At 43.0% G+C, this 144179-nt stretch overlaps 8 protein-coding genes and 1 long non-coding RNA gene across 10 annotated transcripts; 4 read left to right on the forward strand and 5 right to left on the reverse strand.

Moving 5' to 3' along the window:
• Positions 1–3000: 3000 nt before the first annotated feature.
• On the forward strand, positions 3001–6735 carry LOC306734714 (uncharacterized protein). Its single transcript, XM_079216094.1, has 5 exons — positions 3001–3301; positions 3387–3610; positions 4325–4454; positions 4538–4638; positions 4924–6735. The coding sequence occupies exons 1-5, from the start codon at positions 3242–3244 to the stop codon at positions 5141–5143; spliced, it is 735 nt and encodes a 244-aa protein (XP_079072220.1). The 5' UTR covers positions 3001–3241; the 3' UTR covers positions 5144–6735.
• Positions 6736–7464: 729 nt separating this feature from the next.
• krcp (kelch repeat-containing protein) lies at positions 7465–11758 on the reverse strand (the record flags this gene model as incomplete). The annotated part of the gene is made up of 13 exons (XM_079215276.1): positions 7465–7694; positions 8107–8204; positions 8350–8404; positions 8532–8626; positions 8739–8935; positions 9025–9212; positions 9316–9447; positions 9772–9870; positions 10153–10384; positions 10615–10671; positions 10949–11030; positions 11197–11358; positions 11697–11758. 13 exons carry the CDS (start codon positions 11756–11758, stop codon positions 7465–7467), a joined length of 1689 nt encoding a protein of 562 aa, XP_079071402.1.
• A 4384-nt stretch (positions 11759–16142) lies between these two features.
• cct7 (chaperonin containing TCP1, subunit 7 (eta)) lies at positions 16143–21356 on the forward strand. Its single transcript, XM_079215907.1, has 12 exons — positions 16143–16176; positions 17313–17396; positions 17489–17558; positions 17647–17753; positions 17862–18040; positions 18133–18304; positions 18580–18744; positions 18862–19050; positions 19320–19417; positions 19507–19639; positions 20127–20333; positions 20455–21356. The coding sequence occupies exons 1-12, from the start codon at positions 16171–16173 to the stop codon at positions 20683–20685; spliced, it is 1641 nt and encodes a 546-aa protein (XP_079072033.1). The 5' UTR covers positions 16143–16170; the 3' UTR covers positions 20686–21356.
• A 1456-nt stretch (positions 21357–22812) lies between these two features.
• Positions 22813–32004, reverse strand: hspa12b (heat shock protein 12B; the record flags this gene model as incomplete). Its single annotated transcript, XM_079216048.1, is given in 13 exon segments — positions 22813–23310; positions 23389–23579; positions 23677–23780; positions 23877–24201; positions 24204–24317; positions 25552–25638; positions 28449–28626; positions 29867–29983; positions 30246–30350; positions 30689–30875; positions 30962–31086; positions 31472–31554; positions 31959–32004. Coding segments are annotated over 13 exon segments (2160 nt in total).
• Positions 32005–40246: 8242 nt separating this feature from the next.
• On the forward strand, positions 40247–51056 carry paip2b (poly(A) binding protein interacting protein 2B). Of its 2 annotated transcripts, none has more exons than XM_079214629.1 (4): positions 40247–40311; positions 47593–47759; positions 48659–48841; positions 48952–51056. In XM_079214629.1, the coding sequence occupies exons 2-4, from the start codon at positions 47604–47606 to the stop codon at positions 49006–49008; spliced, it is 396 nt and encodes a 131-aa protein (XP_079070755.1). In that variant the 5' UTR covers positions 40247–40311; positions 47593–47603; the 3' UTR covers positions 49009–51056. The 2 variants fall into 2 exon arrangements, with proteins under 2 accessions (XP_079070755.1, XP_079070754.1); XM_079214628.1 differs by lacking the exon at positions 40247–40311 and adding an exon at positions 43163–43288.
• Positions 51057–54335: 3279 nt separating this feature from the next.
• On the reverse strand, positions 54336–54757 carry LOC306734626. Its single transcript, XR_013770968.1, has 3 exons — positions 54679–54757; positions 54510–54593; positions 54336–54431 (listed from the first exon to the last, which is right to left on the reverse strand). It is a non-coding gene; the product is annotated as an uncharacterized lncRNA (long non-coding RNA).
• Positions 54758–57356: 2599 nt separating this feature from the next.
• On the reverse strand, positions 57357–60498 carry nagk (N-acetylglucosamine kinase). The gene is made up of 10 exons (XM_079215988.1): positions 60452–60498; positions 59984–60068; positions 59744–59842; positions 59518–59659; positions 59005–59115; positions 58811–58923; positions 58464–58551; positions 58273–58367; positions 58058–58136; positions 57357–57918 (listed from the first exon to the last, which is right to left on the reverse strand). The coding sequence occupies exons 1-10, from the start codon at positions 60478–60480 to the stop codon at positions 57716–57718; spliced, it is 1044 nt and encodes a 347-aa protein (XP_079072114.1). The 5' UTR covers positions 60481–60498; the 3' UTR covers positions 57357–57715.
• A 1630-nt stretch (positions 60499–62128) lies between these two features.
• dok1b (docking protein 1b) lies at positions 62129–74053 on the forward strand (the record flags this gene model as incomplete). Its single annotated transcript, XM_079214849.1, has 5 exons — positions 62129–62185; positions 69762–70085; positions 70681–70780; positions 70897–71069; positions 71755–74053. The coding sequence occupies 5 exons, from the start codon at positions 62129–62131 to the stop codon at positions 73111–73113; spliced, it is 2013 nt and encodes a 670-aa protein (XP_079070975.1). The 3' UTR covers positions 73114–74053.
• Positions 74054–80636: 6583 nt separating this feature from the next.
• Positions 80637–105204, reverse strand: m1ap (meiosis 1 associated protein; the record flags this gene model as incomplete). The annotated part of the gene is made up of 11 exons (XM_079215943.1): positions 80637–80867; positions 82270–82345; positions 82478–82593; positions 82762–82904; positions 83103–83172; positions 83334–83475; positions 85186–85345; positions 85426–85578; positions 101973–102144; positions 104642–104839; positions 104941–105204. 11 exons carry the CDS (start codon positions 105202–105204, stop codon positions 80637–80639), a joined length of 1725 nt encoding a protein of 574 aa, XP_079072069.1.
• Positions 105205–144179: the final 38975 nt, after the last annotated feature.

The raw sequence follows: 144179 nt of genomic DNA on the forward strand, positions 1-144179 counted from the left end.
CATTTATTTATTAAACACAATTAGAGGAGTGGTAAAAGCAAGGCAAATCAAAGCAGGTGTGCCACGATCAGCTGTTAAACAGCAGGCATAGGTACAAAATCCATGGCCTGCCACTGCATTTCACAACTTTAAAACCTTTTTTTTTTTTAAATAAGGGCTATTAGACTGGGGAGTGGGCTCAATTGAAACACCGGGTATTGCAGGAAAAAGGCAAAATGAATGCAGTCTTTACTCTAATTTGGACAATTTTGTACCAATATTCGATGGGCCGGATTAAAGTTCAAAGTTCAAAGTTAGTTTTATTTGTCACTTCTTCCATTAGTGTAAACATACAGAAGCCCAACGAGCCGTATGCGGCCTGCGGGCTGTAGTTTGTCCATACATGCTGTAGCTGTTAATGGGAGGAGCGAGACAGAGACAGAATCAGGGAGTGCCAGCGTTTCAGAGTACAGACAGACAAACAGGAAACATCACAGTTAACTTTTGATAGCTATCAAAACTCTACGACGACATTGTAAGTACTCTTTTTGAATAATCCATTCTTATGATTGTTCATTATGTCAGTTTGTTGATTAACACAATATTTCATTGTTGTACTGACGACGATCAAAAATTATTAATAGTCACTTCACTGTTGTGAAACTTCAAAGCTCGATTCCGGTTTGCAGCCTAAATGAGGAAGTTCAGTTTAAAACAGTCAGTGAGTGCAAGGTGTGGCACGCTTTGTGCATTAGCAGGTCATATCTAAAAACATAAAATAATACATGTTGGTACTTGGCTGAAGGGTTTCTGAATCACTCCCTTGGTGATAAATGTTACCCTATTTTGTAGAGTTGTGTTTGTAGCCGTGTAGTTGGTTTCTCATTTAGTTGCACTCAGTTTGAATTGCTCTGCTCACCATCTGTACCTGCCTAGATACAGTGGTGGGAAAAATTATTCTGTAAAAGCTTCTCAAAGCACTGACAAATCACACTACACAATTAAATAAACCTAATGAACCTGGACTTCTATAGATTTTGACTGCTTGTCAAAACTTTAAAATGGCACAAAATGTTGGAAAGTAACATCAGAATGTATTTATTTTTTACAGTTCCTATGAAGCACAGAAATGGATTTGTTGTCATATTTTGAGTTCTCAGTCCAAATCCCCCCAACGGAAACGCATCCTATAATACAGAATATTATCAACAACAACCTCGAGAAGCTCAAAGAAATACTTAACGGCAACAACATCGATGCAGTTTACCCATGCAAAGAGTTGAATGACTATATAACCCCACTGATTGCTGCTGTTGTAAATCACAACACGGAAATTTTCACTTTCCTTTTGCAACAAGGTGTAGACCCAGACAGGCCTTCCCAAACTGGCTTTACACCTTTGCATTATGTCTCACTATCCAAAGCACCTGTTCTTTTTGTGGAGAAACTGCTTGAAGCAAAAGCGAATCCAAATGTATGCCATACAGAGTCATTCTTACCAGTGCAAGCTGCTGCCATCAATGACAGGTATGATGTCTTTAAAATGCTCATTTCTGCTGGGGCAGTGGTAGCATTGTTACCGGTCACTATTCCTGAACATATTCACAATAAAAAGATATCTCAGATGGTTCATAAGCTTGCATCAGAAGGAGAACCATTGTGCTCCATAATCCGATACTTTCTGGATTTGAATATTGCTCTGGAAGAGGAATCACCTGAAGAAGTGTTCAAAACTTTTGACAGTCACATGCTATTGGAGGATCCTCGGTCCCATCTGACCATGATTGAAATAATTTTCAAATCAACTGGGAAAGATGCAGAAAAATACCGTCAGCTGAGCGTTAATTGGCTGAAAGACACTGAAAAACGGAACTCCTACATTGCAGGTTTAGTCCGACGCTTTCCAAACATTGCAGGTGTAGTGCAACGCCTTCCAAACATTTCTCATGCATTTCTAAAGTGTGCCATTGATACTTTACGTGCAGTATTGTGTACAATGGAAGATATACCAAATGAGCAAGCACTAGCTCTAATCCCTCAACTACTGGAACAGCTTTGCTTTGAGGAGATATGTCAAGATATTCTGCAAACACTATATGTTATAACACAGAAAGCAAAAGGCACACATAGCTGGTCCCCCAACTTTATTAAGAAGTTATGCAAAACAGTTGCTCCTTTTGTAAAGGACCAACACTCCTCTGACATTAGAGTCATCACATATCGCATATTTGAAAGTTTACTTTCAGTTAAACATGCAGCCACCATCTTTACTTCAGTGGGGATAACTTCAGTCCCTGAGAGTATACTGACATCTGCAGATATGCAAATGAATGATAAGCTGAAAGAAGAGCTGAGACGACTGAAAAATCATTTCAGCAAACCAAACATGGAATGTGTGGACTATGCAGCCTTGCCTGGACCCAGAAAAAAGAAGAAGAAGAAGAAGAAGAAAAGGAAGGGAAAGTCAGAAAAGCAAGAAGAGTCAAATGATGAAGTGTGCACTGCCTTAACTGATCTAAAAACAGCTCCTATTGAGGAGTCAACTTCAAATGTGAAGACCTCTATGACCAGCAAGAGGTGGAGAGGTAAACTAGAGAAGCTTCTGCTCACTGATGAAAGGGAAAAAATCAGAATTGGGAGCATGACATATGTGAATGATGCAGAATTCCGCATAGCGGTGGGTAGTAATGGTACTGAAGTCTTCTTGGGGCTGAGAGATGATGGCACTGAAGTTGCCATTAAGAGAATGTCTAAATGCAACTACCAAGTGCTGAAGAATGAGGAAGGATTTCTACGACTTCCAGAGCTTGATCATCAATCTATTGTGCGATATGTTGATTTTGCGGAGGATCAGAACTTTGGATATCTTGGTCTTCAACTTTGTGAATACACCCTGGAAGAATACATCAAAAATAAAGATGATGATGATCTGCTGATGAAGAAACTTGTCTTTCAAGTCCTCGAGAGTTTAAGCGTGCTTCATTGTCAAAGTCCTCAAATTCTCCACCGGGATCTCAAGCCACAGAATGTTTTGATGGGTAAAACAAGTTCAAATAGGATGAATGGTTACATTCACTATCTTCTAAATTCAGAAAACAATATTTAAATGTATAAATATTGTGCATAATCTTTGGAGTTTGTCAACCTGATTTGTCCTACAGATGTTCAGCACAGGGCAAGACTGGCTGATTTTGGCATCAGCAGACGGCTTGACAAAGGTCAAACTACTCATTATACAAGAAGTGCAGGGACAAAATACTGGATGGCCAAGGAGACTTTAGAAGATGGAGACATACCATACAAGTCAAGCACTGACATACAGGTTGGTTCATCTCCTTTACAAACTCAGTGATGATTTGTTAAAAAAAACACTCCTTAATTGCTAAAATGTTCTGTTAATTCTTTAGGTGGCAGGAATGCTCAATTATTACATCCTCTCTGGAGGACACCATCCTTTTGGGGACCAATCCTATGAAATAGAGAGCAACATTCATAAAGGGAACTACACTTTGGACCATGTTCAAGATGTGGTGGCAAAGGATCTCATTGAGTTGATGATCGATAAAGAACCAAAGAAACGACCGAAAGTGGAAGAATGCTTGAGTCATCCCTTCTTCTGGATCCCTAAAAAGTAAAAAAGAAACACTATTTGATTTGATTTTTGTTTTTCTGTGTGATGGCTTTGTCAGTCATTTGTTTGTTCTACTACTTTGGCCTAGAGAGTTAAATATCTTTACATAATTTGGTCCAAATATTCATGATTCCCATAGAATGTATTCTAATGATTAGTGATCGTAGGACTTCTCATCTAGCCCATACATGAATTGACACTTTTGGTTCAGGATTCATACTTAATACAATTACGATTCATCCTCTGGGCACCATGTTTATCTGTAGCAAATTTCATGGCAATTCCTTTAATAGTTTAATAGCCAGAAATGTCTTACTGATGGTTGTTATAGGTCAAATCAGGGGATTACCAGAGTCTGTATGAACAGAACTGTTAATGGTAGCCTAAACTGTGCTATAGTATCATCCATGACCAACTCCGACACAGTAGATGCCAGTCCTGAATAGAGGTTTTCAAATCTTTGGACCATGCATGATATTGTAGCTAACAGTATGGTCATTGGTTTTGGAAGTAAATATAGGTGTACTTATAGTTGTAAAGTTGTGTTTCTAAGTCTGCTTTGGCATGTGGATAAATCCAAAGCATTCCAGGCCTGTCTTGCCAAGTTAGGATTGCTAAACTATGATTAGACAGTTGCACCCAGTATAGTATGAGCATTTTGAGAAGTTCTGTTCATTTTACAATTCATATATCCTAATATAAACAATTTTTCAGGAGAGTTGAATACCTGATAAAGATTGGCAACAGGAAAGAGGTGGCAAACTGTCGAAATGCTGACCAGGAACTACTTTGTTCATTGGAGAAATGTGCCTCAGATGGATCCTTCAAACAGTGGAGAACAAAAGTAACTACAACATAACAACTGTAACTTTTGTATTCATTAATTAAATGTATGACTACATGATATGATGTTTGCTGGTGTTGCAGTTTCCCCCAGAGCTGGTCCAGAAGATGGATGCCAAGAACAAAGCCTACCCTGACAACACACTGGGATTACTGCGCTTCATACGGAACCTCCATGAGCACTAGTGAGTGAAAAGTATAATATAATAAGTATAAGTATGAATAATCCTTCAACACTGACATGATATTTATATATTTGCATTGTTTTTTTCAGAGAGTTTGTCTGTCAGTCTTTTTAAAATTAAAAAAAGACAAAAACACTGCTTGATGATAATATTCACCTGTATCCACCCTAAATAAGTGTTCAAATAAACAAGCCACGTATTTACTTACAGTTAAATTCCGAAAGTAATATTATGTCACTACATTGGATTTAAAAAATACAACAAAATGACATTTTTCGTTTTCAGTCCCGAGGATGCCGTTCAAGTTGATGTCTTGACGATGTTTCCTGATCTCTTTGGATGTGTTTTCAAGTTTGCCAAGACCAAAGGGTGGAATTCAGTGACCCCCATCAAAGAAATTTTTGAAAGAGAAGACATCAGCAGCAGCTTCACAAGGCTGTCAATAAGCCCTGATGAGCATCTGGGTGTCCCTGTTCGAGAGTCTCAAGCCAGGGACTTGAAGTGAAGTTTAAATCAAAAAGGCTGAAGGACATGAAGCATTCAGAGAGGGAAAAAACACAGACAATTCAGATGTTATACTTTTTAATTGTTGTGGTGTCTATCCCATGGCCCAGAGAAAGAATCTCCAGAAACTCCACTGTAGCTGGGTTTTCAATCCTTGACTGACAACTATTTGGCGGATTACACTCAGTCTTGTCCTCCAAATCTTTTCGATTTTATATAACAATTGCAAGGTGACTTAGTTCTGACTGGAAACTCTGGTACACAAGAATCCAATTAATATATTTAATAGTTGGTGCTTTTTGTCAATCTGGATGTCCAGAGTTAAACTGCAGGGATTTTTTAAATGTTTTATTCAGTTTTAACCCTCCCGTTATCTTGGGGTCAAAATGACCCATCAACACTGGCACAAACTCAGATGGTGTAATTACAAACACATATCAGGCAGCACATGCCGTAGCTGCTCTCAAGGCATTTTTTTTTAGACAGCCTTAAAGAGCTTTATACATTTCAAACTCTTTGTAAAAAAAAAAAAATCTTTGGCTTGTAAACTTAGACTTAATAAAATACATTGTAGACAATCTCATGTTAAAATGGTGGTAGAGCACCAATAGTTCCAATATGAGTTTATGCAGGTGAAACATGTCACTAAACCTGAAGGATTTCATTTGACCTGATGTGTGGAATTAGATCGTTTCCACATCGGTGTGTAGGGTTGAACCCGGTGTGCTGTAATTTATCCCCTGAAGACGGCTGAGGGCCTTTTACATGCTCCGTACTGCAGGAGGAAGCATTGAGCATCCTAGTTTATTCTAAAATATACCTAACTTCTCTTTGCACACAATTGAATCACATTTGACATTTTGGCACCTTTTTAAAAGGTTAACCTTTGGATTTTGTAACATTTGTGTACCTCTGGTGGAGAGAGAGACTCTGGAGGTACGTTGAGTTCCTCTCAAAGAAATGAATACATATTACTTTAATTAAGTACAATAGAGGGAGTAAAATGAGTCATCTCTGAATTAATACAATAAGTAATATTAAAGGTAGCAGGAAACAGCCAGTCATTATTATTGTTACCTCTCGTCTGCTCTCCAGCTCGTCCTCTCTGGGTCCGATGTGAGTTTATGGTGGAATTATTTGTAACTCCTATTCACAAGCTTTGGCTGAGATGTTTAAAATAATGAGATCCAACAACAACCTTTAAGCTTCTGAGTATTTATTCCTGCGCAGGAAGGAACAAGCCAGGTTTCCCTTTGTATCACCAGAGGAAATGCCACGGAGTAGCTGGACTTTGCCGGTCTGTTTTCCTGTTAGATACCAGACAAGTTGTTGAATCGTTTGACCACTGCAAGGCAGCTCGTGCACATTTGTCTTCTGTAAGTTCATCATTTGGGCTCCTACATCCGCTCTGAGGTCCCAGTCACACAGACAGTATTAGTGTATTCTACTTATTCACAACCTCGCTCCTCTATCATATTTATCCGCTCTCGTGCTTTTGCTGTGTATGTCGGATCAATAAAGTTGATCGGATCTTTTTACCCATTCATGGTTGTTTTTTAATATGATTCCTGTTCAAAGAACAACCATTCAATGAGCCGCTAGTTTGCACATTAAATAGCATTATCTGACTCGTATGAACCTTGTCGCATTTCTTTATCAGAAAAACCAAATGTTCACTTCAAGGGAAGATTTGTACTGAAAATACAGTGAGGAAAACCAAATGTTTATTCAATAAAGACAGAAATCAAGTGCAAATGACCAGCATAGGAAGATGAATTGGGATTTTGGAAATTATGACAACACCTTGATTTTGAGCATTCAGTTAACTTGCAGCTACACAAAGGCAACATGTTTAAAATATCAGCGCTTCTGAAAGCCCCAATTATTCAATCGTAAAAAAAAGACTTTAATGAGTTTAATGCAATAGAAATAAAAATATACACTTTAACTGAGGAAGAAGTTGAAAAGCTTTAAACTATGTACAGAAACAAATCAGTTGTGCCTTTGATGACTTAAATAATCTGTTTTAAACCAAGATTATTGTTCTTATTAATATGGAAGCACATGGAGAGAACCAGGAATCACCTTTCTCTGAAGTGTGCTCATAAAGTACCTCCAATATTCCTGTTATGCACCACATGGAGATGTCGTTACGTTTTCAGATCAGAAAAGAAGAAATGCCCAAACATCGCAGAAATAAAAAGAGGGCTCACACACCAAAAGGAAACAAAGACACACTGTCGGAATATAAATAATAAAAGCATCTGTGGGGGCGTTAAAATAGCTTCACATCCAGCCGGGGAGAGAGGATTCACTTCCGTCTCACTCTCTTGAAATGGCGCCGAGCAGATCCTCCACGGCGACAGTCGTCAGGTCGGAGTAGAAGTTGCCCTCGTTGTCTCCGCCTCCGAACACCAGCAGGGTCTTTCTGACCGCGCCTTCCCCTTCCCCCGAGAAGCGGCGGGGGTTGGCCGTATCCATGGTGATGATGGCGTGCCCCGCCCGGGGGACGGACAGCTGAGGGAGCGTCGCCTCCGTCCAGCTGTGGGTGTCTGACCCAATGAAACAAGGTGATTATTTGTATCATGTGAAACCATAATGGAACTGCATTAATCAATAATAAATAAGACCGTATTTACCACCACATTCACTGTTACTTTTCCACCTTAGAATTGAGTAGATTGTTTTTTGGCTTTATGAGAAATTGACACTGCTGAAATAATTAGCCTAGAACTTGAAAATGTATTCCAATAATCAATAAATCATAATTTATTATTAGGAAAAACAAACATTTGCTGATTTTCTCTAATTTCTTTCCCCCACCACTGTAACTTTTTGGGCAGTGAACAAAACAAGCCATGTGAAATGCATTTAGGATTTATAAGTACTCTATAACGTTTTATCGAAAATAAAATCATGCCAGTTCAAAGTGTGTGTGTGTGTGTGTCTCTCTGTCTCTCTCACCTATATCAAAGATGAAGGCGTCACTGAGAGCGTTGTTTCCGTTGTAACCTCCGTGGATCAGGAACTTTGTGTCTGAGAGCACAGCACTGCCGTGCCAGCTGGAACACGCACAAAATAAACACAGACAAGTGCCGCAAATGAGACTTAATACTGTTTGAAAATCGTGTGATACTCATGAAGATATAATATTATTATTTTTAAGTACTGAGGTGGCGTATCCAGTGTGTGTGGTTAGTTGTGTACCTTCGAGGAGACGGGGCTTTGCCAGTTGTTTTCACAGCAGAAAACTCCATCAGACCTAATAAGCGAAAAATATGTTTTCATTCTAACTAGTCAAGCAGTGTCTTTACACCTCTATGCAGATATATGAGCCAAGATATATGAAACTAAGACCGTCCCATAAAACCATTGGGTGTGTGGCTTACCAAGGTCCAACATGTACATGTCGTTGTAGCAGACAGGAGTGTCCCACCCGCCAAAAACATAGATCTTCCTCTCCTGCATCACACATGCAGAGTGACTGAGAGAGATACAAAAAGGGGAGGATGAGAGAGGAGAGATAATTAAGTGATTAAATGTGGGCGAGCGCAGGCCGGACGCGCTGAGATGATATTTGGATCCAACCATCTCACCCTGAGCGGGGGGTAGGCGTGTCGCCAGTTACAATGGGCTGGTACCAGATGGAGAGGTGAGGGTCGAAGATGTACAGCGAGTCACTGCAGCCGTCGGGATCGGGGTTTGGACGAGGAAACACTCCACCCAGCACAAACAGCTCACCACGAAACATACTGCAGCTGTGGTAGGCCAGAGGAGGAACCTTTCCTTGAGCCTGGGGGAGGTGAGAGGGACAGAGAGTGAGGAGGAGGAGGACATGAAGGAGGAGGAAAGGCAGCAAAAACACATAAAACACACACAAACCTCCACCATGGTCCACTTCCAGCTCTGGGTGTCAAGGATGTGAACGTCGTTGAACCACTTCCTGTTCTTTGAGCCTCCGAATACAAAGATCCGCCTCGAGTCCGGGTCGTACACGGCGGTGTGGCCGATCCTGGCCTCGGGCGTCGGGCCCTCTGCCAGGGTCTCCGCCGCGAACCAGGACATGTCCTCTGTTGGACCGAGACGAGAACACTCACTCTAACATCGGACATTCAAATCCCCTTGAACGCAACTCTCACTGGAGCCCGTTGCGACTGTTGTTTAGTGACTGACCTGTGCAGAGCTTCCACATGGGATCTTTGCAGAACTGCATGCGAGATCCCTGCCCTCCAATCAGGAAAGCCGTCTGAGCGTCGATGGGGCACAGAGTCTGACCCCAGCGGCCCGACGGGCTGACCAATGGGGCTGCAGGACAAACAGAGGTTTGGTATTTCAGGAGTTAACGTCTCTCGGACAAAATCTCACGATGGATGTTTAAGCGGAGGCTAACGGTTTCCCTCTGTTTCCAGTCATTGTGCTAAGCTAAGCGTCCCCTGGCTCCAGTTTGTTATAGGACAGGGATATGAACTTCTCGTCTGTAACTGTACCTGAAAACATTATTCTGTGAACTCAGGCGTGTGATGTGTATCAACGTACCAGCTAGGGACTGAGAGGTGAATAAATACGACAAACAGTCCACATGAAACACAACTAACACGGTGTGTAATGAATGTGCGTGCACACAGTTACCGGTGTGTGTGGGAGTCTTGGCCTGCCTACTCTTCGTCCTGGCTGCAGTCTGAGGAGGGGTTCTTCCCACAATCCCCTGCGCCTCTCCTGCTCCATTAGCTGTGGAGTGGAGAAAGCAAAAGAAATTAGACAGAAAAAAAAAAAGGTACACAATAGAAACGCTTCACTCCACGCCGCACTAGTTAGTATTAGCAATACCACCGTGGCGCGCGCGCACACACACACTAAGGCAACTTTTTGGTTGCATTGGATTCCATCCGTAAAACTCATTTATCTCAGAAATAATGATTTGTTTTAACTGTTTTGATACAAAGATACTAGGATGATAAACAAAAACATCCTCATTAGAATGATCCTTTAGCAGCATGCTGTCTCTCTCACCCGCTTCCTTCATCTTTGTTGCATCTGCTCCAGCACTGAACAGCTTCTGGCCACCCTTGGTTTGACCTCTGGCCTTTCGCACAGGTGTGGTCTTCTCCGCGGCGCCGTTCGGACACAAGTTCTCTTCTTCCCCGCCAGTCGTCATCTTATCCCGGTCACCGCCTTCCACCGGCGCTCGATCTCGCTTCCTCTTGCCGTTCAGCTCCCGGGGTGCGAGGGGAGCCGCTGTGTCCTGGGTCGGTCAACAGACAGTGTCAGTCGTCATTGAGCAAACACCATACAACTGTATAAACTGCATGCTGGTTTTTTGAGCGGCATTGGATTGGACGTAGGAAACTACAAAAATAAGCATTAAAACAAGTCAGACTGACAAGTGTATAAATACATTACAGTCTTAAAATATGACTGGAACAAGTAGTTCTTGATAATATAAGTACAAAGTAAATAATTTACACAGATTACCTTTGGTGTGTATTCTTTCACAGACAGGAGCTCTGGCTTGGACCAATCTGCTTTTACCTGAGGGGGGGAGAATACATTTATCCATTTTACATATGTATATTATATCATCCATAACTAAATCATTGTGCAGGAACAGACTTATATTTAAGACACAAATGTGTTAACTATGATACATAAATAATGTAATTGTACCCCCAAATAGACAAATATATATAGATATATGACATGGCCCAGGAATGCTGTGTTATACACTCATTGTCTCATGCTTTGGACATCAGCTGGTACAATAATATAACCACTTATTAGACTGAATCCTGGTTTGTTTGGTATTTACCAGGTTTCCTCCTTCCAGAGTGACGCTCAGTGTGACGCCGGCTGTCCAGGTCTCCTCTTCCCACTGCTCCCATGACAGACACCTGCAGGACATGAGGTGTCCTGGTTACTCAGTAAATCAGAGCTTTTAGATTCAGACTTCATAACAGTGGGAGACAATAAATGCAACAGAAGTAGAGACCCAGGAACATCACAATATGTTATGAGGTAGTCAGAATCTCATCGTTAGGACATGGTCAGTCAACCTACTTGTTATATGGAGTCAGTTTTCCGATCGTGATGGGGAATCGGTCCGCATCGTTGAGCTCTGCGTTGACGCAGATCCGCTGTCCCCACGGCCCGCTGCTGAACAGCACCACCTGGCGGACACTCGGGGGAACCGCAACACACACCCTGCACGAACCTTCAGCACTGACACGGGGGAAACAAATACAGAAATAAGTTAACATTGGTCTTGCTGTCCGTGAACACGAAGAGGTGGAAACGAACGTATTGACATTTGTTTCATCATAAAAGAGAAGCTAACCTGCGTATTATTCTCTATAAACATGGCGTCTTTGAAGAGGCACCAATGAAAAGATTTTACGACACGGAGAACTGCTCACAAAAACCGAAACGTTAGTCAACGATAACGCTCGAGCTACTTGTCAGATACGTCAACGTTCACAGACGTAATGTGTCACGGTGAGAAACGCTATTACTTCAGCGCTATCTGTCAACGTGACTGTTAAATCGTTTCTCGTAGTTACCTCAGCAGCCTCTGAGGCGGACCGTTTACTCCAAAAACCGCATATATTCCGAAATCTTCCATCTTTGCGTGTCATCCACGGTAAAACCCCGTTTATTGTCCCAAGTCTTTCTGCTATGCTACTTTATTTTTACCCAATGTAATACAAAAACAACAATATCGTTTCTAGCTCCGTCCGTCATCTCCCGCCACAGATCTGTGTTGTATCTAAACTCCGCGCGAGTTCTTGGTAAAAAAGTGTAAGCGCGTGTTTTGTTATTGAGAGTGTCTGCATGGGTGGAGTCTGTACGGTTGAGTATGTAGCCGAACTAGAGCTCCGCCCATGCAGCGCGTGCTGAACAAGATCGAGCACACTTCAGGCTGGGCTCTCACAAACCGCTAGCCAATCAGAGGCCTGTATTCAGCACCGCTGCGTGACGTAACACAAGCTGCGTTCAGGAGTCCTTGACATCCCTGTTAAATCTGGGGCTCTGTATTATTGCAATGTACTGAAGCTACACAGCTTTTTTCATACTTTTATCTCGTTTTTTTTTTCGATTGAAACGTTTAATCTTTTCATGTATATCGCCATGTTTCATGTCTTAATGCCTCTTTATTGTTTATGTAAAGCACATTTACATTTTTACAACATCAGAATCAGAACCATTTATTGCCATGTTTGTTTTCACATACAAGGAATTTGGCCTGGTGGGAGGTGCATAACATTTAACATTTAACAATAAACATTTAACATTTAACAATAAACATTTTGTTTATTGTTAAACATTTTGTTGCTGTTTGAGGCAAGGCAAGGCAAGTTTATTTGTATAGCACATTTCAACAACAAGGCGATTCAAAGTGCTTCACATAAAACCATTAAAAGCATCAAAACATAATGCAGATTTAAAAACAGTTAAGAAAGCATTAAAACAGTCAAAAAGCAAAATAAAAAATAAAAGTTGAATAAAAGTTGCAGTGCAGTTTAAGAAATAATAAAATGCAGTCGTGAGATGCAGCAATTGAATCTGGATCAATTAAAGACAACAGCAAACAGAAAAGTCTTCAATGTGGACTTAAAGGAGCTGAGGTGGGGGGTAAAGAGCTAAATAATACTTATAGCAGATCCTGAGGATCAAACTCACATGTGAAGAGTAGGCTCACAGCATATAGGAGGAAACACTGTCAAGTGTGATATATGTTCATGCAAATCTTTCATGTTTGGTGTTTCTGAAGGTTCATCCTTTTTCCAATAATACCCTCACCGCAGAGTAAACAGTTGAAACAAACCCAGCTGCCCCGTAGAGCGCCAGTCATACTGAATTGTTCTTTACAGCCACATTACTGTCAACACTGGACCATTTCTCTGCAGTATGAACGGAGCCGCTGTGAACTCTTCTTTCTCACCCTCACTGTATTACTGGTTTGAGTGTGGCCCTTATAACAACGATGATACTGGCACATTAAGAGGACCTCCGGCCGGCTTCCTCATCCTCCAAATCACCTTCTGCTTTGAATTACTCTCCGGCGCTCCGCTAAACCTCTGGCTCATCTGTCACATCCTCCGGCAAAGGTAAATATCTTCTTTTACATTTTGGTTTAATGTCATGACATAGCATGTTGAGTCGTAATGCATCTTCAATGAAAATGAAAATAAAAAATTACCATTTTAATAAGGCATACAGGTAGAGCCGTATCCAACTTCTCGCGAAACTTTCTTTTTGTGTTTTGTGTATGTATTTGGTATTAATCCACTTTTATTATAGCTTTAATATAATTTATTAACTCTAAAGGTCAAAGGTTGCCGGCGTCCCTCCCGCAGACTTCTTCCCCCTCCACCTGGCCCTCACCCAGATGTCCTTATACCTGGCCCTCCTTCCATTCTTTGCCAATCACTTTCTGTGGCAGAGTGCCGTGGTGCAGAACCTGGTGTCATTCCTGAACTCGATGGTGTTCATTATGAAGCCGCTGCTCCTCTGTCTGGTGTGTGTGGAGCGTTACATTGCTGTGGTGCGACCCCTCGACTATCAACGGTAAAACCACACACAAGGTTGACGTCCTTAGACATGTTGAACATGCAACCTTTTGCATGAATACATGGGATCATATTCCTGAAGACTGGCGGCTTCTATTTCATAACAGCCCACAATTTAGTACATCATTACCTTCAACTTTTGTTTCTTCAGACCTCAAAATCATTTTTCGAAGTTCACATATAATAAGTATTATAAGTTTTAATGTCCTCTGTGTCTATGGAGGAACTTTGTTCTCGCATTCTACTCTTGTTATATGACGATGATGACATAAAGATGTGGAGCATCATGTGTGACTCTCTTCTCTCTATTCCCCCTCTTTCCCTTCCCTCCAGGGTCAAGACGCCTCAGTATAAATGGGGATCTGTGATTGTCTCATGGTGCATTTATGTCATCATGGCTTTCGGTGCTATTTATTGGCGCTCTCCCATCACTCTGTGTCTGGTGTTCCTCCCCGTTCTAGCTATAAGCACCTTCTGTAGCCTGTCTGTTCTCAAAACATTAAAAAAGCCTCCGCCGGGGCACACAGGGGTAATGGAGGAGGAGGAGAAGAAGAAGAAGAAAGGGGAGGAGGAGCGAGAGACTGGCGAACAGGGGAGTCGAGGAGTGAAGGTGGACGATGGGAAAAAAGAGCAAAGCAGAACGAATGAAAGAGGGAGCAAGGCAGAGGGGACGAAAGTTGGACGGCGCAAGCTGAAGGGAAAAGGAGTGATGAATTCCACGAAGAAGAAAGCCTTCATCAACATTGTCATCATCCAGGCTGTCCTCACACTCAACTACCTCCCCATGATCGTCACCATGCCCATGGAGGGACTGGTTCCAGCTCCTGTCCTGCGCTGTCAGTACGTGGCCATGGCTGTAGCTGCTGCAGAAAGCTGCAGCTACCTGCAGCCTCTGCTCTACCTGCACAGGTTGGGCCGGCTGCCATGCATGATGTCACAAAACCCCTAGTTCAACTGGCGTATCGCAACAGGGTGGACGTTTTTTGTCTTGATTTAATTTCCATCTTTGCTATATAGAGTTTTACCAACTAAGCTTATGAATGCATGTTCAAGCCGAAAAACGTCTAATTTTGGACTTTATGTTTGGTTGTACGTGAAATTGTATTTTTTTTAAACCCTGATTAAAAATGTTCAGTTCCATTATCATGATTCGTGAGAGATGGTTTGCACTGTAGTTCATGCTATTATGATTATGATTAAAGTCTGATGTCTCATGTCTAATGTATGCACCTTCCGCCTAGAAAAATTCCTTGTTTGTGTAAACATTCCTGGCAAATAAACGGTTTCTGATTCTGATTCTGTTGGCATTGCAAGAAATGATAGCGTGATGGTGGAAAACCATTGCTACTATATGTGAATGATAAAGAATGTGTTGCGTAATGCTAACCTGTGTATTATTATTATTGGTTTTAGTATGTATTTTATTTATTTATTATATTCTCTTCCTGTTTTTTTATGTTATATGTTTACGATGTCTTTGTTCTGTGTGATCTCTTTTGAAAAGCAATAAAAGTTTCCAATTTGCTCTGACTACATTTTTTGAATTTACGGCGGTTTTGTTTCCATCATAGTATGCAAAGCCACATGTGTGCTTAATATGGGATGCTAATAGTTGGTGACATGGAAATGATGCCACATGAACTCATGCATGTCGGCTCTGAATTTGTATATTCTGACAACTTTCCACACGGCAATGCAGGTTCCCTCCAGAGAGTTTGCCTATATGATATGACTTGCTCAGCATTTTGAGACTTAATATTTTATTTATTTATTTCTTTTTATTTCTTTTTTTACAGATAGTCCTTTAAAAATAAGAAAGAATAAAAGTAATTAACATCTGACAAAGAAAGACCAAAATACTTGCTTAACATTTTAATGGATATGATGACCATGCAGGTGGAGTCGTTTGTCTCCCAGAGGAGATTATTATGAGAAGATTACAAAACAAACAAATAAATAAATAGACAAAAATATTACGAAATAAAATGTGGCAGCAAGGCCAAAATGAACTTTTGAAAAGGGGCATAGGGAAATAAAAATGTATATAATGAAATTGAAAAAATGCTACAAACCCAGTTATTATGAAAATAACAACAATGATAAAACATATATGATTTCATAATATTTTTTTTATAATGTCTTACTTTATGTCACAATGTATTGGTTGGTTTATACTTTTTACACAATATATGATCGTTCCTTTGAGAATGTCCTCTTTGTGAATTAGACATTTAACATTCTCTGGCTCCATAATAGTGATTTATATTAACAGTATTTGCGCACGAGAAGCTTGTTTATCAAAAACCCTGTGATTAAATTCAGAACATTTGTAAAAATATAAAATTCATATAATAGTTGACGAAACGCTGCATCGTGTTCTTGAACGCACCGCGAACGCCTCTTGAAATCGCAAAGCATTGTGGGATTGGACGCCGGTGGAAAGCTTCTCGAAGGAACTGCAAAGATGATGGTGAGTGAGTTAGCATTCATGCCCAAACTCAAACGTATAATCCGCGTTCATCCTGCAGTTTGTCAGCGGGGTTTTGCATCTGGACTATTCGCAATTTAGAAGATTCCCAATTGCCTTCATTTGGAAGCGATTATTTAGTGAAAAATATTTTAAACCATGTTTTATTTGTTAGCTTGACTGTTAGCATCGTAGCGGAACCAACGTCAATGGGCGTAAACGATGCTCACGGGGATGCTCGCTAAGCTAGCTTGCTAGCTAGCTGGTCTCTTTGTAACATGTCTAGCTGTCGTTAACGGCTCTGCTGCCGAAGTGCGTTAACTTAAATGTTTATCTCGAGCTATTGGTCTCTCAGCAGACATGCCCAAAGATTATGGTCAGGTATCCGTGACTGAGTATTAAAAACTAGACAAAGTTGATGCGTCATTTACATTGTCAACTAATGATCAGATAACATTATATTTAGTACATATAATAAGGTTTGAGTCTGCTACAGTGCGCAGTAATGTTAGCAGACTGTAAACAGACATCCGGCTTCTGACGTCTGATGGGGAAACAAAAGCATCACACCCTTCTGCTCCAGCACCAGACACCGTGTGTTTTTCCCCTTCAGGTTATATCCTTAAATGGTCAAGTAATCAAACTTAAAGACTGTTTAATATAATAATATATAGTCTTGTAAATCTTGTGGTAGGACAATATGGGAAGTTTGAAACAAATCACTGTTCAATACAATGAAGAATGCTGCACATTTTATACACCCCTCCTAAAAATAAAAAAAATTTCATTTTCTTTTTTTATTACAGTTTGCTTTATGATCCGACTTATCACAACATTTTAGTAAAACATGATCGGTAACATTGTTTTATGAATGAAAACCAGTTTCAACACTGCATTTGTGTTTAAACTTAACTTTGTCATGGTTCCTACTGGTACTAATACTAATACTCTGTATTGTGTGGTCATTACAAAAAGCCTAGGTTTTAGATAACTAGTGAAGGACACGCCGCTTCAGTATACCTTACTTATTTTAAATGATTGTTTTGGATTCAGCGTTCTTGATTCCCTAACTTTTTATTTCCTGCATTTTGCTTCTCTCAATCATTATTTCTTTTATCCCTTTCCGTCCCGCTCTTCAGAACCCACAGGTAATCCTGCTGAAGGAAGGAACCGACTCGTCTCAGGGCGTTCCCCAGCTCGTCAGTAACATCAATGCCTGCCAGGTCAGAAAATACAAAGTTTCCCCTTGGTTGTGTGTGTGTTTACCAAATATGTACCTAATGTACTAAATGCACCTGTGGGTTGTCTTTTCCAGGTGATTGCTGAGGCTGTCCGGACCACCCTTGGGCCCAGGGGGATGGACAAACTGATGGTGGATGGCAGAGGTGAGGAGAGCGGTGTAGACACTGATGGAAGGAACGGAGTACGGGTTGAGTTCACCCTCACCAACGTGTGATTGATTGTGTTTTCCAGGTAAGGCCACAATCTCCAACGATGGAGCCACCATCCTGAAACTGCTGGATGTGATTCACCCCGCAGCCAAGACCCTGGTGGACATCGCCCGCTCCCAGGATGCTGAGGTGAGAAGTGTTTTTTTAAGGTTTAAGGCCTTATGATAACTAAAAGGTTGTGGTTGAAATGTTCTCCCTGTCAGACAATAGGTTTTCATAATGTTCTTTAATCCTCAGGTCGGTGATGGCACCACCTCCGTCACTCTCCTGGCTGCTGAGTTCTTGAAGCAGCTTAAGTCGTATGTGGAGGACGGCCTGCACCCACAGACCATCATCAGAGCGTTCCGCACTGCCACCCACCTCGCCGTCAGCAAGATCAAGGAGATCGCCGTCTCTGTGAAGAAAGAAGACAAACAGTAAGCACACGTTATTTACATGGCAGAGCATTTGAGGTTTGATCTATCCCCTGAGCAAAGTAGTAATAACCCCCACCCCCCGATCCCCTCAGAGAGCATAGGCAGTTGCTGGAGAAGTGTGCAGCCACAGCCCTGAACTCCAAGCTAATTGCCGGTCAGAAGGAGTTCTTTTCCAAAATGGTGGTGGACGCTGTCATGTCTCTGGACGAGCTGCTGTCTCTGAAGATGATTGGCATCAAGAAGGTCCAGGGAGGAGCCCTTGAGGTTTGTATCTTTTACTTTGACTCTCACTTAAACAAAGCTTGCCTCTGAAAGTGTTAAGACACAAGTTATGACGGTACGGGGTTAGAGAAACGAGTTCATGGGTCAGTCATGGAAGATTTAGTTGAATAAATTAATAACAATTTAGAAATAAGCTTTACATTAGTCGAGTTTACTTCAACACCTCTTGTCACTCTTTCCTGGTTATTATTTTTTTGTCTTCATTTTTTAAATTTGAAATCCACCCACGTCACACTTTCTATATTCCTATTTCACAGGAGTCCCATTTGGTCTCTGGGGTTGCGTTCAAGAAGACCTTTTCCTACGCCGGGTTCGAGATGCAGCCTAAACGCTATGATAATCCAAAGATTGCTTTGCTCAATGTGGAGCTGGAGCTGAAGGCTGAGAAGGATAACGCTGAGATCCGCGTGAACTGTGTGGAGGTATGAACACCACACCTCAACACGGCATCAGGATGGGAAACCTGGACATGTTGTAATGTTAATCTTTTATCCTGGTGCCCTGTTAAATCTTTTGACTTTCTTTGCCCTTTTCTGCAGGACTACCAGGCCATCGTGGACGCAGAGTGGGACATCCTGTACGACAAACTGGATAAGATCCATAAGTCAGGAGCCAAGGTGGTTTTGTCCAAGTTGCCCATCGGAGATGTGGCCACCCAGTACTTTGCTGACAGAGACCTGTTCTGTGCTGGCAGGGTGCAGGAGGAGGATCTGAAGAGGACCATGATGGTAGGACACGGACAGACTGAATACGATATCTTTATTCTCTGTATACTTAAAGGATGAGCATGGATGACTTGTTTTACAGTTATGGCTTTCAGCTGTCTATCCCTAAGCTCAACTTGAATAGTATTGTGAGGGGTAAACAAGATTGTCAAACAAATGCTTAAAATGTATATACAGGAATGTATAATATTGTTTAATCTATTTGTTGCAAACCTATATTTATTATGTAAAAATTCACTTGAGCAAGACTGACTGTTTAATGTGACCTCCAGGCCTGCGGTGGCTCCATCCAGACCACAGTCAGTGCCCTGACAGACAACGTCCTGGGACGGTGTGACCTCTTTGAGGAGTCCCAGGTTGGAGGAGAGAGGTAAGGAGGACACGTTGACATTGTATGTACACGACGCGAAAACCAGGAGTCTCTATGACCGCTCACACCCCTCACGTCTGTGTCTGCAGGTATAACTTCTTTAAGGGCTGTCCGAAGGCGAAGACATGCACCATCATCCTGAGGGGCGGAGCTGAGCAGTTCACAGAGGAGACGGAGCGATCTCTGCACGATGCCATCATGATCGTACGCAGAGCCATCAAGGTCAGTCGTCTCATGGAGCCATTAGGAGTATACAGTAACACTTATTTATTTACAGCACTGTGTTGCTAGTGAGTCTACCTGTATGACTCGTTGTGTTACGACAATTCATAAGTCATAAACCAGTCTGGTTTGAAAATAGTTTAACTTTTCAATTTGTAAGTTATTCCTTGATGCTTAATTCAAGGAAATTGTTGATTCACAGCAGACATTTTGAAAAGCACAGATGTATTTAATAACTTTAATGATGGCTGCATTCCACTTTGGGGAGGTCCTGGTCTATTTATAGTGGCTCGCTGTAACACTTAATGGAACTGAGCAATTAAGTTATTGTTACCAATTTCACCTGAGCTTTTCCTTCTACGGAAAATTGTCTGTCGTGGAAAAAAGGTCTGTTTGATTTCAAACTAGAACCTCAACTCGGTTTGATCAGTCCGCACATCTGTGTGTGCTGCCAGCAATCCACTGACAGTTCTTAACCCGTTTCCAGAATGACTCCATCGTCGCGGGTGGAGGAGCCATCGAGATGGAGCTGTCCAAGTACCTGCGGGACTATTCCAGGACCATCCCTGGAAAACAGCAGCTGCTGATTGGCGTGTACGCAAAGGCTCTGGAGATCATCCCCAGACAGCTGTGTGACAACGCCGGCTTCGATGCCACCAACATCCTGAACAAGCTGCGCGCCAAGCACGCACAGGTTGGAAATGAAATGCAATATGTTCACCTCGTCCTACTCTGGATTTGAATAGAGCACTTGGCATCAAACCTTCATTTTGAGATGTGGAGCGGTAAATAAATCTGTGCTCTTCATTTTCCAGCAGGGCGGTATGTGGTACGGCGTGGATATCAACAACGAGGACATCGCAGACAATTTCGCCGCCTGCGTCTGGGAGCCCTCCATCGTGAGGATCAATGCTCTGACGGCGGCGTCCGAGGCAGCCTGCCTCATCCTGTCTGTGGATGAGACGATCAAGAACCCACGCAGCAGTATGGATGGGCCTCCTGGCGGTGGCAGAGGCCGAGGCCGCGGGAGACCCCATGCTCACTAAGAGAAGCAAGAACAAAGCCTAATTTTGAACTGGCATTAAAATCCAAATGCAGATAGAGGATTGTGTCTTCAGCACAGTTCTGGTAACATTTACACATAGATGCAAAGATAGTGTTGAATCTCGTCGCGTTTGACCTGCATATGGATTTGAATCCTAGATAGAATTGGGTGTTGTAAACCGTCATGCACACGTTGCAAATGGCAAGTTGAGTGAAACGGATAAAGGGGGGTGGGGGGGAGTGAGAAGTTCATCTGGTAATTTCAAGACGGATTCTTTGGACGTAGTGAAAGGTGGCTCATATTTCTTGTTTTCGTTGTCACCTGTTTGTTTTTCACTTGGTAAGGTCTGTTTTAACATTTCACGCCTTGCATCTTTCCATGTGTAGCCAATTCACTGAGAAATGGATTTGAAATACAAGAAGAATGGAACTAGTCCCCCTTTTCGTTTTGAACTAAACGCACTCCTGTACCCTCCGTGTTTGCTCCTCTCTGACCTGAAGCAGCTGTTCCATCATTTCTAATCTGGTTTTGTGGTATGCGACAAACTGATGTGTAACATGGGAAGTAAAGCACTGATAAACATGTTGAGCAGTTCTGAACCATTCATTGTTTTGGTTGTGTGAAACTATTTATTGGACCATTCTCATCAATAAATTCACAGCTGAAATCATACTGCTTTTTTTCACGTTATTTCATACATTTGGTCAACAATGAGGACGGAACAGAGTTTCCTGGCCCGGTGGTCTGTAAATAGAAGTAAAGCATGGTACAAGAGATTTTATTTTAATGTAAAATGTAAGGCCATGGATGATATTAGAATACTGTAAGGATGATGCTTTGCTTATCACTTTGCAACCTGCACAGATTAAAAGAAGCGGGGTTAGGTTAGCAAAATGAACATGATACAGCGGCTGCTAATCTAACATGATTACAGTTTATTACAGCATACACAACATGCATAGTGGCTTTAAATGGGACACAACAGGATGTCTTTAGGTGGGAAAGTTTGTGAAATTGATACAATAAAGACTATAGTTAGACCAAAGAAAACCCAACTAAAGCGTTCATCCCTTTTAAATGCATTTAGCCTTTAGTCTTCCTCAGTGGATAGTTTACTCCGTTGTATGTAACTTCAGTCACGTTTTACCATGCGAGCCATCTCCATAATAACTGAGCCCACTCCATCTACTGAAAGACCGATGAGGTTGAAAGCAACTGGACGGGCTAGCGAGTGTACTCCCATTTGTCTATGTGAATAATAAAGTATAATCTGGAGAAGTAGCTTGTCACACAGATGATGCTCTTACACTGGTTTGCAATGAAAAATTGAATGGTGATGTACTTCATGAAAAACATGCAAATTCTGCAATAATAGCGCAGTCCTTCCCAGTGAAGGAACCTCAGCAGTGTTTCCTGCATGCTGGGAACCTTTAACTGCCTATATGGCCTCCAGCTTGTAGTTCAGTCTTTTTGCCACTAGGTCGAGCACAACAACAGTCACAATGGAGAAACAAAGCTGCAGACCAGGTAGCTGTATCAATATCTGGTATATGGAGAGTGGAATAGGATTTAAATGAGGTATCAGACAGAACGTGTGACATATCCCTGTATAACCCATTATATAGTCTTCATATTTAACAAATAAGATGAGTGAGTCTCACTCTAGGTAGTTTAATGCAATACTTAAAATACACCTCGTTACAGCAGGGATGGGTACTCAGCCACCTGCTGGCATTAGATACAGACTTCATACAAGTGTTCCTGTGAATAATTTCTGGGCAAGAAATGCCTCCGACAGGATAATGTGGTGTGTTGTGACACCAAATTCATGTCGTCTTTTCTTGGACGTAGAGGGCGCCCTACCCTTCAGTTGAGGAGATGCTGACACGTTGTTTTTAGTGTGTACTTATGAAGGCTGGAGAGTTTTAAAAAAATACAAAATTGTTCCCCTCATGACCTTTTTGCTACTCTAATGAATAAACGTCAAGCATAAATGTCTGAATTACAGGATGTGAGTTTTTTCGACGCCGACGCCCAAAGTACCAGTTTTTTTTCTACAGTTATCATCCCTAGAATCAGTTATTTGTCCTATGTTTTTCCAATCCTCGTCTCTACTTCCTGCTCCTCCTCAGTTAGACAGGAAGTCTATGGAAGCCCGGACGGAGCGGTTAGACATGACGTCAACAGCTGTGACTTTGATCTCCGTGTCTCCAAACTGCATGGTCGCCCTGATCTCTCTCCTGTCTGGGCCTGCTTCTCCTCCTCCTCCTCCTCCTCCTCCTCCTGCTCCTCCCACTGTCCCCGGTAGTGGTAACGGTTCCGGTAGGTCCAAAGTTATCGTCCCACACTTCCTGACTCCGGGGTCGGTGATGTAGTTGACGTCATCCACCGAGCTGCAGTAGATGTTTATGATGATCTTCCTCTGGCCCAGGCGAGCGGGTGTGTAGCTCCGCCTCACGACCTCGCCCAGAGCCACCGACTGGTCGACGCAGACGAAGCGGTCGAGGATGTCGGTGCACCACTCGCGACCCTCCTTGATGAGGAGTTTGTCGCGAGGGTGGCGCCCCTCCACGAACCGGTTCAAGACGCCGACGCCGTAGATCAGAGGGCATCGACGCACTCTGACCTGAGAGAGGGAGGGAGGATGTTAGAACTGCCCATCAAAGAGCTTTTCTGTTACCAACGGCTGATCCAGAGCACTCACCACGGTGGGATCCAGCCCGAAGAGCACGGCGCCCTTCAGTATGGTCAGCCCGACGTCATGGGGGATGATGATGCGACACGCCCGCCCCAGGGCTCTCTGGACCGCCTTCTGCAACATGGGCGACTCTGCGAAACCGCCGACCAGGAAGAGGAAACGCACACCGCGCACCTCCGGCTTCGCCATCAGCTCCTCTGTGAGGGAAGGTTGGAAGATCTTTAATTTCATACATCCAACTCTTCGTCCCATGATCCACCTTGTTTGGACGGTGTGAGAGAGTCTGTTTCTCACCAATGTGTTTGAGGATACCGACGATGGTGGGCTGGAAGAGCTCGTTCATGGCTTCCTGTGTCAGCCGCAGCATCCCCTGGGACGACCACTTCACTATGTTCATACTGACACACACACACACACCCACACACGGAGCGTTAGCGTCTTTGGTGCTCCACACACACAAAATCAACCCATTGTTCAATCAGACGTCCACTCACTTGCTCCTCCTCAGGGCGGCCTCCACACTCTGCCCCTTGTGTCTCTTGTAGAAGTCGATGAAAGAGAAAGGCAGGGAGATGTTGAGGGCGTTGGCCCGGCCCGGCGCCGCTGTCCGTTTCCTCGCCTCGAACGCGATGGTGAGGTCCACCCAGGCCGCCGGCCGCTTGGCTTTGAAGCTCTGGATGAAGTCCTCACCGAAGATCTGGCACAGCATGGCTTCGAAGGCCAGGTCTACTCCGACGGAACCGTACGGACCGCCTGGAGGGAAAACTACAGTTTGGAAGCCGCATTTTTTTTTTTTTTGGTGTGTTTGAGCCGATTGTGAGTGTTCGTACCTGAAGCCTTGTAGAGCTCTTTGAGGGTCCCCTGTGGCTGCTCGATCTGATGGACTGTCAGGTCGACTGTTCCTCCTCCGCAGTCGGCAACAATATACCTGTCACCTACACAAAGAGAGCACAAAGACTTCAGTGTCTTGGGAACACCACGTATTTTAAAAATAAAATGTTAATAACTGCCTTATCGGTTTGATTTTAGGACCAGGAAATATTTGACATAGCTGTAGGAACATGCTGTTTCTCCTCAATTTGACAGAGGAAATTGTGGATTGTGGATAACGTGTCTCCATTTTTGTGGAATGTCTAAATGTCATGTTTTGTGTGTGTGTGTGTGTGTGTGTGTGTGTGTGTGTGTGTGTGTGTGTTCCCCTGAAACTCTTCAATCCGCAGACCTTGAAACATAAACAATCTCCAGGCATTTTTTGATGCTGCGCTCCCTCTGCTGGTGCACACAGATGTTTATGATCTGTAAAGCGATAAGAGCTGGTTTTAACTTAGTTACCCTGACTTTAGCTGACCACACCCTTTATGGGCACATATGGGTGAGCGAGAAAGCGAGACGGTGGACAGCAACAAGTGTGACAAATGAAGGAAGGAAGGATGAGAAGAAAATGCAAGAGGAGGACGGACTCTCCCCGTCTGCACTGTCAGACGGGGAGAGTCCCGTGGGCTGGGTCCTTGGTCTGTGTGTGTGTGTGTGTGTGTGTGTGTGTGTGTGTGTGTGTGTGTGTGTGTGTGTGTGTGTGTGTGTGTGTGCATGTGGGGACAGGAAAGGGAGCAGAAAAGGTCAGCAAAGGGCGCGTGGCTCCTCAGATTGTTGTCATGGCTCAACAGAGAGCAAAGACTGTGTAAAACCGCAGATATGGGCGAGTTTAATTGTCCCTTGGTAGGATTTTATCATCTCAGGCAAAACTGGACACTGGATTATTAATTTGTTTACATTTTTTTAATTACACCCCACATTAATAATGATCAGTTTACTCTTGCAACATTTACACTTTATTTTTTCTCCAAATTTAAGCACTACAGTGCAAATATTGTAGATGAAGTGTGAAAACAGCAACCACGCTGGACTGGAAGAGAACACAGCGAATGCAGTAAATAAAACGGAGGGTTAGTAGAAATGAGAGAGGAGGCGTGTCTGCTGCTAAAAGTTAACCAGCTGGGGTTAAAAAAAGTCAAAACCATCAATATCTCCGGCATGTGGGGTCTGTCTGTCCCCTTCACACACACACACACACACACACACACACACACACACACACACACACACACACACACACACACACACACACACACACACACACACACACACACACACACACACACACACACTTACCAGTCTGTAGCTCAGACCATAGCTCTCCGGTTCCACTCTCCACCAGAAAGGTCCTGCTGTGTCTCGATCGCCTCAGCTGCTCCCTCGCTGCAACGAGCGAACACAAAGCTGAATACACACAGGTACACCACATGCCTCTGTTTTTTTACACACATTTGGAAAAGCTTAGGTCGTGAAATCAGTTCAAAAAGTCACAGTGAGGCAAAAGATAATGGGTGAAAGTCATTCAAAAATGCAGCTCTCCAGTTCTTCAGGGGCATAGCGGGGGTTTCTGGGTCCCAGTGGCACAAGCAGGAGTTGCTCCGGGCCCCTCTTTTCTTAGAATAAACAATTCCACAAGAATGTATGTGGACTCCTGTCTTTCTGTGAAAACACATCAGGTCAGCTTGTGTTAAACTGATGCTCAATGCATTCTGGCTCGAGCCAAAGCATACGCTTTCAACCCCACGAAGATAAATGTTTTGTAATTTATGCCACAAGGTTGAGACAAGTTCCATAAGCCATGAGGCCATGATATTTACCCGATGAATAGTGTCAATTACGTTTTTTTTTAGATCCAAGCAAAAAAAGAAAAACCCTGATGTCCTGATGTTTTCACATAACAGAAGCAATTTGTTGGAAACGCTCTCACGTGTCAACTTTCTCTTCGCTCTCGACATGTAAACCGCAGGTTGAGATTATGGATGCAGGCCAACGAAGGCAAAACACACACTTTACACACAGCTGCCAGAAATACCAAACACCTGACAGCCTGTTTAACAGAGCAGATACACGCAGAGGCCTTCCTTCATGCAAGTAAACCCAAGCAATGAGACAATGAGATCTTTTAAGATGACAAATCACTGCAGATCAAAGGAGCGAAAGAAGGACGATGGGATAAAAAGGTCATATTTCTCCATCGCTGGCTTTTAATAACACAAACTCGTTGACAAGGTTACGACGAAGCTTGGGTCCCGATGTAATTGTATGTGTCTTGTAATAGGTTTGGAGTGAAATCCTTGAATAATTTCTGTATTTTTTACCAAGTTCCCTCAAACCACACCACGATAATTAGAAAAGAAAGACGGAAAGAAAGAGCAATTATTGAGCAACAACGACTACATTGTCCCAAAAGCAATAATGTGTGTGTGTGTGTGTGTGTGTGTGTGTGTGTGTGTGTGTGTGTCTTTTGCTTTGTATGGCGGTGATGAATGAAAAGTCTGGAAACCATTTACATGAAACAGCAGAAAAAAGTGTGTGTGTGTGTGTGTGTGTGTGTGTGTGTGTGTGTGTGTGTGTGTGTGTGTGTGTGTGTGTGTGTGTGTAAGTTAATGACTCCCTGTGCTATCTTTGGAAACGAAATGAGGTGGAATAGCAGCTAAAGATAGTAAAAGCCATGACGACCATGATGCCGTGTGTGTGTGTGTGTGTGTGTGTGTGTATGTGTGTGTGTGTGTGTGTGTGTGTGTGTGTGTGTGTGTGTGTGTGTGTGTGTGTAAATACTGCATGTCTGTTTGTGTGGTAGTCTGTGTCTGCAGAGCACTGCGACCTGGCAGAAAGAAAGTTGGAGGGGGAGGGAACATTAAAGACAGGAGGAAAAGAAAGACAAATGAAGGCGAGTGAAGGAGAGGGAGAATGACAAGCCGGGAGGGGGTGAGATCATAGTCTCGCTGCACCTTGTTCCAATTACAATATCCTGTGCCGAGTGTGTGTTGTCATGTGTGTGTGTGCACACTCTCTGTGTGCGTGGCACTGACTGCATATGTGTAAGTGGGCCTGTGCCGGGGATTTTGGACGGCGTGTTCGTTCTCTGAATTATGCATCCATCTCCTTGTTCGCTCTTTGCTGCAATTTAGTACCATTTTCCTGTAGCTGTTATTCAGCCATATAACCTTTTGGATCCACATACAAGTTGCAAAGTAAGAAGAAGTCGCTTGTAACCAAAACCTACAGAGGATTATCATCCAACTGTGCAGTTCCGCTCAGTTCTATGGAGTTTTAGCTTCTTTCCGCTCATTGTTTTGGTTTTGATTCACTCTCATCAGCATCTTTTTCAGACTCAACAGGACACTATTTATTTTTTTGTGTGCAGAAATTCTCTGATACACTCCACTTTTCGCAAAGCCTAGCACCAATGACTGACATGTAACATACAGAGTGGCGCACTTAGCATGTTTCCCTCTAAAGCGGGGACCCAAACAGAGCTTGAATATTGGAATTACATTATTTGGATGGCCAGAAACCCAACTTCAATGCTAATATTGCTCTGTACCTTCTGGGTGTGTACATAGGGAACTGTCTGCATAGCCGGTTGCTGTGTCTACGGTGTATAGAGCAAAAAATGTAAGTCGCTTTGGATAAAAGCGTCAGCTAAATGAAATGAAATGTAATGTAATGTAATGTAATACACGTTTGCCAAATAAACCTTTTTGAAACAGCTTCTCATCTTTTGTAGTGATGATTCAACCAGAAGAGTTGTATTGCCCATGCTCTGCTCTCTTGACATGCATTGTCTGTGCAGCCAGTCAACCCTGGATGCCCCACAACACGATGCAATAATGAATTGAAAAGCCACATTGCCACAAAAAAAAACATGAGATATAGAAAAAATGCTAAGTCATCTGAGGAAAAACCACAAGTAGTATCTGAAGTCAGATCTCACACAGAAACAAACCCAGTTGGCTCTTTGCATAAACCACAATCCCCAAGTGGAATCCCACAACATTTCCAGGAACACACTGTGGTTTCATGCTTTTGCTAATGACAACGTCCCCCAGAACATGCACACAACCACACGCACACACACACACACACACGCACACACACACACACACACACACACACACACACACACACACACACACGCGCACACACAGACATAAAAAAAAGTCCCACATAGAAACTCTCTCTTCACTTACCTTGTCTGAAGCTGGAGTCAAAGGGCCGGGACCCTTCTGGATCAAAGCCATTCGTGATTGGCTGCAAGCTCAGGTCAAGCACCTGGTGGAGGCGGAGCTTGCGGCAGTAAATGGACGCAGCTTCGGGTTCCAGTGCGATGAGGAGCTGCTCGGGACAGTCGGGAGACACCAGACCCGCCTGGAGGACATAAGACAGAAAGAGAGGGAGAGAAACATTTCAGATCACATTGAGATACGAAGGGGGCTGAACAAGAGAAAGAAAAGAGTTTGACATACTAGTACTGCAAAAAGGCCACTACATCATGCTTTTTGACATGTATGTAGATACTGCTTTGGTCTGTATATACAATTCCTAAGCACCATTAGGAGAGGAGAGTTGATATATAAGCACAGAATTGATTTATTGGGTGTAAAGTTGAGTGGCTGGAATGATGGTGTGTGTGTGTGTGTGTGTGTGTGTGTGTGTGTGTGTGTGTGTGTGTGTGTGTGTGTATGTGTGCGTGCGCACAGGGCGGGGGTCTGGACACCACTTCCTGTGTTTGTATGCCGGTCTCCCTCATTGTTCACTTGTGATGACATCATCACCAGGAAGTACACACACCCCGACGGCCTCAAGCTGGGAGCCAGCGCAGGGTGTGTGTGCCTATATGCCAGTGTGTATGCATAAGACTGTTTATGTATGTACCTGGGTGAGTGAAGGGCAGATGAGAGATACTGTGTGTGTGTGTGTACATTTGAAAATTTAACAGAAAGAGAACAAGAATAAGCATTAAAGGTAAAAAGGTCTTTCCAATGGACCTTTTGCATATGTACTGTACAAGTGCAGACTCTCTCTCTTAAACATACACACACACACACTCACACACACACACACACACACACACACACACACACACACACACACAGGTCGATCCATTCTCATTGATGTGTATTGTGATCGGAACCCCTGCATTCCTGTCCATGTACGTACACTTCCTACAAGTCATTGTGACTCGTTCAGCACAGCGAGTGTGTGTGTTGATGGGAAGATATACGAGAAGGATGGAGACAGCGTGCAGCGTTATGATCTGTGTGTATGTCTGTATGTGTGTGTGTGTGTGTGTGTGTTTGTGTGTGTATAGTAAGTGATCCTCCATGGGAACATTTGTCTCATGCCTTATACGCTGCATTTCTTTCCATCTCCCTGTTTTTCCTCTCTACACGTATGTACGGTTCTGGCAGCCACACACTTTGGACAATTGCCGTTGTTCAGTCAAAACCATAAAGCCCTCAACTTTTCATGAAGATAATTAATAATAAAGGGGTTTTAATTTGGTCAGACCAGAGCAAGATGGTAGCCTCTTCCATATCTATTGCGCTGTGCGTGGATTCATGAATATGTACTGTGTGTGTGTGTGTGTGTGTGTGTGTGTTCATACCAGATATGCAGCCTCTCTCATGAACTGTTTGGCAGGTTGTTTCCACACAGCGGGGACTGTGATTACCCATCTGATCCCCTCTCCCTCCAGCACCGATGACGACAAGTCCTTCACCTCCTAAAACAGGATCAACGAAACACTGTCTTTGTTAAAACGCTCAAAAGTGAACTCAAGTTATGAGCGCCCATCAAAGCAAAGCACTTTAGGAGCTACGGTGCCGGTAACATTCAAATCATCGCCACACCTTGGCTTGCAAAGTAAAGGTTTACACCTATAAGCCATCATTATGTAAATACACTGCACGTGTAAAATCCAGTGCATAAACGTGTCCACCATGAGGCATCATACTGCGATCATGAACTGTGACTTTAAAGTGCACCTTTAGAGCATGTTCCCTGAAGAAGTGCAGGGCGTGAGAAAAGACCTCGATGGCTCTGACCCTCCGTCCGTTGACCGCCTCCAGCTCCGTCTCCATGGTGAGGTCCTGCAGCAAACACAGCCGCAACTGCTCAAACACTGCAGCGAGGACAAGTCATCGTTTCTGATGCTTAAGGCCTTAAAGTCATTTTGTATTGCACTTTCGTAAAGTTGGGAGACTTGTGAGAGAAAGAGTAAAAAGCAGAAACATGGAACCAGTTGAGGGGAAAGATATCCAGATAGTTAAGTCCTATTATCGTTAAAAACACTGCATACTACACTTCCCACAATGCAATTTGCTGCTAATTGGCCCTTTTTGTCCGAATGTATGATGTAAAATATGCTTTCTGTCACTTTGACCCATATATTTCCTCTTTCTCATCTGATTCTCCTGAGGTCTCTTACACTTGTGCTGTGGATCTTCATCTTGAACTTATCGAAGTAGAGCCAGTGCCGGGCCTCCTCTGGGTCCAGGTCGTGGTAGAAGTCCCGGGCCGCAAACCCAAAACTGTGGAACCGCAAATCAGGAGTCAGTAGCAGACAAGTCGGGCTCTTCTGATTGGCCACCCCTGGGTCGCCGCCCTCCCAGCGCCTGCACGGGAAGGCAGAGGAAAAGGCGTTAAAGGGAGAAAATAAAAGAACAGAATTGAATTAAGGACAATTCACACAAGTTCCTACTTCATCATGTGAATGGCTTCTGAGTCCTGCGTGAAGCTGAACGCGTAGCCGCTGGAGGTTGTCCCAAAGTCTATCGCCACGACAACTGAGAACGGACAGGACATCCTGGGTCTGTTCTCCACCATCTGAAAGGGAGAGTTTGAGTGATTGGTACACGGTACAGATCGGAGAATAATTCTTCATGATTACTATTTGATACATTGCCATGTAAACTGGTTCAGATAGGAACTGTTACCCTCATCCTCCTCTCATCCCCTCCTTTAGTGCTGAAATGAAAACTTTCTTTCCCACAGATTGCAGGCTTTTATTGGGGAATGAGTTAAGTCTGCACTTCACTTTAAGTTCTGAGTGTAAATGTTTTTATAAACCACTAATGACAGTGAGAAGTGGATGTGGGTTTACAGGTCGTGTTTAGGAGCGAAATATAAAGAAAATAAGTAGAAACGGGATTGGGTGAGTGCACGTGTCTGTGGTGAGTGTGTGTGTGTGTGTGTGTTTGTTTATAGTTACCGGTGAGGGTGAGGGTGTGAGCGGGGTGATGCTGCAGTCATTTCTAGCTGTCGCAGGTGATGACGGGGCTGATAAATTATCACCTGGGAATGAATGGAGGAAGACAAAGAGGAGGAGGAAAGGAAAGAGAAATGTCATGATACGCAGTGGTAGCTAACTATTCAAATCTCAAAGCGCCAATGAACGGAATAGCCCAAATAAATCTTTGTGTTTGAGGCGATATGCAGCCACTCCCTTATTGGATTGTCATCATGAACACAACACCTTATGTTTCCTGACCTGACACTCCAGTTGTCGAATGGAATGTTTTTTACTGAACTGGAATGACTGGAATCTGATTAGAGCAATACTTCCCAAGTGGGAGAGGGACATGGAGAGGTCGGCGTGTTCACAGATAACCAGAGAGAGAAGTGAGTCATTTCGACAAGGTAGCCGTGGTAACGTAGCATGTGTGTAAACAGTACAGTACTGTATATTTTAGTCTCACCGGGTATCCGCAGTCCGCTGGGGCCCGGCTGCACCGCGTCAGCCATCTTTACGGGAGCCAGGGTCTGCGGAGAAACACACCAACGGCAACACAGTGCAAATAGAATAATGAATGAGTTATGGCCTCCAAAGAAAATGGAGTAAAAACAAAGAAGTGGGGGCAATGTTGAGCACACCAAAGATTTTCTTTGGCCGAGGAGGGGAAGTGAAGGAGACACACCCCGACCATCTTTCACAGCGCACTTGAACTTCAAGTTCCCAGCTACTATGACTGCTCAGGGGCCATTCACCGGTCGCTTTGGGAAGATTTCAGGTTTGAGTTTATGAATCAGAATGTCTGCCAAATACTAAATATGTAAATGTTATATGAGTCATATTCTTGTCTGGGTTAAACAAACAAGAAAGCGTGGAAATGTGGGAGAAACTGTTTATTGAGTTGTCTCTATGTCGAATGTATTTCCTCCTGCACATGCATTTACTTTGTGTCTTTGTGAGTATGTGTGTGTGTGTGTGTGTGTGTGTGTGCGTGTGTGTGTGTGTGTGTTGGTTTACATTGGCTTGTGTGTGTGTGTGTGTGTGTGTGTGTGTGTGTGTGTGTTATCTGAGCCAGGAGCAAACTAAACAGAAGAGCCCAATGAAACAAAGCTGTGTTTGTTTGAAGCTCGTTCTGTAAGTGTGTGATTCAGAAAGTGAGAGGAATAGAGTGTGAGTTGGCTTTGCGTACATGCACGCAACATCTGCCAGCCTTGATTCATCCATGTGCACGAAACATTGAATGTGTACAGTTGTGCATGTGTGCATCACTGGCTTTCTTTCCACAGTGTCTGTCCTTGCTGTTTGATGATAAAACCAGAGGTTGAAACTTCACATCTCTCCCCTGCTTCATCTCTCTTGCACATCATTTTTTCTTTCCTTCTGTTTCTGTTACATCCCGTCGTCTCTGTAAGATCAATGTGCGGTGGACGATTTACCTCCCCACCCCCCTTTTACCCCTCAATTCTTTTCTTCTCTCTCTCCCTTTCTCAGACACACAACTTTGATCTTGCAGGGAATCAGCAGAACGAGTAACTCGGACTCCCCCGAGACAATACAGTAAGGACAGATTGTGCAACAACCTCCACTTTTATGCAACATTATCTCTAGAGGTCTCTTACTTTTAGCATACGGAAGATTGACCGGCCAGGCAGGCTTTTTGTAGTCCTCATTATCATGCAGTTTTGACAGTTCATTACTGAACCATTAATGCAAACCAATACGAACATGCAAGTGTGTAGTTTAGAATCTAAAGAGCAACTCAAAAGAGAGCATACAATACAAGTTTTGATGAACGCATTTGTCCAAAACTGCTTATGAAAAATTCATTCAACCGCCAAAGGAACAAGACCAACATGTCATCAACAATTATAAGTGTTTTGGATCTTAACTCACCTCTTTGTATGCTGCTGCAACACTATGCCCTTGTTCTATTTTCGCCTCTCCAAAAGTATTCCCCAACACTCCAGTCCGAAGTTTGGAGTAAGGGCGGGAGATGGAGAGGAGAAGAACAGGAGGAAACTGTGACTGGAAAGGATGCTTCCCTAGAAATCCCTTGTTACAAAAGTAAGACTTCCCAGCTGCATCTGCAGAAAAATGTAGAAATTCCCTAGTTGCAAACGACGAGTTGCAACCTTAAAAAAAGGACTATTTTTCTTGTTCTTTTCCTGAGAAAAGAATAACTTTTCCCAATGAAGTTCTGAGTTGGATTTTGTAGTTCTGTCTCTCTGCAGCCGAGCTTGCCGTCTCTTCGCTCTACGCAGGAATGTTAGAGAAAAGTGGTGACACACACACACATACACACACACACAAGTTGGAAGAGTGGGAGGGCTGTGACAGCGCATATGGGGGGAATGCTGGGGGATTAACCTCACTGGGAAATTGTGGTGTGTGTGTGTTGGAGACTGAGGGTGGAGTATTCCAGAGCAGGCGGTGTATTAAGTCATCTTGCCCTCTCCATCCCCTCCCACTCCTCCATATCTATCCTTCCTCTGTTTAATTAGCTCTTCCTGTCCTCCTCTTTGCTTCTCTTTTCATCTCCTCACATGCTTTCGCTTTGCTTTAATGATGTGTCTGTCTTTGTCTCCTTCCACTTCTTTGTCTTCATTCTTTTACTTTCCTTGTTGCTGTAGCTGCCCCGTTAACCTTTTCATAACCTTTATGTACAACTTTGCAGACAAAAGCAGGAAGCAGCCAGGTGTATTCTGTTGACATGCAACAAACGATGAACAATTTAAAAATGCAAATGGTTCAGTGAATAGTTTGGAAATACGTTTATTTATTTTTCATGTCTGATAGTTGCATCCTTGACAATCACAGTTAAACCATTGCAAATGCATTCGCTGCAGTCTTACCCAATACATGTAAGTGTTTTCTTATGCTTTGTGTGTGTGTGTGTGTGTGTGTGTGTGTTTGTGTGTGTGTGTGTGTGTGTGTGTGTGTGTGGACCTGGAGGTCCACATCAATGCTGAAGGGATCTGATTTCTCCCCACTAGAGCTGTGATTGAAAGCATACATTAGTGCTTGCAAACACAAACTCAGACACACACACACACACACACACACTTTACACACACACACACACACACACACACACACACACACACACACACACACACACACACACACACACTGAGTCTAGCTGGCCCCGCTCCCAATGGGCAGAGGAAGTCAGACCTCTTGAGTATTCGAAAGAAAAGGCCTCTGGTATACGCACGCACACGCGCACACACACGCGCACACACACACACACACACGCACACACACACACACACACACACACACACACACACACTAATTTGATTTGGAAATCTGACAGGACAAGGAGACAGAGTGTGTGTGTGTGTGTGTGTGTGTGTGTGTGTGTGTGTGTGTGTGTGTGTGTGTGTGTGTGTGTGTGTGGTGTGTGCGTGCGTGAGTGTGTCTGGAAGCCATTACCTGGCATGTCCCCCTTTGCTGCCCAAAAACCAAGAGGCCCCATATGGATCCTGCCATCACCACTCTTTCTTTCTTTTGCTTTATTGCCTCTTTTATTGTTCTACATCTGTCCCTTCTCTTCTTTATTGGCCATTCTTCTCTCTTTTCTCTTGCTTCTTTCTTTGTTTACTTAATTTGGTTTGATCCCTCACCCGTATTCATTTCCTCCAGTTAATTATCTAATGATTCAAATTAGCAGTCGGGTGGCAGCATTTGAACAGCTTCGCTATCAAACCTGGGTTTTCCATAATTTTGCCTGACACCTCTGTTTGGTTCAGCTTCATCCCACTCTGCATCGGACCTGCTTAAACCATAGCCTTAAACCCACCAGGGGGGCCGCAGTCCATCTCCTCCATCACGCCAGAGACTAAAAATTCTGAAACAGATCTTGAGTCGTGGTCTAGGTGCAGCCTCACCCTTCTCTCCCTGGAGGTCCGGACGCAGGAAGCCCAACACAGGAAGTGATGGAGTCAGGTGACAGGAAAGAACCCCTGTGCGGCATTCCTATCATGAATTCCACATTATCTCAGGGACCCTGGAAGTCCTTGAGCGATGGGAATACACCCATAACATACACATGCACGTGCACACGCAAACATACACACACACCGAGATACTGTTCTTCCTCCAACTGCTCAAAATAGACCCCAATCTCAACCGCAGCCCGAATGAGAACCTGCTACTTCCCCTCCAGAGATCGTTCATGTGTTTTTTTGTAGGCAGTTAAGTTGATTATATCTAGTTGATAGCTTGACACAGTGTCGACCAAAACATACATTTATGCTAGTGCATGTTAACTTGACTTTTCAGGAAATATACATTTGCTACCTTGCCGAGAGTTAAAGGCTAGCATTGGTACCACTAGCTAAAAGCTACATACAGCAAGCTAACTTAGCTTCAGTGGAACTATGGCGAAACAGCTCGTCTTTTTTTTATCCACCTGCTAGCACTCCTTATGAACCCACCAATAATCACACTAAACGTTTGTGCTAAACTAAGCTGGTAGCCCCATATTTATGTGAGTGAAATTAAACTCTTCATATAAGTCTCGGCAAGAAAGCGTATACTCATAGTCCGAAAAATGTCAAAATATTAATTTAACATTATAATGCATATGTGGTTTTTAAATGACGTTTTCTAATGAAAAATAGCATATCATTTGTGAGCTTTAGGGGTGCAGGTATGCTGATCTTTTTTTGAGATAGAGGCTAGCTGCTTCCGCCTGTTTCTAGCCTATACCTTAAGCTAAGCTAACTGGCTCTAGTCTCATATTTTCATTATGATATTAATATTTTAATCTGACTAAGCTGTTGAAGGTCAAGATCAAGTTTAGCAGTGACAGATGCTCTGTACATCCACATGCCATTTGGAAAAATCAAATGCCATTCTTCCCATTTCTTTCATCAAGGTGAATAAAGGCATGAATATGCAGATCCATTCGACCTGTGCCTGTGTCGTGAATTATAAAGTGGTTACAATTATACAACATATTGTAAAACATATCGTCTTGCACAAGTACTGCATGAATTTTTGAACAATTCTTTCAAAGCAAACATATAAAAACACACAAGGGGCCTGGAGTCTGAACATTGGTTGTAAAACACACAGGGGAACCATTAGAGCGAGAGTAGTAATATCTCCATGTACTTAGTGACTCATTGTTTTCTTAATGGTTTCTGTAACAAATGTGTAGCAGTAATATACTTCCATGTTCACCGAAGTCCTTGTTAAAACCCTACGGTAAGCATGTTGCTTGTTGGAGTGATAACAGTCCCTCTGTGGGGAGTGTTAAAAAGACCTTGTGTTAGGAGCACTTGTATGAGCAGTTATACTAAGTTTGTGCAGAAAATAATGAAGGCAGTATTGTACCTAGGAGTGTGTGCTAACGGGCCACTTCCTGCTTGTGTGCATGGAAGGGTGTGTCGTATGTTCCAGTGCATGCATGCGGGCATGTACAGTATGTGTCCCTGCAAGTGGCATTGGACTAACTCACCGGTAAAGCCTGGGGTGGGGCCACAGGAAAGGCTGGTGTAGAAGATACACACTCGCACACATAATACACACACATTTTAAACATGACTGCCCTCTGACATCAAGTCTGGGCTATTGTGTAAGAAAAAAAACAGAGAGAGCGAGGGGGAGAGAGAGGTACAGGAAGGGAATTTATGATTTACAATTCAACAGCAAAAACACTGAGGGTGAAATGTATAACAGAGGAGAGAGAGAAAAGCAGTGGGGAGAAGGTGAGACGTCTGTAACTAAATAGTGAGTGTGAGAACTGTTGGTGTGTGTGTGCATGCATGATATTGCTGCGTTCTCCCATGACAATACATGTGGGCATGTATATTAAATCTGCAATATGAGTCATCTCATATCAAACTATTTTTTACCCAAAGACGTCTCTAACCGCCTTTTTGATGTCTGATCAGAGCAGAAAGAGAGATATTATACTAGAGTTGTTCTATGTTTGCATGCAGCTTGCGTGTGTGTGTGTGTGTGTGTGTGTGTGTGTATGTGTGTGAGAGAGAGAAAGAGAGAGAGAGAGAGAGAGAGAGAGAAAGAAAGAGAGTGTGTGTGTGTGTGTGTGTGTGTGTGTGTGTGTGTGTGTGTGTGTGTGTGTGTGTGTGTGTGTGTGTGTGATCCCAAGGAAACAAATCATTCCTGCAGCCCTTTATGAGTTTCCCAAAGAGAGGTATCACAGGTCAGAGGGGATAAATCAACTGCACACACACACACACACACACACACACACACACACACACAAACACACACACACACACACACACACACACACACACACACACACACACACACACACACACACACACACACTTGTTGTTGCTGATTTAATGTCCCCATTGCCTTCTCAACACATATGCACGAGCATGCATCTTGCATCCAGCTGTGGCAATGCAGAAATAATCCAGAAAGCTAGAAATATGTCACTGAGACAATTTACGGTGAAGTGGAGCTCCTCTGAATGCTAACTACACATAGCAGTGGTGTAGTGCAAGATTAAAGAAAGACTCTGCGGTATAGTTACTTGTTTTGGCCACTGAGCAAAATGTACTTAACTCTCCAGATGTGATATGTACCTGTAGAAAAACGCTACATAACATAGACTCTAATTAGGTGGTGTTTGTAAGCTTAGGGCTGACCACATGAAAAAATAGATTCCGACACACTATTGTAAAGTATTTTAGCGAGCATCCACTATTTTAGCTAGCATGCACAGGCATTAGTGGGTATGGGGGTGGAGCATTTACATCCTTGGTTACAGCTACACAGCTTCGATCAACATTGATAACACGATAATACGGTTTCTGCCAGAGGACGCGCCATACTGCCCATAAGGCCCTACTGTGTGTTACAGTCGCCCTCCGCTGTGATGTTGGAGTAATGCACTCTCTTATTTACTGCTGACTCGGGAGAAGTCCTCTGGTTTAGCTTTTACAAGGACACATGGATTGACCCACGGCCGTTGTAAAATGCATAGGATAGAGGCCGAAGGAAAATGTAGCACAAATGAGCCATGGATTCTTTATTTAGTTGTGGCAGTTCAGCCTTAGAGAAGTAGTGTTTAAGTATCAGAAGGCTAATGAGGTATATGACCTCAATTATCTGTGGGTGCTACCAATAAATTAATGAGTATTTTGAGAGCACAACCGGAGAATTACTACATGTACAATTTACTAATGTTTTCACTAAACTACAGTTTTTCAGAATGGGCTGTAAAAGTGTGCCTTTCCACCAAGGTTATCTTAGATAGAGGGAGTCTGGACCAGTATATCTCTGCATACACCGACATACCTGTCACTGTCATCATTTTATTTATGCCAAACAGGGTTTCCAACTCGCAACAGCCCTCGAAAACTTAACTGCATTGTGGAAATGGGTGGACCAGAGTTTTTGGCCTTGGCACATTGTTAAAAGGTTTTTAAGTGATTATAACAAAATCCTCTCGGGTAAAAAGGTGTTTATATTGCCGCACTGGTGTATGGATTGATATTAAGTACATTTATAAATAAATAATATTGCTCTTTTAGAGTAGACATAAGAGATATACCTTTAAGATCTTATATTTTAGGGGGAAGGTTTGGACTGTTCTCTGCACAAAATATAAGAGCACTGTTTAATCCTGATTTGTTCTTCCCATGTATCGTGATTATATCCGAGTCACAGAGCTGAATGTTTTCTGAAATACCATATAAATGCCCCGTAAGCAGAGGGTTGTTTACAAATACTTACTGCATTTTTTAAGGTACTAATCCTCACAGATTCTCATCCGTCTAGATAGAAATGTTGGTCACTGCACAATAAAAAATCCCAGACATGTGTGACACTTTTATCAGTTAGTTGTCGACATTGATATACAATATAAGACAAATTAAATCCAGCACACACCAGGAATGTCTAGATTGCCTTAAATCATTAGTTCAGGTATATAATCACTTATCTGTGAGCGAACCACATTGTTTTTGCATTGTGGCTTGAGGTTTTTCACATGATCAGCACCAGGCATGTGCTTTTAACGCTTTTTTTGACTCGTGATAGTCAGATATTAATGATCAAATAAACACAATAGGTCCACTGTGTCTGTGTAAAAGTTTAATTATAGATTACAACAAACTGCTGTGAGAGTATTTCAACAAATACCTTTCAAATATGATATTTCTGACAAGCAGATGTGTACAAGTAGGAGTGATAGATGAGGCACAAACTTGAGATGTCCTCGCCCATGAAAAACATGTGCATGATTCTGCTAACACTCACACATGACATTCTTTAATGTGCTGTACTTCTACTCCTCTCTTGTTGCTTTCCCGGCCCGAACGACCTTAACAAAATGGGCAACTGGAGCTTTGTCTGTTAAAGAACGGCCGGACCCGGCTAAAACAGCCACGTTGTCAAATATTAACTAGTCATATTGATTACAAAAAAAGGGGCAGCGAGAAAAACGGGATTTATTTTGTTTACTTACATGAATTGGGGTGGGGCGGGGCGTGATGTCGCCTGGACCAATAGAATTGCCCGGAGATGTTGCCTGACGTAGATTGCAGCCAATGGCAGACGCGTACAGCTGGACAAACGCGACCCACGACACTACGTTTTTACCCCTCGACGTTTCGGCAGAGAAACAGTGGATTTATCGGTTCCTGGCCACTCGCGCGAGCTCGCTGACAAAGGAGACACGTATTGTTTTGGCGTATTGGCTATTATTAGAGGAATTTCTCTACTGTGTGGTTTTCCTGTGACGTCCGGGACCGGAAAAGAGCCGTTTCCCCCCCTCCCCACCGCCGACAGCTGGTTTGCGGATTCCCCACTAAAAGACTTGAAGTTGTGTGGTGAGTTGTTGTCATTCGTGGAGCAAAGGGGGGAGCTAGCTGTTTGCTACATGAAAGAAAGAAAGACACATCTGCGAGAAAGCAACAACAAACGCTCACAGTGTTCATTTAAATGCAAATACTGAACGCGTGTGTCCTGTATGAGAGCATGTGTTTGACTAACTTGCTTGTATTTCACGGATAACATTACTTCTGGTGTTGAACCACTTAAGCCCACAAACAGTCTGAAAAGAAGAAAACACTCATGGAAATGATAAAAAGGTGACCAACCAACTTGAGAGTTGTCTCCTACATTATACATAGTTGTATTGTGGTAGAACACGACATCGCTCATCCATATATGTTGTATTTATATATTTATTTAGATCAGCTATACTATATTATATATATATATATATATATATATATATATATATATATATATATATATATATATATAATGATTTGAGCAATATAACGCATGTGTTAATAGTCGTAATTGTGTCCTCCACAAAACAAAAGTTAATTAAAGTGCTGATTATTTGTCATCTATCGGGAGAATGATTTTATTTCCGAAGCCACGCAGGCATTCGTGTTTCTGAAGAGAGTAAAAAGTGTAGTGGTGCTGTGGCGGAGCTTGAAGGATGTTTGCTAACATGTTGCGTTCATGTACCCGGTGTGAGCCCCGATTTTTGCCTCTCAGCGTTATTGTGACGTGTACCGCTGAATTGGTTCATTGGTTCCCAACCCTTGTGGCTTTTAAGTTGAACACCTTGGCTTTCGAGTTGCAAACAGCTCAACCTAAGAGTGACGTTGCCTTGTGGGATGATGCAGCTGAGACGTTTTCAGAGTTGCAAAGAGGTAAAGCTACCCAGTAGTTTATAATAAAGAAGGTAAGATCATTTATGTTGAACACTTTTCATATTTAGAATATGTCTCTACATTTATCCTGTGACCTGAGACTAAGGCTTTAGTCGTAAATATGAGAATAGCTACTTTTCTCTCTCAGTTTAGAGTTTTGTTCTGTTCGTTTTAGACAAAACAAGGAGCTTGGAAGATGTACTTTAAACTGTAAGGCATTGTGATGCAATTTTCACTATTTTATTAGCCATTAGCTACCAGTGGGGCACACACACTGGGACTCTCGTGCACTAACATGCATGCTTGGCCCGACCAGCTACGTAAACAAAGCACAGAGATACTGAGAGAGTGTGTCTTCACTCTCTGCCCAGGATGCCCTTACTCCCCATTAAATTAACACAACATATAGTTGTATGATGCTATATGAATGCTCTGAATTTTGAATTTGAAACGGATAATGAAATAACCGTAGTTGTAGCCCTGGTATTGTGTTCATGTATTAAAAAGCAAAACTCAAGGTCTGCACCAAAATAAGTAGTGTTCTAGACTCAGTTTATTATGTCCACCGAGTTAAAACTAATGTTTGTCTAATACAACATGTTCACAGTCGTTCCTTCATGAATGTTAGTGAGTTGTTTGTTTCAACTTTATGGGCATTTTGGTGATGTGGGAATGAATGTTATGAGAGTTGTAGTAATATTTAGTCTACCCACATACAGACACGGACAAAATATTAGAAATCCATCTCAGTATAGTGTAATACGACTCAACGGCACCACAAACTATACATTGTTTGTAAAATGAGCATGAAATTAACTACTGCGGCGTCTAACCAGAGAAGAAAAAAACATCATCTCTGTTTTAGGTTGTGCCACTCCAAGCCTGAGGTGTTTCTTTGTGTTGTATATGTGATATTTCATGTGTATTATATAGGAAAGGGTAAAAAAAAAATAAGACCACGATTCACAATTGGTACATTTTTCCCAACAGAAAACAAAGCCTGGCTCTTTTTCACATCGGATCGCAGAGGAAAGAGAGTCAGTGATTTACAGTGTTCTGTGCTCAGGGCTGGATCTTGTTCAATCTTGGGATCCATCAGCATCATCATCACGCACTATTAGCCTCTGGGGGGGAATAGGAATGGAAATACTGTGGTGAGATACAACCAGCTGTTGTGGTGTAGCGGCTTGAATATCAGTGCTACAAGAGATTCTGTGCATCACTGCAAATATTTATCTGCACACTGAACAAACAGCAATTGTTTCTGATGGTATTTTGGTCAGTCTTTTTCATTTTCTCTGCAAACGTACCGTCTACCTGGTTCCTGGCTGCACCCTGCGTTCTAATATCTGTCGGTGTTGATGCGGTTAATCCATCAAATTGAAATCGGCATGTTCTGAATGTTGTCACTATTCAGATTAAATCAGACATCTGAACTTGGGCTGGTTGATATGGTTGAATTCACAGTATCAATAAGTATTTTCCAATATCCATTATACATAGATTATGATTATTATGGTGTTTTTCCCACAATAAAACACTCAAATGGATGTCCACTGTTGTGGAGCACATTAGACCAAACTCGTCATACTTTAGTGATAAAATAAAAGCGTCACAATTTATTTAGTTAGTTTTTGTTCACAGTTTGCTCAAAGCTAGAGCTAAAACCATAATTAGTTAATTGATGAGCACATTTATGAAGAAAACAAAACATAATTTTCTCCCAGTTCTATTTATAAATGTGATAATGTTCTGCTCAGTTTTTTTTTTATCATTGTACACTGCATTTCTTTAGGGTTCGGTGCGGTGACACGGGGTGGAGGTCACCTTAAATTGTGGGAAATAGTGATTGGTATTTATTTAACATTTTAGAATCGCTGTCACGTCAAATGTTGCAATTTCCACATTCGCGAAAGAACATGAACGCGGCACCAAACCCACGTGACCGAGCCCAGCTTTCTAACGTTAGCAAGGTGGCTAACAGGATTTAGCTAACTTGAGCTACGTTGCATCGCAGCGCAGAAGAAGTAATCCCCGCCGAAGAAACGACGACGACCACGCACTCTTTGCCGTGTAACTCGCTGTAACTTTGCGTTAACGCCACACTTCGAAGCGAGCACTGAGAGCACAATGCCAGGTAACCTAAACTGTTAACCGCGCGACGGTTGGTCTCGTGAGTGTGAGCGTGTGATCCCCGGAGCGGAGGCTTGTTGTGTTGACCTGCTCCAGAGACGCTGCCATGCTGTAGCAGCGTGCTAGCGGGACAGGCGACTTTGTTTGGCCTCAAGCAGCCGAACGGGAGCGAGGTTCGGGGTTTGGCCTCAGTTTGTCTTTACGTGTGTTTAATATCACGCAGTGTCTCTCTTTATTGTTTTATTTCGTTTTCACGTCAAAACCACTCACCGACTTTGATGGTAATACCCGATACCCTTTGTTGTTACTGGGGCAGCGTCCACCTTAGGCCCGTCCGTTGACAGCACAGCTATGTGCGTCCATCTGTTCGCAGCTACCGCGAACTAGCCGCTTAGCACGAGCGTTGCCTCGCGCTCAGACCGTCCGATCCGTTTACGACGTCCCCAGGTAGGCCGAGACACCTGGTTAGCACGTTAGCTCCCAGAAGGCGTTAGCGTGCTACAGGCCACTACGACACAGCTCGCGTTACAGACAGGACACTGACTGTTACATCACGTAACCTGTCATGAAGCAGGTTATTCTGTCAATTTAAAAGAGTCTCTTATGAACACTTGATGGGAGCTTTAGATATATCCGTCTTTGGCTTCCCCGTGTTCTCCAGTTTTCTGTCGCTCCGCGGATCTCTGTTGGAGATGTTTTAAGTTTTTTTTATTCTTCTTTACCTGCAGGTACACAATGTATCTTGGTTATTTTTAATTTATTAATAAATGATGTTTAAACAGGCTCGTGAGCGAACATTTCCACGTGTGTGTGGTTTAATATTTGGACCTTTTTTTCTTCTTCTGGTATTCATGACGTTACCTAAGCGTATTTTGTTGATATCCCACTTCAACTCTTTACAAAACAGTTTACTATTGGGCTGAATGAGTTGAGGGCTGCCACCAAAATTATGTTCTTTATTGGTAAATAATGTTTTTTATGTAATTGTTTTATTCTTTAAAACGTCAATCTTTGTGAAAAGTGTCCGTCACAGTTGCCCGAGCCCACAGTGATATTGTTAAATTGCTTAATTATCTGACCAACACTCCTAAACCAAAAAAAAACCCTTTACATTGACAATAATAATAATAATATGGTAAAATCCATGAAATGTTTGGTTGTCTTATATATTAGTTAAACAATTAAACAAGTAGTCCCAAATCCATAAAGTGACATTCTTTATTGTCCATCATAGTTTATCAGAGCACACAGTGTTTCTTCAAATATTTTATATAAACCTACAGTTTGATTTTCCACATTTTTTATGTTGCTGGAACAAGTTAATGAATGTTTTGCTTGTTTTAATAGCAACATTTTTCTCCCCTTTTTTTTATTATAACAATAATACTTTCAATGCAGAGTATTTCCTCCGTCATCCTAACTGTTATTCCCTCATCGAAATTATAGATTCAAATGTAATGATTGGGTGGGTCAGCAGGAATATCCCGTCAGAAAATGTGGACATCATCTACAGCTAAAGTGCAATGAAAGCGTGATGACAACATGAGATCTTATCGCTTTAATTTATTAATTAAAATGTTCTGTGTAGGTCTTCTGCATAGCAGGTTTTTACCTTTCCACTGCTTATTCGTTACCCTCATCAAATCACGCTCTGCTCGCAGGCATGGAGGATGCTAGGCTCCGCTAACTAAATATTACATGGTGACCAACACATGGTTATGCAACATGAACATGTTAAGTGCTACATGCAGGACATAATGGCACAGTGTTCATTACGGTTCACCCGAGGTGCACCCTTGTGTCGCCTGAGCAGAGGCATGTTTACAGTGATTCCTTGATTTAAAAGGTTGGAATCCTCATGATCCTTTTCAACTTCATGGATTTAATACTTTTTTGAAAAAAATTTCAAATTTTGCCATAGATGTTATAGACATCTTTTTTTTACACCGGTAATCTTTGGAAATTGATGTTTAAAGTGTTGTTCCGTAACACGTTATAGACGGCAGTAAAAGTGGTTGAGCACATTGGCACACTCACACATGCAAGTTTCAATCGCCTTGCTCAACTCGTGCAGCATTAAATTTAGTCTGGCCGTGTTCTTTTACAAAATGTTCTTTCCTACCCTCTGACTCTCCTCGCTGACTCCTATTTGTCTTAGCAGCTATCATCTTGTTTAAATCTCCACACTACATAATTAGGCTGCTTTATCATTGTCCACAGAGCGACACTGACGGCTTTGCGTGAGGCAGACACACCCCCTTGTAGTCTACTAACCTACTTAAATGTTTACTTGAACTCTACGAAAGGACGGTGTGTTCGTACCGTCACTGTGTACAGTTGGCAGCAGTCCACCTCGGGTCAAACTCAGCTATCATATGTTGATTGTGTCACGTTGACCGAACCGGAAAACGGCAGCAATCAGTGTCTGTGTAGCATTATGTCCTGTATTTCTGGAAATCAGGTTCTTATTGTGAAGCTGCTGGGAGTTCGTACTCAAGTCCAACACGGTGTGCCGGCATCACGCTGACCCTGGGGCTGTGTGCGCGGCTCGTTGAGATCATCGCTTTACTTTTTTCCTCTCCTTGCTGCGAGGCCGCGGTTGAGTCATGACGAGTCTGTTCGAGCAGGCTAGCAGCACGAGGATTATGTTATTTAGTGGGCATTTCTCATCAGAGCAGGGGTTCTTTGTCATAGAAGGAGGATTGGACAAATATTCATGTCTCATCACCTGTTTTTTCACAATTACACAAGGTATACTTCTGGTATCGTCTGTGTGTGTGTGTGGCAGAAAGTAAAAGCCCTTCAAACACCAGAAGAAGTGAGGGAAGTTGTCCAATATGATGGAAGTTTGTTACGCTGTTTGTGCTCTGATGTCCGATGACTGTGTTTCCGTTCAGCGGATGATGAATGTCATTCCATCAGAAAAGGAAAGATGAAATGTGCACCGAGTACAGAATATTGCTAAATTACATAAGCACTCTCAAAATACCCGTAGCCCATAAAGCTCAACACTAAAAGTACAAATTTAGGGGCCACTGTAGAAAGAATGTCAGTTAAACATCTGCGGTGAACTGTTTTTTTTTTTTTTTTTTTTTTACTGTATGAGCCGGTTTGCTTGCTTTTTAATATATCTTAGTCATCTGGGAGCAGCAGGAAAGATGTGTAACACCTGCAGCCTGTTCGTTGCAACATGCAGCACCATGAAATACGATGACTCACTGATTCACTGTCCTTTTTATATGTACTAAATTCGACATTCCTAGCACGAATAAAGCGCCGATCGACTATTATCTATGTGAAGATACAGTGGAGTAATGTCAGCCTGTGCGTGTGTGAGCTCCGCTTTGTTTACATGGCCGGGCCGACCACGGATGCATGTTGGTGCGTGTGGGTGTTCCCCGCAGGCGAGCGAGCTCATAGCCGCCACTCTGCACTGCGCTCCTACAGCGGTTACAGGCGATAACGGTGCTACGACACTGGGCATCGTCCCGAAAGCGGTGTGCTTCTCTTAAACTGATTTACTGTTCCGTCACATTTCCTTTTTATTTTGTTGTCCTTGACTTAGATTTAAATCTTTGCGATGATTTTTTTTTTTGCTCCACACGCCGAAGTTCAACACTATGGAAATGAGGAAGTTGACATTGTGCTATGTTTTCTTTTTTTATCTGTGTAATCCAACTGATTTAGCACTATGGGTGTCGGTTTTCCTGGGAAAGTCACTGCATGCCTTCATGATGTCAGCCTGCGTGTTTATGTTCCTTGGTTGATAATAATGCATTGTGGCCTTTTACCACCGCTCTGCATTTTACCAACTTGAAAAGCAATTGATTGGAGTCGTAAAATGCCAACAACTCTATTAAGCCCTCAGACACTCATTTGGGTGTTTGCGCTAAGAATAGTTTCAGATATCACAGTGGTTTTAGAGACCAGCTGATGACGCAGGTTTCTATCCGTCTCTTAGTTAGATCATGAGATATGGAAAATTGGTCTTTGGCGGTTTTATTGTTTATGAGTAGTGAAACTCGCTGAGGACTATTCCACCCTTGGGTGCCGTTTCAGCTGGATCCCAGGCTGAAACGTCGCAGCCTTGATTATTAGATAATGCCCAGCTGTGGGCTAATGACTAGGACAAGAGTCGAGAGAATGGGACGGCGTATTGAAGTTTGCATGGTGTTAAATTTGTTAAAACATATTCACTCTGTCTTTGTAAGTATACAGTACCATGATGGACATTCTTTACTTTATTTTCTCCCCATAAAGTTCCAGTGTTTAAGTCTTTAACTCTTGCTCTTCTGTCTACTCGTGCAGAGCCGGCTGAGATGAGCGGTCCAGAGGTGGCCAAGACACCTGGAGGTGGCGCTCCGGGCAAGGAGGGAAAGGAGCCAGTGGCCAATGGGCACGCAGGAGAGGGCAGTGACGCCAACCCCTTCGCTGAGTACATGTGGATGGAGAATGAAGAAGAGTATAACAGACAGGTGTGTGTTCTCCTACTGTGTTTTGAATAGGCATTAAGCACATCATGGACAATAACTCGCGCATAACGTCTCATGTCACAATCGTCTTCTTCCTTTCCAACCAAGTGTCATCCTGGACAATTCAGCAGGGTGAAATAAGTTTAGTCAAAGTTCTGATATTGTGGGCTCCGTCTAAATATCAGAACTTTGACACGACTCTAAAGGTCATTTTCAGACTTAACATCTGCCTTTTAAGAAATGTCAAGGATATTAAGGTCATTTCGAAACAGTCTCTATTACATGGTTTGTCCAACAGCAACAGGGAGCACTGGTATGTTTATTTTATCAATATTTATACATATGCACCTGAATTACTTCCACTTTTATCGCCTACATTTGTCGTTCTGTCCTGGTGCTTCTTACCAACTCGGTCCCCTTCCTTTCGTCACACGCTCCTCTCCCTTACACTCACTGAACATTCAGCTCTGCCATTTTATTTAGCTTTCTGGAGTACCCCAGCCTTTTCTTTTCTTTACCATCCTGACAGAGGTTCTCGGGGTCAGCTGATGACTGATATCCACCCCCAATTTCCATTTTTCTTCAGTTTTCTTTTTATTTGAGTTGCATGATTGGGTAGAAATGTACCTGTTAGTACAGGAAAAAAAACAATCTTACAATATTCAGTGCCCTTTTCAGCTTTCTGTATCTCTCTCTTGATTGCTTGGTTGAGTCATGTATTTGAATGCCAACGCATTACTGAGAAGATTTCTCTTTTGGGGAAGCCTTCAATCTACTTGTCATGCAAATGATCTCTTGTATATTCCTCCTCTGTCCACCCATGCCCTTGCTCTTTTTCCCGTTACGTCACTCATCTTTACTCATCTCTTTTTTTTTATTCTCTCCCCCCTGTTGTCTCCCAGGTGGAAGAGGAACTGCTGGAGCAGGAGTTCTTGGAGCGCTGCTTCCAGGAAATGCTGGAGGAGGAAGACCAGGATTGGTTCATCCCTTCACGTGACCTTAACAGCCAGGGAGTGGGGCAGCTGCAGCAGCAGCTCAACGGCCTGTCCGTCAGCGATCACCATAACAACCTGGAGGAAGTGGCGGTGAGTCACAGATGCGTCTCATTTCACAACAGAGAATTGATGAACACTTGAGCGTTTAGGTTAGAACGAATATGTTCTTATACTCTTTTTTTTTTTTTTTTCTTCTGCAGAGGAAGAGCATGTTGAATCCTGAAGCGAAGGAGTTCGTCCCGGGAAAGAAATACTAGGAGTCCCCCTCACCCCCATGGATCCTCCATGCGCGCTCACACACAAACGCACACACACCAGTTCTCACATATTCTCAGAGACTCTGGCGGCCACGCCCGCACACACACTGATTCACACACACTCACTCACTCATACACACATGAAGTCAATGGCGTGCTGGCAGGCCCAGTTGGGGGGTGGGGGGATTTCTTTTTGTTGCTTTCTTTTTCTTTTTGTTTCTTTAATCTTTTTATTTCCTGTTTGTTTCTTGTAAACTGAGGGACATTGGGAACAGGGGTGGGGGAGGGGTGTAATACCAGCACCGCCCTACAGCGGGCGCTAGCTCATTGCATTTCAGATGACACTGTTGATGCGTACAGAGCAGGCGGGGCTCATCGATTTCCCCTCGTAACCGAGGCAGCTACCAAGCAGAGATACTATGACAAAAAAAAACGTCAATCCAAAACATCTAATAAACACGAGAAATTACTGCACATACTTGTTAATTTGTGTGCTGTCGGATTTGAAAAGCATCGTCCTCAGGTTGAGGGTCGCCATGACAGTGAGGACAGAACGATTACAATTTCAGGGGACTTGAGGGGTTTCTGCAGCTGCTCTGTTGTGTCATCACGGTCAGTCAAACCCGTAAACGTTTGCTCCTATTTTGTCATAAGCTCATGTGACATCACAGCTCTTGTGCGGTCCAGAAATGGGGGTTCTTGTTTGTATCTGCGGCGGCTCCGTTCCAAACCAATTACAGACCCATCCCTCCTCCCTGCACGCTTGTTTTGAAGTGATCTTAACAGACATGGACAGGCGTAATCATGGATAAGAAGTTATTTTCCCGATTTATGTGGAAGTCCATGTTTATCTTTTGTCCAGTTTATTAGAACAGAGGTGTGAGTTTCTCAATCATGCATCAAGTAGAGTTGAGCAAGAAAAATATTAGAGGGAAGGTCAGAGATTTGTGAAACGTAAAAAAAGAAAAAGAAAAAAAAACCTGAGTTCTCATTTTATTTTAATTTTTTTTTGGTTCACGGCTTCATCCTTCAGTTCTATTTGAATTTATGAGGTGTTGTGAACAACCTTGTTACAGGGGAGTATTTGGTCTGGAACACAGTCACTGCCTCTTTCTGCCAGAACAACTTGGTTTGTCCAGCATCAGATCGAGTGTCCATATCCAAATCAGGTTTTCAAATAGCCTCTCCTCCTCTTTTTTTCTTCTTTTTTCTCCATGATTTTGAGGATGAGGAATTTTGTGTCTCTACTGGGTACAGTAACCTGTGGTGTCCATTCAGGCCTGTTTGCAGGAGGAAACTTGAGGGGACAATATTGTCATGGCCAATTGGAATAAAGCAGTGTGGAACACATGGCAGACAGTATGGCTTCCTTGCTGTTCTTCTCTTTGTACATTGACTTTTTTGAGGAAGTTCTTTTTAACCATAAATTGCTGTTGAGGTCTGGCTTTCCCTGAAGCATTGCCCCTCAGTGCAAGTATGATCTCCGTTAAGTTGTAAGTCTTTAGGAAAGAGTTGTGTATGTGAAGATGCTTTTGAGGAAACCCAGATTCTCATCAACAGCAAACATGAATTGTTTCGTAAGTTTTTCTAGTTCTCAGCCATCTTGGGTTGAAAATGCAGAGACCGTATTGTCGTCTTGTGATCCAATTTTTCACGCCACTGTTCATTGTGGTACTGGTGACAATAATGTCTCGTGTATTTTACTGTGATAGTCGACACTTTTGCGCTTGTACTCGATTTGAATTAAGTAACAAGCACTCAGGTGTGTTCTTAACTCTGCAGTAGAGATGGTGACGTCCTGGTTAAAGGGAACTTCCTCACACAGTGTTGGACCACAGAATGGCGCCCTGGTGAAGCCAATAGGAATGTCCGCCAGGTGGATTGTACAACATGAAATCATTTTTTGGTGATTTTGTTTAGATGCGTTAGATGACAGAAGCCGTTTAAAAAAAAAAAGAAAAGAAAAAAGAGGTCCAGAAGACACAGAGTATGAATTTCAATACAAATAAAAATAATGAAAAAAGAAGAATAAAGATGTTAAAGACAAATGCTCTGTGTCGGTCTTTTGTCCCATTTTTAAAACACACTGGACCAGCACGCTTCTATTGATTGAATGATTTTTCGAATTTATATTTCACGAAATTTCATAACCTCTGATATGTTGGTAAAACTATATTGAGGAAAATACTCAATCCTTTTTTCCTATCGTTTTTTTAAATTCATTTTTCTGAGAACTTTATGGACTCTCGTCCATGCTGGCTGAATTAAGCATTGAGATTCAGAGTTCACTCTTTAGCTGAGACGAAGCAGCAGTTGACCAAACAGTTTCATCACAGGTCCATTTAGTTGCAGTTCCAGAGCTTTCTATCATATCCCAGAATCTTCCTCAGCAGGTGGACAATTCTTTTTCTGCAGAGCTACAATTTCGATAATCTGCAATCTGGGTAAAATCTATCTGCCAAGGAAGACTGTGATCTGATTGAAGGTGAACAGCTCCTTTTGTGAAAGAAGAAGAAATGGAAACTCCAAGAAAGGAAGTATTTTGTGAATATGGAGCTTGAACTTGTGCCAGAGCAGACTGCATCAGGTATGAGCAGAGTGCTTTATCTGGAGAAGTTTCAGCTAAGAAAGGTGCCAGTGTTTATAAAACTTCTAAAAAAAAAGTCTCAGCAGCCATTAAAGTAAAAAAAGTGATTAACGTCAATCAGGTGCTTTTTTGTTTGTGCATTTTTATTTTTTAACACTTTTACCCCAAAGAAAGTCAATAAATCAGTTTAACTAAAGTTATATGATTCTTGCTTTGCATTCAGGAAGGCGACAAAGCATCCGGCTGTACACTATCAACTTGAGAAACCGTCGTCTGACCATTGAAAACCCTGTCGGGGCCACAACTGCAGCGCCACCTCGCCAACGGACCTGACCGTGTGTCCATGGCAACGGTCAGGAGCCCGCCATCGGCCTTCACTGATAAATATGAGGACGTGGAGATTGCTACGTGCTGTCGTTTGGAAACAAAACCAGGGCAGGTCACGATGACCCTGCAGGCTTTAGGTAGGGCTGCAAAATAAATAATTGCATTGAGATATTATGGGCTAGTTTTTCATGTTTAATTATTATTTCATGTTTAATTATTAATTATATTACAGTATTTTGCCCATGATCCTAAAAATTCAGCTATATTTTAAGATGAGCATTTTGTCCATATTGCTCCCTCTAGGCCTTCTGCTGGCAGACTGTTATCTCCAGTCCACCTAAACAAAGTTCATATTCTGGAAGTGGCAGGTCAACCGTGCAACAGGGTCGTGTCCACAGCCGTCACTGCGGAGGAGGAGGAGATAAGGGGCGGGCTCAGGGTGTCTGACTACACCATCGACGGCCACGTGACGCTGTCAGCGTTGTGCTACTACAAGAGGAGCCTCGGCAAAAGGGCGAGAGAGAGGAAACCCACAGCAGCACTGACCTCTCGAAACGAAGACGCTATCGTAGTGATTGTTAAACGATCTCCGGAGCATCAAGAGATAGTACATTTAGAGACTTTCATTCTGCTGGCGTCACAGCTGGCTGTAAAAACACACTGAAGGTCACCAACTGATAGAGCAAACAGAATGTCATGAAGTTGGTCTGATGACCTTGGGGGAGGGTCACTAAGGTCATACCAGATTATCTATGCTCCTCACCTTAAAAACGTGATCGACTTTGTACAAACTGAGAAATGTTTATTCTATTGAATAACAAATAACAGCAACTAGAGAAATGACCTATTTTCTTCATGTTTTCATAATGACAGCCGCCTGCTGGTGTGTTGACTGAAAAGGATCTGAGTACTTCTTCCACCACTGCACTGAGCACATTCCCACCTCATCCCAACAGGGTGACAAGAAGCCCATTTCACCGTCTCCTTTAAGTGCCGCCAACAGATGGTTTACTGCTGTTTATGACTCATCCCCGGCGTGTGTATCCTGAGGTGGGATACCTTGAACGCTGCCTGAATTTGAAGGGCTTTTTCATGTGCGGCAACTCTTCCGGCCTGAAAAGTGAGGATGATTGGACAAAGAAGCTGTTGTGTACACACAAACACATTTTGTTTTTGTTTTATTTTGCTGTGTATTGAGACAGAAGTTGAGATTCAGATGGAAGAATGAAGCGTCTAGTGATGAGGAGGATGACGATAGTGAATGACAGTCTGCTGCATCTTAGGCTTGGCCCACTAGGAGGAGACACGCATGGTAATAAAGGAGAAATAAACATGAAAACGCCACAGGGCTAGAGTTTGGTGATTAACACACACAACACTCGCAACACTCTTACCTCAGCAGTGTACCTGGCTTGGTACTCAGTCAGCGGTGAACTTGTGCTGGGCACTGTGCAGAAAGTGGGCTGTGCAAGGGCCGGAGGAAGTGTGCTGCTATGAAGGATAACACGTAGGGTACAAGATGTGTGTGAGAAGAAACTAAAAGAGATGGTGTGTGAGTGTTCGAGATATAAAGGTTAGCTTTGTACCAACTACACTGCTTGGGAGTAGGCTGTACGGAGGTGATATTTTTTAGTCCAATAGCCGGTTCCAAGCCCCTCAGGTAGGCACTGACATCCACATTTTCAGCATCTAGATCAGAGGAAGGAATTAAGAAAACACATTCACTCTCAATGTTCACTCTGGAATCACCTAACCCCGTGACCTAAAGATTCGGTATCGTGGGACAAGCGTCTTACTGTGTGTGTGTGAGACGCAGAGGGTTGTTCTACCTTTGGTTGGGATGATTGGACTGGAGGCCACGGGAAGGTTGAGCAGGTGCTGCAGGCCGGCTTTTCTGCCGACAGATCTCAGTAAATCTGCAAAGCAGGCCGGACTGTCACAGGATGACAACACAATCACACCTAAAAGTGCATGAATATAGAGCAGTTTTATGGGAATTATCTGTGGTTCTGTTTTTCAAGAGCCATTTAACTTACAGTTTGAAGGCCCTTGAAACAATATATATATAATAAAGATAAGCTGAAAGTACTTTAAAAGGTTTCCTTATTGAGAAATGGCAAATTGAATCAAATCAAAACTCCAGAAGTAAAACGAATAATCTTACCTTCCTCGTAGAGAACATCCATCTTCTGGGGCTCATCTTTTGCCTCCAGCCGCTTCAACATATTTGCTGTCAAAAGAAAACAGACTCAATACAGCTGCCAGCTTGTGTGTGTGTGTGTGTGTGTGTGTGTGTGTGTGAGAACTCCTTACCCTTTCCACCAAACACATAGTGCAGCCGACCTTTCGTCTCCTCTCCGAGTAAAGGCCCGATCTCCCTCGCTACTCCCACTTCCTGTGTCCTTGCCTCGGTCGGGGAAGAGCCAACAAACGCATGCGCCTCGAATCCAAAAGGAGCGGGGATGTCCAAAGGATGCAAGCAGCCAGGGAAGAGGGAACATGAGGGAGGCTGAGAGATAGAGCCCTGTAGGTGAGTGCTGGTTACAGAAAGCTGGTTAGAAAATAAAAATCTATCTTTGCAACTCACCTGTGGACAGCTGGTAGAGCCGTAGCTGCTGTTTGTCGTCTTGTAAAAGTATTGATGAAATATAGGCAAGGTTTCACGATGATTCTATGAAAACACCACAAGCAACTGGTCAGTGAGTCAGTCGATCCATCATTGAATTCTCCATCAGTCTGTTATCTATCCATCCAACCTGAGGTGGGACGATCAATGCAGGAGCAGCTGCAGCTTCACATCTGGGCTCACGGAAGGGTTTATAGTCGCGACTATAAGTGGTGACAAATCTCTCCAAAGGCATCAGCCTGACAGACTGGAAGGGGAACACATGCATTGTGACAATGGGTCATGTGGACAGTAGGGACAATGGTCAGCTTCTTGACAAAGCAGTAGTGGAAAAAGTAGATCCTAGTACCCACCAAATATCTTCCATCTCTTGAGGAAGCAAACTGTGCATTCAAAACTATATGATAAACTCAATTATTTGTAATTCCAACTTTACACACAAACACGAAATAATGGTTTTTCCTTTGTAGCATGCTGTGAATATAGACTACGAACACAAATGCAATGGGGAAACAAACACATTTGTTTGTGGTCAATACTCATATACTCATAACAGCATCAGACATAATTAATTTCACTGAGGATGACGAGAACATTGTTACTGTTTTGCACTGTAAACAAAATACAGGATATTACAATCTAATTTACATTTTACAAGTGACCTCCATTGTTGTATCCGCCAAAAAGCAAACCTGAATGTTCCAGCTCTGATTTCTAAGTGATATAATTGGCAGTGTTTAGCAAACAAAACACCTGGTTTGGAACATGTCCTCCTATGTACATAACTGTGTGTAGTTATTTTCACGAGTTAGTTTTAGAATCTCAAACTTTAAAGCAGACAATATGCTTCTGCATTGATGTCTGACTAACTTTTTACTCTGTTATTGTAACAGTATTTGCAATTTAATGACACCTGACAAATAAATGTGAAATAAAAAGTACATTTCATTCTGATTTATAGTGAAGTTTATACCAAACAGTGTACTAAAGTTAGCAAATAAGATAGCTGTTCACTTCAGAGCCAGGTGTTGGTTCTTGGTTTCAGGTGTTAAGTGGACTGACGTCCGTAAACAGAGCGACACAGAGAGTGGATTTGGGGTTGACAAATGATAGCCTACCGTTGCTTCATATCAACTTGTGGTGGCATGGGCGTGGTTAGCGCAGCTGCAGAGGGGGAGGGGAGAAGCGACTCAGGGAACAGGTGCCGGGATGAGGTGTGATCAGCCTCAGCTGTGTGCAATTGTTTGTGTGTGTGTGTGGCGCGGGCGCGCGCGCTGTGTCTCCCATATAAGCAGTGGCTGAGGAGGAGTGGAGACAGGTCGCAGAGACGGTGGAACGGCGAACAGTCGAGGGAATGACGACCCAGCCATACCTGCACGTTAACTGTCCAAAATAAATCTTATTACAGACCTGCCAACTACAGTGTGCTGCCTTCTTTGTGTTCCATGTGCCCAGCCCCACGTTGGGCGCCACTGTAACGATCCCTGTTACCCCACGAGTCTCGGGCAGCACACTGTAGTTGGCAGGTCTGTAATAAGCTTTATTTCGGACAGTTAACGTGCAGTTATGGCTGGGTCGTCGTTCCACCATCTCTGCGACTTGTCTCCCCTCCTCCTCAGCCACTGCTTATATGGGAGACACAGCTCCCCCCCCCCCCCCACACACACACACACAAACAATTGCACACAGCTGAGGCTGATCACACTGATCACACCTTATCCCAGCACCTGTTCCTTGAGTGGCTTCTCCCCTCCCCCTCTGCAGCTGCGCTAACCACGCCCCTGCCACCACACAACTGTGTACACAACTGTTTGTAATTAGGCTGTAATTACATTTAAAAAAGTGAGATAATCTAATATATATCATTAGTGTGTCCACTTCACAGCCTGTTTCTGCTGCCCCCAAGTGGCCAAACATCAGCTGACATTAAAGCGGGTTTAAAATTAAAGATCTGTAATTCAATTGCTGTCCCATCGGTCACATTAATCTAGGACAATGCATTAAAACACCTAGATTAATAACATCACGGTATTATTTTTGTTGCAATAAAATAGCCCACTAGAATTGCAGGGATAAAGTTGTGAGAAAAAACATTGCACTCTCATGATAAGGTAAGAATTTAGATGCATCCAGACTGAATTAAAAAAGAGGAGTGATACCCACTTGCCTCTTTTTGCATGAGCTGCCTGAGATTTGAGATGTATAATGTACGCTAGTTAACAGTAATGCTGACTGACACAGTGATGCCGCTTGTGGAGAGTGACAAGTTTGCCTTGAGGCTGTAGAAAAAGGTCAGTAGCTGTGTGGTGGCCGGACGTGCTGCAGCAGCAGGAGCGATGTTTTTTTTTTTTTCAATTCAAAACATACTTGGAGAAACATTAAAAACAGCGCACGCAATTGCATAAGACGAGTTAATTAGGACAAGTAAGACAAACCCAGTTGCTGAGTATTACCTTCAGGTGTATGGAAGGAATCATCTGATGGTTTTTTGATTCCTCTTCGGTAAAATAATCTCAGTGCACCACCGCAGCAGTGACTGAGAGTCAGTGGAATGTTTCTGTTTCTGTTATTAATCAAATTGTGTTTATTCTACTGATGTGGATTCTATTGGCAGCACACAAACGATTACTGCAGCTGTACTCCTGCTATAGGAGTAAAGCAGCAGTACAGCTATGTGAGGAGTGCTCAAACAAACAGAGCACGACTGAGTCGAACAGTACATTGAAAGCCAGTCATCTGCAGTCTCCCATGTCAGTGATGTTGCGCAATTACACCACAAATGCGCATGTCAGATCCGTTTTTCTGTTAACAGTCTTTTTTTAATTATAAATGTCAAACGTAAACAAGTATTGCAAAAGTACAAAGATTTACAATTACAGTAAAATGAAAGAAATATCAATTAAATTGTCAAAATAGCCTCCATGCAGATTTGGAATATTTTCAACCATCTGAAGCTCCGCTGGTCCCAGAAAACCTGATATCGTGTAGTGAGGTAAAATCAAGTGCTACACCATTATTGATTATTGAGGTAAATCAAGTGCTACACCATTATTACACAATCATTATTATCATCATCTTCATAGTAAGTGCTATCAGCAAGGATGCTAATAACTATATATTGGACAATAAGATGTCCCTTTAGCTGAACACTGATTGGTTAAGATCTCTCATTGGATGCCTTTAAACGTGTGTTGGTAGAAGACTTTGGCATTAGCATTGTAATCCATAGTTAAGGTTTCGTCAATACTCCGGGCCCCCAGACTCGCGCCGCCGAGGGCCGAGGACTGCTGCAGAGTCAGGAGGCTGTAGCCACGGAAACGACCCTTGAACTTGTCAGATGATGCCATTTCATCCAAGACCTCAGTGAATCCTAACCAGAGAAATGCAGAAACAGAGATTTGGAGGAAGTTTTTCTTTTCTTTTTTTTTTTACAGTTCCCCTTCTTTTCATAGTCAAAATGATGGGAAGATAAGTTGAGACCTTGTGGTCTTGATTGAAGAGGAACTGACCTGGCTTCAGAAGCTCCCAGCTCTTCCACACTGAGCCCACACACAGGATGGGTAGACCGAGGTCACCGCTCAGGAGAGGCTGTCATCAGGGAGGACGGAGGGAGTCGTGTGTGAATGTTTTTAACAAATGAGTGAAAGCACAGTATACGTGTGTGTGCGCGCGTGTGTGTGTGTGTGTGTGTGTGTGTGTGTGTGTGTGTGCGTGTGCGTGTTACCTCCTGTGCTGTTGGTAACACTGCTTCTACGTGTTTCGCCAGGACTCTCCCCGCCTGAGTGAACACATGCTGACAGAGAGCATCCTCTTCTGCGCCTGAAACACACAAATACTTTTCATTCGACCTCCCATTCAAACCTTTTACTTGTTACTTTCTTAACAGAACCAAGCAAGGGAGGAGGTGCTGCCTACCTTCAGCCAGCTTCTGGCAGAAACCGGCAAAGTGGGACTTCTGGAAGTTTCTGTAGAAGTGCGGCAGCATGCCCATCAAATTTGACACCTGTAAAAAAAAAAATTGGAATCAGAAAAACTACATCAGAAGAGAGAAACTTCATTTCTGGAAATCAGATGGCACTCAACTGTGATTTGAATTCTAGAGGTGTTTTTGATTCAGGGTTCATTTCCTACCCTGATTGGCACTTCAAAGACCCAGCATGCATCAGCATAAAGATTTGTGATTCAGTCAGCTCTCCTACTCAAACCTGAGCTGACATCATCGTACAAATGAACAAATTTCTCGTTTTTTTTTGCCATCTGACCTGGAAGTACTCCTCCATGGCCTTCCTGACATGCGTGACGTCATGAGGAGGAGCGACAAGGTTGTCCTGGGCATCAAACACCGTCTTCACCGCCAAATGAGCGATCCAGAATGCTGGGAAAGAGAAAGATGATGAAAGGGTTTGGTCCAATCAGTGAAGCTATACGTGATTCATACGCGTATCACCATGGTTACCTCCTCCTTCATCACCCATCACGTGACCCCAGCCTCCGCAGCCGATCTGTGAGCCGTCTGGATTGACTAACTTACAGTTCGATCCGGTCCCTGATATCAGCACGACACCTCCTACAGAGAAAACAGAGACGGTCGCAGCTGACTGATATGATGTGACAATAACTATAAAAAAAAAAGCCATAAAGTGTGGAAAGACGCACTATAAATTATATAACTTTGATACAGCCATACCTAAGGGGGTAAAGTGTCAGGCGTTTCCCTGTTATTACATTTTACGGTCATGATTTCAAACGTATCAGTGAGCGTCTTTCAAATGTTGAGATGATTTAATTACATTTCATTCAAAAGCATATGGTAAAAGTGGTTGGAATCAAGAAAGCATAAAAGTAATTGAGATTAAATTCGATGTAAAAGCGGGCTACTCCTCCATGCATGTCTCCAGCACTGTTTAGGTAAAGTTGTGTACTGAGGATTGACTGCACTACAATAAAACTATATAAACAGTCTAGTTACCACGATCGCTGGCAGTCGCCATGGCGCCGATTGCATCAGTGGTGATGAAGTAGTGGCGGCTGAGAGTGGGGAAACGTTGCTTTATGTCAGCGATCAGTTTGTCGATGGCCGCTTTCTGCTCCCCTCCGCTCAGAGACATGCCCTGCACAGACAGAACAACTGCGTTTAAAATGTTCCACTTCATCGGAGGTCACTGTGTGAGCACTTTACAAACGGTTTGACTGACCAACGAGCACAGTGGCGTGTTTGGATCCAGCCCTGCCTCCAGCTTGGCTCTTTGGACCATGTCGTTGATGGTTTCAATACATTTGTCCACCCCAACCAACTGTATAAACATGGTCACACACACAGACAGTGAGAACATCTTTATGGGAATCTGTTTTTTGGGGGGGCTTATACATTAAGTAAATGTATAAAGTAAGCACAAAACCCCAAATCCACCTTATTCAACCATTATTCCTCTCACCCAGTGGTTAGTAGATGGTCCCTCTGTCTCGGCCAGGATCTTTCCATCTGCTGCCACCAGCACTGCTTTGGAGTGGGTCCCTCCACTAGAGACACACACACACACACACACACACACACACACACACACACACACACACACACACACACACACACACACACACACACATGCATACAGTACACACCATGGAGGCAACAACAAGAAGAAAAAATATATGCATTTGCTGCGATGTATAAACTGACTTGAACTTTTGCAAGTGCAAAAAGAGTAAGTGGTCACGAGACACACACAGCGAAAAAGCTCCCCCGGTCAGAAGACTGGTCAGTATGAAACTAATGAAGTATCAGCTAGTACCGGAAATGACTCGGTGACAACCGAAAAAAACAACAAATAAAAGTCTGCAACATACAGTAACGTTCAACGATAATGTAAAGTCCGCGTTTGTCGTATAATTGAATAAATGCTCACCCCTCTACTCCACCGAACACTGATGCCATGTCTCACTTCCTATTTCGGTCCTGTCGGTCCAGGCAGTGCGCAAATATCGCGAGAGCGGCAGGTTAGCTCCAACCTGCAGTAATAATAAGATACCAGTAGGTGGCAGCTGTGTTTTCCCATTGGTTAATAAGTAAATGATGGCAGGGACTGATGATTCAAAGCACACAATTTTTTAAATGTTATGTCATACTGATTTTTGACATAGATAATCAGAGAAAACCTACAAGTAACATTATGCGATGGTGATGATTACAAAAAAGAAATGTTGTGTAAGGTACCTAGGCTAAAAATAAACTGTGATAAAAACTGAAAGACGAGATTATTAGGTTTTGTCAAAAACTAATAGTTTGTCATGGCTCATCGTCAAAGAAAACATACTCAGTGTCCAAGTACATGCCTAATATAGACAGAGATTTAGGACCATTTGGTTATGGACTGAAAACGGGGACCACAACTTTGCGTTACATTGTGAGCCAGCAGGAGGCATCTGCAACACATTAACTTTGGGGCCAGCTTCTCTTTGCCAACATAGGCTCCTTAAAAAAACGTTAATTCTTTCACTATAAATGTCTGTAATATCACTGTACTTATATCGTAAGTATGAACAGTGAGAATCTCGGTCTTTCTTTATTTGTTTGTATGTGGAATAATAGCATTATTTTCCATAATCTATTGCTACATGCAGTTAAAAATATAGTCTCTATTATGCATAAAGTCTGGATGCGCATCAGAAAGTGAGCTGAGACCAACAGAGAAGTTACACAAGAGTGAGGAGGAGGAGGGAGGAGAGGAAGAAGAAGAGCGGCTCGGTGCGCTCGCCATGCGCTGCTCACTCTTCTTAACAGTCTCTGCTCACTCCTCCCGTAGGGAGTCCGCTGCGCCAAGCGAGACAAGTTTATCACTATACCGGATGTTACATTATTAGGATTTCAAAATAAAAGAACACATACACGATCAAACGTTGCAAAGCCCATAAACAACGGGAACATGCATATTTCCTCAAACTCTTTTGGGTTTGTATTGAGCCCTTCTATAAATAAAAAGGTTTACCAAACAACACTAATATCTCCCACGGTCTGAATAATCATATTCAAAGCAATATTGCTAGTCTCCTTTCAAGAAATACTTAATATTTCTGTCAATTTCCTACCTCTTCTATTTCATCCACTAAGAGCATGATGACAACTGAAATGACCAGGGCCTTGAGATGACACGTGGAGTCCTGTCTCCTGAATTACAATCTAATTTAAAAGTCTCGATAAATGTATGTTAATTGGACTTTTATTCTGAAAGTCCCATTCGGAAGCACTTCGTTATCTATTAAATGTGTCTTTCCTGTGTTGAAGCCATACAGGAGGAGAGAGGCGACAGATAGGTTACCCACCGACAACATCGGACACTCTTCAACTTTCTCGGGACCACCGGGTGACCGTTTCGGACTCTTTTTTTTGTCCCACCCCCGCCATGACACCTTCAACTGTGCGCGAGCGGTACGTTACATGCGTTTTAACGGCTGGGGGGCGGAAGTAAGAGAAGGGGGAAGTTGCCACAGGCAATAAAGGGACAATAAACCCCTTAAAAAGTGACTGAAGTTCAAGTCACATTTCGTCTTTCGAGAGGAAGGGTGGCCCTGGAGTGTTTGAGGGCATGGACACCCACGTGAAGGAGGGACAGCTTTATGTGCAGCATCAGAAGTTTGGAAAGGTAAGTCCAAGAAAAACAGTTATTTTCTGTAACGGTGTGGCGTTGACAGAAGGGATGAAAAGTAACTGTAGTAACGACACAATAAGGATGCGTCATAACGTCAACGTTATAGGCAGCGATATAAATGTAATATGAATATAATATACCAGTAATATATGGGGACATGGTTTATTCCACGAAGCTCGTTGAGGCCACTGGAACGAGCTAAAATACTTCTCAGACACAAAAAGTCCCTGATTTAATATTATAATATAGAAATACCACAGCAGTCGTGATACAAATACTACGGTCATAACCAGTCTGTAAGGCCTTATAGAAATATAGAAATGTATAAACTAATAATATTGGTGACAAAATAATCAAAGGATTCTCTATAGGAACATTTTAGAAATGATAAAGTAATACCATATATTTATGAGACAAATAAAGCCTGTTAGTCAACACAGAGTAAATCATCATGGCAGCAGAAGTATAATGTGTGGCTATTTCCTGAAAGTTTGTGTCCCATTAATTCTCCAATATGTTTTTAATTCACACAATGATTTTAACTTGGTGCACATTCCTGGATGTTCATCATAAGGGAGCTGCATTTTAGATCATGACAAATAAATAAAGCACATGTTGATGCAATTACAGGCCAGCTTTTGTGCCCAGCCAGAGAGGAAGTTAATATTCAACTGATCTGGCCTTGTTTTGATGTGGTGGCTTTGGAGTAAACCGGCTGTGCATCTCTGTGTGTGAGCAGGGATGCATGTGAACGTGTCACTGAGCTGGTGAAGTCTAGTGCACCGTAGCAACGTTCAGTAATTGTAAAAAAAATACACAAAACCAAAAGGGAAGGAAGCACTTATTTTGATTAATGAGGACAGAGAGGTAGAAGGGACAGGTTTGAAAGTTGCTGTTTTGTTATGTGTGTGTGTGTGTGTTTGTAAAGTAGCTATTAGAGCTGCATGGTTTAAAACAAATCATGAAGGTACATTTTGACTTTCCACAATAAGCAAAAAGGCGGCACACCCACAACAGCATAGATGTCATAGAGATGCAAAGTCGAGACAGTGGCGAAAATGACCTTCTTTCACAAAGGTGGCAGACATGTTTCCACTTCAACTATAGCTGCATCAACAGCTGTTTACACCTTTGCAAACACGATCAACAAGCCACGTCCATGCTCATTTTAGTTTCGGAAAGCAGAACTCAGTTAAATGACAGTGGTAGCACCTGTGGGTTGTGTTTGTGTGTTTATTCCAGTCCTTGGCCTCAATGCAACCTTGCCTTTGGTCTCACTGCACCGCCGGATAAGAACTAATTTACTGTTTCAGATTTGTAAGAGGGTCTTTGTCTCTCTGTCTGTCTCTCTCTGGTCATATGACATGTATCGACAAAACGTTCTGGCCCCGTTTCCTGCCCTGAAATCGCGGATCCACAATAGATATTATGACTTCCTAAGCACAGCATTCAATGCCTTTTGTACACAGTAGAAAGTACAATAGATTATGAACAAACAGACTATATGCAAAGTTGCGCCGAAGAGAACCAAAGTGAATGAAAATGCACCAGAGCGGAGCAGAAGGGGACAGGAAGCTGAACGTTGGCTGATCTGAAAGTGTTGAAACTGGTTTGAGGTTTGCTGGGTGAACTACGCAATCGTTAGAGCTGTCAGTGGACACATACACATATATACATTCATAAAGGCTGGTTCTCACGTGCCTGGTTGGAAAATGTGACTTAAGAATGTAGTGGCAACCCAGGTTTCTGTTTCGGACTGCTTTTATCACAAGTGAAGTCTGGCCATTGTTGACAGAGCAGGCTGCTGGGATGCAAACTATCAGGATGCACCGAGGTTTCATTTATTGAGTCTTTACGTTGTGTCTAAGATTGTAGTATACATGGTCCATATCAAATCAGCTATCGGTATCGGGGAGACTATTAAGAAAAGGAATCATGGAGACTTTTTTTATTGAAATAACATCAAGAGCACACGTTGCTTTCTGTTCCTCAGGTACTGTTATGTAGATGTAAGTTACATTTTGCTCAAACCACAAAAGACACAAGGTGCTCCAGCCAGGCTGACAGCAAACTAGAGAAAAAAATAATGCCTTCGTCATATTTTGGATTGACATCTCAGACAATCAAAATCTCCTCTGAACAATGCAGAGGTTTAAAGAATGCCAAAGATTTGTGGTGATGTGTATATACAGCAAATGTGGTCACACAGGCCCAGCGCTTGATGAAGTTGATTGAGTCCTTAAAGGTGCTGTTTGTTGTAATTACAGTTTTTAGGTGCCATTTGTTTTCATCGTGGATATAAAACATGTGCAGCAGAGCGATGTGATCTAGTGGTAAAGTAGCTGCCTGTGTGTGTGTGTCCGTTTGTCTGCCACACACAGAGTCAGATCCAAGACACTTGGATCAGTTTGCAGTTTTCCTGCACCCTGGAGCTACACAAATATTTTGGTTTGATGTTGACATGAGCAGCTGTTTGCCAACTAACCAGCCAGGGCTGCAGATGCAGGTAGATGGAAAATGATGAAGACAGCTATCAGCCGTGAGCGAGCAGATGCCGGAACAGACGGGGTGTGTCAGGATAAAGTAGTATTGAACACACCACGTCTAAAGTAATACCTGCCTGATGATTGATGGAATTTCCTTTTTTTCAGCACAGTTAGCATCTCAGATGCTAAATCATATTTCTCTGAAAGGAAACAACTGATTATCTGTAGCAGGAAGAACTAACTTGACGGATAAGTGAGTAATTCCCCATGCATACTTTGCTGTGGGTGTGTTTTCAGGAAGAACGGCATGATCTAGTCAAGCTAAGTGGAAAGGAATGCTAAAGCTATGCAGAAGACAACAATTAGTTCTTCCTTACAGTAATGGTAGTAGTTTGTGTGAATGTGAGAAAAGTTCATTTCATTCACAGCAACGTTCCTTTTCAATTGTAGTATTCTTTCCATGGTCAAAGGTCATTGACTTTTGAAACGAGAACAATCAATTTTATCGTGAGCATGCCGTTTGATGAACGGATAATTTTTATATTTTCACAAACATATCTTTTTGATCTCAGCGCAGGGGCGGTTGCTAATCATCAACTGCTCTCATCGAATCCTTGTCCCCGGCTTTGGCACGTTAATTAAAATAAGAAAAAGAAACAAAACTCCCCCCCCCCCAGCAGATTCAAGCTGAACTCATTATGAATGGTGACAAAGACATACTGTTTGATTGTGCTTGTGGGGGATTGTGAGTGTTTCTGGGGACACCAGAAACACTGCTGGACATGCTGCGTCACGTCAGACAGACTTCCTCGTCACATGAAATCATTTTCCGACATGGTTTACATTTTGCTGTGTCACTTTGTTTGGTGAGTGCTAGCTGTGGTCAGCCAAGTAGTAAACGGCCGGTTTGATAGATGTGAAACTAGTGAAATGAGACAAAGATGAACTAACAACTTTTTTTCTCTACAATTGACAGTTTACTTACGTTGTACAATGAATATATATTTAAGGTATAGGACAGTGGATGTGCTTTTTATTGCCTAAAAAAGCTATTTTTAAAGTTGCTTTTAGTTCAGTTAATTAGTTTCAGGACTTTGAGTATACTTCCTGATTTTGTTTACCATCACTGATTGCTGTGAACGACATCGCCCTTCTCTCCAGCCTTTACTTTCTGTCAGCTGAAATGATTAGTCGACCAAGAGAACATGTTGTTTATTAGTCTTCTGAACTGATAAACTGTTGGTCAGCACTTTTATTTATTTATATTTTTACTTGACTCACCATGTTGCAGAAACCTTCAGCTGATATTCTTCGATTCTGTTTGGAGAAGTTAATAATAAGTTACAGTAAATTTAAGTCATTACTGTAATTCCCCATTTTGTACAAAGTAGCTTAATTTAAATGTCTGCTCGGCGCGTCTCAGTTTTGGTTGATCAGTTTCATTCCCCCCTACCCCGAAATAACAACCTAAGAGCTTGTCAGTGTGCGGTTGACTTCGCTCCACTCATCTCCACTGGACTCTACTGCTGCTCTCTCCATGTTTGAGAGTTTTTATTCTGGAGACACAGCAGAGGACTGAGGTTAGGGCAGCAGATCTGTGGTCAAAGCAGTGGTCTGCCTCTCGCTCACACACATACACACACACACACACACACACACACACACACACACACACACACAGTGACACAGTCACACAGCTTTCCTCTGTTTTCCTTTTCCCTGACTTTAACACACATTAGCGAGAACAGACGCGCTCCGATACACAAACATACTTTCACTCTCTCGGACAAACGCACACACACACTGCTCCTGGGTGTGTGTGTGCACACAACGGATCGCAGGGAAAACATCTCCCGTATCTCACAATAATACAATGGCAAATGCGTGCAAAATGTAAATTCATCAACAAATAAATACAAGTTTTGAAGACATGACGGACGTGGCAGAATGTGTCAGAGTTGTTCATGCAAAACCATCCCACAAGAATAAAAATAGCAGCAGCATCACCTTTCAGTGTTAAATGTCAGAAAATAACCACACCTGAAGGCCACTAGACTTTAGACATTATTATTGATACAGAAATTTAACAGGAACACTGTGCAAGGCCTACAAAAAGCAGCAATGGTCACATTGCACATGCACGTTCGGAATGTTGCAAGATGGACATCATTACCCGCGCTCACGCTTCTTAAAATAAGATTTACATGTTATTAACAAAGAAACAAAGAAGTAACAGTGTCAAGGGCACTCATGTCCAACGGAAAAGGATTTAATTTCTGACAAGGAATATGTTAAAAAATAAAAACAAACTTTTCAGTATTGTGTTCTTTTTGTCTTTCTTAAAAATGTCCCATTTTCAGCGCGATAGTGAACACATCGGTCATCATGACAGTAAAGGCCATTTATTGTTTGTGCGGTGAAACAGAGAAACACAAACGCACAACTGTAGCTCATTTTGTTCTTGTGAACATCCGTGAGGAAGTATCTCTCCTTCGCTCTGTCATGATCCTTTTTGCATAATTTCCACTCTGTGTGTCGCGGCTGGTAACGGTCTGTTGCCTTATATGGAGCAGCTGTTTCACACACATACACCCACGCGTCTCAGGACCTTGTTTCAACAGGGGGTTAGTGTTTCGCACCCTCTTCATGTGCACTGTACAATCACACGTTTGTCAGAGTCTCTATGTGGGATTGCATGCTCTTGTGCGCAGCAACAGATGGTCCACAATGCACCACGGGAATATGAACAACAATACTTAAACAGATGCACACACACATTGGTACATACACACTATGCACCGAGACACACCTGGATGCAGAAGAAGGAAGTGAAGAGTATCCTGGGTCATGATCACAATCCCACACATTTCCTGTCCTTTCTGGCAGTTAGTTTAACGGGTCGGAGTGTGCATGTGTTGACTTATGAAACTCGGCGTGCAAGTGACTAATAGAAATTGATGAAGTTGGCTTTCATTTATGCATGCACTTCTGTTTTGTTTGAGTTCTGTTCTTGCAATAATTGTGATGTTGGCAATTTACGACGGCTTTATTGCAGGAGAGTCCCCTCTGCTTTGTGCTTACTGTTACTTTGCAATAAGGGTTGAATATTTGATTGATTTTAAATTGTGCAAATACTATAATTCCACTTCAAGACTGACTGACATGTGTGTGATCCCCATGCTGGGAATGACAGCGAACCAGCTGACATGTTGTTAGATGAACTGGATAATAATTTTTATTGTTAAATATTATCCCTTCAGTGAAGAATGAAATCTCCTTTTATCCCTTTTCAGTTAATGTGATACATTATTAGGAAGGTGTGTAAATAACACCAGCTTGTTCAGTTTGTTTGTTTTATTGGTTCATAGGATTTATTGTTGTCGTTGTGGGAGCAGCTCAATCAAGGAAAGTGCAAACAGGTTTGCCTCGTTATGTCCACTTAGCAGGGAGGGGCCAGGTCCTGGTAACAAGTAGGACGATGGGTGAGGTAGTTCTGAACTAAATTACGTTCTGTTATAATTGGCGTGGACTCAGCAGTGACTGAGAGATCTTGTATTAATGATACGTGCATTATTCTGTGTGATTTGGATGTTTCCTCGGTTAAGCTTACCTCATACATACCTGGGCAGGTGATGGGTCCCAGTTAGTGTAAAACGCCTTTCAGTGGAGTAAGGAGTTGACAGCTTGCTGTGAGGCTGATTTGGTTTTATTAACTTCCCTGGTTTTACTTTTGCCTTCTGTTTCACAAACCTTTTGTGAAAAAATACCACTACTCCTGCCGTCTACCTGGCTCTTCCACATCCCCTTTTCACGTTTTCCGGTGCCAAACCACCTCCTCTGCCCTTTAAATAAGGTGGCGGCGCTACAGTGTGTCTCATTCTTCTCCGTTAGCAGGATTTTCCCCGCTGTTCCAGGGATTTTCAAGCCGCTGACCTTCCTGTCACAAGCTCAGCTCTCTGACTGTCAGGCAGCATCTGCCCAACCAAGTGAATGTCGGGGAAAACACACATTGTGGAGAATGTGCTGGAGCCAAAAACACAAACACATCCAGAGGGTACAGGGACTTCCCAAACGAGTGTTGAGTTCTGGTATCTCATACAGTTTCACGTTTCACGTATACTCATTTCTGTAGCGATCGCACATAATCTCACATGCAGTGTGTCATCATGTCCATTGTTAGCGTTGAACATCTGGAGTCTTGTTCACTCTTCAGTATTTCGAGTCATGTTGTTTGGTCACGTCCCTTTCTGTCCCCGTGGAGGAAGAGATCATTGTTAGTGGTTGCTTCCTCACTGCTGTCCCCGCGAGAGAGACGATGCACCTGTTACCTACTTTTGGACCTGGGTTGTATTTTTAACCCGTGAGAGGCCACAGCGCACTTCCTTGTCATTTCCTTGTTATTTTGTGGTCTTACCTGTTTTTAGGTGCACGTCTTGTCCTTGTTTGGGTCGTTATCACGCTAAACTTTAACTCACTCCACCAAAGCTGTGGTGATTCGCAACCTACATTAGGCCCCAGTCAGTAGGGTAGAAGTAACAGAAAGACCTTTTGACTCACATCTTCTGTGGACAGTAACATATTCCACTTTTCATCCGTTTGTGATTATTTGAGGCAATCTCTGCATTTTGCTTTCCCCCATGCCGTTGGAACAAACCACATGCAAATTGTTCCTCCCTCCGCAGACATATGTGTGCCAACCCCTCCGACCTTCAGAAGTAGCTTTCTGATCTTAAATGCAGGTATACGGATCTCTGGAGGAAACAAAACGTGTGTTGCTTATTGTTGTAATATAAATGTAAAGAATACGTCAAATAACAAATAACAAAAGATCAAGAAAAGTTCACCAACCGACACCAATCTGGGAAAACATTTCAGATTATCTCCTTACTCAAAGAAAGAAATGTGATACCTTAGATCCAAATGTTGACAATATGTATGTTGAAGGGATGAATCAAAGGGAAACTCCTGGATTTGGTGATACATCTTTCACATAACACACATCACATCATTTGGTCCATTGACAGCATAAAAGTATTGATTAGCGCAGCTTTAATTTTTTCCTCTCTAACTTTTCCGCTCATCAGAAATGGAAGAAGAACTGGTTCGTCCTCTACCCCGCCAGTCAAAACGGCATCGCCCGCCTCGAGTTCTTCGACTCACCCTCGGGCGGAGTGGGCGGGGCCAGCTTAGGCTCCGGAAGCGGGTCCAATGAGAAAACCAGGAAGCTCGACAAGAAGATCATCCGCTTGTCTGAGTGCATTTCCATCCTGCCGGCTGTGACGGAGAGTTGTCCCAAAGAAAACATGGCCGCTATCTGTGTGGAGACCAACGACAAGACGCACGTGTTTGCTGCGGAGAAGAACACCGCCAAAGACTGGATGGACACCATGTGTGACATCGCATTTCAGGTATCCTCATTTATTCTCTCCTTGTGTCTGTGTGTTTTTAAGGTATGAGCTCACGTGTTTACATTGTTCCTGAATATGACCACAAATACTGAAATGAAGAACAAACAGCCTCTTCAGTTTGGAGGGAAGCGCTGAAGAACTGCTGTTTACCATTTTTCTCTCAACTGGGATTGTGGCTTAATTCTTTTTGTTGTGTGACATCCAACATTTCCCACATGCCCCTGGAGTGTCTATACAGGCCACAGCTTCTATTGTGTGCACACACACACACACACACACACACACACATACACACACACACACACACACACACACACATGAACGTTACACATATTTTCAGAGAGGAAGCCGGAGGGAGTTTCCAGCAGGACGACTTCATCCGCTTCGTCCTCTGTTGCAGTCTCTCTCACTCTTTAGTCTTTTTCCTCTTTCCCCTCTCTCACTCTTTGCCCACTCTATCCTTCAAGTGCACTGGAAAGGTTTCGACACATAAACCAAAAAGCAAACTCCTTATTAACATACTATGAGAATGCTACTGTGGCGTCTTCTTCAGCTGGTTGACTGTTTGTGTGTCTGTGTCTTGGCGTGTCAGCAGGGAGGAGGCGGCAGCAGCAACAGCACTGCTGCAGACTCTAATGGAGGAGCCCTGGACCTGCAGATGGCTGAAAACCTCATCTACTGCTCCAGAGAGGAGGGTAAGGACACTAAACAGGCTGGTCTTTCATAGATTGTGTCACAGCAGATCGTTTTGAAATGAGGATAATATAAGTAAACCTGAGCTAAAAACACGTCTCCCATCTTCTCCTTGCAGTGAACGAGTTCTGGGTGAGCGTTCAGCGCACCGAGGCGTCAGAACGCTGCGGGCTGACGGGCAGCTACTGGCTGAAAGCTGAAAGTGACACTTTAATCTTGAATGAGCCAAAGACCAAGAGGAACGTTCTGGTGTGGCCCTACAAGCTGCTGAGGAGATATGGACGAGACCGGGTGGGTGCCTGCGCTTCAGAGTCGACAAAAAAAAAGAGATCAAAAATAGATCTGACGAGCACAGGCAGAGGAAGTTTGGTGTGTTCTATTTAAGCCAAGTCTTCAACGATTGATCGTATTTCGGAAGTGCAATTGATACTTTTAGCAGCAGCAGTGTGTGTGTATGTGTGTGTGTGCATGTGGTCAGGGCCTCGCTGATCACGGAGAATGTTTAGCTTCAGAATCTGTTTGTTTTTGTGTCACTTTGATGCTTGAGGCTCAAGACCAGCGGTTCTAAGATAACTGATGACCTTTTAGAGTGTCTGTCTGGTTTGTCTTCTGATGTCTTGATCTCTACATGTAGGTCTTTGCATTTGCGAAAAAGAAAGCAGTGGAAGAAAGTTTGTGTATGAAGTAAAATGGGAACAGTAAGTGAAAGCCGTTAAGTAATAAAATAGATATGCTGAGAAAAGTGAAAATCAGTGGAAAAATGAAGCAAGCCGCCTTCTAGTGCCAAGAAAATGATAAATGATTGAAAAAGAGTGCTGGGACTTCTGGGACTAGCTTCCATTGCTTCAGTTCCGTTGAGCCATTTCTTCAGACACCTCTGTGTATATCTATTTAGTCTCGCATACTTTACTCCCGCTTTCACTCGTAAACGCATTCAAACATTTCCCCCTCATCTTCCTCTGCTTTCTTCCTCCAGGTGATGTTTTCGTTCGAGGCAGGCCGCCGCTGCGACTCGGGCCCCGGGAACTTCACCTTCGAGACCAAGCAAGGCAACGAGGTCTTCTCGCTGGTGGACCAGGCCATCCAGTCGCAGAAGGTGCTGGCCGAGGAGCGCCACCTCAGCTGCCCCAGTAGCTCGGACCCAGACTGCCTTGCGTCACTGCAGCACATACGCAACGCCGTTCCCAGTGGCGTGACGACTGGAAGCGGAGACAGCAGCAGCACCAGCAGCCGGGAGGCCGACGGAGATTCAGGCGGCAGCAAACCGGGCTCTGCTGATGGTGTGCTCGGAAAGAAGGAGGGCGGAGATGGAGGAGGAGGAGGAGGAGGAGGAGGAGGATGGGGGCAAGGCACTGCAGGAGTACTGAAGGGGAGGAGTTTACCAGAACCACCATCCATGTTGGGGGGTTTGGGGCCTCCGAAGTCTCCCAGGGGACAGACGGCAGCAAAAGCTCTCGCCTCAGCTGAGGAACATGCAAGTCTTTACTCTGAGCCGGCAGATTCCGTCCGCCTGCCTCTGCACGGCATCGACTGCCTGTACTCAGACCCAGTTGACATCATCAAAGGTCAAAGTCAAACCAGCAACCCCTCCCTGATTCCAGTACCCAGCCCACGCCTCCGACCAGTAGGAGACGAGGCTTCGGCGGGGGATCATCACCTTGTAGGCAGCAACCACAGGAAGCCGCCGGACTTGTACTCGCACCTGTACGACAAGATCAGCCTGGAGCTGAACCAGAAAACAAGTGCGCTGAGTCTGAACGGCGGTGGTGGGGGAGGAAGAGGCGTGAACAGTAACCGGCGACCCCCAGGCAGTCAGGCAGAAGGGGCTTCGTCTCCTTCCGCCGAGCGTCCAGAGCACATATACGACGAACCCGAGGGTCGCGCCAAAGGAGACATTTCCACTAGTTCGGGGATGAGTGTTTACGACGAGGCGCGCTTGGAGCCCTACAGCCAGAGGAGACAGGAAGACCAATCGGGATTGGAGGGAAATTACAGCAGCAAACACAGACACTCGCCGCCGCAGCTGGGCCCGAGCCGCGGCACGCCGCACCCTCCGGCTCCGAGGTGGCCCAAACCTGTCACCGCCCCCAAACTGGGCAGGGCCGCTTTTGGCCGGAAAGAGCCGCTGCCGCTGCCCCCTGGGAAACATGTAGGTCCTGGCAGTAACGTGAACAACAATAACAACAATATTTGGGTGGGAGGAGATGGGGGGATGGAGCTGTACAGCAAAGTGTCCAAGCAGAAACCTCCATCTGCTAATATGTGGAACAACCAGCACCACCAGGCACCACTGAGAGCACCAGATATCATATATGACAACTTGGGAAACGTTTGAAATCCTTCTCTTTTTTTTTGCCCTTTGTGAAAAGAGGAGAAGTGCTAATGCAGAAGACTTGCTCCATGCCTTTATTCTTGCAGTTTTTTGTAGGAACTAAGCACATTTCTTCATCTGTGGACTGGCACAATTAGTTTAGACAACGGATTCATTCGGAGTAGATCCGCTCAGAACCAGCATCTTAAAACATGGAGTGCAACTATTGTAGGGCCACCCTCTCTCTCTGTGTGTGTGTGTGTGTGTGTGTGTGTGTTTGAGAAAGAGAGTGTTTGCATGGTCAAACCCATAACTGGAGTACCAAGCCAATGTGTGGTTGGAACCAGCCACTTCACTTGAACACACACACACACAGACACACAGAAACAATTTGGGTTTGCCAAAAGGAGCCCGGCCTTCAGGCTTCACTCCAACAAGCTGAGAGCAGCTTGGCTCTTCTTTTTTTTTAAATGTCTGTCGCGCTGATGAAGTAACTGGAAAACATGTTTTTGCACTTCTTAGGCTTGGAGTATCTTTGAGGCTAGAACTTCACCAAAAGGAGCTGGTCTTTTTCTGTTTGTGTTTTTCTGGACTGATCTATCATCCTAAATCCCCCCCAAAATATACGGGAGACTTACAACATGTTCAGTAATCTGAGACGCAGCTGCATCTCCTCATGAATGTAAAAACAAAAACATTGTTGCTACTGTTTTGGAGGAAGCATGAAGAGTGGATCTTGGAAGCAGACATAAATGGATCATGAAGAGGTCACCGGGTCACATGATCCTCACGGGGGCTTTGAGTTACAGAGGTGTCCTCCCACACGAGACAATATTATAGAATCCCTTATGTTTCTATGTACAGACTAAATATGAAACTAATCAATCAACTGCAATGTGTCAGTATGCGAATGTATGTGTCAGAACCAGCTGCGCTGTCTGTAAATATAACTATTAATAAAAATGGCTCCAAAATCTTAAAAAAGGTTCTCCCCTTATTGCTACATACCGAGTGTTTCTGTCCCGATCAGATGTTTTTAGTGTTTCAGAGACTTTCTGTTCTGGACCAAAACGGGACAGTAAAACAGTCTGACCTCACCCCGCCACGCTCTGTTTTTGTTGTTCCAGTTGGTTTCCAACCACCTAATCGCCCCGTTAAAAGTTGAGCTTCGAAAGAAAGAAGCAAAGGCTTTCTTGTCTCTCTTCCTTCCTTTCACCCTCTCCACATTAATTCTGTTGTTTGGTTGCTGCGGTGACAGTTAATGGCGGCTGGTTTGTGCTGGACACGCTGTGCATTTCAACTGCAGATGAGTTACCGAAAGAGGAGGGCAGGAAAGAGGTGGTGGTGGTGGGGAGGGATGGGAAGAAAGAAGGGACAAAAGCATTTCACTGACATGTTCAAGAATGCTGATTTATGTGTGTGTTTATCCTGAGCTGAGGTTGAAAAGGACTTAAAGACGGAGAGGAGAGATGAAAAAGGTGGTGACATGATGGATGCTGGCTGGATGGACCTGTCTGTGTCTGGCTGGCTTGCATAACAGGCACAGGCTGTTCCCGTCACCGCCGCAGCTCTTTATCCCCATCATCCTTCTTTATCCCTGTTTTTCCCCCTCTCTCTTTATTGACCCACCTGCTGCCTGGAGTTCTTTCCGGACAGGAAAATCCTTCAAAAGTAACTTGATTACATGTTGAGGCGATATTTCCGAACTCGTCTCCCCCTCCCTCCTCGGCTCCTTCAGACAGAAAAACAGAAAGAGAAAGAGCGACGACAAACTTCTGTCTTTCTCCTTAAACTCTTGGTGAACCCATCGGGGAAAAAAAGAACCATGGTACACACAGCACACAGTAGTGTTTTCACGCTGTCCACATATGTTTCTTAAATATGGTCGAGCACTTCCTCGTTGGAATATCCAAAACAGGCTCGTTACATATTTACAGTCAGTGCGTCGAAGACTTTCCCCAATTTCTGGTCGTAAAGTGAACTGCAAACAGCCGAGAGGGAAATTGTGACTGACTGCTTTTTCAACGGCTGTTTATTGAGCTTTATCTCAAACGGCTTTGTAGAAAGATCATTTAACCATTTCATTTGAGATTGGAATCATGGATCCCGTACCATACTTTATGTACCTTTTTATATACAGAATCAACAAACGAAGATACAACATTTATTAGTAACGCTTTTTGATGATCTTTATAGGCATTTGGAGGCCAATGTCTTTCCCTTTGGGCCGAGCCAGACTCCTCGGATCCGTTTCCAGGCTTCATGCTAACCTCCAGCTGTAGGTAGCTGAATATTTACCGGTCAGAGACGAGAGGGTTAAACTATTCCTTTAAAGGGGTACTTTATGAAGTTTGTGGATTCCAGACAAAAGGCGTCTTTTTAAAGAAATGGTCAAAAGCAGAAGTAACAGAGGCTGAGATATTCTTACTTTTTGTTCTCCAAAAACACTGGATCCTACATGTCCCATAATGCAACAGATAGCATATTTTTGTTAGACCCTCTCTGCATGATAAAATGCCCAAGTATTTCAGACTGTTTGCAATGCAGGCGTTCTATTATCGCTTTGGAGGATATAAAATGAAGGCAGTGGACATTTCTGCTGGAGTCCCCTTAAGGTATGTTGAGTAAGTTGACATAGTTGTTTCATGAAAACATATCTAGGCTTCTGGAAGCAGAGTTTCTGAGTTCTGTGCTTTCTGCCACCTCCTCTCTCCTTCCTTCCCTCATAGTTCGCTCCTCATCTGCTTTGACCTTTCATGCATCTGCAGAACAGCTCAACTGACTGATCGCTGATGAATGTGATGTGTGTGTGTGTGTTTGTGTGGCAGCTATAGGCGAGTGCTGCTGTCAAGTGTGTTCACTTTACGGTTTGTCAAGTTTGGCCAATGTGTCATGCTACGCACGCTGCCATATCACCATGTGTACATTCCTGTGTGTGTGTGTGTGCTTAAGGTTGGGAGCCTCACACTGAAAGCATATCAGAGACCTCACAATAGTTCCAGATCTACTTCTGGGAGTGTTCTGGACAGATGTCAAGTTTAATGTTTGGCTGCAGGACACAGAAAGAACAAAAAACATTCAAAAAGTGGGAATTTATTATGATGAATGTTGAAATAAGAGCTCTTGAAGACGGATAGACACAACAACTTTACAGACGCGGCTGGTCCTGCGTGTGTGTGTGTTGTTTCTGGCCACATGACGCTATCTTTGGCCAGACAGTTTTATCTGCAGGTTTGAGGTCTCTGCAATATCGGCAAGCAGACGTGTCTCACACCCGCGCACGCACGCACGCACACACACACACACACACACGCACACACACACACACACACACACACACACACACACACACACACACACACACACACACACACACACACACACACAGTTGACTATTATTATCACATCAGTCACAGTCTTCCTGTCCCCTACTCGGCCTGTCCTCAGCATTGTGTGGCTGTCTTCTTAGTCTCTCTCTCTTTCTCTCTGTCTCTCTCTCTCTCTCTCTTTTTGTTTCAAAGGTCACGTCAGACCTACTGAAAGAGAACAGGATCAGTCCGATAACAAGAGGCACTGAAACCAGCAGTACAGTAAAAGGTGCAGGCTGGAAATTAATCTCCAGAACCTCCACGCTCATTTCAAACAACTGAGATTCCTAATAACTCCTTCACAATATACTGTAGTACCAAAACACCATCTGCCACTATTGTGATGTAATAATGTATTACATAACTTGTAAACATGTGTTGAGACCCCGCTTGTTTTTAATCTTGTTAGAATTTCACACCCCCTTCCAGCTGCATTTCCTCTTTCTGTTTTAATACGCGAAATATCGACGCATGAGATCGTTGTCTCGCACACATCTGAAGGGGATTCGAACCCTCAGACGCACCTGAAAGCGTCCGGTTTCCTCTCGACTATGCAGACCACCAGGTTTTATTTTTAGCTGTGCATGGGAAAAACCCATTTTGCACTTCTGAAAGAGAGTTTCATTCACTCTCAGCGCTATCTGAAAGTTAAAAAGGTTTTCTTCAAACAAACCTTTTCATTTCCTGACTAGGTCGTGGCGATTAATGTTCACAATTCTGTCTCATTGGCAAATCAGATTTCCTGATTTTTCACGACTTCCTAGAACTGCGTATAAGCGTAAGAACCTTTCAGATATCTGTCACTCAGATTACGGTTCAGGCCCCACAAACCCTGCTGACTTCACCTCCCCACTTCCTCACAAAGATGAACTTCCTCTTTCTGTTCTCAGTCCGCTCTGCTTGTGAGAGAGCTCCCTCTTCTCCTGTGTGTGAGTCGTGAGTCGTGTGTGTGTGTGTGTGTTCCCGCTCGGTCGGAGTCCTGGGCCGTCGCTGGTGGCCGGTCAGGACAATCACAGGAAGGAGACAGTGAACTACAGTTCTGGAGACAGATAGAGAGTCTGACAGATTTCTTATTTTCTGCAGATTGCAGTCCAGGCAGGAGTCAACGGTGCATAGAGAATAAAGCAGGAAGTCAGAGCACGAATATGATCCTGACTCAGACAGTTAAACAGATAGTCTACAAAGTTGTTGTTTTTGCAGATCAGAAGAGACAAAATGCAAAAACAACATCATCAGATGGTGTAATATTGTGGTGTGACATTTCAAGAAACAGGAAGCAAAGAAATGTATCTGCTAAAATTGACAGAGCCTATCAGCCAAAGTCCAAAATGAGACAACATGCTGCAAAAAGATCACCACTCCACCCTCAGGTCATTACATATATATGTATCGAAGCTCCAATTATTGTGTTGTTTACCAACCCTACCGATATTATTTGTCAATGTACAAGGAACAAGTGTCACTGGGAAGTAGCTGCGTACTGTTTAGAAGCTGCGAGGTAAATAGAAACAGGAATGCGGGAACAAACTCAACGCAGCTGCCACACATGCAACCTGCCAGGGGCCACAAATGAGCCGTCCTTCCAAAAAGAGACGCGGCGGTCATATCTGTGTACCTTTTCCCAGCAGCAGCAGTCAGAGGAGGTTTACAGCGCCAGAGTGCTGCGGCTGGAACAGGAGGCGGTAAAAGGTTCAGGGTGGCAAGTTAGTTACGCTCTCACCAAAACCACCGCAACTTCAGGGCAACTTCTGAACAGTTAATGAACACAAAAGATATGTTTGGGCTAGAAATTCAATATGGTTTCTTGCATGATGGTGATGGTCTGCAAAAATGAAAGAAAAAGGCATCATCAGATCCCTGCGATGAATTTGGGTTTTTCAAAGATTCATACATTATGCATGAATTATTTCCAGAATGGGATGTTTTGGAACAAAAAGGGACCACACTGAATGCAAAGATGAGTCTAATCTTTCAATACATTTATTATTTATCTGCAGGAGAACCAGTGGGCGTTAAAGGTTAAAAGTGATGAGATGCACTCTTTTCAAAGCAAAGCTAATCCTCCCACCAACGTGTTACTTAGTTACAGTTTATTAACCCACAGTTTATACACAGTGTTACAATACACGTCTGAGAGAAGATTAATAAGTATAAATATATAAATATTTTAGAACCTACAGGATCTTGAAATGACACAACAGCTGAAATATCAGTGAACAGAAGCAACATTTGATTCGATTTCCTCCGCTGCTCAGAAAATGAACAGGATGGAAAACAGTCAACACAAACAACTCTTCAGCTGAACAGGAACACGAGGGAGTCAACATTACGAGATAAGGGAGTTTGTAAAAACAACAACGAACAAAGAACTTTCTTGAGAACGAACAGCTGAGCTGCGGGTCAACAACTTGTCAAGACGCTCTGTACAAATTCTGCTCTGAATAAATTAGCAAACACAAATAGGGACGCTTTAGTGAAACCGTTGCTCACGCCTCATTAATCCGGTGACATTTAACGCTGGGGAGTGTGGCTGATGTCCTCCCAGTTAGAGGGAGGCTCTTTGGCTCCAGCCTTTTGACCTTTTATTGGGGGGGAGAGAGAGAGAGAGAGAGAGAGAGAGAGAGAGAGAGAGAGAGAGAGAGAGAGAGAGAGAGAGAGAGAGAGGCTGCTGTTGTTCTATTAGACAAATGTATGAAATTCACACACGTTGACTCAGCAGCTCTGGGCTCTGGATGGCTGACGAGAAAGTGGTGAGCGGGAGAGAGACGAGGGAAAAGGACGGAGACGGCGAAGGGAGAAGCGGGTAAAATGTCAGTGGGCAGTTTTGGAGGTCCTCGGAGACAAAAGGATCGTTGTGGTTGAGGAAGTCCTGTGACATCACAACGTCACGAAGCCATTTGCCACTGGGTTGTCCCTAATGCTGTAAGGTTCAACAAGGGGGTGGAATGGCGGGAGACTGATTAGGCCTGTGAGTGTGTGTGTGTGTGTGTGTGTGTGTGTGAGTGACAGGGCTGCTTGACGAGGAATACATTAATATTAGTGATGACGAATGTGTCTGAACTGACCAATATGTGCGTATGAGCGTGAGTCGGAAGTCTTTTCTTCGTCACAACCCTCTCGGTGTCGACTTTGAAGAGCACACTGCAGTTTTCTTTTCGTCAGTTCTTCTCTCGCCTCTGTTCTCCTTCCGTCCGCCCCCCTCACGCTGCCTTTTCAACCCCCGGCGAGAGAGCGCGCTGTGGGGGTGAAGGAGAGCAGAGAGGCCCCTCTGTCTGCTGCTTTATTCTCTGTCTCATTAAAACAGTGAGGCTGTGTTCAGACCGGGGCTTAAGGGCAAAATGGAAATGGAATGTGCATATGTGTGTGTTTGTCCACAGCTGCAGTATGGCTGCTTTATTATTATGAATCATAATTCTTTGAATACATCCTTTAATCTCCCTCTGATCTCCCTCACCACACACCTTTTGTTCTTTTTACTCTCTGTTCCTTCCCTCCATTGTCCTTCTTTTTCTCTTCTTTTCATCTTTTCTCCCGCCTTTTTATTGCTCACGGTGTGTGTGTGTGTGTGTGTGTGTGTGTGTGTGAGATTTGGAAGTTTTGCTGCCTCAGCAGTTTAAAAGGTGGCAGCAAGTCGAAACTTTCCTCCTTCTCACACACACGCACAGAGGATTGTTAAATTCAGATCTAACTAATAGCGTTTGTGTGGTGAGAAGGAATAGAGATGAATTAAAGTACCAGAAAAAGCTGTAACCACAGAGTCGACTGCAGAATAGTGTCTGTCTGTGTGTGTGTGTGTGTGTGTGTGTGTGTGTGTGTGTGTGTGTTGTATGTGTTTATGTGCAAATTAGGGTGTCCTTCCCTCCTTTACAAAGTCTTGAAAGTATTTATGAGCTGCCTGATTACTCACAAACTTTACAATGGGGACCGATTAGCCAAAATGTGTGTGTGTGTGTGTGTGTGTGTGTGTGTGTGTGTGTGTGTGTGTGTGTGTGTGTGTGTGTGTGTGTGTGTGTGTGTGTGTGTGTGTGTGTGTGCTGAGTAAGCAGTACAGTCTGGAAAAGCCGGCAGGTCAGGATGCTCGGGGATTTCAAAGTGTGTGTGTGTTAAATGACTTGTTGAGGATGCGCCGCCGCCTCTCTCTCTCTCTCTCTCTCTCTCTCTCTCTGCTCACTTTTACTTTTACTGCATTACCATGGAGACATCGTCATCATTGTTTTCCTCCTGTCGAGTAGGGGCTGCGGCTCGACGGCTTCCATTGCTGCTGCTGCTGAGCTTCAGAGCCGGACGAGAAGCCTTGGCAGGAGGAGGTCCCAGCGAGGAAGAGGAGGAGTGGGAGGAGGAAGAGGGCAGGGGAGCCACAGTGGCCCTGGCCTTGCTGTTCATTCCCAGTTGGCGGCCATGGTTTTGTGGCTGTGTAGGGACAACACACAGCCTTTATAGTTCAAGTTCGGGTTTTGAAAAACACTTTAGAATGATATTCAAAAAACTAATTATATCATTATCTTTGATCGAATAATAGAGATTAGTCTGAGCTGTACCTTCTTGGATCAATAAGACAGACAAGAAAAGAAAGAGGAGGCAGCGAGCGAATACAAACAGGGTGGTGACACTTAAGTTCCACTGTCGTGAATGAAAAAAAAGCGGAGCCGACGAGCATTTTGTCTGTAGTGGACAATTTGCATGTCAGCAGCTTATCAGCCCCGATGAGTCACAGGGCCAACGGCTACACACTCTCAGGTCACAGCGGGCCTCGCGTGGCGAAGTGACGGGGAAGAAACACATGTTAAGATCTTTCAAAGTGAGACACAATCTGGCAAAGAAATGGATACCGAAGAAGTGAAATATAATCATATATTATGAGTTATTTTCCTTTCTAAAAAGACACTTTTTAATTTCTTTGTGTAGAAGATTAGAAAGTAAAGTACTGGTATCATCAGTATTTATTGATGAACTCACAATGAAAAACAATTGTTTGATATGATGAGCTCATCTAATCTCTTCCTGGATTATAGCCATGACAATTATATGTGTGCGATAATTAGGGGTGGAGTGTAACTCGGTTCATTTACTCCAGTACTGTGCCTAAGTACATAATTGAGGTACTTTACATACAGTATTGCCATTTTACGCTATTTAATAATGTTATGGCACTACAATCAAGAGTGTTGTACTTTTTACTCCAATACATGTATTTGACAGCTTCAGCTGTCAAAAATCAGGTTAAACTTTCACATAAAAGAAAAAAACATGATGAGTTTATGGATACAAAACACTGTAACGAGCTGAAACTATCTTTTCAGCTCGTGACCTCTCATATAAAACCAGTATGAGACATTTCCCAATCTAAACTTCTCACATGGTTTCATTTAAATACAAAACACTCCCATTAATCATCTCACGACTCTTCAGATTTATCTTGTGACGTGGTCAGAACTAGCGCCCCCTGGAGCAGCTACAGCAGTATAAATACTGCTAGGACATTGGTGCATCTGGATTAATAGCATAAATGTATACTTTACTTAAATTAATCTGTTAAACACATTAAACAAAAGGCTGTGTATTTAAGCACTAAACTGTCAGCATACGATGGTAATTGCTGCCATCTACTGAGTAAATAGGAGTGAGACGTTAGGAGGAAGTTGCATTAGTAAAGCACACACTCTCTGCACACGGCCTTGATGGGATTCATAAAAACCTTCTCCCTGCTCTGTGTTGTCAGATTGCTCTCGACTGTCTTATCAACTTCACTCGTGTCATAGTCCTGTTGCTCATTTCCATGACCTTTACACCGCCATAAAGCAGTGGAGTTTACCTGCCGCCTGCTGCCTGTGGCTTTGGGGCCCTCTAGTGGTTGAGACTGGTCTCTGTGGGCGACTGCTGGCTGCAGCCTGGAATCATCAACATCAATGTTATGTCAGCACAGACCTCTACATTCAAATAACTGTAACACCATCACAAGGGCTGCACAAAATCTATTTGCATCACATTTCCATCCCGGGTTGCGTCGCCCCCCCTCTGACCTGTATGGATATCGAGGCTGTGAGAGCAGGCCTCTGCTCCTCAGGTGCTGGTACAGGTTACTGCTCAGAGAGAGAGGGTTGAACACACACTCCTCATCCAGCTGAGTGAAACAACCCTGGTGGAGAACACAGACAGAAAACAACCATCATTGGATGTTGGTGTTGCAAATAAACCCATTGAAGTCAATGACAAGGAGCTATGCCCATATAAGGCATATGCCAGCTGAGGGTCATAATAGATGATCAGTAGCTTTGTTTCTAATTGACAAAGGTCGCCTATCCACCTGTATAGTTTGCACGGCATCGGGATCAGGCTCCTGAGTGGAGACGGGAAGAGAGCAGGGCAGCAGCAACTCTCTGGAGACCACAGGCTTCAGCAGGAGGGAGAGGGACGGGGATGGCTGGAGGACGTAGTGGGAATACACACCTGTGTTGTACACACGCGCACGCACACACACACACACACACACACACACACACACACACACACACAGGGCATATGAGTGCACTCAAAAGGACTGACAATATTTCTCTCTCTCGATCTCTCTCTCTTTCTCTCTGGATGGCTGGAGGACGTAGTGGGAATACACACCTGTGTTGTACACACACACACACACACACACACACGGACCTGAGCCTCCAGCTGTAGACCTCTGTGCAGGCTCCACGTGAAGCAGCAGGAACAAGTCACGGCTCTGAAAGAGGGGGAAACCAATCAAACATCAAACGGAGAGGAGTACTGAGCAAATAGAAATAGGAAATAGTTCAAAGGTAACAAGGAAGCTGGTTTATGTTGATAAAATCTAAAATATCTAAATTGTAAGAAATACAATTGTGAACAACGATGAACACACACCCTGAGAGTGTGGCAGAGAGCGTGGAACAAATTGTGGTTGGTCTCCATTTCATCCCAGTCCAGCTGCCAGCAGGTGGTGGGGCGGAGCACCAGCGGCAGGCCGTACAGCACACTCTCACACACTCCGTCTGCATGCAGAGTCCTAAAATACACACACACACAAACACACACACACACACACATACACACACACACACACACACACACACAACCTTGGTTAGCATGCGGCCCTACAATGAGGGACACACACTTTTTATTTCCCCAGCGACTGTCTCCAATAAAATAATAATTTAAAAGCCACTTTGTGGACTTGTTCGTCGGGCGTGACCACTCGTGACCACTGAAAGTATAACATGTTATGTCCAAGAAGACGTCATCCGTCTTCTCTGAGCTCCTGGAACGGTTCTTCTAGCAGAAAACAGCCCCGTATTTAACCACACAACGAATCATCAAGAGCACAGACATAGAGAATGACATCATCCCCGCCAAGATAAAGTGAGCGCTGTGACCGTCCTCCAGCGTCATTTGCATGTCACTGCTGTAAATCATGACTCATCAGTATGTAAAGCACACACACACACACACACACACACACATAGACAGAGCACAATAACCTTCGGACAGACCGGTATGCAAAACACACACGCACGCACACACACACACACACACAATTTGTTTGCCATAATGCACTTGGTTCAGCTAGACTAGAAGGCTGCATGGCTTTTAGACTGTAAAAGATTTGATTATATTCCCCATGACTCATTTCTGGTGCTTTGTATGGTCAAAATGAGAATAGCTTAAAAGCATGTTGTGTACTGGTTTGATGTATATCTACCTACTTTATCAAGGCATGTTCAATTATTATCAATCTGTTTCCTTTCAGAGATGAGCTATTGAGCTCGTAATCAGCGTGCGTGCTGTGTTTTATTTGAGGCTTCTTTTCCTTTTGCTAGTTAGGCTAGTGTCTGTTTTATATACGCTGTATGTCAACATGCTGGAACAGCAACACGTGCAAATTTGTGAGCTGAGTTTGATAATGTGTTGATTCTTGACTGGAACATTATTTTTCATTTTTTTCAAAAGAATAAAAATCTATGTATTCATGTGAAAACGCGATAAAAACATGAATAATTTCTGAGCCATTTAAAACGAGTGCAACCATAGTATGCTTGTCCTATAAGGACATATAATAGAAGCTAAGGCTACTATATATACTGTAACTAACACAACTTGTAAGTCAGCCAACCATCATCTGTGTTAGGTTGTGCTTAAAGACAAATTCAAATGTATAAAATTACTTCATTTTATACATTTGTTTTGTGTTTGTTGGTTAGTAGAATGTGTTTTAGTAAATAAAACATTTACAGTCATTGTTTTTTCTTCGTTGGAGCCAGTGTTTATCTTTGTCCTTCCCTTGTTTACCATAGTGACCATGTCCCATTAGTTTCTTCTATATGAGACCAAAAATAATAATTCCTTGCAAACAAGTTAAGGAAAGTTCTCGACTCGCTTTAAAGCACAGAGACATTTTTGGGCCCAACTCTGGTTGTTTTGAGTTATTTTTCCAGAATGGGAGACGAACAAAGCCGACTCTGATGTGACGGCAGAGATTCATCTCAGAAATATTCCACGAGTCCCCGCTGTCAGAATGGAGCCATTCATAGACAGGCGAGGTTTACTGGACATGACACACATGCATATGCACACGCACACACACACACGCGCACACGCACACACACACATACACACACACGCTTCATCATTCCCTCACACCAACATCCAACATCCTAAAAGACGAGGAAGTGTGGTTGTGACTGGAAAAAAATCAGACTTTTTCATGCATCCCTCTTACTTGATTGCTTTCAGTCTCCGTGGCGGTTGGCCCTGATTGGCTAATCCCTTCGCGAGAGGCAGGAAGTCCCGGACGCTCTCGGTCTTCACTCCCAGGTTGGGGCTCAGGGGGATGAGGGCGGGGCTTATCAGTCGCTCCTGCATGTCACACTTCACACACACTTACACGGGTGACACATGTCATGGTGAGTATGAGAGGAGGGCAGGTATCACTGTATCTGTTGGTGTGCAGGAGCCGCACCTGGACTGAGATTATCCAGGCTGGGCAGCAACAGGTGGAGGTGCTCTCTGTCTCCCCCCTGCTCTTGAAGCCACGCCTTCAACACCGTCTCCATGGTGAACACGCTATTCTCCACCCGCTGCAGGTCGACCTCCGTCCCCAGCATCAGGGAGTCTGAAGGCGGGCAGAGAAACTGCATTTGTGGCTGTTTTATTCTAAAGTTTACATTTATTTTGACATTTTAGCTTAACATGTTTTAAAATCAATACACTCATTTTCATCTCTGACCACTAGGTGGAGGCAAAATCCAATAAATGTAATTCTATAGCGTGGCCTCTGTGACTCGATACTTAAGACTCTGAGGGCTCCGTTGTCTCTGGATCATCCAAAGCCCTTCTTAAGACTGACTGGATGAGAACGTCAAGCATTGACTGTGTGAGGGGAAGAAGTTGCGCTTCCTTTTGGAAAAAGCCGCCTGTATAGTAATCTTAGTCTCCAATGTCATGTAAATCTCTGTCTCTCTAATGTTCTGTAGGTACAGTTCACCTCATCCCAGTGGACAGAAAGCAGCTGTACGGCTCTCCTCTCTTTCACTTCCACTCATCATTACAGAAAAATAACCTGCACACCCACCTCTCCTGCTCTCCCTCTGTTGTCTCCCCCAATGCCCATTTACTATCGCAAACTAGACACAAACCTGACAGAGCGCCCCCTCTTCTATCTGCTGTTTAATAGTTAATGACCCATCAGGAGATAACTAATGCGACTAAGGGGAGAGGAGAGGATCAGGAGAGCGAGGCACTGTGAGAGCGAGGGAGGGTACAGATGGAGGAGAGGCTGACGGAAGGGGGGGATGAGACCGAGAAGATGGATGAAGAGCAGACAAAGTATTTAAACTCTCCCGGCCGGGAACTTTTAGAAAAGAAAATGAGAAAACTTTAAATTCCTCGAATAAAATATGTCTTTGCGTCTTTCATCTGTCATCTACAGTACGGAAGCTATTTTCGGGTTCTGGGCCAAAGTTTCCGAAAGTGCCTCATCCAGAAATAAGCACTTCTGAGGGGAAGGAATTGTGTTTGCTGATGGACGTTTGTAGTCAGATCCCGGCTGAGTGAAGGCGAGAAGGAAGGGAGAGGAAGAGAGAAGATTAAGAGGGTAACAAAGCAGGAAGTGGCACTTCTGCTTCACAAGTTCTCCTTCTAGGTGTCAAAGAAAGCATGTAAAGTCAAGATACTTTGCTTTCAACCCTGAGGCACGCCACTTAGCTCTCTCTTACACCAATATGGATGAGGCTGTGGGGAAAAAGTGTAAAGGGAAGAACAGGACCGGTTCACATTGACCCCAAAACAGTTCGACAGAGAGGCGTAAAAGCAAAAGCTAAGGTAAGAGACCTAAGGACAGCGACGAGAGAGAAGAGATGTGCTCTTGCCTTTAAGAAAATTGTGATGCAGAGAGATGGAGGAAAGCGGGTGGAATCAATGGCTTCTCCCTGCGATAATGTCTGTCAGGGGAATAGGAATAGAGAGAGGAGGAGGCAGAGTAAGTGTGTGTGAGAGAGAGAGGGGGACACTAGAGAGGAAGAAATATGGAAGTTAGTGTCGAAAAAATAAGGAAGAAGGTATAAATTACACAGAGAGCAAGAGAGGAGGAATGAGGAGATGAGATAGGGAGGAGATGGATGGGTGGGCGAGGAGAGATGTGGGAAATGCTTGTAAATAAACCACAGAATGTGTATATCTGTGTGTGTGGGGGGTGGGGAGTGTAGATAAAGAAAAAAAAGTGCTTCTCAAAGCAACATAAATAACTGTGCGTGTGTGTGTGTGTGTGTGTGTGTGTGTGTGTGTGTGTGTGTGTGTGTGTCATACTTGGTTCCACAGAGCAGCACGTTACTGGGTGAGGAGGTCAGGTGAGAGCAGTTAACCTCAACGTTCAGTGAGGCAGAAAAGTAGCTGAAGTGATGCGACGCTGCCTGCGTCTCTCCAGCAGGCTTATCTGACTCCACGAGGAATGTGTTTACTCTGCGATATCCCCTCCCTCCCAGCAGATGTCTCTCCTTCGGAATCTTTGCTGAGTCCATTAAGTGTGTGTTTACCGTAGGTATGCAAGATTTAAAAAAAACAATTATGTGTTATCGCTCGTGCCTCTCAACACTATCTCTCTGTGCCTCTTGCTCTCTCTCGTTCTCTCTGGTATAATAAGAAGTGAAGACTGTTAAACGATGGCTGTTATAACACTTCAATGCAACCTGCCGGATCGATATTAAGCCGATATATTTCGTGGTCAAAGGAGCGGCGGTAAAACGGTAGATAGACACATTTGATTTCCTCTAAATTCACAATAAAAGCCCCCAGTTATTTTCGCTGCTTACTCCTCCCTGCAGTATTCGTGGACTTGTTCTATTGATGTTCCGTTAATTAAGTTAAGACACTTCAGGTCTTAATGGCAGGAACTGAGTACTGTGCTGACTCATCACATCCCTGGAAACAGGCCTCCTCTAAAAGGACGGCTGCTAATGCCTCGCCCCGCGTCTCCCCTCGGTCTCCACCTGTCTAACGATCTGAGAGCCTTTCCTGTCCAGATGCCTCATTTACGGGGCCAGATGTGGAGGCATGCTGATGCACACCTCAGGCACAACAACGTGACTGCTTCAGTTCACACCGGAGTGATGCCGTGTGTCTCCGCCTGTCGGAAATACAATTGGCGGAGGCCAAACATATTTGTGATTCACCTCCACACACACAGACTGAAATAACCTCAACAGTTAGATTAGATTACAATGCAATGACTTTGCTTGTCATTTCCCCGCAGACTTTATTTTTTTCCCGTGTCGTTAAACGACTGATAGCGTTTTTAGTGAAGGTTGAGTTATTTTATCACCTCTGCCAATGAGGTAAGGCTGTCACTTTGAATTAGAAAATGGCATGCAGGGAAATAAAGTAAATATTTGATCTATGATGATCTTTCTGAATTTAAAATTGTGTTCAAATGAATGTGATTAATGTTCCTGTTGGGTGTCATTTGTGGATGTTTTGGAAAGGTGACCTCCAAGGAGAACTCCAGCTAACTGGCTATGACCACGCACGTCTCTTAAAACCCTTAAAGACATCATCCCTCGCCCAGTAATGGTTCCTTTTACTGTGCATTAGAAGAGACCATCAACCGGTATAACATTAGCTTGTGTGGGGGGAATTAGTGACGCAGTGAGCTAATGCGGGAGGAAGCAGACCCTGTTTTCACATCCATTTAGATATGGATCGGCTTTACCCGGTGCAGATAATGGACAAGTGTAATGGTGGGGATCTCCGTGGAAGCTTGAAACCTTCACATTGTCAAAGAAAGTAATGGAGAACGACTTTGAAGTGTGCTACACTACTGACTGATGATATATATAAATGTATATCAATATATATAAATACATATATATGTATAATTATACATGCAATAGATCCCTGAATTTATTCTGCGGCCAACTGCTAAACCACTAAAGATAAGAGACAGATCTCAGCAATTAACTTGGTTTTATCTTATCCTTTTCCGAAAATCACTCTCAATTCCGCAGGTGACTCTTACGTAATCTAAATAAAAATGTCCTCAATGTGTCATTTTGATTTGGGGGCGATGCGATACCGTGATGCGAGCGTGTCCCCGACGCAGCCTTCACAAAGTGTACATAAACATGAAGGGAGCGTTCTGATGACTGTCTGTCTGTGGAGTTTCTCTCTGACATATCCATATTTCACCAACAGAGCGACGCGTGCACGCGTGCACACACACACACACACACACACACACACACACACACACACACACACACACACACACACAATGTCCTTATCTGTCAGTGTGCCTGTGCCCGTGATGAATGGCTCGTTGATGTTTTTTTGAGGCTGTGACAAACAGGACATTGATCCTCGGGTCTGAAACACTCGACACACCAGCAGCTATGTGACCTAATTGCCTTGCAGTCACTTCTGATAAAGCCTCGCGGTCAGGGGGACCATTAAAGCAGATGGACACATGAAAAGGACGAGACAACAGAACTGTTATCTAGCCATCATCACTGAGGACCAAGGGGGAGGAATACGATGACAGACACTTGAGAGAAGGTCAAAGAAAGGGACATACTTTTATGATGACTCACTGGCTATGTATAAATGCAAAGTATACAAGACACAAGACACAAGATCAATCCACAAACATGAATGAAGTCCCTCATTATTCCTGCTTTTAATTTGTGCCACTAACGAGACGTTACCCAGAAGGAACTAACACCAAACGTATCGTATAAACCTGTTGCAGCCATGTTGATGCGAATGACTCACGTGCCGTTGAGCTCGATCGGTAGAAAGAGAGAAGTCAAGTGATGGCAGGAGATCAACTGCTTGGTTTCAAGCAGAATTGGGAAATAGGAGTGATGGAGGAGAAGGACACAGAGAGGAGGAGAGGAGGAGAGGAGGGCATCTTGAGCGACTTCTTTGAAGCACTTGAAAAAGACAAGAGGATGAGAGGAGCTCTGCAGATAGTATTCATGGAGGCACATGAGCGAGGAGAGAGGGGGACCAGGAAATGTGGTTGAAAATGACAGACGTCTCCTATTTTTTACAGAGGTATTCTTTGGGGGCCGAGCATTGACAATAGTTTATTCCAGTTGTATCGAATAAGACTATTATAGCTGGTACACTTTACCAGGAATAAGTCAAAGCCCAATCTCATAGTGACTCCCATGCACGTCTAAAACCTCAAAACAAATAAAAGGAGGACAAGAGGAGAGTGATTGGAGAGGCGATAGCAAATAACAAACCTCTCAAAAAAGGACCTTGTTTCCCTTAAGTGGCTTGAAAGCCAAGAGGAGAGAGACACACGGCCCATCTGTGTATTCTCAGATCCAGTTTAAGAGGACAGGAAGAGAGACGGACACGCAGTGATTTTGTCCTTCGTTCGAGAAATAGAGAGAAGGTGGAAAAGAGGAAGTGTGATGGGAATGAGAAGTGAGAAACGAACGAGAGAGAGGAGAGGAGGAGATGAGAGAGCGATATTTATTTGGGAAATCAGACTTAATCAAGACGTACACTGACCTCAGGCAAATTAAACAGAAATTAGAAATGAAGACTTTAATTGCTGTTTTGTGGCGATAAGACAGTACTATCTGGTGGAATATTTTCGTCGTAAAAACACAGAAATTAAAACATTTAGCGTATTTTCGAGCAACATGAGCGGAGTGTTTGTCCTGTTACATCATTAAGGGTGAGTATTGGAGGAAAGGCAGCACATGGAAATAAATGCGATATTTGGCAGCAGGTGGGCTGAGAGGTGAGGTCCACATTTTATTATATCGAGAAAACTGACTGATTTTTTAATATTGTGTTGCTTTTGAGATTCCTTCATGACCATCGTCGTCGTCGTCCTCTCTTAGTCAAACAGTGAACTCTGCTGCCAGTTTTATGAAACCAAGCAGTACACTGCTTGGTCTCTTATCTAGTTCCTATTAGCCTGCATGTTGTATGTGTTTCATTGGATCCTCATTTATTCATCCATGTGGTATTTAATTAAAGAGTAGGTTTTATAGACTGAACAACTTTAAAAATCATCTATTCCAAGGTGTTCCCCACTTTATTTAACTGATTTTGTACATTAGAGCTATTAAAGTTATTCAACCGCCAATCCTCTTATAGTAGAGCGAGGTGAAGAAGACAGAAGTGGGAGATGATTGACGTGTCTGAGGAGCCGTTTCTCTGCTCACTCTCTTGCTCTTTTTTTTAACCCACCATCTGCTGTTCTGAGAGAAAGAGCAAGAGAGGGGAAACTGAAACAGCTCTCTTGTGCTGGGAAATATGTGTCTGAAAACCACAGGAAAGCCTCAGAGACCCCACCCTGTAATGCATCAGCTAGTTGATATCCACCTTTTTGTTGTTGTTATGAATGTCTCTCGGGCTCTACTGCAGATCTACAATGCCTTCTTTTAAATGCTATGAGAAACATAGATTAAAAGGTAATTATGGAGATGGATTTACAGACAAAGAATATTTTAGGAGGGGGTTGACATGGAGAACATTGTGTGTGCGTGACGCGGAGCCACCAGCCATCTCTCAGGGTGGGACTAATAGGTTCCACATCCTGGTGTGAAGCGTGATGCCCGTCTCCATCTGTACGACCACCTGCTGCACAGAGGTGTGAACAGCCTGACCTTGGTGCGTGTGTGTGTGTGTGTGTGTGTGTGTGTGTGTGTGGGTGTGGCAAGACGAAAAACACACTCCTGTAATTCATGCATCTACATATGTGAAACCATATTTATGTATCAATAGATAAAACATAGATTTTGTCACACATTCCTGCTATTGAATTCATGACCAAATACTGTCAGCGTGCGCGTGTCAGCAGGTGTGGGTGGGGTTTCCTCCCGCGCACCTCTTTGCACTTTTACCCACCACACACTAAACCCAACGCGCTGACTGCGATGGAAAAGGAACAGAGCGAGCGCGGCGGGGAGGCAGCGGGCGACCCCGGGGTTGGAGGACCGCAGGTGTGTGGTTGTAATCGTAGAGCTGCGAATGAAAAGTCTGGTGGAAAGTTGTTTTTACGCAGAACCAATTACACAAAAATGCAGGAACGGTGTTTGTTAACGTCCCGCGGGAGTCGGGTTTACACCGGAGTGTGCTGCACAAGAGCGAGGTCACAATTACCACGAATAATATCCTCTAGTTGTTCCCAGGGTAATACACAATCATGATGAAATCACAAACTTATTAAACTAATTACAATCTTTGGATTTACTGGAGGCGTAGAACACAAATAAATCACTCCAATGACAGAAAACAACTGCAGTGGAAGGATCGTAACAAAAAGACTTGTCCCTCATTAAATACACTGAAAGAGTGTTTATAGGAAGAGATAGTTTAATATGCACAAGAGGAATGTTTACAGCAATCAACACCTGCCGCAATGTTCATAAGGACACCTGACTATTGTTTTCAGATAGACTCTGTGAACCCATGCTGTGAAGGAATAAGTTAAACATTTGGAGAAATATGCTTCTCTTTCTGATGAATAGACTCTGATATACATATACAGCTGCAGTTTAGCCTAGCTTAGCATAACAAATGGAAACAGGGGAAGGTGGCAAAATCTACCAGCACAAATGTGTTATGTCTCGCTGGTTTAATAGTACAAATGACAACTTGCCTCTTCACAGATGGGTTTGTGTGCTTGACTGACTTCCAGTTTGACAGTTTCATGGAATCTTTCTCTTGCTTGCAAAACAGCTGATGTTTTGAACAAGTTAGAGTAGATATGTCATGGGGGAAATACTATTTTAAAGCCCACAGAATGACTCTATTAATCTTATTATTTATTAATCTTGTTTTTAAGGCTGAGCAGATTAAGGCTTTAAGTCTCATTAGGGGTCATATTGCTGTGTCCTTCACTGTCCGGAGCAACACAGTTAATACGACCACAGTTGCAAGTATTCACTCTGCAAAAGCACCTTGGAGGAAGCTCCAGTGTTGTTGCTTAATAGTTAAACTCCCTGTGGAGCGAAGGGAAGCCGAGTGGAGAGGTTGCCTCTCGGGGTCGACGAAGTTTCACGATATCATTGAGATGTACGACATGAAAACGAGGCTCACTGTGAGCCCCCAGGAAGAAGACTTGTCTCACCCTTCTTGGCTCCGGGCCAGTGGATTATAATCCTCCTCTCAAGAGACCCAAATTTACAGAGTCATTATTCTGGCGACTCAAAATGGATTTGCGAGGATGTATGCTGATCCAAGTGCAACTGTGTGGGGTGTGGAAATGGCTTAAGTGTTCCGCAGGAGGCAAATAAGGAGACGGGAAACACTTCCAGACAAAGAGAGCGCTGCGTCTTCACGGTGGCAGTCACAAAGATAAAAAAAGCTCCGTACTGCAGGCAGCGGAACAGTTAACATGATTACACAATACAGAACACCCCCAACCGTGGCAATATATTCAACTGTGATGTGTATAGAGTGTATAGACTAGAAAAACAGGCTCTCCACAGTGTATTGTTTCCTTATATCTGTCACACGAACATGCTCATCCTAAATATACCGTTGCTTCATGCGTAAAGCGAATGTTTCAAACGCCTTTAAACGCTACGTTTCTCAGTGGCGCCAAGGTAGTTTAGTAAAAATCTAAGCAGATCCATTTCTAAAAAAGAGATGACAAGTGGTATAGGCAGAGGAGTACAATACATCTAGGTTAATACATCATAAATCTATGGTAATACGAGAGAGATAAAGTGAGAACAAGATAAAAGCAGAGAGGAAATGGAATACTTCACAGGAAATCTGCAAAGCGCGAGGGAGGAGAGGTAGCTGGAGACAAGAACATAGCTGAGAATTGCTCCTCCTAAAAAGAGACATAGGAAAAGAGGAAAAGGCAGGCGGAGGAGGAGAAAGTCATTAAGTAGCTGGAGAGAGAAGTGAAGGAAAGAAAAAGAAGAAAGGCCTCTCGTCTCTCTGTTACGCTTTGATGGAGCGAGGCAGGTCCTGTGAAGCACAGAATGATTCAAAGAAAAGACACACACACACACACACATGCACGCACGCACACACACGCACACACACGCACACACACGCACACACACGTGCACAAAGTGAAGGAGAGGCCCAAAGAGAAGTCACTCATTTATTTCTAGTCAAGCACACATATAGGACACAAGAGTTTACGATCGGTAAAACAAACACACGCACGCTCAATTACATGAACACACACCCGCTCCGCCTCGCTGACACACACTCCCTTTATTCTTTTCAATACAGCTGTCATCCGTCCCTTGTTAAAGCTACTTAGCTCTCGTACAAACTGGACGGGCAGATAGGAAAAGAAAAGATAAATCTGGAGAGGACAACACACAGCAAGAGCTGTGGGCAGTTTGAGAGGAGAGAGACAGAGAGAGAGAGAGAGAGAGAGAGAGAGAGAGAGGGGGAAGGAGAAGAAAAGGAAGAGGGAGAGAGAGATTGCAAGGAGAGGCAGAGGATTAGGGGAGATATAATGGGCTGTAATCCTTTTCTATTGAGAGACGGCTCCAAGAATCGCTGATGGGGTGTCAGTTTGAAAGAGCTATTTGTCCGAGATACTCGTCTGCTTTTAGACCGCTGCTACTTCTCTCTCAAAAATGACGAGATTAGCAACATTTCTTTACCAGTAATGTGGTTTTTAAAAACAATTGTTTGATTTTCAATTTAATTTCAAACAAAGGCATTCATACTATTCATATTTGTGCTTTTAAATATGAATTTACAGTCATTTTGAGCAACTGTATGATATCCTCTAATTTATTTTCCTGACAATCAGGAATGTAAAACGGCAGAAAAGTCGCTGACAAATCCTCAAGGTGGAATTCTTTGACTAACAGATTAAAACTGTAATTGTTAACAGATAAAGAGACACTTTTTGCCTCAAAGCTCGGCGCGAAAGTCGAGAAGCAGTAAAAGAGGTTATTGGTGTGAGACAGACAGATGGATGGATGGAGGACAGATCAATGACGGGATAATACACAACCTCCACAGGCCATCTAAAGAAATAAATGAAAAATAGAAGTTTGAATAGAATAACGGCTGTCACTTGAAACCTGCATTTTGGGATTAAACACACATGGATGGAATGACTGTTGTCACTTTGAGAAGCATTTGCAAACTAGGTATTGGAATGGAATACAAAGCTTTGACAAAGCCGAGAAGCGATGTGAGAAAGACTTAAACTGTTTGAATGAATGTCTGTCAAAACAGGATGATGAGGACGCAGATGCTGGCAGCAGTCTGAAAGGGATTTACAGCGAGTTTTTAGAAGCATGCGTCACATGCATTTTCATAACACCGCACCTTATTATTAAGGCAAGAGACAAAGGGTTCAAAACACACAAATAGACGAGCACACTTATTTACCTACCGATTTGAATATTGACAAATATAGACAGTGGCGCACAAAATATGTTTGCAGAGGCACATGTACCGTGCAACAGCACATCTGGCAGTTCTTTTCTAAACCTACTTGTCCACGGCTCTCGCTCTCGCCTCAACGGGATTCACACTCAATTATTGACGATCATTCATGGAGAATTGTTCAAAGTTTTGGTAAACAACGGTTTTCTTTCAGTGTTCTAGTTCTAGCATATTGTCCTGTTAAGATACGCGAGACAATCATCTGAACATTTTACAATGAAATATATATTTGTAGCAGTCATGGGGATGTAGCTCAGTGGTAGAGCGCATGCTTTGCATGTATGAGGCCCTGGGTTCAATCCCCAGCATCTCCACCCATTGTAGTTTTCCACTGGTAACCTCATATATAACACCACTTTGCTATGAACATCTACTACATCTCAAAAACTTAACGCTAACAAGTAAATGCGCTGCCTTTCAAAATAATTTGAATCTTGCGGAATTTCTGTTTAGTTATTCCGAACAAAAACGTACAGCATTACCTTTTTAAAATGTTTTTGAAGAATATTATTATTAGTATATGGGTAATTCCATGAGGCAATGTCTGCAGAAATGGGGACTTACGGAAAGGGTTCATAAAGGGCTCAAAATGTCTGCGAGAGAAACACTCGACGGTTTGACAGTGGGACAGAACTAAACCCTCACAGACTTTGCTGGAGCGCGACTCAAAGTCCGTGAGTCGGTGCACGTGGAGATTGAGCCATACTGTGCAACAGTTGCCTGATAATAAACAAGTCTTGACGGCGCCGATGATGATGAGGGGGAAAAGGGCTGTAAAGTCCAAAACTGAAGAAGCTGTTGCAGCTTGTTAAATGTGTCTATTCATTTTGACTTCAATCTCCTCAGTCAGAACAAGACCTGAACCAAAAAGAGGAATGGTTGCTGTGAGTCTGGCCTAATGGTAAGGGGGGCTGTAACTCTATCTAACTCTATGTAACTGTATCACCAGTTGCATTGGTTTGGTTGCTGTGAGTACACTGAAGAGAAGACAACACTTAGAGGTAACCTGTGTAGTATCACGCCTCTAGTCGCTCCATAGTCTGACTCAACAGGTGTAGACTGTGGCCATTAACCCGCCAGAGTGTCCCCCCCTATAGCTGACACAGCTCTGTGGAGCTGTTTATTTATGAGCAGGACCTGTTTTGTTTATCTTTGCATATGGATGTGCGTGACGCGATATCATGCTCATGGTTTCACACTATTCTGCTGATCAACTGGTGGTGTTAATGCACTGAGAAACATAGGCCAGAACCAACAAAAGCAGTGAAGAAGAAGACGACATGGATGGAAACAAATCAGGATTAAAAAAAATACTATGATACCCAAGGCATGCAGTTACTTGTTGATGCAAATCTAATTCAACTTTCAACACACGATCTACATCATGCTTATACGGCATCAGAAATTAATCAAAGGCTAGATATTTTTAAAAGGTCTCTGTTGAAAACAGCAGCAGAGGAACTTCTCTGAATCAATTCCTGAGACAGAGGCCCCCATCATTAATAAAATACCAAATGATGACATTTTCTGTGGAGGATTGCTGTCACATTCCGTTACAGGAGTTCAAAAGCAATGTGACATGAAGCGTTGGTGGTTTTTCAAGCCTACAGCAGCCCAGCATCATATCAAGATGCATCAGATATGAAGAAGAAACGTACTAGTCAGGTTTCTCATTGGAAATGTCTATTTCTGATGGTGGAACAACTTCATTCATATGCAAACTCCGGCTGTGATTTACTGACATTGCCGCCATTTATAGACTGCAGTTTCCAACAAGGCCACATTCATTCAGAACAGACGTTTTCTGCTTCACAGTTGATTCGGTGCAGCTCTGACATACTGTACAGAAGTTACTGTGACACCACATGTCTTATATGCATATGGCTATTAGCGTAGATATCACACTGAGGTAAATGGACAGTGGATTCATACAATATCTGCACACTACTAGAAAAGACAAAGAAACGCAAGGAAAACTAAACTGAACTAAACTATTTCTTTATTGAAAGAAGAGCTGAACACTGAAGGCCTCTTCCCGTGGATAAGATGTTTTCCGTCTCCTCTCGACTCGGCTTCGGCCAAAGTTTGACTGACAGGTCAAATAAATAAATCCCAAATCAAACAGATATGTGCACACCACTGCTACTTGTGGTTGTATTCAGCTGGCTCATGAGGTGCCGTCTATGTTTTGTCTGTCATTCTTCTTCTCTCACCTTCAAGCATGTTTTGCTGGTCTTACAAAGATGCAAAGCACAGCACCTTTTTAAAGGCACCTTCCACTTTCCTTCCTGATGTCAAACACGGGCTGACAGAGAAAGGGAACTAAATATTGTGCTTACTGATATATTGAAGAACGCTGAATATTGTACTTTTCCTTTACTTTTTATGGGGGATGTAGCTCAGTGGTAGAGCGCGTGCTTCGCATGTATGAGGTCCTGGGTTCAATCCCCAGCATCTCCATTTTCTTTAATCAAGTAGAGGACAACGATTTAAGTAAATGCAAACATGTCGCTGTGACTTTGTATGATGGCACCTGGAGATTAAAGAGGGACATTGCAGGCAAAGTTTTTTGCCAACTCAAAGACTTTAAAAGATTTTAATATTGCAACATTGGTTGACATCTATCAAAGGGTCACAGAATCACAAAAGCAGGCCACATGTCACCAAAATAAAACAAAAAAAAGAGGGTGAGGTGGAGTCAAGGCGATATCAGACTTTGGAAAATCTCTAAACATCTAAAAAATTATCAAAGATCTCATTCTCGTCCAGTTTACCCTCCATCTTGTTTAGTTTTTTTGTGGGGTTCAAGGCTTTGAGAGATAGATAGAGAGAAGCAGCTCAGGGGAGAAACACCCAGGTGTTCACGGGAGACAGTAGTAATACATCACTGAAGGTGCTCCAGACGGTGTTTGCTGTCTACAACAGTGGCTGTCCTCTAGTTCTAACTATGCAAACAAATTGTACGTCTTACTCCCAAAACATGCGTTTCCTTCTAGAACTCATGATTCGGCCTCGAGAGTAAACATAAGCTTTGTGAGGTGTGTGCTTTGCGTGTGTGTGAGTACACGGTGTGCGAAATGGAGAGCGATGTCTCGAGGCTGCATCGCAACGTGATGTATGATAAGAAAACGTCCTTTGGCGTTGAGAATATAAGATGAAGCAGCTGTCGCAAGTTATTCTGACCGTCACTGCTCTGCAGGTTTGTTGACTTGACTGATGAACCAGTGATCATCCTAGCAGCCCCCTTCTGGCCAGCCAGATTTTTTTTTTTTTTAAATGCAGAATTTTCTCTTCTTTCACAAAAACTGACTCCAATTTCATCATGAGGAGTAATAAAAGAAAGACTCCTCAGTCTACTGCGGAGGAGCCACGTCCAGGGAGTGTAAAGGAGCGAGCACTTATAGACCTTGTGTTTCGTCTGCAACAGCTATTATCTGTCTGGCCTTTATGACATGAGTTACAGCTACTAGTTTCAGCAGACAGTGGATACAAACGGACAGGAAATGCAGGAGACAGGGGGTCTTATGGTTAATAAAGCTTGCGATTAATACATCCTCAGTGTTTAAATGCAATATATCCAACTATGCATCTCCAAAAGAGTGCTGCACACTTTCATTTAATACAGCTTTGTAGTTAAGAGAAGAATATACGATTACGTTTACATCTAAACAAATGCATGGTTTCCCCGAAGAACCAACCTCATTATAGGACAACTTGTTGAATCTGCTTCAGTCAACAACACGGCTGTTTGACTGTGAGGAGGAAAAGCCGAAAACCCACCGGAGCCACGATCACGTCTGTCTCACTCTGTGACCCTTTTCTCTCTTTGTACGACTACAGAACAGGCCGGGGTTTCAAGGATCCTCTGGGTGAGTTTAAACAAAAACAGGATGCTTATCGAGGCGTTGGCCTTTAGACACTCACACACACACACGTTTGTGCTTTCTGACTTGTGAGGTCGTGGACACAAAGCCTGTCCTCGCCCCTAATCTAAACGGCCACAAAAGCATGCAGTAGACACTCACAAGTTGTGCTGCCAATTTCCATCAAATATGCTGCATTTCTCTCACACACACACACACACACACACACACGCACAAACACACGCACACGCGCGCGCGCACACACACACACACACACACACACACACACACACACACACACACACACACACACACACACACACACACACACACACACACACACACACACAGTTTAAGCACAACTGCTGAAAAATGTGACATTTGCATAACTTTGCTCTAGTGATGTTTCTATCAAACAGCTGCACACACACGCACACACATAGTTATTTCATAACCCTTCTTAGTTCTAGACCACTTTTCTTGAGATAAATGACTGACGATCAGAGACAAATAGAGAGAGAAAGAGAGTGTAAAATAAGCTCCTTGTCTCACTTTGGTACAAAATGAAAAATCCACCCACTTCCTATGATATACTGCACTCCATGGACTGACACACACACACACACACACACACACACACACACACACACACACACACACACACACACACACACACACACACACCTAAAATTCCCGCCCAGCATCTTAACACACGGAGACTATTAAGATTCCACAACGCGGCCAGATTCCAGAGTATTCCCAGAATAAACATTGCTTCCTACACCTTTTCGAAGCTGGAAATTCAAAGTGCTTTACAAATTGGGAGAATAAACTGAACAATTGGTCGAGTTCTGCTCCGAGGCCCGTCAGGGTCAGTCCTGTTTAACAAGCGTCCCGTGGAACTGTCACGAGCGCGTTCGGGCATTAGGTAGAAGAAGTCTGAGTAGAATTTGCGTGGGCTAGACAGTTAAACTTCTTCTCTTTGATTAAAAGCCTGCTACGGTTTTCAGCCAGATCAACTCTGAGGTCAACGGAGCGGCGCTGACCCCCTTCCCTTTTCCATCTTCTCCAAGAACTTCATCCAGAAAATTGTGTGTGAGTAATGTCACGGACTGAAATACCATTCAGGGTACATTCAGGACAGGCGTTTTCATATTAAAAAAACCTGTGTGGACCCAAAGTTGAGGATTTATGCTTTCAACAAGTCTTTGAGGTCAAACATTTAGTTTTCATAAGAAAACTGATTGGTGTCAGAACATGTGGTTTCACGGGCAGCTCAGAGACACCCGTCACTTTAGTGCAACCGACCCGGTAGAAAGGAGCGGCGCTCTAAGCCGTCTGCAGGCGTGTGTGAGCGATCGCACTGCGTGTGAAGATGTTCTGGTCGCAGCAATCGCGTTCTCTCCGCTGTGGAAAGAAGCATCTCTAATAAAGCAGCTTTATGTGTTGACATAATGGAGAGCGTGTTGGCTGGAGTATCCAGACTATTATGTTTCACTCTGCTATAAACACTCGTAGACGCTGTGTGTGCAGGAACGCAGTGATCTCGTCCCGTGGCATCACACCGGCTTCAAGGCTCGAGGCCTCACAATCATCAGACTGTGGTAACTACATAACAACGTCTCCCGGGATTCATTCCAAACATTTCTTTGCTCAATTCCATTGTCTGTTTGTTCGACACCAGAGAGAGACAGCAATAAGCATCACTTATATGGATCGATGAATGCAATGAATACAAAAGATTTGTACTAGAGGAGCTGCTGCAGGGACACAGTGAATCCTGATTTGATTCTAAATACCTTTTTTTTATACCCCCTAAAATGATCATAACAGAGCAGAGCCTCACTACGGGCATGAGCTGAGAGCAGTTTAAGAAAAGTTATTTTCCCTGATATAAAAAAAAAATATATATAGAGGAAGAAAATTATCTGGTAAAGCATAAAACTAGATACCATCTGCTTTTAACAACACCACTTGTCCTCCACACCGTCATTCTGTTTCTATGTTCTCTGATTTCATTTAGATTGGTTCACAATAAAAAATAAATTAAAAAAAGATTTACATGTAGGCTCAACACTACAGAACTCAGGACATATTTCCATTGTAGTCCTTGATAGCTCCACGGCTGTCTTCTATTGATGGGTGCCATTCACAGGTGACACCCCCTTTAACAGCAGATTCATTCTAACGACCGCTTCTGAAAGGCCACTCCAAACCAAGAGTGTTATTCAAAAAGGGGAACAACGGCTGGGACAACTGGGACAAATAAGCCCCAAATGATGTGGTGAAGACGGGGTAATGAGAAGCCACATTGCATAACTGACATAACTGTGTCAGGTGAGTAAAAACTCACAACGTCATTAGTGTCATGTCTCCGCATCGCAACGCTTCTGAGAAAACAAAGTTGCAGTGACTTCAGCGGCTTTCTCCACTGAAACAAACTGTTTATCACCACGGAATGAATATTTCACATGGTGCATACATATTTTCACAAGAAAGGCTCCCCTGCTTGTGTTTCACCACACCCCTCTCTCTTACACCTGCTCTCGTGTTTTTCCCTCCCTGTATGTCTTTTCGCTCTCACTTTCTATTCCTCCTCTCCTCCTCTGCCCTCCTCTTCTGAAGATGATTAGGAAAGCGAGGGGCGGGGGGAAATAATGTGGAAAGTGAGGGGGGGGGAATCAAATAGATAGCAGACCTCCCTCAAGCTGTTTGACTGTGTGTGTGTGTGTGTATGTGTGTGTCCCACCGTCAGTCTCAGTGTGCAGGTCTTCAGGTGAGTGGCTGTCTTGGCCCCAGTCTGCCGCACTGTAGATCTGAACCACCAGCAGCCGCTTCAACGACACAAGGTCAGCGCCTTTGAGCCCCGCCTCCAGATGGCGAACGACGCCTCGCCCCGGCTGACTGGTCACCACGGTAACCTGTGAACACAGCGGGAGGCCTCAGCAACAAAAAGGACTCAAGGGACACACATATGAGGAACACTTTCCCAGTGTGCAACCCCGAAACAGAAACAGTACACTTCATCGCGTCTTTGCCTTCATATTGTGCAAACCAGCAAAACCCAAAATGTATTTGGAATTAGGTTTTAGGACCCAGTGCTCTGGATCAGATTGTTTTCTTCTCCAATCAGATGGAAGAGGAGAGGGAAAAGCTACGTAGAGTAACCAACGCTGTTGCTCCTTTTACTGAAAAACTTTTCTTAATTTTGCTATTATTAAGCCAAACAGCTGCTCAAAAGCCCACTTCTGTATTGCTACAGCGGCCTTTATGAAATGACACCACCACAGCAAGGCATTCTGGGTCAGCTTCTGCTGTACTTCAGGGACATTCACAACAAACACTGAATTACTGTTACTAAATCAAACACATGAGATCAGAACCGCTGTTCTAGTCCCAGCAAAGCCAACTCCCGCCCCAACTAGCATATGTTAGTCACCCAACTCAAACCACAGCTTTAAACCGCCATCTGTGATCCGTAATCTCAGTGTTTCCTGTAACTCAACTGTCATTATCTCACACGTCACGGCATCATGAATGAACTTCTAGTAATGCTCTGTAAAATATGCTTTACCAATCCATTCATTTCTCGATAATGACAATCCCTGCAGGAGATTTGTGCAAAAGACATCATTGTGTCTGATGATGGAAAGAGACAGAATTAGTTTTCTGCGGCCATTACGTGCCTAATGGGGGGAACACAGATAAACTAATGTTAGGCTGATGTTGAGCGCCCGGCTGAATCACATTAACAGTAGCAGTGAGCGATGATTATAATGGGACTGCGATGGGTTCTGCTCTCTGCTTCCTGCTGCAGAAGACACACACATAAATGCGAGAGATGTATATGTGTGAATGAAAACACACATTGTATAAGTGGATCAGACACACACACACACACACACACGCACACACACGCACAGGGCCAAGTCTCTGTTTAGTGTATCTCTGTCCCCTAATGGGTGCTATTCATATCTGCTGCTGTCAGAAACAGTGGGTCTTAGTGTAATCATCTGTCCAGAGCTTCCGAATAAAGCTGGTTGGATTTGAGAAATCCTCGTCTACAGCCCGGAGCCTTGTATCCAGAGGACTTGTTGTTCAAATTGAAGAAGGAAGACAGAGACGGACTCATTGCTCCGTTGGCTCCCCATATGTCCAACATTCAGATGGAACAAATGAGATGCTCTTCCATAATGTCAGCTGATATTCATTTCCCCCTAAACTCTCATTTGCTGACGTCTAAAATGCCTGCATTTGTGTCTATTTTGAGTTTTGATCCTGATGCGGAATATCGGCCCAAAGCTAGCTCTGAGTTACATAACATAACCAGGAATAAAAAGTTCTAGGAAATGGGCTGCCTCCAAGTGATAACTTTGACCTTTTATTGATGTCACAAATTCCATCCCGAGTCACGAAGAAGCGACGCACCGAAACGAGTGGAAACTGGACAGGAGATGATATTACCATAAACTGTACTAAAGTGGGTGCACCTCAAAAAGGAACTGGGGTTTAAATACTCTGTGCACTCACAGGATTTGCCACTCAAATGTAATCACTGATCGGAGTGGATACTCTGACGGCAAGGCTCTGGAAACTACTGAAGCCATACTGATGTTGCTTTTTGAATATTTTTACAGCTCTTCCTAGACAGACGACGGTGCAGCAGATGAGTAGAGCCCATTTGCTGCGTTAGAGATGTACATGAGCTGGTTTTAAGTGGGCTGTCTGATATAAGTGGACTGTCAACAGAGAATTTTGTTAAGCTTTTAAAAATGCAAATTTGATTTCTGATTCAATATGCGTTTGCGGCTGCTAAATACACTGAATTGGCCCTGAAGAGACCTCCTTTAACAGATAGAAGTGGAGCCTTTTCCTCGACATTAGCATGAAGCGCAAAGCGTGAATATCAAAAGGGGTCTATTCAGTCTAGGCTAGTCTGCAGCAGAGATGCGCCTTCATAATGGATCTGGGGAGACAGAAACAGATACAAATGGAAATGGCCAAAAACGCTGAACAAAGATGATATTTGTTTTGTCTTAGACGGTGTTATCTCCCTGCTTCATTACTCAAGTAAGAGGGGATGTAGCTCAGTGGTAGAGCGCGTGCTTCGCATGTATGAGGTCCTGGGTTCAATCCCCAGCATCTCCACTTCTTGTGGCACCATGCAACAAACTGTTGCTAATAAATTAGTTTAAAAAGTGTTGTTATATTAATGTTGTCCTCTACACTGCGGCCATCATGCCTATTTCTGTTCTATACATAAAAACGTGTAGAAGAAGGTAGTGTCGGGCTGTAGCTCAGTATTTTCTTGCATATATGTGAAGCCCCATTACAGATACCTCAGTGTAAAAACAACGCCCGTTTTTGTACGACGTGTGACTTGAGAATATCGTTCATATCATGTCTTTCCATGCTGACCTCCACAGATAGATTGTTGCTGGCCTGGCTGCCAGTACTGGTGTGTCTGATGAACTGTTTCAACTGCTGCAGACTGTCCAGCACTGCCTGACGCAGCAGGTCGCCTCCTCTGGCTGCTCCTCTGATGCAACCTTCACCTGGAAGAGTCCTCAGCTCCTCCACACAGGAGCGCAGCCGGGCCAGGTTACCACGGACCTGCTGAAATTGCAGAGGGGGGGCAAGGACAGGAATCAAAATGGGTAACGGAGAACAACAAAGGGAGCATGTGTGAGAAACTCTTCAAACTTCTTCTATCCTACCACAAAAGGCAGAAGACACTCCTGCTGCCGGCTGATGGCGTACAGGCTGAGCAGTGGTATCCTACAGGGTCCATCCAGACTACAGGCCAGGGACAGGAAGTTATCCAGAGCATCACAGAGCACCGGACAGGTCTCTGACCACCAGGGGGGCAGCGCCTCCACGATCAGGACCCGGGCTGGTTGCCGCGGAAACGAGGACGACCAGTACACCAAGTTGCCAGAGTTGGAGGAACCCACAGGCCTCTTTCTGTTGTCCATGGACATCTAACAGCAACAAACAGAAAATACTACAGCGTTCAATGAGAAAAAGGAGATCAGCATTAAATAATCTTGAGGGGGAACAACATGATACATTTAGGGTTGCCTTTTCATGAGTCATGTTTTGAGCTGAAATTGAAACCAACTCCTACTCATGCATTTAAAAATGCAGTACCCCTCTCGCTCAATCAAATACAAGCAAATCGATCAAACCTGGGAGACCAAGTAAGTCCCAAAATGACCCAAAAACATGGTCATAACAAGAAACCATTGCCTTTAATGATAATCCGCCCATGCAGTCAACAACATTAAAGCACATTAGCCTTTAGTCATTATCATGAGCAGTAAGCCCCACTGTAAATATAACACGAATAAATAGGCCATAATGAACATGGGAAATGATGTAACCATCTAGGTTATAAATGGTCCTGTTTTCACATAACTCGGAGGCTTTCCCCGACTTCTGAGAAGGCTAATGAGAAAAAAAAGTGATTATTTAAGTAGGTTTGGCACAGTAATGATCGAAAGGCAGCTACAAATTAGACTCAGAGAATCCGTTTGGAGGCCAGAACGTTCTAGAGGAACTATGCCAGGAGGCATATGCAGAGCAGACAACATATTTGTGTCATCCTGGCGGGAGAAAAAAAAAAGGTTCCCCACAGAAGTTCCACACTTTGGGGTGAATGAACGAAGATCTAACAAGTCGTTCATAATTTACAGACATCTGAACTATTAGACATTTCAGCGAAATGATAAACACTGGCAGTAGTGCTGTCAAATGTCTGACACTATGATGATGCAAGGACTAGACTTCTAACTCCTAGTTCCTGTGGGGGGAAATGGGTCATTACAGCGTCAGAAAGAAAAACAAAATGGACATAATATAGCATATTCAGAGCACTGCAGATACTATAGTATTATATATATAAAAACAATCTTAATTCCATTTTAGCTAAGCTTTTTATAGACATGTGTTTGATAAACCCTGAACCTAATCCATACTTATCAGGAAAAAAACACATATTCTTTCCCTTTTTTTCTTTTTTTCCAGCTTCCAAAGCATCATCAGATGGAAATGGCCCATCTGCGTGGCTGTCAAAAGGCAAAAGCCAGTCATGCAACATGTCGCATGTGGCCAGCGGGACGGAGAGGGGAAAACCCCCTCACGCTCCACAGAGTCCCTCACACCATCTGAAGCCCTGTCACTATGGACCGTCTGTCTGAGTGAATGTGTCCTTCTGAGTTTGATCACCAGCATCATCATCATTACTGCAGGGAAACCCCATATTTAGCAACATCAATGGCCCCCTTACTCTGACACACATCAGTACAATTAGTCATTTCATTTCCACACCTCAGTGGGCGAGAACACACAGAGTGAGATGAGACAAGGCACTCAAATAATTTCAACCAACATGCAGGGGGCTTTTTTTTCTCATTTCACACGTTGTGCAGAGAATACAATCGGTATAAGCAGACCAGTAAACTAGTATACAGATAACAGACTGAAAAGCTAAGTTGATATAGAACATATTTAATAAATAAATAGTTTAAAGCATTTTTAAACCAGCAATTCCAACATCCACTGACTGCTGCTTGTCAAATATGAGGATTTGCCTCAGTTCAGATACATCATTTCCCACCCGTCTGTGTTTCCCACCTCTGTGATGACCATGCCCCGCCCTGATCGGTTTCACCTGGTCCTCTTTATCTTCCCCTTCACCTGAGTGAGTATGTAGTGTCACTCTGTGTCGGTTCATCTTCAGACCCTTTTCCTTATGTCGCCCGTTTGTTTGGACTTTGTTTGGTTCGTCTGACCTCGTCTTTGTCATCCCTGATATATTTGCTTGCCTTTTCCTTTGACTGAGAGACTGACAGGCTTTAGGCAGTTAAAGAAGACATCAACAGCATCATACCAGATTTAAACTCAGAATATAAGGTGAAAATAACGCGCCCTCTGTAACACCCCACCTGAAGGCTTCGACTGCTCTTATCAGAGCAAAAGCCATTGACAGAACTAATCCTTTCCGATCAAAAAGCTGAGAACCTGAGCGCTCTTTATCACCCAGGCTGGTAAACCCTGCTCTGTTCTGATCTGAACAGAAATGGGCTAGATCCCCGCTTATAAAGGCCATATTGTATGAAAGTGTTTGATCTTGTGACTTTCTCATCTTTCCCTGAATCACTTCTCCTCTTCTAAGCCGAGGTCTGTCCTCACACATCACATCCTTCGCCCTCACACCTTTGATGTTGCGTCATCCTTTCTAAATACGAGCTACCAATCAGACTCAGTTCAATACATGATTGAACTTTTGTTTGCCACACCTGTAGTGGGTGGAAAAATCATTTAATTTTTTCTTCTAAATGTCCCTGTGCACAGCACTACATTACAGTGAGGGTGAGCTGCGTTAGCATCAAGCCGCATTAGCATCAAAATGGTAATGAAAGTTGACCACAGTGCGTCTAAAGTGAATGAAAACAAGCAGTGCAGCAACAAATAAGGAGATTATAACACACTTGTAACTCGTAGGTTGTTAAAAGCTAAATATTCTGAACACCCGGTCAATGGATTCACTCAGATGACCTCATCAGGTGTTACCTGAATCTAGCTAACATGAGCTAACATGAGCTAACATGAGCTAACTTGTGACTTTACCTTAGCTTGGTTATGTTTCTCTTCCTCAGCTGACTTCTGCTGGAATAGTTATGTAAAGGAAGTGAATATGAAATCAGCAACCGCGAACTGCCTGCTAGATTAATATCTAACTGTACAGAGTCCTAGCTAGCAGCAGCAACAAGTGGGCTGACTAGCTGTAAACAGTAAATAAAGTCTCGAGCAGCTTCTGTCTGCTCGAGACTTTATCTCGGCATACAGCCAAAGATTGTCTATTGGTAAGAAGCATCACTCATACCTTAAAAATACTCTGAAACTATGTCCAGTTTCCTTTGATGAATTAACGTTACTGCAGAAAAAAAACAGAGTTGTGTTGAGCGTTTTATCAGGCTGACTAAGGTAAAGTAATTTATTCTTATACATTATTTTGAAATGTTTTAAATATATACATATATATAATTGATATGAAACAATATATATATGTATATATATATATAAATATATAAAAGTGAATATATATAAATATCTGTCTCTTCCAGCTTCTCTTATGTGAGATGTTGCCGCTTTTTCCTCAGCATTCAGCAAATCCTCAGATTTCAGCATTCGACTGGTCAGCAATTTGAATACATCACCTTGACTTTTTTCCTTATTTTCTGACATTTTATGGGCCGACTGTAAGTTGGACAGATAACATAATTGAGCAATGTATACTCAAATTGTCATTCACAAAGAAACTAATGAGCTCTTGAGGTCTTGAGCATCTGCAAAGAGAAAAACTACTTTCTCCACAAGTATCCTACTGCTTCTCTCTTGATGTTAGAAAGGAAAACAATCTGCATTGGTTTTTAGAAATGTATTTCAAAACTTTTGCATTTTGTCCTGCCCTCCTTCCATGTGGTAATTTTCTATTCATCATTTTGAGATGAATAGAGAAAAAAATGAATGAGAGGCCAAGTGCTGGAAGCCAGGGACAGAACAGAGAAGTGATATGGAAATGTGCTCTGCATGGTTGGTGTGCTCGGCTCAAGTGTCGGTGTATTGGCGTGTGTGTGTGTGCGTGTTCCAAGCCATGGAAGTACAATCAAGTCGGGGAAGGTACAATCAATAGTTTTTAGTGAATGTGTGTGTGTGTGTGTGTGTGTGTGTGTGTGTGTGTGTGTGCATTTTGTAAAATACTGTGGTCTGTGTAAAAGGCTTTGGTGAAGGATGGGTTGTGAAATATCGCTCTCTCTCTCTCTCTCTCTGGCTCGCTCTTTATTCTGTATCAGGGTGTATGAGATCGACATGAAGAAATGTGCACATCTGCTTATGGGAGATAAGACGAGGTGTGTGTGTGTGTGTGTGTGTGTGTGTGTGTGTGTGTGTGTGTGTGTGTGTGTGTGTGTGTGTGTGTGTGTGTGTGTGTGTGTTTATGTGAGATAGAAAAGAAAAAAACTTCTGGCAAATCTCTGTACCTTGTGAAATCATTTCCAGATGAATTTGTGCCCAGGGGAAGTCCTGACTTGAAAGCACAGTCTGTCCGTGTCACCAGAAGATCAGGACCTCAGGAACCGCAGGCCTCTGGCTCAGGCCCCTGCTTGAAAAGGACTTCAAAATGAATGAATGAGAGTAAATCGGCAACCACAAGGCCTATTTGAATAATCTTGAGATCATAATAAAGGGGAGATTGACTTGTCAGATTGTACTCATCAGTATACATTTTACTGGGGAAATGAAAATGACATGATATTGAGGTAACTGTAAAACTAATTTAATTTAATTTACATGCCACTATAGGTTTAAATACCATTTGAATAAGACTGCTTTTAAACTTCATCAATCAATCAATCAGACCTCAAAACATTTTCTCATTCAAAGCAAACCATAAACCACTCATGAGTGATTCTCATGGGGTAACAGGAGGGAAACACTGTTTGACACTCTGGATTAAGAGGTGTGTTTTCAGTGCGGTGGCTATGGCAACTTTTCTTCCCCAAATCGATCGGCGATCCAACATGCCTCCTTTCCTTCTTTCCTTCCTTCCTCCTCTCTGGTTAAAGAGTTCATCATGTCCACACCTGCTCCCTTGTTTCCTCTTTCTTTCTTTCACTTTATTCTTACTCCTCCGCCAGGCTACATGCCACCTGCCTGTCAGGGCTCTAATTCCATCTCTAATGTATATGCTGTGCATACTACTAACACTGGAATGCTTCGATGTCACTATGAGGATCTTCCACTGAGAAGGATGTTGAGCTTTCACTCTCAAATAGGAAGGCCCATGTAAAGGGATTAGGTGCAGCGATATGATTGGAGCTTAATCGCTCTTATGCACAGACACACACTTGCAAACGCACACACACACATAATAAAATACACACGTGCTTCCTGATTTAGTTGTAATGAACACAACATACTTCTAGGTCAATAGGAGCTTTGCGACAGGGTTCTAATCCGCTATGCCTTTTCGATTCACTCTGGGGGATTGGGGGAAAGTTTTTCCCAAGTAGTTTCAGTACTTTGCACACTAGTTGATTTTTTTTCTCAATCAAGTGTGGTTCTCGCTCCATTTTGACATTTACTTTTGCGCTCAGTTTTATTCACTGTGTGACTGAGGTTAAATGATTGTTAAGTCGGTTGTGTCAAGTTGTTTGCTGCCTTGAGGAATATTTGCTTAATTCCCTCAGATGGGCACAGGAGCGTGAAATTAGAAAATCCCCTCAGTACATCCTAGCAGTTTTAATTGAAGAGGGTCAGATGGAAGCAGATAGCAGGCGAAAACTTGGTTTCACAACTTTTTTTTAATGAGCAGACAATGGCGCTGCGTCCAATCTCATTATTCTTGTGCGACACACTTCTACTCCATCTGAATTTGTTCTAAAATCATCATTATTTGCTCATTAATCCCCATCTGTAATGCATGCTTGTGTATAATATATAGTTTACAAACAATTTGTCTTAAAGGAATAGTTCAACATTTTGTGTTTAATCCATACACAAACAAAGAGTAAAAAGCTGTATTGCACATGGGGCTTTTGCTAAAACAAAAGACAGCAGATATACAACAGGGCCAGGCTAGCTGTTTCCCCCTGTTTCCAGTCTTTGTGCTAAGCTAAGCTAACCGGCTGCTGGCGTTAGGTTCATATTTACCGTACCAACATTGGTGGTATCATTCCTCTATAACTCTAACTCTTGACAAGAAGGCAAAATAAGAGTATATCCAAAGAATGTCGAACTATTCCTTGAACAAGAATGTGTTCAGAGTTGCCTGTTATCAATGTTTAGAGAAAAAAAGAAAACCCACATCCGCCCTGGTTATTACATGTTGACTGTGACCATTATGTCTGTGGAGGAAGTCTGTCTAAAACCAGAGGGCTAGTTTCAGCATGTCATCTAGACATCGTTGTGCTTTTTTTCAAAAACAAGCTGGTTAAGAAATAAGATTGTGAAAATTAGCACATGCAGCACACCTCTCACACATCCGTCTTTACGCAACAGGCCAGTCGTCAACTGAACTACAGCACGTCTCTGCTTGCTTGGATTTGTAAACTGGGATTGGATAAAATCTCGCAATGTGGGGTGAAACATTGTGGATTTTTTTTAATGTTGAAACTACATTTTGTTGCGTAATGACAAGAAAGACATATGGGAGGAATAGGATCGCAACTCTGAATCATGTCATCGGGCAAATACAGCAGCTCTGATGAGAATATGAAGACGTCTGACTGCTTTAGAGTCGCTAAATTCTACCTGACACTGAAAATGAGATTAACCTAAACCACCTGAAGGCATTGAGGAGAAAATGCTTTGTCTAACTCTTCTACCTGCCTGAAATTCTTTCATTTAAGTTCACATATTCAAGTATATATCCAGCACCTCCGAGGAGCACCACTTTCTTCACACTTTAATCAGAAACCATCAATGCTAACTCCATCGCAAATAATCTTCATGAAATTACATTTCCCTCTCTTTAACAAAAATCTCATTTATAGCTGGTAGCAGCTGTGAAGCCTCAGGGCAGCTAAAGCTTTGGTTTGAACCTTTTTTGGAGGTGTGAGTACTGAGAAATGAAAATGTGTGATGTGTCAATCTGCTGGGGCTCCGAAGTACAAATTGGGACAAACCAATCCACACAAGAACCTTTTCAGAGCCAATCCTTTTGTTACAGAGAATCTGTTTAGGTCGTAGTGTAAAGACGAGGTTTTAGGAAGTTTGTGTGTGTTTTGGGTTTGCAATGGAAGGATTAATATTTAAAGTGTTTGTGCTAATCCCGGTGGGAGAATGGCTTCATTGGAATGCATTTTAGACACGTGTGTGTGTGTGTGTGTGTGTGTGTGTGTGTGTGTGTGTGTGTGTGTGTGTGTGTGTGTGTGTGTGTACTGTCTAACCTGTTTACTGTGGTTGTGTTCTCTACAGTACAGAATATAGTTACCTTGATGGGAATGCTTTACACTAAAAGGATGGGTGCAGACCCTTTATGACTTAATGGTCTAATGGAGAGCTCTGCTTTCTGTGACATGGAGTATGTCTCCCTTAAAGAGAGCATCAGCATCAGATAACAGTCTTTCATAGCCAAAAGTACAAACTGTTGCCGTGCTATTTCATAAATTTAAAAGTGGGAGGTAGGTAATGTTCTGGTCCGTAATCCAATTGGCTCGGATGATTCCCAGACAACAGAACGATCCATTTCTCTCCTGATCTAGAGTTCACGTTACCAGTAGGATTTGTTTGCTCATTGGAGGTCGTCGGTGTCTTTCAGCTCATTGTCTTGTTTTTCCGGCCTACAACTTCTCTGCTTGGTTGAATCCACTGTACATTATCTGCTCAACTGCAAAAGACAAACACACTAAATTAGCTTTTATTCAGCATTTGTTTCTTACAATTCAATTTGGCAGCTGAAAGACATCTGCCAGAGAATTGAATTCTGTAACTCTGCGCCTGTCTTACTCGGTGTGTAACTGATACCATTCCAGTGCCGCTAAATGTAATGAACCATTACATATCAATTGGCAATCTAATTTGTTATTGAAAGCCTGGGGACACTCCCCTCTCTTATGAGATGAGGGATGGAGACTTTTAGCCACTCTGCTGCCAGAGAGGGGGATATAGAGGAGGCGTTGGTGCCACTCCCTTATATTTGCTAAAAAATTTGAAACTAATACTAGGCAGTAGCCATATTCTCTCCCAACCCCGCACCACATCGCCACAACACTTTGAAAAGGTCTTTGCCATCTCACCGTAGCTGGTGTTTCATCCTCGCTGTGCACTCATGCTGCATGGCTTTGCGTCAAGCGGCGTGAGAAAATATGAGAGGAAACAGATTGTGTACCAAACAACAGAAGCTCCTGATCGTCTTGTGACTGCGGCCTCATCAATAAGTCAGTGTTCCTAATGTACCACATGATCAGTGGAGATGCTCTCTGGAGAAAACTCCAGAGGGAGTCCTCATGAACATGCGTGACTCATCTTGGACCGAACGTCCACGTCTCCAGGGCTAACGCTGGGAGAGGTAGATGACGTCATTCTGGTCAGGACCTGATTAGTTTACTATTATGACATATTATATCACTATTATATAACCAGACTTGGGTGTCACTGAAGCTTACTGTATTTGTTGCTTGTTGAAGCACTAACATGGGACCCTTTGAAGATCCCATGCAATTACTTCAGTCCTCCGGTGGGAAAACATCAAGCTGAAGAGATAATGGTCTGACATTTCTAAAATGCGAGACAAAACAAGCCTCATTATAAATGTTTTGGGTCTTTAAAGATACTAGATCTCTTTATTGGCCCTCAAGATGTTCATGTTGGGTCTACAGTGTAAAAATACACTTTTTGCTCCTTTCAGCATGTGTTGAAACGGGCCCAAACAGGGCAAGCTCTTATGTTGTCGTATGTACATTGGCCTCCTTTGTGTCCTTTTGCCATACTGTAAGTCAGGAAGCACTTCCTGCTTATCGCGGCTCTGTACAGTAACAGGTCCAGCGCTGCATGGTTCCAGCGGATCTGCCGATGCATCACGTGGCTCTCCAACAACAATCCGCTCTGTTGTTGCTCTTTGTTCCCATGGCTCTCTGTCCCACATCCAGAGCAGGGCAGTACAGACGATAGATTGTGTCAGCTGGTGGTCTGACATGTTAATGACTTTAGGCCTGGGTATACATTTCCCTTTTAAAGGGGAAAAAGTTACAGCAAAAGTGCTTTAGATCTCACTGTTACTACTACATTTTGTATCCAAGGGCAGTTTGGAGGTGGTACATTCATCGCACCTGTCATCGCTCTCTCTCGTTCCCGTGTGTATGAGGTGAAGTGTTGACATCAGAGCTGAGTACATCCTGGTGACGATGTCACCGCTGTCTCTGTGTGTCTCCATCAGCTCACTGTCTTCCTCAGGGCTGTATAATGATCAGGTCTCTTTCATATAGGCCGTATTATCCTGCGGGGGAGGGGGGTTGTTCCTTGTTAACATTTTCACGAATCTTTGGTTTTCCTGTTGATCATGATTTAAGATTCCTGTCGCGTGCATGTCTGTATTTGCATAGTACCTACTGTGTGACAGGGCCTGATCAGCTCATAAACTCTGCATCTTAAATTCAACACTAATGAGTAATAACATCGGCTCCCGTGGGGAGTCTAGGCTTTGTGAATCCAGGGTAATGAACCGATTTATTGTACATGTTTTGTAAAATGTTACAGCGCTACAACATGTTTTCCTTGCCTCCCGTACTGTTGATTGACGTGGATTTTCAAAAGCGGTGTATTCATTACATTTCATTGAAAGACAGCAGATGTTTTGCGATGAACATGAACGGCTGCTTACTTCGGAGGGAGCTCAGGTGTACAGCTAATTGGAGGAAGGCCTTATGCAAACATTATTCCAAGCCGATCATCACGGAGAAGAATGTGCCGAATGACAACCAGCCTCTTCCGTGGGAGGCAAGTGAAGCGAGAGAAAGCAGAATTCAAAATGTCAAAGTGTCCTTTAACCATCCTCCAGGTTTATGCAGCATCCCTAAAATTACTTCTGCAGCTGAGAATTCCTCATAGTCATTTTGTGTTTGGAGTGCCATGTTCTCCTCCTTCTATCTTCCACCTTGCCTCAGTCCCTTTTAGGACACATCTGTAAGTGGTATTGCTGTCAACGTTACAGCAATGTCCCAAGTAAAAAAATTGCCTCATCGTTCAAGGTTAACTATTTTTCAACCTGGACTCTATTTTTCCGTGTTTCCACGTTACTTCACATAATTGCCTTTATTGTGACATAATTGTCACCACAATGGAAGCTCATTTTGCAGCTGTAGATGAAATACAACAAAAGACAAGCAAGCAGAACATAATAAATACACAAAGATGTTAAATGCGTATACAAACTGAAGAACCAGAGACCAAAGACAGGAGTAAAAGCTGTTTTGGATGCTTTTCTGGGATTAGCTCCGTTCTACCTTTTTACTCCTCTGCACCTCCACCTCTTGTTTAATTAATTCTTTTAATCTTTCTCGGATTTTTTTTATTTCTCACTGCTGTATGTTTACATTTGAGCTGTTAACCTCATATCCATATCGTGACTCACAATGAGTAGGAACGTGGGAGTGAAGGATCATTACCCATTCCTCTGTTTGTCCCTTGATCCTTCAAACCGACCCAACTTTCTTTATTTCCTCCCCCTTCCTTGGCTCCTTCCCTTCACTCTTAAGTGCTCTTCTGAATCTAGGTGCTCTGACAATTGACAGTTCTTCACCCTAATCCTCAGACCTGTTGTCATGGAAATTTGGCTCTCCAAACGGCACTATTCACACAAAACATGAATGATGAATTTAATTTTCTATGTGTGTCGCACTTTATGTGTGTGCGTGCGTGCGTGCGTGCGTGTGTGTGTGTGTGTGTGTGTGTGTGTGTGTGTGTGTGTGTGTGTGTGTGCGCGAGGGGGCCAACAGGCGGATTTCAGCAGTTAATCACTCTTTCTGTCATTTCCCTCAAAAGAGGGAAAAAAGAAATGAAGAAAAAAACGTGTTGAATAGAGACAGGAAGGTAGAAATCTGCCCAGTGGTTAATTTTTCAATGCAGGATTGCATTCAATGCAATCGCTGACAGGGCTAGTGAGTTTGCCTAATTGCTTTGGGCTAAAAACTGCTCAATCCAAAGAGAAAAACTAGGCTATAGGCGCTTAGCCATCTCAAAATAGATAGAGCTGAATGCCTTAGCCTCTTTGGTACGGATGCAAATTGGCCAGATTTAATAACGCTGCTCTGACTGAAATCTAGAGCGCGAGTGTGGAGAGATAAGGACCTCTACTGATTTTAACCTCTCCACACTACACTCATCACTCATTAGCTTGTGTGGTAGAGCCATGTTTGTGTAACTTCTATTCCATTTATTTCTTTTGCAGGACATTTTATTTAAGTTATATTCGTTTTCGTGCTTGACATCATTCTTCTTGACTCCATTGGGTGCAATGACAGAAACCCTAAAAGTTCTCTCCTGATTATGAGTCTAATCAACTGACAGGACTTAGAAGACAAACGCTAATGGGAGCACGAGACATGACATGTTTACTTTGATAATATTTAACAATTTTTTTTTTTCACTAACCCTAACTTATGTGCTTTTATTGCCGAAATGACAAACCATCCACCCCAAACCACTCCTCAGGATCTGGGCAGGGTAAACAACGGAGCACTTCCCGCACTAGAAAAGGACAATTAAATAGGGGACATCTCATTCATCTTATCTTAAGTAGTGGAAGAAGAGCAACAAGCTTGTTTTTCTCCCTAACATTCAGGTTACTTGAGTCAAACTACTTATACTCACATAGACAGTCATCACACACCTGCACATGGTGCTTATATGCCTCAGTAAGCAGGTTTCTTTTGGAACATCATCAGATAAGTTCTTATCTGAGCTTGAACTCAAACAGGTTTATTACAGAATACTACAAAAACGTAATCACTAAAAAGAGCTGATTAGAAATAAAGTGAGACAGAGAAAAAGATGGATAACTGAATACGCTTCTTTGTGTTTATGAATGTGTCTGTGTCTTCATTTTGCTGTTGATTAACAGTGGATGGATTACGTCATAATAGAGTGCATTATGGTGCGCACTCCGCTCTTAATCAAGTGCTGAGTGGTTCAATAGGTCCGTTGCCATGGAAACAAAAAATGAATAGTGGACTAAATCAGTTGATTGGATAAGTAGTTGTTCAAGTCATTAATGGGGAACTAATGGGGCACTTTGTCTTCATCACAAGACAGAAATCAGTGCGTGCATTTGAGTGTGTTATTTTTTAATAATCATCAGGCTGTATGAGAACTATGTCTTTTAGACTCAGCCGGACATCCTGTCTTCTCTGGTCACTCTGTGATCTCTGTGAGATGGGTCAATGTGTGTCAACACCTTTTTCTCAGTTGACACACATTGACCCATCTAGTGGTGCTGACATACGGAAACGATTGGTGCCAATGGGGTCCAGCAGAAGCTGAACTGGAGTCAGTATTATACACGAACCATGGTGTACATTTGTACACTTCCCAGTCCAAACAGCTGCACCTTTTCACCTTTGCCAAGAAGGATCCCCTTTTCCCCTCCAGCCATTCTATCTCCAGTGAACTTTGTCCTTCCTGATGCAGTATGACGCAGCAGTGTATCGCTACTCCTGTCATATGATGTTGTTGTTTATGTGTGCGCCCATTCATTTCTGTCATGTGGAGACAGATAGTTCCAACCACCTTCCAACAAACCCAGTCTTCTTCTTGACCTAACTCAAGCTATGAATACTTCCATTTGTCCGTGAGATGAAAAGACATCATATGATACGTGTTTGAGGTTAATATGACTTTGTTTTGCCAGTTAATGCAACTTTGTGTACATGTGCAACTTCAAAATATATGTAGTCTGTCCTGTTTCCTGTCTGTCCGTTGATCAACCCCTCCTCATTATTACTGGCTGCGTCTTGTTTGAAGCGCGACAGTCATTTCCTGTAATTAAGTAAGTCTGTTGATTTGACATGGCCTATTAAAAAAAATCGAATTTTTGACCGAATAACTTTCTATTTTTGACTATTTGAAATACTTGATCATCTCATCAACAGTAACCTAATAAAGTCACGGAGAGACAGCTAGCTGCTTCAGAATGTAATTCCAGTAAGAAGTTATAATCAGTGATGAGATCCTCTGGATAATTTCAGAGTCACATTCGTTTTATCAGCCATGTACTATCAATGTGCAAGGATCTGCGGATTTGTGAATCATTCACATATTCCAGCAAAAGTTACATTTCTTATTCATGTCTGCTCACAGTATAGGTTTTTAGTTGTGGGATGAATACCACAACGTTGTTGGTTTCCTTTGCCTCCAGAGTAAAGAGAACATGAGGTCAAATCTAATGCACATCTATGATTACAGCTCAAGTGACTGATTGTTATGTGAGGTGTTATTCATTAGTTACTCAAAATGTATTCTCATGCAACAAGCATGTCTGATTTATTTAGCCGAAGACAGAATTTTCAGGTTGACCTCGGCCTGCTGTCGATTTTGAGATTTCCCACATTCATTGTTATGTCTGGGACGGGTATCAGGGAAGCAAAAATAATTAGCTCAACTTCCCCCTCACCTTTTCTCAACAAACAGGAAGAAGGTCAAGTAGGGGTCTCCTCTGGCCATACCTGCTTCCTGTCTCTGCTTAGCAACAAGGAAAGTGTTTCTAGGGGCTGTCAAAGTGGTCAACAACCAACTGTTTGTCGTATCACACAGCTATGAACTGCATATTTGCAAAAGAGAGTCACGTTGTTGAAAATTTAAGGTATTATGAGGACTTTTGTCGAAAAACGTGGTCTCATTTTACTGCAGCAGAGTCTGACCGCCCGCTCAGTCCTGTTGGCAATAAGAACTTTATAGAATATCCAATCCAATCTTCTCACTGATTGTCTTGTTATGTGAGTCATACAGAGGCATCGGTATTTAATTGACACTGTTTCATAACCACTTAAAAGTTCCTCGCAGTGAATTATAGTTCAAGTTTTGTTTTATCACCTCACATGCACCCGAGGAAGTGTACAAAACTGTATTTATGTTGCTTCCTTTTGCATTTGCCAATGGAGTTTATGTGCGTGTGTGTGTGTGTGTGTGTGTGTGTGTGTGTTAGTGTGTGTGTCATATACATACAGGCCGTTGACAGCCCTCTCTGCATATCATCTCATCCTCTCTCCACATGCCGCCAACATTCAATGCAATAATTAGCAATCAGTCTCGCTCCGGTGGCTCCATTTACTGACCTGGTACACACACAATGTCACACACACACACTGCATAATGGAGAAACATCCTAAAATTATGGTTTCTTATCTACTTGAGTGTGTGTGTGTGTGTGTGTGTGTGTGTGTAGAGAATGTCCTTCGCTGCCGTGAAGAGTCCTTGTGGGCTCCAGCTTTGGGGCAATAAAGAACAACAACACTCTGGTAGTGGTTCTCCCTTCTGACAAAAGCACAGTGGAAACACAAGATAATGGCACAGAGGAGAGACTCATCACACTGAAATGAGATTACCGTAGCAGAAAGGCAGAGAAATAAAAGTCAGGCGGTATAAAGTGGGACAGGCATGAGACGGAGAGTAAAACAAGGTTAAGCCAGAAAAACGTATGAAAATAAAGCAGGATAATAGAGAAGCGGGAGCGCGTACACATCGGCACAACCTGCTAAAGAACAGAAAACGGATGAGGCACTTTATGTAATGAGCTTTCAATGCATGTTCATTTCTATTATAATCAGCTCTTCCTCTCATTTGGGCGCATGAAAAATAAAAAGCACCGCCGCTATTAAAGTGCTACAAACGATCACAGTCACACGGCCTCTGTGAGCGCAGTAAATGCAGAAATACGACGCAGGTATTTTATGTCTTTCTCTGAGCCAGATCAGCAGGTAAAAGGGAAATGTATCCTGACAAGTGAGGTTTCCAGATAGTGAGTAACTCTGGAGTCCAGAGTGCAGCGGGGAGGGAGTGCATCCCTGCAGAGAGAAAACACTCTGGTGGTCACGAGAAAAAAACACTTGGACTGTCTCTGAGTTTGTTAGTAGAAAACACTGACTATGTTCTTTTGTAGTTATTCTGAAGAAGAAGCAAGTATCCGAATGGCTTTGGTGATTCCCTAACTATTTCTTTACAGTGTCACTGTCATCTAGGTAATAGGTTGATTTTCTACAACCTCACAGAGCTGCTCGCGTGGCAAAAGACTCATGAACGAAACCTGCTTTGAGAAATGAAATGGTCGTATACCTCACGATAAACTTGTATCCATAGCCTTCCCTTTATTAAATTTGAACAATCACTGTAGCCTCTCCTGCTGTGAAATATTCTCCCAGCAGGTCGAATCAGCTTCATTCATCATCAGCAGTGAAAGACTTAAGCCTCAGCTTCTGCAGCCGCCTGCTGTCTGAGTTGAATAAGTCAAAAAGAAAGAGGGACAGAAAACGAGAGGGCGGAACGAGAGAGCACCTGATGAGAGGAGAGAGAGAGAGAGAGAGAGAGAGAGAGAGAGAGAGAGAGTCAAAAGAATGAAACAAAAACAGACAAGGAAAGGTCCTCTGGTGCCTTTGTCTTATTGGCCAAGGGCCCGGCGGGCGCCGGCGGCAACCGATGACATCACTGTATGAAACACGACGGGGGAGGGCGGGGTCGCTGCTGCCTCTTGTCACCCTGGCAACAGGTCCACTTGTGGTTGTGTGTGTGTGTGTGTGTGTGTGTGTGTGTGTGTGTGCGAGTGTGTGTGTGCGTGCGTGTGTGTGTGCGTGTGTGTGTGTGTGTGTGTGCTTGCTAGAGTTATGCACTGATTGCCTCACCTCTGGCTATAAGTCTCCTGCCAATTCTCTTTTATGCTCTCTTTCTCTTTCTTCTCTTTCTCCACTCTGTCTCGCTGTCCTCCCTCCATCGGTCCATCCTGTCTTTTCCCCATGGAGTTACATTTTATCATCTAAAAAGTGTTGAGTAATTTCGCACACAAGCAGGATTCATTTTCTGTGACCTCAACTCCTCATGTCCATGTCCTCTTTTCATCTATCCTCACTCCATTCTTCTCCCGCCCATATATCTTTTCATCTTCCCTCCCTTCTCTTCATCCCCTCCTTTCTCCTCTTCACTCTTTTTAGTATTCAGCGGAGTCTATGGTAAGTGGATTGGTGGTTTGCCCACTTAAAAGGAGTGGAGGAATCACACCACTAATCCCATTGTGAGAGAACAAGAGCTGAGGCCGATGTGTGTGCAAAAGACAGCGAGAGTCCACGAGCGAGTGGCATGACGGAGGAAGTGTGTTTGAAAAAGGAAGCGAGAGGGATATCCTATGGACAGGTATGGGAGGAGGAAAGTCAGAGAAAGAGAGAGAGACAGAGGGGCCTTTGTGTGTGTGCCCTGTTAAATCAGGCATGTGACGCCCGCTTTTATTGGAAAGCCTCTCTAGACTCCTCTGATAAGTGGCAGGCTTCTCTGATCTGCACATGAAAGACGGAGAGCAAGAAAGGGTGAGAGAAACAAGGTGGGGAGGAGAGCAAATGGGGGAAGAAAAGAGGGAACGAGTAGAGATGAAACAGCGGAATGTGAAAATGTAATTTCTCCACTTCCTGGAGAGCTTCGTGTGCAGTTTGACTAATGACGAAGATGAAAAGGGAAGAAAGGACAAGATGACCACGGACTTTACATTCACACATCCCTACACTTTCACAGCTGCACTGTCAGGGCTGTGCGGCTTGCTCACGGGCACTTCAGCACCGGTTGTTAGGAGCTTCACGGAACAATCTCTTGAAAGAGCTTGTTGGTCTTTGCCTTCCAAAACGGCTCAATTAGAGGCTTTTCTGGTCTCGCGGGCCACAAGCAGGTTTCTACAAATGGCACGGAAACAGCTGCGAGATCTAACGAGGCAAAATTACGGCTTCGATTTATCCTGGAAAGACAGACGAAAAAATAAAGTCGATAATGAAGAGAGAGAGAGAGAAACGTTGGTGAGAGCAGATCACAGGAAGTCGGAGTCTCTTCTGATGTCTGTCCTTTCCAACCTTTATTTAAATGCTTGCACCATGCCAACGGCGCCACTTCTTTCTTTTCTTCTTTTTTCCCTTCATCTCTCCCTTCCTCTTCATCACCCACCAGGCGCCAAAACACACCTCTCTTTCATGCCCGACACTTGTTTTCTTCTCCCCCCCCCCACACTCTACTCCTCGCACTGTGGGAGGTGGAACGAGATTTATGGAGGCTGAAGTGATATCATTGTTAACGGCCGTCCGCTGAGAACCCCTATGAAACACACACACACACACACACACACACAAGCAGGGGTGATGCAGGTGACTGGACGAGCATCGAGGGGACACAAATGGACACACGCTCGCTTTCCTTAGCTCTCTCCCGTCTGCTGTCATGAGGGTTTGTTCCCACGCAGCAGGGAGTGTGTCACATGAGCGGCCAGCTGTGTGTTTGCGTGTGTATCGGGACACTTGGGGCCTCTCCTTGGGGTTGAATTCGTGTTTTAGGGTCAGAGAGGGTTGCGCTGCTGGTGGCTGGAGCACACACACACACACACACACACACACACACACACACACACACACACACACACACACACACACACACACACACACACACTCACCATCAGTTACCTCAAGACAGAATTAGCCTGTCAAACAGAATGGAGTAGGTTATTTCAAATGCGGTATGGTGTGCTATTGTGTTATTGTGTTGCCAGCTAATCCATTAGAGCGACCACATTGATCCCAGTAGTACCAGCATATAGCCTCCTACCCTCGACTGGGCAATTATACTTTGTGTGTAAGTGGGTGGAGCAATGAGAATAATTTAGTATTTAAAGGATGTTGTAGTCAGTGTGTTGTTTTTGAGACGTATAAAGGTTCAAAGGAATCACAATAGAGATGTTGCATAGGACATGTGTGTCCCATGCACCCAAAAGTTGTGACTGCGTGTTTACTGCTGCAAGAGGACACTGAACTTACTGTAAATAAAGTTATCTTGCAGCATGCATGCAATTCTAAGCCTAGAAGATAATAGTGGAGAAAAAGGGTGAGAAAGCAAATTAGATGCTTATTATTCAGATTGTGTTTCTTTCTTTCAGGGCTGTAGGGGGTTTTAACATTACCTGTGCTGGTCAGTAAATCCGATACGGAGCACAAATACGATCATTTTTCATGTCCACCTGAATAGTAATTACAGCTGCAACCTATTTCATCTCACTGGCTGGTCTGTATTTCCTCCTGTAATTTAAATCCTGTCCAGAGAGCTGTTTTGTATTTTAAAATGTACTTTTTCTTCTGTGAGATATATGTTTGTTTTGTATAAGCTCAATGTAACATTCTTGTGAAAATTACCTATCTGGGAACAAAAAGGAGAGCAGGACAAAAGGAGAGCAAGACTCCGAAAAAGCTCCTGAAATGGGCTGTTGTAGTCTCAGCCATTTCTATTAATGACCACAGCCTGTATTTTCACAATGGTGGAAATACTGCGTGGAACGATGGATCCTTATGTGTTTTCAGAGTAGGAGGTCGTACTATTCTGTCTATTTATATGTTTTTTTCAAGGTTACAGTTTGGTAGACTCTTCGCTACTCAATTTAACATCTCAAGAAGCACTTGCATCTATTGTTTCTCTGTTAGTCCACCATTGCCCAGCTTCCACAGCATCATCCCTTTGTCCTCACATGACCTTGACTGTACAGGTTTTAGTTGGACAGTATAATTTACATCTAAATTAGCATTATAGCATTAGTTACAGGTATCGACTGCCCTGACTATGAATTTATTCAACCCCATTGATCCAATCTGAGCCAACGACTATACAATTGGGAGGGATTAATGTGATATTATTCAAAGTCCAGACAAAAGGTAATAGACTCAGATGGATTATACAGCCAATGTGTTTGAATAAATTTAATGTCGAGGGTATTGTCAGTAGGACTAAATTCTGCCTAATTCATGCAAAAAAAGCAATGAAACCTTTCTCGCAGAGGATCAGACTGAATGGTCGACAATGGAGCTTATATTGAAAATCTGACATCTACATTTAATTTCTAACTCTTATAATTACTGAAGTTGACTTCTTGAAAGGAACATGAATCTTTCAAGTCTTTGATGGCGAACTTAAATACAAAATAGGCCCCAGTCTTGTGACTAAGCTGATTATTTGGGAAGTGTTTTTGGGGCGAATCGACAAAGAGGATTGTAGAAAGGGATATACGGGTTTGAGAGTTGTTTTTGAACACGGGTATTAATGCTGTTTTAATCCCATTGTTATGAGACGTCGTGGCTTTGAGGCATCAGTGTCTCTCGGTTGACTGGTTTTGGGGGTGTCACTATGTTCGTGATTCTGTTCCTGTCTAGACAGATGACATTTGTCGCAAATGTGTCAAATGCACTAATAATACCTTGATCCAATTTGTTTGATGTTGTTTGGATGCAGTTTGAGCCGTAACATAGCTTTGTGCGTTCTTAACAGTTTTAGGCGGTGTTTCATTCTGTAAACAGATTAAATCTTTGCAGGCTCTTAATTGTTCATTGCTACTTTGTCTTGTTTGGGCAAATTATTAACATCACAAAGCCAACAACGTCTGTCTTTTGTTTTTGCTTCAATTATTACAATCTGGTAAGGCTCAGTCATTTTAATAACTCCTTCACACACACACATGCAGAGCCCCTTCACTCAGACATGAAAACCTTTCCTCCTCCTGATTGGACAAACACACCAATCCAGCAAGTCCATTCACACTCTGTTTTGCGAGGCAGTGAGTCACATCGTCATCACCACTTTCCATGTTTTTATGGATTTTGCGTTGTCAACTACGTTTTGAGTGAAATATATTTTCTCCAATATTTCGTTTGTTTTTGACATAATCACAAACTGTTTCTAATTAAAGTCTGGATAAGGAGTATTCTTTTGAACTGTAGTTTACATTGTCTATCAAGATCATTTAAATGTCCATGTTAAAGGGATCTCACTAGCCTCGTATGTGCTTCTGACACCAAACACCTGGGCCAATATGAACATACATGTATGTCAGCTAAAATATAATGACTATCTTAAATACAAATATATGAATACTAGCAATGCCTGAAAAACCCTGAAGCAACAGCAATGTGACCAAGGGGTAAAACACATAATCTAAACTGGCTCACCTAGACCCTGCACTTTGACTTCCTCCTAATTGGTGAACTCGTCCCCCGGAGCAGATCCTAACCTTTAAGTGGTCAACCTACAAAGACTCTGAGGACAGCCCGAGGGCCGAGAGGTACGTTTCCAAGAAAGAGCAGACTGGTGTGTGCCGTAAAAACAAAAAGACATGCTTTTTCTGGAGGGTGGTCTTCTTTCAGATGTTTAGTTTTTGTGCAAACCAACACAATTTTGGAGCATCCCTAAACCTTAAGATAATAAAGCTGTATTTTCTTTTGATACTGCTGTTAATTGACATTTCAAAAGTCCACAAATCCTCAGTTTCTGATGTTTGTTGCTCTCAGTAAAGTATATTTAGAGCAAGCAGACACATGTTCTTTAAATATATATATATATATATATATATATATATATATATATATATATATATATATATATATATATATATATATATATATATATATATGTATTTGTGTCAAACTCAACAGATGCATGAGATACAAATAGTCACATCTGCAGGGAGCCTTCATCCCCACCGTCTCCCTCATCGCTCTGACAGTTTGGGCAGCCGCCACAGTCCCTGTTGACGAGCCGCTGTCCTCAACAAGACAGGGATGGAGATCTTGTTGATTGCTGATTGAAGTGGCGTTTACAGCGCTGCAGTTGAGCAAACATTTCAATCACGCTGGTATATAATTAGTCTCAAGTGTGTCCATTCCGGTCACCTCCCACAAGGAAACGAGGATGTCAGTGTGCACACAAATTAGGAGACAGAAAGAAGAAAAGTGTGTTGTGACACAAAAAAAAGTGCACTCTCTCAACGACCAGGATACGACCCGGGCAGATTCACTTCATCCACTGGACGCCACAGAGTGTGTGTGAGTGCAGAGCAATCCATTGTTGTTATTGACAGTGTTGCCTCTGCAGTACTTTACACTGTATTGGCTATTCAGGAGGCCTGTTCAATTTCCCAATAGATCTAAAACATTTTGGTGCCAAGAATAATCCTCCTTTGTATCAGTTTGACACCATAGTTATAGCGGGTATTCATTCAAGCTCTGTTTTCTTTTAATTACTAGCATTTTTGCATTTCTATGGCGTGAGTGGCTGATATTGATTCAATGCAACTGCACTCATATTGTCAATACTTCCACTAATTCGCCCTCCATTAGCAGGGCTAGTTTGATCCAATGTGTATTGATTTAGGCAGTGTACAGTGCTTGTATTGTGTGCAATCAGATGGCTCTTCAGCTTCATAATATGGTCTCATACACTATTTTATACAAAATGGAAAACTGAGGCAGCCCTCTTAACAGCCAATGTCACCTCTTTGTTTTTGTAGAAATTAAACTGAAAAGGATTGTTGACCTCCCAGAAATTGTACTGTTCCGACCAGTGGCACAGAATAGTTAAGTGACACCAAGGCTGTGTTCCATTTACTTCAAAAAGCATACTTTAATAAATGTAAGCAGGTACTGGTTAGAACAGCAGTTTAGTGAAATTGCCCTAACCTGTCTATCTAGATGTTGGTTTGTACACGCAGGAAAATGCATGCCCGCACACATGCATGCAGACACTTTTGTACGCACATTTCCCTCCCTCTTCCACCCCTTTAAATGTCAGAAAGCATTGATTGTGAGATTGTGAACAGGAGCCCATGGGCAATTTCAGGTTGTGTTTGTTTCTCAACAAAGATATACAAAAAACTGACAGTGTACTTAAAGGTCAAAACTGAACACTAAAGGGGCTCTCTCTCTCTCTCTCTCTCTCTCTCTCTCTCTCTCTCTCTCTCTCTCTTTCTCTCTCTCTCTCTCTCTTTCTCTGTGTGTGTTGTGTGTTGTGTGTGTGTGTGTATATCCGTATATATATGTGTGTGGCTGAGGAGGATGAAGACATTTTGAAAGCAAAAGAAAGTAGGGTAAAATAATGTTTCGATGTAAAAAAAACATTTCTGGATCCTCCAGGGACTGAAAAGAAAGCAATGATGTATAATAAAAATAATTTTCTAATAAAGATAATTAGATGAAGAAATGTATAATAGATATATACATTTCCTTGATACTTGAATCTGCTTTCTCTTCTTGTACAAACAGCATATAAACAAAACAAAACAAAAAGCTGTTGATGGAAATCTTTTCTGGAAAGATTTGGATTACATGGCGTTTGATGTGTTTAGTATATGTGACATTGTGGGAATCCGGCTGCTGGGCAATGCAACCTTCTCATTAGGGTGAGCGAATATGGCAGAGGACACTGGTGGATGTACTTGCTCATGGATATTTGTCTTTGGGGCCTCAGCCTGCTGTTGTATTCATCTCAAAAAGCTTGCATGGTAGCATCATCTATATAAGTAAAATAATGTCTTCTTCTTTCTATTTGCTGAAGGTCACGGTACTGATGATGCTGAGCTGCGTGTGCGCCACAGATACATTTACACAATAGAACATAGACAATGCATTTCAATAAAAATGTTTTACTTTTTATTTTAAAAAAACACCTTGTGAGAAAACCCCTTTTCTCACAAGCCAAATTTAAATGGCGAGCAGTTAGAAAAGGCAAAAATGTTTCTCATGTTGTCAATCTGTCTTTCTGCAGGAGGAGTTGCTTGGTGTTGCATTTAATCTCAATCAATCTCCACAGGCACTAATCCTACCAGATTATAGACCCCTTGCTCCAGTACACACACACACACACACACACACACACACACACACACACACACACACACACACACACACACACACACACACACACACACACACACACACACACACACAAACACACACACACACATCATTATTATATGTGACAATCCCCTCTGAGGGATACTGCCCACTCAGCGTTTGCCCGCATGACATCAGCTGAGACATGGACACATGTTAACACACACATTCTCATTATGTGCAATATCCCCGCATAATCTACGTACATGCTTACACTGATGCATGCATGCCTACACACATACACATGGAGCATCGATATGCAGCATTTGACCCAAGAGCGACCTCGTTTAACATTTTTGCACAGTGCAACTACACACACCCGTACACAAATGCATACAAATTATTAAGGTGATTAAATACGGCGCATTAATCGGTCTTAGTCAGTCATAAGACAAACAACTGAAATATGCTGACTTTCACCACATGTCGGAGGAATGATGGGTGGATTAGACATGTACACATGTCTGTATGAGTTGTGTAATCACATGTAATCTGTAATTGTATAGATACTGGAGATGGGACACATATAATCCCTCTGACCTGGCAAAGAGAGAGATGAATGTAGTGAGAAACCCCCGACTCAAACGAGCATGATTAATAACATCTTATTAAAATGAATTTTACATAATGTAACTCAGAAAGGAGACGGGATAAAAGTTTCTGACACATTTGGGTCTCTATGTTCTGCTGAATAAGTGAATGTTTTCCTCATCTTTACAAAACAAATGTTTTACATATTTTTGCAAACTAGGCTACTGCAGCTTCATGGAGGTCCATCACTTGTACAGCAGAACTCTTGAGGTCACCTTTTCTGTGTCAAAGTGGTCACAAGTCTCCCAGCCAAATACATTTGTGTGATTTTGAGAGATATTTGGCTCCAGAGGTTTGTTGTGGCAGGACTATACTCGTTGGTGACCTGTTTCAGCTGGTAAACTAATGACGAACTCACTAGCCAGCCAGGATAATGCTAGTAAGTCACAAAGTATTGTCTCAACTGTTCCGTTTACTTGTACACCAGTAGCATGAAACAATAAGTATGTATTCAAAAGAACTATTTGTTCCATCGACTCTTGACTCATGACTTGTCGACAACCTTTTCTCTTTTGTGGATTAGTTTATTCTGCGACAGAGAAAGTGAAATAAAAGAGAACGGTGCAACACAGTCAATACACTTCTCCACTTTGGACTCTTTGTTCCCACAAAGGTCAAACAGCTCAAATTTGTAGGTCAAATTTCACCAAATTTGAACTCGAGCAAAGCTACTCATAAACACAGCATATAGTCTCCATTTGTAAAGAACAAAACATAGACCTTTGACAAATGGTGCTCTGTAGTGACTGATGAAGGGAGATAGAAACACTGCATTATAAATGGTATTGAGAGACATTACTCATTGAACATATTGGTTTCTGACCGCTGCTGGCATTCTTGCATGGAAAACTTTTCCACTGCTTGCTTACCCTTCATCTGATTGTTGACTCTGTTTCGTTTTTTGATGCAAACCTAGTTGAATATTAAAAAAGGCATGAAGACACAAATGTTTCCGGATAACAGGATGGAAACCTCCACACAGATTAATTTTGAGGGGTGTGTTATGTTCAGGTGGCCTCTGAGCATGTGGGTATGTATATGCATGAGAGGGAGTAGCAATTATCATAATGGAGAACTGCCAGTAGAGAGTGTGTGTGAGTGTGTGAGTGTGAGTGTGTGTGAGATGGAATGATGCCAATGAGTCTGGATGCTTCAGCATTAGCTTCAGATCAGAGCGTCGTGTCATGATCCTTCTACAGCTCTGTGTGTGTGTGCATGTATGTGCACTTGGCATGGTTAATGGCAGCGATGCTCGTGGCTCCTCTGTTTCTCTCTGTCTCTCTTTCTCGCCTCTGTTCATCAGCTTTCTACTCCGCTGGTCAGTCTTCTCATAAGCAGGTCACCAGCCACGCACATAAACTGCTTCACAAACCAGTCATAAGACGGCCGTTGGTCTGGTCACACCACTGACATGTCAGTTAACGTGTCCTTGTTTGTCATCTCCAGATAGAGTCGGCTGCAGCTGAAGCCATCTCATATTAGAATTATCCAGCGCCCTGGAAAACCATTTATAAGTTATACTTTAATGCTATATAAAGAAGGTTTGCAAGGTTGCTTGCTTGCACATTGTTCTTACAGCATACGGACATAATACATGATATTCAAGTGGACGTCCTCTCCCGTGTCGTCTAGTAGAAGGTTAAGCATTTATCTTACAGTACTCGCTACAAGGTTCTTCAATGAAACAACAGTGTTTTAAATGCCAGCAGTAATTTAATTCATAGTGCCGCTGTTAGCCCCAAAGCTACACCATCTCCTGACTAAGATTAGTTTTTCATGAATGTATCTATAATTGTATATTTGTTGATAGCTACAATTTCCAGCTTCTCTCTACAATGTCTTCCGTTTAGTTCAGCACATTAAAAAGTAGCTGGACACTATTTGTTTGCTTTAACCTGGATGTGAACGAACCGCTGGAAACATGGGCCGTGATACAAAAGTATTTGTTGAGACTAGATGTCTGAAAGGTCACCCAATGCGCTTATGGCACAGCCTATTGTTAGATTATATTAAATTTGATATTCCTTTATTAGTCCCGCAGTGGGGAAATTTGCAGGAGCAGCAAACGGATAAAGTGCACACAAGAGACATAGTAACATAATAAAATAAAAACAAGTAATATAAATAAACTGTAAAACAGTCATAAAAACAATAAAGAATGCACAATAACAATATTATATATACACACAGAAAAAAATGTATTTATATTGCACAGTTGAGGGGATTAAAGTGACCAAAGTGATTGAAATGTTTATTTTTTGTGGTCTACTGTGAACTCAGCTGGTTGTGCAGCCTGACAGCAGCAGGAAGGAAGGACTTGCGGTACCTCTCCTTCACATACTGTATTTACCATGTTTGCCTCTAATGGCCAAGCTGGTTGCCATGGTTAGTTGCCATCTCTGTATGAATTTCAATAGCTTCATGGCCAAAATCTTTCAAATTTTGAACAAGTTTGTTTCAAAATGCCGTTGCTAGTTTTTTTTCGACACTATTTCAGCCAGTATAGCAAATCATTTGCCAAAAGTCTGTTTTTCGTCTGTCAGCCCGAATGTCTTTCTACATTAGAAAACATGTCTGAGAGTTTATTCTTTTGAATATGTGTGACTGGGCACCATCTTGGCTCCAATGAGCACCGGTGGACTGGAGCCAAGATGGCAGATGGCAGCTTATCTGCAGGGCTTGGATTCCTGCAGGGCCTCTGATACAGCAAACACAGACAACCGGGTGGAGAAGGATGCTGATATTTATTGTGTCTCTCCTTGTTTCACTGTCTCAATATAATTCGTTTTCTTACATTTGAGCCTCTTCTCCCTGATTCAACGTCATTTTTAGTTTTTCACACCCATTTCATGTTGTCCTCTTTTTGTCTTTTCCCTTTTGTGTTTTCACTTCCCATTTCTACTATGAATAAGATGTTACAGTACAAAAGACAAGATTAGAATACAACATAATAATAATAAAGGAATTCCACGTACTGTCCCTCTTAATCCCCCTCTTCCTACTTTAGACAATATATTTTGGTACAACAATAAAAATTTAAAATATTCTGTAATTCTGGGATTATGGTGCAATTAAACAATTTTTAAGAATAATAGTGATGAGTCGCTATGCCAGAAGAGACAGAAGAAGCTTGTTTCTCTCGGCATTTTGCATTTTCATTGCTGCACATTCTACATTTGAGCTATTTTGCTGACGCTCTGATCCGGAGCATTTTGCAGTTGCTGCAGCAGAGAAAACTTTAAATTATTGCACGACAATCAGTCGCTGATATGAAACACACGAGATGAAGGTCCATGGCAAGAGATTAGATGGAAACTTTGCTGTGCATTTGAAAAAATGCAATTATCTTCTGCCAAACAAATAGATAGAAAATGCAGAAATGCTGAGCACAGAAATAGGAATTACATGTATTAATGTGTTTTGGAGGGTTGGTCTTCAAGAGTAATTTCATTCAGAGGAGAACAATCTGAACTGTAAAAAAAGTACATCTACATCTTCCTCATTCAAACATTCATTTATTTCTGCATCCTTTTGTCCTCTCTTTCCTTTTTCATCCCTTCCTTCCACTCTTTTTCATAATCACTTCATTTTTCTTCCTCTTTGTTTCACCATCTTTCTCCCTTTATTACTCCATCCCTTCTCTCCCAACCCCTCTCTCTCTTTCTCATCTGTCTGCATCTCTTTTCCATCTTGAGTTCTCTCCTGGAGCAACAGTATGTATATACCCGGTTGCCGTGGCAACCGGAGGAGGCCACATGAGCGGGTGGATGAACAAAAGACCCAGAGACCCTCATCCACATAGAGAGAGAGAGAGAAAAATCAGATTTCATTTTTAGGCGAGGGGGTTTGGCGTGTGTGTGGAAAAGGAAGAGGGGGAGGAAGAAGAGGGGGAGGGGGGATTGATAGCGCAGGTGAGTTCATAAATGAAAAAAAGGGATAGAGAGAGAGGGAGAGGGAGGGAGAGGGATGGGAGGGGGACGGGAGAAGGGAGATGTGGTTAACAAAGCTAAAAAAGAAAAGAAAAAGGAAAGAGGTTTCTGTATATAAAGAAGGAAAAGCCTAAAAGATGTAACAGTTCATAATGTGAAGCTGCAGCTGTGGCCAGCGGTGGTGTCTCAGAATTAGAAATAATTTCAGAATCAGGTGCAGAAGATTGGATGTCACTCCATAATGATTCATGGAAATAGCTGTTCTTAGGAATATCTTGAAGGCATTTCATTGCATGTAATTTACAGTACTGAGCTGCTGCTTCCAGGCTCCATATTACTCATACAATATGTAAGATAATGAACATACCATGTGCACAGTGTGTCATACAGTCGGCCAGTGATAGAGGGAACAGACAGACTGACAGCCGACTGACAGCAGTCTGTGAGAGTTGAACCTACAATGTTTCTTGAGCATGTTTAACACTGTTAGCACATAATGAGCAGTGGAACCCTCTAACAGGTCTTAAGATAAAACAGAGGGGTCATGAGATGACCAACGAATAGGAAGAAAAATACTATGTTCATTAATTTTTCGAATCAAATCGTACACTGTATATAATAAGTGAACGTAGTCACCGTGATGTCACCCATTGGTTTGTGGACTGCGGTGTTGAAACCTTGAGTTCGACATTTTGGCCGTTGCAATCTTGGTTTTTGTAAGCAGAAGTGACACAAGAGGTGCAACTAAACGCTGAATAAGACATTTTTATTTGACCAAAATGTTACAATTAACTTTCATGAACCAAAAAAAACACACTGTGAAAGAACCCTTCAGCTACTTTTGTTTATTATATTACTTTGATGTTTGGTTTGATGTGATTATTTCCGTCACACAAAGGCACTGTTTTTATAGAATATGAAATGATATACACAATTATCCATAGAGTAAATCCCTCCTTTAATAGGCAACCTCAAGGCTTCTTCCAACTGCAGATGTAAAGAAAACAACTAAATATCTCTTGTAACTCCTTTAATCAGCAACTTCAGCTGCGTTGCTTTGCTGTTAATTAAGTTGCCCTTGTTCATTCTGATCAAGGAAGCGGCGCAGACATTCATTCAGTCTCACATATTAAGCTGTAACCTAGTAATAATTAGAGAAAGAAAATAATACACTTGGGAAAATGTCAAGTTGATTTCCACTTCAAGCCTTCCTCTCATTATCTTTGCTCTTTTTCATTAGGAGCTTTTTTTTCTTCTTTTTAATTAGTGGTGGATTCTTTCATGAAAAAGGTGCAGTAGTGGAAGTAACTTTGTTACTCGGTTCGTAAAATCAAGAAGTTTCACTTCATGGTTTCAGTTATTATTTTTGTGACACAGGATAAATCTTTTAAAATGATGACCCCAAACGCTCCTAGCGCATTAACCTTTTAAGTCTATGATTAACAGCAGAGCTGGTGGCAAATGTGCTCCTATTTGACTAAGTAAGCGTATGGAGCGCTGATCCTTTGCAGAATATACAGATAGGCCCTCCAGGCACTGGTGGGAAAACCATATTCAATTATCCTGCCTATTAAAACTTGTCAGGTGTGTGTGTGTGTGTGTGTGTGTGTGTGTGTGTGTGTGTTAGCTGAAACAGCACAGCCTTATGCAAATATAATTGCGCCAATTAAACCTCAGTGGGGGCTCAGAAGGAGGAAAGACTGGCAGCAGTTGCGTGCGAGGGTTGGTGTGTGTGTGCCAGTGGGTGTGCTGGTTGTAGTGCTAGTGTGTGTGCGTGTGTGTGTGTGTGTGTGTGTGTGAGTGTGTGTGTGTGTGCGTAAGTCAATGTGCACATGTGTGGGTGTTCTTCGCACCCTCCCCCCACCACCAGCACCCCCATCCCCCAAAGCCTGCTTCCCGCTGTCTGTCTGTCTTTGGGGACTTGAAGGAGCTCAAAGGAGAAGCTCGGGATAGACTCCATGCCTGGTGGAGAGATGGAGCAAGGGATGAGGACGTGGAGCGGGAATGCAGGAGAGTGCGTAGACAAAAAAAGAGTCTGAATGGGTGAGCTCAGGAGAAAATAAGTTGACACACATGGAATTGGAGAGATAATGTCCAGTATTTTAATAAAATGACACTGACTTTGCTTAAAGTGGCTTTTTGACACCTTATTTTCCAAAGAGTCTGAGGAACAGAGACCCAACCTGAGCCCAAATTACACTTATCAGGTCGGACAGGGTCTCGTTTTACTGCCACGGGTCAATGTATGTCTATACCTGAGTGGGTCTGAGCACACACAGTATCAGCCCTGATCAGGCCTGTAAGCTTTAATAATGCTGTAATTGCTTTTGTACCGGCTTCCTTTCCACACATCCCTCTCTCGCTGGTAATGATAAAAGCTTTCTACCATTTTTGTCTTCAGAAAAGTTCAGGACAAGATATCGGTGTGATGGAGACAGCCAGGGAAGCGAATGGCTAAACTGATGTAATATTTCTTGACATTCACTGGAGATTTTTCTGCAAGTTTCCCCCCGTTTCCTCCAGAACAGATCGCTATTCACTAGCTTTTGCCCAAAGGGGTCACACCAGCAACCCTATCTGTCAGGTTCAATTTACCCCCAAGGAACTACCTATTCATAGAAAAAAGAAAAACGACAGAATTGTCTCTGACATTGTCTAAAAGATCTCGTCAGTTGTTCTCCAGGGGGATAAAGTGTCATCACAATGCAGTCGTGGCTTTATACTGTATCACAAACATTGTTGCCAAGCTTTCATCTCTTGTGTATTTCCAGAATACGGTGATGGCATCATACGCTTGACTGCACTTTACAGAGCTGACAGGCGACTCAATAAAGTGCTGGCAGCTTTAAACTGGGAAGATGAAATGTTCTTGTGATCACTGTGAGAGCAGGTAACTGAGACAACAGACAGATTTGTGGAGTAATTCTCTTCAAAGCATGAGGCAGCAGGTTATTAAAGAGCACGAACTGCAGTCACATGTTGGTACTGAGCATTTTAGCTGGTAGTTGGCGCTAAACACAATCCCTTATATCGTAGACATCTTTCTGTGTCACTACATTCATGCCTTTTGTTGGAAAGATGTTCAAATCCCACAGCACACATGATTCTCTGAAAGTCAAAGAATATACATTTACAGAATCAGCAAATAGTCAACTGTATACTTTGCTCGTGTTCCCTGCAGTATATCTGTATATTGTAAAAGAATAAACTAACACTATGACCACTGTGAAGCTGTATGAATATGCATAACCATATATGTACCATGTATGGAAGTGTATAGTTACCGGGATGTCACCTATTAGTTAGTGAAGTATGTTTTTTTAGCATTCTTGGTTAACATGCTTATTAACTATTATATTTACCATGTTCTGTATAGACTATCGTAGTTTAGAGTGTTAACATGCTAACATTTGCGAATTAGTAATATTAGTTCATCTAGTATCTGTCACTGGAGTCACACAGCTATGATGGCTAAAAAAGTATTCCTTATTAACCCTGACTTGTTTCAATAAGTGAGGTATGAATGTCTTTTGGACCACACAGCAGATTGCTCACCGGCTCTCTAGCACTCACAGTAGGAGGAGAGAGGTTAGCCAGAGTGAGGCTCCAAATCCCTCTCCTCATGAACCCTTTTTTCTTAAAAGAGACTTGCAGTTCAATAATACACCCTCTAATCTCCTCACGTATCTCAAGAACACATGATTTATTTGCCGTAGCCACTTTGCCATACCAATTTAAACTCTGAAACAAACTTTAGGTCCTCTCCTCTCCTGCTCATCAGTCAGCAGATGTTTGGGAGGCACAAACGCCACTTTCATCCCCCTCCCTCCTGTCCTCCTGTCACTCCTTCTCTGCTTTTTTTAATTATCACAAATTTATTTTTTCTATCCCCGGTCGCAAAAGCTTAAAATGAAGGAGCTGTTGTCATGTGAGCAGGCGCCCAGCTGGATTCTTCCCTCCCTCCTTCCCTCCACAAACCTGCTCTCTCTCCTGATGGAATTCATGAATCCATATTTAGTGCTGATTTTTGAACCACGTCTTTTATTAATAGACATGATGTTAGAGTGTTTTCAGCAGAGCATTGCATTTTTTATTAATCCAAGACTATTCCCCTTTCCCCCGCCTTACAACCAGCCAAGGACCGGTTCACCCAGTGCTTCTCTATTTCTACTCCACCCCCGCTCCTTCTACCTCTCCCCTCAGTCCCAACTCCCTTTCTTCACCTCTGTTATTTCATCTTAACCCCCTGTTTTCTGTTTGCTTTAGGAAAGGACTCGCTGGGACAAAAGAGAGAATGATGGATATAAAAACAGATGCTGAAACCAAAGATTGCGATGAAATGAAATTACATGAAAAATGTGTTTCATATTACTGCGCGGGTCTGGTGAATGAAAATATTAAGTCGGAGGACAACTGGGGTCAGATAACCTTATTCAGCTCATGTGAATTTGATGTTGTATTTGACATTCATGCACTGGGAGGCACAAGGATTTTTGGTGAATATCTTTGTGCAGGTACCCTTGAGCACTGTGTATTGAGGAGAGCATGAATAGTGTTTCACCAAGAGGTGGAGATGCTGGGGATTGAACCCAGGACCTCATACATGCAAAGCATGCCCTCTTCCACTGAGCTACATTCCTCATACCTGATAGTTATATAGACGGATTGTTTAATTATTATAATTTTTGGAAGGAGTGCAACGAATGCCGTTATATAAAGCAGCCTTGAATAGTTCGTATCTCAGTATTGACAAGGTTTCATAATTTGGAAGGGTTGGTTCTTTGCACTCCACCAAATAGGAAGTGGATATGCAGGGAATTGAATCCGGGACTTCATTCATGAAGCGTTTAATAATTTAACATTTAGTTGAAGAAGCAGGAGGAGCGGTAGCAGGATTATCCAGTGGCGGGCCGTGCGTTTTCGACCTAAGCCTTCAGTGCCGTATAGTCCACATCAGGGGCGGGTCAGACCGACCTACTCAACACGCCATGTGTGGACAGCAGACGCTCACTCTGCTATACGACCGATTTTTTTGCACTATTACGGGCATGGAGGGAGTTCACACAGGGTATGTGGACCGACCTGCAGAGTTATTTTAACCACTTTGACGAGAAAAAAAGGCGCTTTTTTGAATGGTTACTTTCATATTTTTTTTTTAACCAAAGGTTTCTTCTCATAAGGGTTACGGTATTGCAGCAATTTAAATGAAGTTAAACGACCATGTGGTTGTGCAGAGATAATTAAGGTGCCGTTTAAACAAGCAAGCCTCCAACCTCACCGTTGCTGCGTCATTAACGGACAATGCATGTTGTCCAAATCAACAACCAGTCACATTTAGTTATAATAAAACAATCCAACAAAACCGTGGAACTAAAACACTGCACACACAAGACATCTCCAGCAGCTGCTGGCACCTTGGCGAGGGGAGCAGCAACAACAGTCCTGTGGCTTGTTTATGATTTAATATGACTGCAGATGTAAAAACAGTAACACAACCAGCATTTCACTCACCACATGCACATAACCCTCCGTAACCCTCTGTGCGAAAGGCCTCATCAGTAAATCTATCAGCAAGTCCGTTTCTCAGGCTTCAGCCTGAGATTCTAGGTTCTAGGTTCTAGCTTCTTCTTCATCTCCTTCTTTCATTGACAGAAGTCACGCTGCCCCACAGACCAATCACAGCGCATGTTAATGGTCACGCTGGGCCACTGACCAATCACACATCCACGCCATTTCGCAGGCGCTGCACGTCAAAGAATACACCCAGCTTATCAAACTAAAGATCTGATTTGTTGAAGTCCATGACAATCATACATGTAGTGTACTTGTGAAAAACAATGAAATGATGAAAAAGCTATAACTTTGTGATTCTGTTTAGGCCAGCAGAGAAGGCTTAGCTGGCCCTGAAGGCCCGCCACTGGCATTATCACATTTTCTCTATGTATTGGTTACTGTAGTGATCATGACAGATTCAACACTACATTAAATTATGATCCGCTTTGTTGAGATTCATATTGCTTTATCTCTTGTCCTTTTCAAAGATTGTTTTTATTAAAGGTGGATGGAGTTTCCTTGGGACTAGAAGTGGTCAAACCCCCACAGGCAACCTTTACATCTCAGGTTAATGTGTCTTTTAATTTAAAAAACTAAATTCTATTACTGTGCAAGCTTATCTGCATCACAGCCTTCAACTCATTGGCTAGTACAATCGCCAAAGGGTTTGTGTTTTTCTTGTTTTAATGAGTAATTAAGTATGTACATAACATAAGTAAAACATACTTTGCTGCAAAAACATGGTTGTTCTTAAGTCATTAATTGGTGTAACTACACGTTCTGGCAGAATATGTTGCAACATATGTTGAATATGTTACTTTAGCTGGGTCCCCATTTAAAAAGACATTTTAATACATTGTTATAATAAAACAGTCTCACACAACCAGCATATTGGAGCCTACTTATACTTACTGAACTATGTTAATAATATTCATGTTTATTTTAAACAAGGTGTAAATAATATTTACCATAGCACAATTCTGACATATAATCTTCAGTCGTCTTCCTCCTCAATACTCTACTGTACGCGACACAGGTTGGCAGAACGCTGGGTCTTGGTGTCAGACTCAGGACTGAAGCTGGAATCCGTAGTTTTACAGCTTTCTTTCCCCTCAAACAATAAATGCTTTCACACTGAAAGACCTTGAACATTTTCAGCAAAGCAACTCTTGCCTCTGAAATGGGAATATTCCACATCTGCCCGGGCCCACATGGCAGCTCAGTGATAAAGCAAACAGAGGCAACCGGAGCCAGAGTCAAACGGCGCGGTAGTGTGCGCTGTAAAGGGTTTACATCTCTCTGCTATCAGCCACCCACAGCAGGAACTGTGCTTAAAATCATGTTTCTGCAACAAAAACCATTGACTGTAAAATCTACCACAGTGATGTAACTATGATAGATAGCACTCATTCCTCCCCTAAAAGTTGACATTTATTTGTTTTGTAAAACACGTTGAACTTTCTGACTGCTGCTGATGATGCCCAGAGCCCCCACACACCACACCTCTTTTCAATGACTGAGACCCCTCTTTTCCAGCTGGATGAGGGTCAAAACATGTTGTTAAGAACAGCTTAGACCTATCTTATCCTTTCAGAGGTCAGATTTTTATCATCAACAAACAATGACCCCAATCGCCTCCCATGCTGGGAGTTAACAAGCTGGTCGCCTACCGCCTACCAGCCTCAGCCAGACTAATAAAACATACACACACACACACACGCACGCACGCACACACAGACACACACACATGGGTTGAAATGCATGCTTGATACCCTACACAACATCTGAACAACTCATTTTTGTTTGCTCTAATGCAAATGCAGTGCTGCAATAGTGAGATAAAAATTCCCTTGAAGATCATCTTTTGATGCATTTGGAGTCAACACTGAAATCCAACTGAGTCACCCGTTTTGCTGGTTCTTGGACTGCACGTAAAGCACCTGTGGAGGAGATGATCCACTATGTAAGCAGCTATACACCTCAATTTAAACATAGTATAAGCTGGTGTTTAAACTCGCTTCCTCTTCCTCCGCACCCCCACACTCACATTCCTGTTTTTCAGATTTATACGCTGCCGATCACAGAGGTTTCCACCCCCACCCCCCCACTAGTCTTGTATTAATGTCACAGTGAGCCGAGGAGCTTCACTTTGTACCAAGCACTTGTTTCTTCAATTAGATCTCAGTGGGGCGGAGGGGTACAATGTCGTACTTGCCCGAGGCTCTCTCCTACTCTCTGCCTCTCCACACAGCTAGAGTGGGTTAACAGGATTAAGGGGACATTTGCATTGGGACGGGTGGAACGCCGGGTATGTTGGCAGGGACTCCATCATGGTATGCAGTCAGATATCAGTGAGAGAGCTCAACGTGTAGCGTATTTAGGTCAGATTTGAAAATGGCATGCACTAACACGTACACAAATACACCCAGAGGATGTTAAGGACTGGAAGAACAGACAGACAGACAGATAGAGATCCCAGCCACATACACTGTTTAAAAGGGCGTTAGGAGGCGGTGTCGGGGGTTGTGCTTCTTGACATTGTATGTTGATCTAAGAAACTGAGTCTGGATCATAAGGGAGCTGATGTTGGCATAATCTACTTAATCTGATTGAGGGCAGCGGCGTCTTCGCGGGCTCAATAATTGATAGCTCCATCTGTTCTGGAATCAATCTCCCAGAATCCCACACAAAAGGCATTACTTTAAAGCAATACTGGGTAATTACATTTTACCTTGATTTGCCACAAGGAGACTGATGCTGAATAATTGAATTAAAACATTTCATCATGGCCGCAACAAGATGAATGTGCATGTAGTTCTGGGTTAGTGTGCATAGCAGACGCTGGATCCCTTACTTAAATGATTTCACACTTTAGGCTCACCATTTGAGTCTTTTCTGTTACTCTTATGCTGCGTTCACTCCAAACGCGTTGCAAATTTGACGTGCGTGTAGATTACATGAAAAGTCAATGCACAGACGCGATAGGTTTGCGAAAAAGCAAACTTTCCGCAACCTATTAGCGCGTATAGCGCATTTGATGCCGGGCGAATAGAGTGTTTGACGCGGCGCAAATTTGTGGGAGTTGAAATTTCCCAACTCTGGCGAAAAGTGACTCAGCGTCACGCCAATTGAGAAGCTCCGCCCGTCATCACCGCCATCCTGCCGTTGCTGAATCAAACTGCTGCTGGTCCGCCTGAAGTAGCGCTGGTAGCGGCCGTCATTCAGACGCTGTTATGGGACTACGGATAATATTATGAACCCAGACACCATGAAGTTTGATGTTCCCACGTATGTGGAACTTACACAACAAGTATAGAGCAGAACTAGTAGTTATTTCCATGGTGGATAGCGGAAACTGTAATGTTTTTTACATAGATAATCCACGGAGATAAGCCACGCCCCCTTTCAGGCGCGAGTAACATTCACAACGCGTTTGGTGTGAACACAGCTTTATTGTCGAGCGAGTAAACTGACGTGGTAAACGCGGCGCGAATATTCGCAAAATGTTTGGTGTGAACGCAGCATTAGGTAACCTTTTATCCGGTACTTTTATCCATCTACTTAAACTATGGAGCCTATCCATTTAGTTTATTAGCTCGCCAGTGTTTCTTATTACTTTTATAGAAGAACGTATCCATCTATCCAGAATGTTTAACCATTTATCCATTACTTACAGCTGCTATAGCTGACTAAATATAACATTTATTTTTTATAAAGCTGCTCCACAATATTTCCACGTGTCCCCCGGCAACTGCTGAAGTACAGTATACCTCCATGGCTGTGAATCACTGTATTACATGATTAGACATAGCGGCGTTCAATTCCAGTGAGCGGGCATTGAACAGCAGAATGTGAGGCTTACGAAGCACTTCTTGGTTCTTCGAAGGATGAGGATAATGATTACGTTTGAATGGCTCCACCACCGACGTATAATCTAATTATAGCTGAAACAATCCCTTTAATGAGACACAGCTTTTTAACACAACGTGTGAGTTTGTGTGCATTCATACATGTTTGCTGTCTAGATTGTGCTTGTGTATGACATGTAAATAATTGATTGGTCAGCATTGTTTGAACATCTTTAATTCAGTGCACAGGGATGGATAGCACACACAGTTCTCCCCCATGGCTTCATGAAAGAAGTGCCTGCAAACATGTGCTCATTTTTGACAGATCAAAAACACTATTGTTCACACTGAAAACATGCACAGAACACAGCTTTTGATGATGGTTCCGTTTCCTCTGCCAAGCATTGTGTTGCAACACCTCAGCAGGCGCAGCTGTAGCCACATGAGAAGCCTCTCAACATGTATCCATGTGGCTTGGAAGCATCAGTCATGTTGTGTTAATATCATGTTGGAAAGAACAGGTTGATGGATTCATGCAAATTGGGAACGTTGGATTTTAACCTATGAATTCAAAGGAACTAGAAAGCAGATAGGAAAGGGTTTTCTGGTCTTTCCTAATTACGTTGCAGCCAATATGAGATGCATGTAACATACCTGTAATCCAGCCAGGAGAGATTCATGGGAGCTAAATGAAGTGAACGATCACTGAGTCTCGGAGATAAGTCTTCTCTGTCGGGGTTGCGGTAAAACACAGAAATTATGTCATATTAACATTGAGGAAAAGAAGGAAAAGGACCTGCAAAGACAAATGAGATGATGGGGAAAATTAATGGACATAGATGATAAGCCAAGTTCAAGGTGAACAAATGACATCACACGAAACTACAGTTTCACATTACTGTATTCATAATCAGTTGAAGGACCACTAAATTCGATGAAGGCCTTAACATCCAAAACAAAACGTGTCACCTTGGCGGCGATGCCCAGCTATCACTCTAAGGAGAGCATATTGTTCTTGTAATGGCTGATTGAAAGGAGGGACCCTTTATTTTCTTTGAAGTTAATAAATGGAGAAGTTGGGGATTGAACCCATAAGACCTCATTCATGTGAAGCACACGCTCTACCACTGAGCCACATCCCCTCTGAGAGGTCAAATGTGTCAGCTGTTGATGTTCACTCTATTTGAATAAGCTTGGTATCACAATAAAGGTAACGCTCGTAAGATTTCTGCAAAGATCTATATTTGTACTGGGCCAGACTAAAGGAAGATGGAGCACAGCATTATTGAAAGAGTTTATTTTCCCACACAAAAAAAGTAAATATCCCTTTGAAATGATGCAGTTGCAGCTCCAAACCTTCAGCAAACCATATCACAATGACACAATGTATGGTTATGACTGGATGAAGTGAAGTTGATTTGATCTGTTGGTTAATGTAGAGTGATAAGACGTATACCGTTAGAATCTGTGGAGTCTCAGCTTTTATAATCACATTGTCATTGCTGGCACCACTACGCGCTGTTTGCGTGTTTTTGTGGTGGACATATTTAGTTTGTTGGTGTTGGAATTGTGCTTTGTTTAGGAAAAAAAATTTGCTATGAGCCTTTTGTGGGTATCCTCTTTATGTGGAGTTTGTTGCAATGTGTCTGCAAGTGCTACCAGAGACTCTCAGTTTCAATCTTTTGTTGCTTGTTTTCCAGTCACAGCAAGTGCAAGGCAATTTTTATCTAGTCAAGCTCCTCCTCCAAGGATAGGTGGTGGAGATGCTGGGGATTGAACCCATGGCCTCATACATGCACAGCACGTACTCTACTACTGAGCTACATCCCCCACTGCTGCATGACCACTGTCACTGTATGGTAATCACTACAATTCCAAGATGGTCTCAGTGTCTCCACCTGTCTGAGCAGGGAGGGTTGAATACATTTATTAGTGACAAATGTGCAGTGAAATATGTCCGATTCAGGGATTCTATCTTATTGTTGTCTATATTGTTCACCATATCAACTATCTAGTGGCAGGTTAATATGTCTGTGTAACCTGGACAAAAAATACACACAATTACGGATCATTTGGATGGAACGAAACTAATCAAATGCTTTAACTTGAGTGTTGATCCAAATCTCCAGGCTTACCTGGCTCAGAGCAACAAATCAGAGCCGCGTCCTGAATCCCTTCCATCTCCGCCCCTCAATAAAACAGCAGAGTCCATTGTTCAGGGATTAGCCGAAAAGGTTTTGGGCAGTTTCTTCCATTTCCTACGCAGCAGAGGTGAGGGCTGGGGGGTAAATCAGTTGGCAACCAGCCAGCTGCCATACGAACACCAAGCAGTGAATATCACACACGGGGTGGGTGTTGACCTGAAAGGCATTCTGGGGGAAATGCTCACATCCTGGAAAAAAATGGGTATGTTCTGCTCTATGATTTTTACTCGGATGCCTTGCATTGACAGCTTGATTGACACATTTAAACAGAGGGAAGGAGGGGGAAATGTGGATATAGGGGGGGGGGGGGGGGGGGGGGGCATGCATGGGTGAGAGAGATATGGGGACAGAAAAGAAGGGTGCACTTTATAGAGGGTTTAATTAGGGAAATG

This window comes from Taurulus bubalis, assembly GCF_910589615.1.
Source record: "Taurulus bubalis genome assembly, chromosome: 3".
NCBI classification, from domain to species: Eukaryota; Metazoa; Chordata; class Actinopteri; order Perciformes; family Cottidae; genus Taurulus; species Taurulus bubalis.

Bases quoted from the DNA above. Each gene is read 5' to 3' on its own strand.
- LOC306734714 (XM_079216094.1), top strand. From the start codon at position 3,242: ATGGCCAAGGAGACTTTAGAAGATGGAGACATACCATACAAGTCAAGC. The intron at 3,302-3,386 runs GTTGGTTCATCT...TTAATTCTTTAG, and splicing joins AGTCAAGCACTGACATACAG to GTGGCAGGAATGCTCAATTA. The intron at 4,455-4,537 runs GTAACTACAACA...CTGGTGTTGCAG, and splicing joins TCAAACAGTGGAGAACAAAA to TTTCCCCCAGAGCTGGTCCA.
- cct7 (XM_079215907.1), top strand. The intron at 18,305-18,579 runs GTTTGTATCTTT...CCTATTTCACAG, and splicing joins TCCAGGGAGGAGCCCTTGAG to GAGTCCCATTTGGTCTCTGG. The intron at 19,640-20,126 runs GTCAGTCGTCTC...ACCCGTTTCCAG, and splicing joins TCGTACGCAGAGCCATCAAG to AATGACTCCATCGTCGCGGG.
- paip2b (XM_079214628.1), top strand. The intron at 47,760-48,658 runs GTGTGTGTTCTC...GTTGTCTCCCAG, and splicing joins AAGAAGAGTATAACAGACAG to GTGGAAGAGGAACTGCTGGA. The intron at 48,842-48,951 runs GTGAGTCACAGA...TTTCTTCTGCAG, and splicing joins ACAACCTGGAGGAAGTGGCG to AGGAAGAGCATGTTGAATCC.
- nagk (XM_079215988.1), bottom strand. From the start codon at position 60,480: ATGGCATCAGTGTTCGGTGGAGTAGAGGG. The intron at 59,660-59,743 runs GTCAGTCAAACC...CTGTCTGTGCAG, and splicing joins ACACGCCACTGTGCTCGTTG to GGCATGTCTCTGAGCGGAGG. The intron at 58,552-58,810 runs GTCAGATGGCAA...TTTTTTTTACAG, and splicing joins CCATGGAGGAGTACTTCCAG to GTGTCAAATTTGATGGGCAT.